The sequence below is a fragment of the Schistocerca piceifrons genome, chromosome 9, assembly GCF_021461385.2.
Source record: "Schistocerca piceifrons isolate TAMUIC-IGC-003096 chromosome 9, iqSchPice1.1, whole genome shotgun sequence".
In the NCBI taxonomy this organism is placed as follows: Eukaryota; Metazoa; Arthropoda; class Insecta; order Orthoptera; family Acrididae; genus Schistocerca; species Schistocerca piceifrons.
Window position 1 is genome coordinate 73,544,398 of NC_060146.1, and position 144,179 is coordinate 73,688,576.

At 40.8% G+C, this 144,179-nt stretch overlaps 1 protein-coding gene across 1 annotated transcript; it reads left to right on the forward strand.

Annotated features, from left to right (window-relative positions):
• The first annotated feature begins 6,698 nt into the window (after nt 1-6,698).
• LOC124716988 (serine/threonine-protein phosphatase PP1-beta catalytic subunit) lies at nt 6,699-97,686 on the forward strand. Its single transcript, XM_047243612.1, has 8 exons — nt 6,699-6,846; nt 7,096-7,227; nt 7,560-7,790; nt 34,036-34,212; nt 43,743-43,894; nt 55,347-55,481; nt 80,976-81,084; nt 95,629-97,686. Exons 1-7 carry the CDS (start codon nt 6,795-6,797, stop codon nt 81,072-81,074), a joined length of 978 nt encoding a protein of 325 aa, XP_047099568.1. The 5' UTR covers nt 6,699-6,794; the 3' UTR covers nt 81,075-81,084; nt 95,629-97,686.
• The last annotated feature ends 46,493 nt before the right edge of the window (nt 97,687-144,179 follow it).

The window sequence follows — 144,179 nt, forward strand, 5'->3', positions numbered from 1 at the left end:
CTGCATATTGAGCAAGCAGTGAAGGAATGAAAAGAAAAATTTGGAGTAGGTATTAAAATCCATGGAGAAGAAATAAAAACTTTGAGGCTTGCCGATGACATTGTAGTTCTGTCAGAGACAGCAAACGACTTGGAAGAGCAGTTGAATGGAATGGATAGTGTCTTGAAAGGAGGATATATGAAGAACATCAACAAAAGCAAAATGAGGATAATGGAATGTAGTCGAATTAAGTCGGGTGATGCTGAAGGAATTAGATTAGGAAATGAGACACTTAAAGCAGTAAAGGAGCTTTGCTATTTGGGGAGCAAAATAACTGATGATGGTCGAAGTAGAGAAGATATAAAATGTAGATTGGCAATGGCAAGGAAAGCGTTTCTGAAGAAGAGAAATTTGGTAACATCGGATATACATTTAAGTATCAGGAATTCATTTGTGAAAGTGTTCATATGCAGTGTGGCCATATATGGAAGTGAAACATGGACGATAAATAGTTTGGACAAGAAGAGAATTGAAGTTTTCAAAATGTGGTGCTACAGAAGAATGCTGAAGATTAGATGGGTAGATTACATAACTAATGAGGAGGTACTGAATGGAATTAGGGAGGAGTTTGTGACACAACTTGACCAGACGAAGGGATCGGTTGGTAGGACATGTTCTGAGGCATCAAGGGATCACCAATTTTGTATTGGAGGTCAGCGTGGAGGGTAAAAATCATAGAGGGAGACCAAGAGGTGAATACACTAAGCAGATTCAAAAGGATGTAGGTTGCAGTAGGTACTGGGAGATGAAGAAGCTTACACAGGATAGAGTAGCATGGAGAGCTGCATCAAACCAGTCTCAGGACTGAAGACCACAACAACAACAACAACAACAACAACACAATATATTTTTTTGAAAATCTTGCTTGTCTTGGAGACCATTTGGCACCCATGTGCAAGTGGCATTTGGGGCCCGATAGACCCCCTTGCCCCCTCCCTCCACCTCACTCGTGGATATTTGTGTCGTTGCAAACATGCCCACTTCCTAAGTAAAGGTACACAATACAACTGTACAATCCTGCATGGCCTAGTGATGGTAATGTCTGTCCTGTAATGTGCTAGTCTCGTAGTGCCATTAGGATCCTGCTAGGTATTGAGTATGGCTCTCCTGAACCCATTGATTCCATATTCCCAAGAGAGTCGTGTGGTTTTCAGCAACACAAACAGCCAAATCATGGAACGATAAAGCGTAGTCTCAACAGGCCACGACCCTCCCATTGTCGAAGACAGGTGTAGGCTTGCACACACAATTCTTTCTAATGCGAGACATAAAACGATCCCACAAACAACATTCAAGCGTGTAACCCTTTCTTATTTACAGAATGTAAATATCTTCAGTCCTGTGTATTATGCGTGTTTGTTTTGAAATATTTATCATTTGCGTATCCGAGCTTGCCCATTTCACCTGAATGAGATGTCTGTCTCAGCACCAGCTTTGGTAGTGGGAAGTTGACGATGGAATATAAATACTCAAAGGAGTAAAGTAGTTGGGGTGCTGAGAAGCCAATAGTATGGCTACCAGCTATTATGGATTTTCTGTATCTGTTATAGACTTATCACTTTAATTAAACTGTTAAGGGAAGTTATTAAAAAACTATGGAAATAGACATTTTAAAATTTACTGTTTTACAAAAAAGACCGAAAAGGTAATGTTTAAAATTTGTTAATCATATGCTATCAAAGTGTTTTATAGATTGTAATGATTTCCTTCCTGAGTACACAGTAAACCTGTTTATGAATGATTTCTTCACCACAGCTCTTACTAAAATAGGCTGTGTCGTTTTGATTACCTATCATCCTGCCCTGAAAAGAGGAACATCCTACCCAAGATCCTTCCCAACCCTCCTCAAGTGCTGTACCGTTGCCCAACCAACTTCCACAACGCGCTAGTCCATCCCTGTGCCACTCCAAACCCCAACCCATTGCCACATGGACCACATCCCTGTGGAAGACCCAGGTGCAAGACCTACCCAATTCACCCACCCACCACTTCCTGTTCCTGTCCTTTCACAGGCTTATCCTCCCCTATCAGAGGCTGGGCCACCTGTGGAAGCTGCCATGTCATATGCCAGCTCTGATGCAATTGTTGCCCAGCTTTTTACATTTGTATGACTAGCAACCAGCTGTTCACAAGAATGAAAGGCCACCACCAAACTGTGGCCGAGAGCAAAGTAGATCACCTTGTGGCACAACATGTAGCTGAACATAACATTGATTTCAATGGCTGCTTCATTACCCAAACCATGTCGGTCCACCCTTCCTCCACGAGCCTTTCCGAAATGTACAGATGTTAGTTATCCTTACAACACATTCTCTTCTCCCAAAACCATCCTGGCCTCAACCTACAGTAATTTACTCTCCCCACACTTTCCAACTCCTCTGTACTATCCACTCTCTCCTATTCTCACCCCATCACCCTCTTTGTGTGCCATCCTATGCCAAAGCATCTACCTGTCTTTCCCTTTCCCCACTTCTCTCCTTTTGTGCTCCTCTTTCCCCATAGCCTCTTGACACAGTGTCTGTTGGCAGTCTAATTCCTGGACACTCTGCCAGACAGTGCTCTTCTCTCTCCCCACTCCTACCCTGCTATCCATTCTCCTTCCTTGCCACCCCCAGATTGCCACCTCCGTTCTACGTGACAGTTGCGTTCCGGTCCGAGATGGTGGTCATGTGTGCGCTTCCTTGTGTGAATGACTGTAAGTGTGTTTCCTTTTATAAAGAAGGCTTTGGCCAAAAGCTAGTGCCTGTCTGAAAGTCAATGAGTCATCTTTATGGTGAGTAGCAATCTATATTTTCTTTATATTGTTTATTTTCCAGCCTGGTGTTTCCACTGTTTGATTTCACCTTAAATTAGGATACGAACAAAACTGCTATAAAAACAAGAAAAGTCATAAGGCTCAAGGCCTTGTCTGTAAGCTGTTGTGTTTTTTCTAACCAGATGGTGCCACAAGATACACTGTTCACTTATTTATCTATACTTATTACTACACACCACAGTGTCACTATCATAGCAAAAGGCCCTTGTTAGAAAAAAACAACACTGAATTTTGATCTAGTGTGAATATAGCAACTACGACCATACAGCCAAAAGGAAACTCACCTGGCTTGACAGCAGCTTGCCCAGTGAATTAGGTGGAATTTTGTTGTCCATGACTGTGACAATACCCGACACCCCACTTCAGATGTTTATTTTCACGCTGTGCTATAAATTGGCATTTTTGTTCCTTCCAATACATCATAATAACTCATAACCCAAAATAAAAATTTTAAAGAGGAAAAGGAGACAAAGGAGATTGCACGAAAACCCACTGTGTCCTCGGTTTGGCTAACATTTGTTGTTGCATGTCCAAATTGAAAATTAATGACTTAATTTTGTCTTTCCGCAGTTGCCCTGTAAGCTGTTGTTGAGCAGTGTATTTAACAGAAAAGTGTCTTTTCATGTTATATTCTTTCACAACAGGCAATGATTCACTACACAACAAACAGCTTTATTGTTGTGCATCATGAAGGAGTAATTCTCAGTCCATTTCTCCTGGAATTGACAACATTAACGCCAGACATTTTGTGAGTAAACTTGACAGGGACACTGCATGAAATTAAGACATAACTAGCACAGAACTTTACGTGCGAACTGACAACAGAGAACTAGTTTGTTCAGTGGGACCTGCGGCTGTTGTTGAAGTCAGCACATTTCATGGGCACTCTGTAAGTTTAGTCGCATTGTTGCCTACTACAAGCATTCGTGCTCTACCAATGTGTAGCGTAGATGTAGGCCGTAAATAACGTGTGCATTTGACTGCTATGCTGCACCAGCATTGGGTGGCAGCTCTTTACCGCACTACAGATGCAAGGTGTTAATGGGATATTGGCTACTTCCATAGTGACAGCTGATGCAGCAACAGCCAGTCGCTGAGGGCAGCTCTTGCCTGCGTGGCATCCCTTGCCTAGTGAACACCAGCTGTCCGCCACGGTCTGGGGCGTATCACCAGGCAGCATTCTTGTCTGGTCAATTCTTTAAGCAAGACATTCACTGGTCTGCATCATGAGCTGCAAACCTGTGCCGAGCCTAGCCCAATGTCAGCAGGAATACCCGAAAATGCGTCCCGGGTGGAGTACAGTGTGAGTGCCTTATCCTCTCCTGCAGATATCGAGATATTGTCTGCGCTGTGGATTGAAATCGACCACGGGCTGGATCTGGCCCGTGGGCATCCAGTTGCCTACCCATGATCTAGCTGGGGTAAAACTCTTTATTTTTATGTCAAGCTGGAGGAGACACATTTTCATGATCTCATACAGTGAGTGCAATCTGATGTTGACTCAAAGCATCTTTTACCTGGCACAGCAGTGGAAGCCATGTCTGAAGACGATATAGACGGCTAAAAGGCATTGAGCTGATGCGCTGTGGTGGTGGCCAGCTGATGGCAACACAGTTTCCCTGGAATCAGGCTCGGCTGCAGCAGAACGTGTGACGACTTGACAAAGATCAGCAATGCTCACAGGACAGCCCTGTGGCGTCCAGCCTCAGACTACATTGAGTTTGGCTGTAGCTGTCTGAGACCCAATACACAGGTCTGCTGAATTCTGTAGCCAAACTCTCTACTGCTGGGTGGCAGGGTGGGGGCACAGAGCCTCCTATTCATAGCATCCCTGATGCCACATTCTTTAGCTGCCTGACAGAGCGATGCTGCGTCTCTGCCTAGTTACAGGAGACTTGCCACACATCTTCGATGTAACCGGCTGTACACACTGTGGGATGGATGGGTAGATGGATAGATAGATAGATATAGTGGTATCACAAATAACTGCAATGGTAACTGTGGTTATGTTGTAAGCATCAGTGCAGCTGAAAACTTTTAACTGGCTGCTCTGTGGAGATTATTTTCAAATAAGTAATTATTTTGATACAACAGTTTTCGTGTGCAGATTTTATTTCTCATTCAGTGTCTTGTTCTTGCAGAGGCAGGGCTTTTTGTGATTAGCTGTTTCCCCAATAGAATTGTTATCAGAGTATCTCTTTCTGACAACATCTGATTTGCAGTATGAAGACAGTACTACCGTCATTCACAAAAAATCACTGTAATGGTTTCTGGTCCTCTCTTCATCAGTTTCTCTAAATAATACAGCTACGGAAATCAAACTATATCAGCGATGAGGGAACTCGTGTTAGATTTACTTACACTATGGATGCTACACAAATCTCCCTTTTACTTTTTGCTCTTTCCATGTCTAAATGTATACTTATTGTTGTAAGAACTCCCCTATATAGCACAATTATCTCTTATTTTTGGTCTTCTTCACCAGTTCCACCCCAAATGCAAGTTTTAATGTATTTCTCTCAAGTGACCTGCGAATGTCTGACACTACTCCACAGAGTATTAGTGGAGATGCAAAACATTTGAATTACATAACATCGGTGAGCTTGTGAAATATCCTACAAAATAACATCAAGTTTCAAGATTCACTGCAATACATTTTGATGATGCAATAGGTAGTTTATAGTGTGTAGTAAGTGGGTTCTATATCGTGAAACACACCCTTATTGATGCCGAAAGAAGTGTAGCGATTTTCCTCTTTCGAAGCGCGAAGATATAAATTTCAGTTACAGAATATATAGTTTCCTGGGATATAGTTTCGTCGCAGTAGAATTACTTCCCTTCGTGGACATATGAAAATCTGCATCTATATCTGTATGACAGGGGGTACTTCCTATTGTACAATGTAGGTTTCTTCCCGTTCCATTCCCGTATGGAACGAGGGGAGAATGCCCGCTAGAATATCTCTGTGCACATTCTAATTAATCTGATGTTTTCATCATACCTACTGGAGCGATACACAGAGGACTACAGTCTTTTCGCAGATTCCTCAAGTATTCTGACTACTGCTTCTTGCAATTCTGTACGAAGGCTCTTGGGGGATAGTTTGAGTTTTTTTTTCAACCGCCTGCCCCAGGTTTTTCAGTATTTTCATGAGACTCGTGAGGCAGCATACTTGTCACCAATGGTACTGTAATTCTTTGGATGTCTTCAATATTACTAGAGATCGGCCTCTGTTTTTTTACAAATAATATTTATTAATCTTTCAATGACTTTGTACAATGATATACACAAGACGCTTTCTGAAGGGGTGTATACAATACGGCACATAATGGAAATAAAAGCATTTGGACGTAAATACAAGTGTCTTACATGCGAATAATTTCATCGAAAACCTTACACTTATCATGTAATCTAATCTCTTAAACAAACATTTAGCACTGGCATCACTTCATTCGCTTCGCTCGCTACATTCGTTATCGGCCTTCTTCTTAATGCTTCTTCCCAGGTTCATTGTTTTTCGAGAAAACTACAGGTTTGCTCAGCACTACAGCTGTAGTACTTGCATGTTTTTAATCGGAACATATACCTTATCGAACGCTTAAGTTGCAAAAGCGAAACCTTAACAAAACACAGAATTCTCAACAATGGCACTCATCAAATCGACTGTGATTGTACAGCCGCGAAGCCTCGTTTATACTAGATGTTATGTAAACACCAAAGATACAAATGTCGACGCCAGGTTCATCTGAAACGAAGCAATCCTATTGGCTGTAGCTACCTAGAAATGCTATTGGTTGGTCTCGTTTCGAGCCGAGCTGCCCCCCAAAGGCAAGTGCCTTTCTATGATACTACGCTAGCCAGTTGCCTTGAGACATATCTTTTGAAGAACTTTGATACGAATCTTTTACGTGCACTTCGAGCTGCAACGAGCAGTACCAAAATGGCTGACATCGATTTAAACGTAGACAGCCTTATACAAAGGCTTCTTGAAGGTAACGTTTATTACTACATGCAAATCTTCCATCGGATGTAGATCCTGTGTAATAGATGTTGTCTCCGAGTTATGCATTTGCCGGAAATTGTACTGCTCGGGTGAAATGGGCGTATCTGTCAAATGTCAAAATCTTGAGAATCTTATCGCAGGCAAAGTAGTTTAGCTTAATAGCGGGTGCGGGAACCCTTTACAGAAGCCTGTAAGCAGTAGTCCACTGTTTTAACTCAATGTACGTTTTGTTTTGCAGTAAGAGGATGTCGCCCAGGAAAGTCCGTGCAGATGTCCGAAGCAGAAGTGCGCGGACTGTGCTTGAAATCAAGAGAAATCTTCCTTCAGCAGCCAATTTTGTTGGAGCTAGAGGCTCCCCTCAAAATTTGTGGTAATTTACGATCTATCGTGATTGGATCAGTCGTTGAAATTATACGCGGTGCACAGTGCGTCGTAGTTTTTGAAATTAAAGAACTGTTAAAATAAAACTATACTAAAAAAGAAAATGTTTCCATACAGATGCGAACAAAGGAAACTTTTTGTGCCAGACCTTTGCTTGTGTTGGAATTAAGTGAAACCATCGATAGTTATGCACTTCTGTGTTTTAGCATTCAAGGATAGTAGATTTTATTGACAATGCCTAATAACGTATATATGCACCAGATTTGATACTCACGAACCGGGAAGTTCAGCAACTTCAGCTCCTTTTCGTTTATGCTTCAGGTGACATCCACGGGCAGTATACAGATCTCCTGCGGCTTTTTGAGTATGGCGGTTTCCCACCAGAGGCAAACTACTTATTTCTGGGTGATTATGTAGATCGTGGCAAACAGAGTTTAGAGACTATATGTCTTCTGCTTGCATACAAAATAAAATATCCAGAAAATTTTTTCCTTCTGCGTGGCAATCACGAATGTGCCAGTATTAACAGGATATATGGTTTCTATGATGAATGTAAGTATTTTATAAATTTCTTGCTAGACATGGAATTAGATGCTATCATACGTAGCTTTTTTCATTTTGCACGATGTAGTAATTACTTATATCGTTGCATTGGTATTTTCTTTTAAACTTGGCTTCTATCTGGAAGTAGATGTATTGAATGGCTAGCATGGAATTGAAGTTGTATGTAGTATATAGTTTTTTTAGTATGGTTTCTGCAATTTTTGACCTGTCAGTTAGTAATCTAGACAAGCTGAAGTTGCCTGTGTGATACTTCTCTCTATGAATGCCTGTAATTTGAAAGTGGTTTGATTTTTAGATGATTAAATAACAACTTGATAAACTATTCTGTAGTTGCCACTTTAGCTCTAAGTCATATAAGGTGCTTTACCTGTTGATCATTGTATTTTTGTCAGGAGTGAAAGCCTGTTAATATTCATGAAATTCCTGTTCGATAGTGGCCTACAGAGAGCTGTTGATGAACATGTAAGAAAATTGTTGTATTAAGCAAATTAAATTTTAGTATGTAGTTGGAAGGATCAAAATCAGCACATCTTTGAAATTTGTTCTAAAATCTATCTGTAAATCACACTTGAGTGGAAGGCAGTTTTTTCACTGGGCTAGTTGTAAAAGTTTCATGTGGAAGTGATAAGGATTAGCCTACAATTCAACCATCTTTATTTGGCCAGTAATGCTATTAACCATGTAACTATTCATCAGCATCAAATACGCGATTTGATTACTATGACAATTGTGTGTTTTAATTATCAAAGTATTTAGATTTCTTTAGCAATGTGTTTTTTTGTGTAAGGAGATTATTACTAATGTCTTCAGACCTTGTACAAAGTTAAAAATGCTAGACCATTATGGAAAAATTGAGGTTTTCAGTGAGGCTGCAAACATAACTATAGGTAGTGCAGTGTATCCAACTAGGCACCAAACTAAAGTTCAGTCTGTCATCATAACTTTCATTTAAATAAAGAATAGCTTATTATTCATTCATTCTTTCATTTATTGTCATTTAGATCCCAAGGAAAACTGCAAATGCAGAAAATAAAACAAATACTACACAAACAATGCAAGCAGTTGTTGATGTCCAGAGTATAGATATTGGTTGCATCCAATTTGGCTTGACATTTTGCCAATGTTTCACTACTGCGTGCAAGTGCAAGTGCAACTCTTGTAGGTACCTCGGTACAACTTTTTCAGGATACGTCCTCTCGACATATCGTGTTACTAAAGTCTCTAAAAATACTTACAGATAATGTAGGTAGAAGTTTTATCATCACAAGCAATTGCCACTTTAAAAGTCCCATTTAAGTATGAAGGTTTGATATGTGAAGTTGAAGGAAACATTTTTGCAAGAGGAAAAAAGTATTTGCTTCATACATAGAAATCACAATTTCTGTAAATCTGTGTAATTAAGAGGCATGTTCAAAAAATAAGGGTACAGTGACTTTTTTTTTTTTTTTTACTGGTATAGGGGATTCCCTGACGAACGAGCTTTGCAGGAACACAGTAGTATGTAAACTGATGTAGTCTTCTAGTTGCATGAAAGATGTCATTGAGGTCCCGCCAAGTCGGAACCAAGTGCTGTGATCTGCTTCATACTTGCAGAAAGAATAATAGCCACTTAAATGTATTTGCAAATCAAATGAACGTGTTATGAACAGAAAGAATGTCTTTAAGCAGTGTAGGAAGTTTAGTGGAGGCAGAACAAATTTTCGTACGAAGAGAGGAGTAGCCTAGTAACATCCCACGTTGGCTGATGAATTGGTGCAAAAAATAGAAGAAAATGTTCTTGAAGACCGTTGATTGATAGTGAAAGAAATTTCTCTGATGTTTTCACAGTTTCCCAGGACTTTCTTATGAGGCACTCACAGAATTGTTGGGATACTTAAACTGTGTACAAGATGGGTCTCAAAACAGCTGACAAGTCACCACAAGAAAAATTAGATCAGTACTACCTGCAAGTTTCTGGAGAAACTTGAACTGGAAGACAAGGATTTTTTGGTCAACTGAAGCATCCGATTCCACCTGTCAGATTTGACCCGGGACATAAGGGTGTTGTGTTGTGTGACGTCATGATGGTGTGGAGTTTGGTTTGAGTGTGTTGTGTTTGCAGATTTCGTCTTGTTGCGGTTGGTGGTGTCCTCTGGTGGTGTGTGTATGGTCCGCGTGCTATGTGATGTATTGGGTTCATGTGGGTGTCTGTGCTTGAAGTGTGCATTTATCGGTCGTGACTGTTATAGAAGAATGGAAATTAGTGTCGGTGAGTTAAGAATTAAGTTTCCGTTGTGTTTGTTATTGCGGTGTCGTTTGATGTTAATGGTTAGCTGTTTGTCGCATGGTAAGTCGTTTAATTCAATTTGGGGCCTCTTTTGTTAGGTATGGATATGACTTCTAAGTATAATAGTGCATGTCTGTGGGCTGAAATGGGGGATGACATGTTGTCCGTCATTAAATTTCTGCAACTTTTTGGACTTGTGATGGAGATAGTGAAATGCGGTGCATGCAAGCAGAATATGTGAGTTGGGGATTAGTGTGTAGCGCTGGAACTTTTATGTGGTAAGTAGTAGTAGTAGTTTTTTTTGTGATCGGGTGGGGTTTTTATGTGTTGTTAGGTCGGTGTTATTTACTGCATGTGTTGGTGGTTGATGTTTTGGTATCGGCACTTGTGGTTGATTTATGTATTTAGGGGAAGTACTCGATTTCAATTTTTGTGTATCGTCTGTTGCATCTGAGCTGTATAGGTCATGGGAAGTGACTGATTCCAATTTGTCATCGTAGCTATGCGTGTTTTGGTATCATGACTGTTGTTGACCTATATAGGTCAAGGGAAGTGTCTGATTCCAGTGTGACATTGTAGCTGTGTTTTTTTGGTATTGTGAGCTGCTGTTAACCTATATATGTCAAGGGAAGTACCTGATTACAATTTTTGTTGGTTTAGGTGGTGGTTTTTGATATCGATAGCTGTGGTGTGATTATAATTTTTGGAGTAGTTGGTTTCTTAATTTGTGGGATCGACAATCGCGGTTGAGCTATGTAGGTGGAGCGAAGTGACCAGTTCCTGTTGATATTGTAAGTGTAGCGGAATTTGCGAATTTTGTGTTTTTTTGTCATCGTTTTGTGTGGTTTGGGATCATGGTGTATGTTTATGTGTGTTTATATTTAGTTTGTCCCCATTCAAAGACCCCCAATTTTCTGCACTGGTCCCATTACTTTGATTATATTTTTGGAGAGAGATGTGTTTGTTGGTTTTGAATGTATTTTCGTGTTTGTTGTCATTTATGTAATGAAGTCATAGGTGCCATATTGGAGATGTTGAGAATGGTGATTTCCGCCATATTGGTGACATCATGGGTCAAATCAGATGGGTGGAATGGAACACTTCTGTAATCCTGGATATTTTGGGCTCTATTGTGATAGTGGCATCACACCAATTCTCCGACTGTCAAAAAATTCAAAACAGTGATATTGTGAGGCCCTAAAAGAACTCAGGAGGAGCATTCAAATCAAAATAGGGGGATGCTGATGTGTTTGTTGCACAACAACATCCATCCTCTTACAGCCTTAGCCACCGAGTGCTCTTGAATTCATTTGATTGCGATGTTTTGAACCACCACACTTATTCGCGTGACTTGATGCCTTCAGGTTAACATCTTTTCACCTCCCTGATGGCACAGATCAGTGGAAGTAAGTTTTGAACTGGCGAGTGGGTGCAGCAAGAGGTTCTGAAGGGGAAAGGAGCTCACGGGTGAGTTCTCTGAGAAGAGCATAAAGAAGCTGATAAAGATGGTGATTGTGTGTAAAAGTTCAACAAGTGTATCAATGACATCCTGTAATTTTTTCAAATATGCTTATCCTAAAAAATATAAAAATCTAGTTCACTTACTTTGTGAACATACCTTCTACATTTAATAAATTTCAGACAGTGTCGTCAGCATTACATATCAATGTCTTGCTGAGGTAGCATAGTTCCATAAATTTCTCTCCCTTGCATTTCCCCTCATGTATTAAGTAAGGATGGGCAAGAAATCTGGTATCTGTTACAAATCACAATGACTGAGAAGTCACAGATATCACAATAACTTTACAGAATCTGACTGTAATTTCAGTCGCAACCAAATGTCACAAGCAGCATTTAACATTCACGCTGTGTGCCATCTATTTGCCAAATTTTTTATTTCTTCCTGTGAACATTTGTGTCTTGCTGGATGTGATATCATTGACAAGTCACAAGTAAAGGTCGGAAATAGCAACTGAGAAAGTAGCATTTAACATTCATTGCCATGTGTCATCAATTCACTGAAATTCGTACTTCTTTCTGACAACCTTTTGCCTTACGCTATGGACATATAACCAACTTACTTATGGTCAAATAAATGAACCAAGAAGCTAATATGGTGTGAGAAAAATTTTATAGTTGGTGCCCTACCTAGACGGAGGACTGATATGTTTGGCTGGAGTGTGATATTGGACACCATCTCTACCTGCCTTCCCACCAAAGCCTGTGGTCAAGGTTAAGTTGAAAGTTGATAAATCGGTTGAGAATTATTGAAGCCAATGAATGTGAATGCCAAATAAAGGTTGTGCTAATAGATAGACCCTGTAGTATAGCCTGATGTTTGCATTCATGCCACATTTAAACCCACTTAACATGCCTTTTACTGTAAAAACAAACTGCAAGATAATTTCAGAAAATATATGTATATTAGGTAATGGACAAGGCTCTGATGAGTATTTTGATATTATCTGCATATATTGTACATAAACTGCTAAAAATGCAACCAGTGGTCCACTATGTAACTCTTACCAAATGCTTAACAACAGTGTATTCACAAGACAGATAGCATTTTTTTAATGCTACAATACACACATAGTCCAAACTTTTGTGTGTATTGTCAAGTACAGCATTTATCTATCACCAGTGTCACCTATTAACTGGAAAATTAGTACCTTCCTCTGTTTTCACTTGTACATCATCAACCTTAAAATGCACAACCTTCCATCCTAGCTGGACCTTGGGCTACGCTACAGTTTAGTCTGGCATCACAACCCAGATTTGAGGGAAAGAGGGGGGGGGTGAGGGAGGGGGCAGAGGACAGAGATAATCCAATAGGACACTCTATAAAGTCTTTATCGATAACTATTTGGCAGAAAATAACTATACCTAGAACAAGGGGAGAATGGAATTTCTGTTATTCAGTTGCTCTTACATTTTTCGCTTTATAATCCTTTTCAAATTGCATATTGGCTTAAATGACAGCACTGTTCCAGTATTCATTTTGCACTCTTTATTTAACCAGTTATGGCTCTTTTAAGTTGAGAGTTCAAGAATTACCTGGAATCTTCACAATTATCTGCCTTAGATGTGAATGGGTATGTTGAGTAGACGGTAATTGAACTAGGTGCTGCATATGGAAAATCACGAAGATTATTAAACTTTCCTGCCGTTACTAAATACTAGCACAGTAATTCAGTGTACAACTTCCAATATTTATGGTTGACAGCTATTGAGTTGCGAGGTTTCACACTTGGTAATAAACGACCCCTCTCAAACTTAGTTTCTAACTTTCCTTTTCATGATGACGACTGTCTAAAGACGCTGTCGCAACTTCTCCATTTCTACTGTCAATGCTATTTTGAATTATTGCTGTATCGTGTGGCTAAAAATTCGGTTCGTATACCTGTGAAAAAAAAAAGAAAATTGTCAGAATCTGTATTCTAAATGTGAACTCTTGCAGTACTATGTGTCAATTTGTTATGAGCCTCAACATCATGCTATTAATGTTTGTAAACCTGGTCCATTAATACAAAATTAAAGCCAAAGGAAGAACAAATATAAAATGTTCTTACTACTGACTGTTTTGTTGAGGTGATGTTTTTTCCTGTAGACAAGTATAAATTTTGTCTACTGTGATTATCACAGAAATAGCTTTGATAGAGTGCAGAGGAATACAAACTGTGAATTCATTAATTATGATTTGAAATTGTGACAAATTGCAACGTAGAAACACCATTGCTGAGAAGTATTCGCAGAAATCACTGACATCAGAAGGTCACAGTTTAGTCCGTCCCTTGTATGTACCTGGATGTAACTTAAATACTCACTTTTATTCATTTAATAATAGGTTTGTTGCTTGCTTACAATAATATGGGGAGCTACATCTAGTATTAAATTTCAAAATCAGGAGTATTTCATGACAAAGTATTTTAGGAAGAATGTATAGCGTTTTTGGTATGATGCTGTTGGTCAGTCTGTGTATAACAAGTTAAAATTAGGAATTGGCATGATATCTAGCCAGTGCCTACCTTCAGGAGGTTAAATTGCTAATACTGCTGAAAAAAACACTTAATGTAGAATGTTTTAATCCTAGGTTAGGGAAATATTACATAATAATACTCTGTCGTCAGTCCCAACATTTTTATATTCTACTTACTGTCCATTTTTGAGGATTGTATAAATATAATGGGGGGTTACATCCATGAAAATAATGTTGTAGCTCTGAAATGCATTGGGTAGTAATTAATAAACAAAAATATTATGACTGAAGACAGAATATTATTAATACAGGGTGGTCCATTGATAGTAGCTAGGCCAAATATCTCACGAAATAAGTATCAAACGAAAAAACTACAAAGGATGAAACTTGTCTAGCTTGAAGGGGGAAACCAGATGGCGCTATGGTTGGCCCGCTAGATAGTGCTGCCATAGGTCAAACGGTTATCAACTGCATTTTTAAAATAGGAACCCCGATTTTTTTATTACATATTCGTGTAGTACGTAAAGAAATATGAATGTTTTAGTTGGACCACTTTTTTCGCTTTGTGATAGATGGCGCTGTAATAGTCACAAACGTGTAAGTATGTGGTATCACGTTAACATTCCGCCAGTGCAGACGGTATTTGCTTCATGGTACATTACCCATGTTAAAATGAACCGTTTACCAATTGCGAAAAAGGTCAATATCGTGTTGATGTATGGCTATTGTGATCAAAATGCCCAACTGACGTGTGCTGCTCGGTATCCTGGACGACATCATCAAAGTGTCCGGACCGTTTGCCAGATAGTTAAGTTATTTAAGGAAACAGGAACAGGAAGTGTTCAGCCACATGTGAAACGTCAACCACTACCTGCAACAAATTATGCCCAAGTAGGTGTTTTAGCTGCTGTCACGGCTAATCCGCACATCAGTAGCAGACAAATTGCGCGAGAATCGGGAATCTCAAAGACGTTGGTGTTGAGAATGCTACATCAACATTGATTGCACCCCGTACCATATTCCTATGCACCGGGCATTGCAGGGCAACAACTTTGAACACCATGTACAGTTCTGCCACTGGGCACGAGAGAAATTTCGGGATGATGACAGATTTTTTGCATGCATTCTATTTCGCGACGAAGCGTCATTCACCAACAGCGGTAACGTAAACCAGCATAATATCCACTATTGGGCAACAGAAACAGGAAGTGTTCAGCCACATGTGAAACGTCAACCACTACCTGCAACAAATTATGCCCAAGTAGGTGTTTTAGCTGCTGTCACGGCTAATCCGCACATCAGTAGCAGACAAATTGCGCGAGAATCGGGAATCTCAAAGACGTTGGTGTTGAGAATGCTACATCAACATTGATTGCACCCCGTACCATATTCCTATGCACCGGGCATTGCAGGGCAACAACTTTGAACACCATGTACAGTTCTGCCACTGGGCACGAGAGAAATTTCGGGATGATGACAGATTTTTTGCATGCATTCTATTTCGCGACGAAGCGTCATTCACCAACAGCGGTAACGTAAACCAGCATAATATCCACTATTGGGCAACAGAAAATCCACGATGGCTGCGACAAGTGGAACATCAGCGACCTTGGTGGGTTAATGTATGGTGCGGCATTATGGTAGGAACGATAATTGGCCCCCATTTTATCGATGGCAATCTAAATGGTGCAGTGTGTGCTGATTTCCCATGTAATGTTCTACCGATGTTACTACAAGATGTTTCACTGCATGACAGAATGGCAATGTACTTCCAGCATGAGGATGTCCGGCACATAGCTCGCGTGCGGTTGAAGCAGTATTGAATAGCATATTTCATGACAGGTAGATTGGTCATCGAAGCATCATGGCCCGCGCATTCAGCGGATCTGACGTCCCCGTGTTTCTTTCTGTGGGGAAAGTTGAAGGATATTTGCTACCGTGATCCACTGACAACGCCTGACGAAAGCGCATTATCAATGCATGTGCGAACATTACGGAAGGCGGCCTACTTGCTGTTGAGAGGAATGTCGTTACACATTTTTTGAAATGCATTAAGGTTGACGGACATCATCTTGAGCATTTATTGCATTAATGTGGTATTTACAGGTAATAACGCTGTAACAGCATGTGTTCTCAGAAATGATGAGTTCACAAAGGTGCACATATCACATTGGAACATCCAAAATAAAATGTTCGAACGTACCTACGTTCTGTATTTTAATTTAAAAACCCACTCATGAGCTATACGTTTGTGACTATTACAGCGCCATCTATCACAAAGCGAAAAAAGTGGTCCAACTAAAACATTCATATTTCTTTACGTACTACACGAGTATGTAATAATAAACGCAGTTGATATCCATTTGACCTATAGTAGCGCCATCTAGCGAGCCAACCATAATGCCGTCTGGTTTCCCCCTTCAAGCTAGACAAGTTTTGTTCTTTGTAGTTTTTTCATTGTTTGTAGTTTTTTGTGAGATATTTGGCCCAGTCACAATCAATGGACCATCCTGTATACCCCTCACATAGAAGTCACTGACAGCCAGAGACTTGGATGTAAACTTGAACAAAATACCCTGTATCACCTCAAAAGTGGTCTCTCACAACTGCAGCAACAGGACTGCTCACAAGTGACTTGTGTGTTCCAACTTAGGACATTTGTCAAGTGTGTAGGGCCCAAACAAGCAGGAGTGACAGGAGATGCTGAACATATATGAAGAACAGCTGCAGTAATAGGGACAGGCTTGGCTGACCCACAGGAGAGCATTGTTCAAATTCAGCTACAGTATACATAGCTATCATCGGTGCATATGTTGTCATGTAGACTTAATAGGCTTGTAAATGTACACAACCTCAGCATTTACATGGCTGAATTAAGCTATTTGGTGAAGGCTCTTGAAGTATACTTCAGTTCCCCATGTGTTGCTTCCACAGGGACCACAAAGACAAGTGTAGACTAATTAGAATTTGCACAGAGGTGTGTTTAAACAGTCATTCTTCCCTTCTCTGTACAAAAATGAAATGGGAAGGAACAGTAATATGTGGTACAGTGACAAGTACCCTCTGCCATGCACTTCAGTGCTTTGCAGTGTGTAAGCAGATGTGCATTTGGATTTCACATGTGTTAATGAACTGTTGTTGCACAGTGGGTGATGCTGTGCTAATTGTAGTTTGCATCAAGTGACATAAAAGTTGCAGTCCAGTTTCTTTATGTGAATATAATGTGAGAGCTGTAATAAGATGAAAACTTAGAGAATAATTCAAAGGAACATGATTTTAGCATTGCAAAAAGTATACATTTGACTGAGAACTTCATTGATAGTAGGCAAGGACAAGAAATGAACACAGTAGACTTCTCAAGTTGTTGAAATTTTGAACGCACACACACACACACACACACACACACACACACACCATCCGCATACAGTAGAAGTCCAATATACTGCAGATTTTGATACAGCACAGTGCAAAAATCTCGCTACAGTTGGTGTGCAGCATATCTGTTGCAACATTTACACCTGCAACCGTCAGGATCTGAAGACTATAACTGATGGGGAGAGGTGTCACTAAATTCAACCTTGGGTTTGTCATTATACCAAGGCTGTCGCTGGAGATAACTGGAAAACACATCTCATGGTTGTCATTGTGATGTAGACAACAAAGTTATTGTGTAGCAATGGTTGACGATAATTGAAATGAGTGTGACCATAATGCACATGTTGCACTATTCATTAAGAGTCTATATATGAGGTCTGTTCAGAAAATTCTGGACCATTCACAATTTTGCACCAATTGTGTGTTGGTACGAAATGTGGTTGGCATCCTTGCACATGCCTGTGTTTAAGGTGTAACTGCTTGAAGTTTCATTGTTGTATGTCTGTTGTTATTCAGTGTTGTATTGAGTACAACATTGTGTCCCACAGTTTGTGAATTTCGAGGTGGCAGAGTTAGAGGAGCAATGTGTCTGCATTAAATTTTGTGTGAAACTCAAGAACAACTTTACAGAGACACACAAAATGGATCAGGAAGCCTATGGTGATGAATGCTCAAGTCGTACTCCTTGTTAAGAGTGGTTCACACGGTTTAAAAATGACCAGATGGAAGTTAAGGATGACACTTGTTCAGGATGCCCTTAGACGCCTATGATGATGCTCATGTCAGGAACGTCAACGAAATTGTGCGTGCCAATAGAAGAATGGCTGTCAGAGAAATTGCAGAAGTCAATTGGATCGTCTCGTGAAACTGACACAGCATCTTGGAATGCATCATGTTGCTGCCAAGTTTGTTCCATGGCTCATGAGTCTAGACTAGAAAGACCTTTGCTTCGGAATGTGTGAAAATCTTTCGGATCATGCAAATGAGAATGAGATGTTCCTTAAGAGATCATAACTGATGATGAGATGTGTGTCTGTGGTTATGATGTTGAGGCCAATGTTCGTCACAATGGGTCAGTAAAGGTCCTCCAATACCAAAAAAGCTCAGGTCAGGTTAAATGTCAAAGCCATGCTGATAGTTTTCTTTGACTTGGAAGGATGAGTTCATCATGAATTGGTGCCACAGGGGCAAACTGTTAATCGATAGTACTAATGGGACATGTTGCAACACCTGCGAGAGACTGTGAGAAGGAAATGGCCAGAAATGTGGCGAGACAATTTGTGGCCCTTGCATCACAACACATCCACTCATTCATTCCTGTTGGTGCCTGACTATTGCACAAAGAATGAAATCACTGCTGCATCATTCTCCATCCTCTTAGACCTGGCCTCTGTGGACATTTTTTATTTCCAAAGTTGAAAACCTCATTGAAAGGGTGAAGATCTGCAACAATAGACCAAATAAAAGAAAATTCGCAGATGACGCTTCACACGATCCAGCAAGAGGTGTATGAAGACTGCTTCAAGAAGTGGAAACAGCGTTGGGAGCGGTGTATCAGTTGTGGAAGAGAGTACTTCAAAGGAGACTATGCACAGTAAGTAAAAGGTAAACGTAAAAAAATTTTGTGGACAGAGTTCCAGAATCCTTTGAACAGACATTGTGTATCTCTGTGTGTAAAGCATTTTTTGTGAGTGATAACCTAAAAATTATTAATCGTGTGCAGAATATTGATACGAAAGCGAGTTTAGCATGTGTGTGTGGTGTACCTGATTGAGCAATCAGGTGATGGATGAAAGAAGAGAATAAACATGGATGTTCTGTAAGTGCTTTTGAAAGGGATGTAGGAGGGCAAAAAAAGGATGAAACTAGTAAAAAAAAAACAGTGAACTTTACGAATGTCGTTATGGGTGGTTTTTAATAATGCCAAGTGGAGTTTCTAATAAAGCCAAGTGGATGTTTACCACTTTCCAGCCCAATTATGGAGGTCCGAGGTGCAACATTTCACTTCCTTTAATATGGAAAGAAAGACAACAAAATTCTTCTGGGTTTGGGCTGCATTGTCATTTATAAAATTCTGGCATTTCAGTGATTATTGGCAGATGCCTTCCTCAGGGTGTACTGCTAACTGCTGAATGAGCACTAGTTTGGTTACTTATATACTACGGAGGAGTGCTGTCATTGTATATGAGGGTGAGGAGGAAGGGTATTAGGTGTTCTTTTTTTGGTCTTTGCATTGCGTGTTGTCATTGGCGTGAATAGGAGTTCTCCATTGGAATTTCCTTTATTGCTCGCCATTGTTGGAAATCGGTGAATAGGAACTGGGCAGTGACTGCAACGTATCGTTGTTTACTATTTGCCTAGTATCGACTAGGGTGCATCAGCAATCTGTGTACCCTCTGCCACTGTGGCCTACCACGCGCCTCTTGCTTTGCAAGAGCTGTCCTTCCGCAAAGCTTTCACTGCTGGCAGCCAAGATGCTTTAGATGTTACCCGTCCTCTCTATTCATGTTGTAAAGTTGCTTGGCTATTTTTGTAGCCTCTCTAATCTTCCTCCTCAAACTAAATGGCTGTTTTGCCAGTGCGCGGGCCCCTCGAAATTCGATCTTCGTCCTACACTGTTCCTGGTGGTCTGCCACCGCTGATTTGTTGGATTGTTTGAGATGAATATATCTCTTGTGTTGAGATAACCTTGTGCTTATTGGATGCCCAGTGTCACCTACATATGCCAGTCCACATTCACACCCAATTTCGTAAACTCCGGCGGCATGAAACTTGACAGTTGAATCTTTCCTATTTCCGCCAATGACAACACGCAATGCAAAGACCAATAAAAGAACACCTAATACCCGTCCTCCTCAACCTTGAATCCAATGACACCACTCTTCCATAGTATATAAGTAACCAAACTACTGCTCGTTCAGCAGTTAGCAATACACTCTGAGGAATGTGTCTTGCAGTAGTTGCCAAAACTTCGGAATTTTATAATTGACAATGTGGCCTCAAACCCAGAAGAATTTTATTTACTGTGATAATGGCCGCGGAAGCCTATCTTTACATGGAAAGAAATACTTTGGTGCTGCAGACAAGTGATTTTCAAGGTGGAAATATTGCCTTGAAATTAAACAAAGAAGCCTCGAAGGAGAAGCAAAGTCTTAAGGTGGTGAATCTGCTTCAGATTCCTGTAATTTTGCCCTACATAATGGTTGATGAAAGTTTAAATGATCATGAAACAGACCATTATTATTGACTACTGCTGGCCAGTTTTTGTGATGCAAAAGAAAAGAAAGTGAAAAGGCTGCTTTCAGATTTAACCATGCTAGCACAGCATTGAGTCTTCTGATATTTACAAACCATGAAGATCAAGAATATGTTATATCAGCAAAGAATCCACTTGCACCGAGTGAGGTGGCGCAGTGGTTGGCACACTGGACTCTCATTCGGGAGGACGACGGTTCAATCACACGTCCGGCCATCCTGATTCAGGTTTTCCGTGATTTCCCTAAATCGCTCTAGGCAAATGCCGGGATGGTTCCTCTGAAAGGGCACGGCCGACTTCCTTCCCCGTCCTTCCCTAATCCGATGAGACAGATGACCTCGCTGTTTGGTCTCTTCCCCCAAACAACCAACCAACCAATCCACTTGCAATGCCGGGAGTACACCACATACAGTGAACATATGAGAAAAGTTTGTGTTGCTGTACAGGACAGTCCATTAGTGCCAGCCAACATCATCGAACATAAAAGATATTGCAAGTTGGGAAAGGTTAACAAATAAGTCGTGGCTGAGCGTACATTGAGAGAGACCGAGAACACAATAAGGGTCGCTGGCACACCAGTCCTTGGAGAAAAGCTACTTCACCTGTTTGTTCAGGGAAGCCATAGAAATTAATGAACATGACGGTAGTTTTAACAAGGAAGAAGAAAGCCTCAAAGTAAATGGATTCTGTATTTGCATGCTGCAAAGATTGACAGTTGCAAGTTACAAGGGGAGAGAACCCCCCTGCTAATGACACAGTGAAGTCCTCCTCCTCCTCCTCCTCCTCCTCCTCCTCCTCCTCCTCCCTCAGTCCTCTCCTCCCACCTCTTAATGAATTAAGTGATTTCATCTGTTCTGGTCCATAGGGCTCGGCCATCTCTTCCATGGTTTCCCTCTGTCTTGTCCCTGTAGGTCTGTAGTTAGGAACTTGCTTTGGAAGTCTATTTTCAGGCGCACTATCTGCAGGTTTTGGCCTTTTTTTTTTATTCAGATCTATTTTCTTGTGCACTGAATCAACTTGTAATTCATTCCTGATATCTTAATTTCTGAAGCGATCTTCTCTGGTGCACCTTTTAATTCTACAGAGAAATCTCATTTCTGCAGCCTGGATTTTGCTCATATCCTTTTGCGCGGGAAACCCGGTTTCAGGTCCATAGAGCATAGTAGTTATTGCCACGACTTTGTAAAACTTCATCTGCTTCTCTTTAGTGACTTGCTTTTGTAACATATTTCTACTTCTCCCACAGATTACATTTAATTTTAGGGGTTTTCTTATCAATTTCATGGTTAAAATTTCATCCTACACTGGATACTGGAAGTGGGTTATCTGTTCTGGTGCTACATTATTTATTGCAATTTCAGGTATAAAGGTTTCCCTTGAATTCCATAACTTTTGTGTAATTAGTTGAGATTTTCATTTTATATTGAGAAGCCAACAAATTAAGATGATAGATGGCTCTTTGAAGATTGTTATTTTCTGTTATTATTTGATCATTTGTGTATATTGTGGGATTAAAACATTTCACTGTTGATCTTCATGCCATAGACAATACTTTGTTCCCAAGCTCTAGGTCATCCATGTAGGTATTAGAGTGCCGGAGACGGGTCACATCTTGTTTAACTCAGTGTTGTTTAGAGAAGTTATATCCATATTAAATTATAATTTTTGTACCTGTAAGAGGTTTAACAGAGTTAAATGTGTTAGGAAGCCTCTTTTCCATAATCTGCCAAAACAGATGTCTACTGACTTTTTAAAAGCTTTTCCATAATCTACAAAAGTTGTGTGCACCGTTAATTGTTTTCCTTTTTTCTACCTGTAGTTTTATATTAAACACCAACTGTGGAAGATTGTCCTTTTCTAAAACCTGTTTGCTCTTCCAATAAAGTTACACTCCTGGAAATGGAAAAAAGAACACATTGACACCGGTGTGTCAGACCCACCATACTTGCTCCGGACACTGCGAGAGGGCTGTACAAGCAATGATCACACGCACGGCACAGCGGACACACCAGGAACCGCGGTGTTGGCCGTCGAATGGCGCTAGCTGCGCAGCGTTTGTGCACCGCCGCCGTCAGTGTCAGCCAGTTTGCCGTGGCATACGGAGCTCCATCGCAGTCTTTAACACTGGTAGCATGCCGCGACAGCGTGGACGTGAACCGTATGTGCAGTTGACGGACTTTGAGCGAGGGCGTATAGTGGGCATGCGGGAGGCCGTGTGGACGTACCGCCGAATTGCTCAACACGTGGGGCGTGTGGTCTCCACAGTACAGCGACGTTGTCGCCAGTGGTCGGCGGAAGGTGCACATGCCCGTCGACCTGGGACCGGACCGCAGCGACGCACGGATGCACGCCAAGACCGTAGGATCCTACGCAGTGCCGTAGGGGACCGCACCGCCACTTCCCAGCAAATTAGGGACACTGTTGCTCCTGGGGTATTGGCGAGGACCATTCGCAACCGTCTCCATGAAGCTGGGCTACGGTCCCGCACACCATTAGGCCGTCTTCCGCTCACGCCCCAACATCGTGCAGCCCGCCTCCAGTGGTGTCGCGACAGGCGTGAATGGAGGGACGAATGGAGACGTGTCGTCTTCAGCGATGAGAGTCGCTTCTGCCTTGGTGCCAATGATTGTCGTATGCGTGTTTGGCGCCATGCAGGTGAGCGCCACAATCAGGACTGCATACGACCGAGGCACACAGGGCCAACACCCGGCATCATGGTGTGGGGAGCGATCTCCTACACTGGCCGTACACCACTGGTGATCGTCGAGGGGACACTGAATAGTGCACGGTACATCCAAACCCTCATCGAACCCATCGTTCTACAATTCCTAGACCGGCAAGGGAACTTGCTGTTCCAACAGGACAATGCACGTCCGCATGTATCCCGTGCCACCCAACGTGCTCTAGAAGGTGTAAGTCAACTACCCTGGCCAGCAAGATCTCTGGATCTGTCCCCCATTGAGCATGTTTGGGACTGGATGAAGCGCCGTCTCACGCGGTCTGCACGTCCAGCACGAACGCTGGTCCAACTGAGGCGCCAGGTGGAAATGGCATGGCAAGCCGTTCCACAGGACTACATCCAGCATCTCTACAATCGTCTCCATGGGAGAATTGCAGCCTGCATTGCTGCGAAAGGTGGATATACACTGTACTAGTGCCGACATTGTGCATGCTCTGTTGCCTGTGGCTATGTGCCTGTGGTTCTGTCAGTGTGATCATGTGATGTATCTGACCCCAGGAATGTGTCAATAAAGTTTCCCCTTCCTGGGACAATGAATTCACGGTGTTCTTATTTCAATTTCCAGGAGTGTATATCAGAGATAGGACACAGTCTATTGTTTAAGACAGTACTATAGATTTTATAGTCTGTGTTAATGGGGCTAATTCCCTTCTGGTTGTTTGGCTGGCTTCTGCTGCTTTTCCTGAAAAAGGAGAAAGTTCCAGTCCTTTGGTACCTGACCTACAGTTCAACATAGAATAATGAGATGGCGCATGTGTTCCTTCACTAAAATACTCCTGTATTGAAACAGTTTGTTATTTATTGCATCTGCCCCTGTTGCTTTCCTGTTCTTCAGTTTTTACACTGTTGAATGCAATTAATTTATTTTGGTGAAGTCTCTATTTCTGTTGATCGGGCATTTCTCAGAGTATTCCTTCATGGCTGAATCGCCGATCCAGAGAATTTTTACAATGCTGTTCCCTTTGTTGTAAAGTTATTGTATTTATTTTGGCTCTATCTTTCTCATTTGGGTTAATGTGTCTTATTACTTAATGTGATACTGACTGTCATCTACGAATGCCATTTTCAATTTCGTTAATGAAACAGTGCCATGATCCCTATTGCTTTTTACTAGTTATATTCCTAGCTGTATTTCTTTTCCTATGATATATCTGGACATGATCTTCAGATTGTTATTGTAGGTATATATTACATGCTTGTTTTCTTTCACTGCTTGCTGTATCTCTTCATCCAAAATTTTTGAGCCTTTCTTTCTTCTGTATATTGTTTCTTTTTGGCAAGGGCCTCGTTATGTTTTCAAAACTGCATTTTTAATGGTTTACCATTCTTGTTCAGTTGAATCTCTTGCACTTGCAGTAGTTATCAGCTAGTCTTGGCTGTTAAAGTTATCTGATACTCACCATTTATATTAAGGGATACCTTGTATTTTTGATACCTTTAAGACTACTTTTCTGTCTCATTTTTTTCTCCATCTGGCATAAATGTGAATTTTAGAGCATATCATGAAGTGATCAAAGCAATATCAAATCCTACAAAAATATGTGTCAGTTGTGGTGCTAATATGGAGTTATCAATTGCATGATCAATAGTGGATCTAGTTCCTCCTGCTCTTCATATATATTTATTAACTTCTTCCTTTCAAGAGAAGGTATTGGTTATCTTTTAGGGAGTAAAAGGCAGAGAAGTCTAAGCTTTTGGTAATTTTTGTTGTATTTTTTTGTTTTGTGTGTGTGTGTGTGTGTGTGTGTGTGTGTGTGTGTGTGTGTGTGTGTGTGTGTGTGTATTCCCACTACCTGTTGAATTGGTGTTTTGCAAACAAGAATTCCGGTCTGACTATGAAAATGGTCTTGTTTATTTTGCTAGTTGAGAAGTTGCTGAAATTGTTCATAGAAGATACCACTTTCTTCATCTCTACCATCTTCAGAAGCGTAAATGCCAGTCACAGATGAATGTCCCCTCTCAATCTTAAAATGATGTGGTATTATCCTCTTGGATAAATGAGGGTGGTTTGATAAATCTGGTAAAAAAAGCAAGAAAAAGTTTTTGTTTCATACACATGGCCCAGCAGTCCTACAGATTTTTCATCCCACTGGAAAAATAGGTTCTGTCAAACTCTGCTAAATACTTCATTGACTGCAATTGTTACTTTTTCGCTGGCCGCGGTGGTCTCGCGGTTCTAGGCGCGCAGTCCGGAACCGCGCGACTGCTACGGTCGCAGGTTCAAATCCTGCCTCGGGCATGGATGTGTGTGATGTCCTTAGGTTAGTTAGGTTTAAGCAGTTCTAAGTTCTAGGGGACTGATGACCACAGCTGTTAAGTCCCATAGTGCTCAGAGCCATTTGAACAATTTGTTACTTTTTCATTTGATGAAAATTTCTCCGGGTGGATGAGGAAGCTGTTGAAAGCCCAATTCATGCACTTCTGCCATTGTTATTGCTGATGTGTGGGCTGTCCTGGTGAAAGAGCTTGTTTTTGCATGCCAAATTTTGTCTTTTTTTTTTTTTTTTTTTTTTTTTTTTTTTTTTTTTTTTTTTTTTTTTTATATATATATAGCCAGTGTAAGTTTCAACCATCCAAGAATGAAGCATGTAAGCTCCAGTTGTGACTTGCTTTTTTTATATACATACCTTGTTCCATAGATCATGAATACAACATTTTGTGATGATGTGGAACGTGTCACTTTAACATGTTTCTTTACACAAAATATGGGTTATTCCTCGGGATCCCAAAAAAAATGGCCATTGCCTTACCAGCTGACAAAATGCTCTATGCCTTCTTCAGTGCACTTTCACCAGCCTTTTGCCATTGTTTTTATGGCTGTTTTTACTCTAGTGTATAATGATGGATCCAAGTTCCATCAACAATCAAAAATTAGTGCAGAAAGTCTTGCAGTTTATTACTATACATCACCAAATGTTTTGTTGAAATGTTATGATGGATACACTTTTGATCGACTGAATGATCATGGCACCCACCTTGTACACAGCTTCTTCATAGCCAGTACTCCATGCAGGATATTATGCACTTGCTCAGTTGAGCGTACAGGTCATGAAAGTCATGAAAAAGTAAGGGAAAAATGGACAGGTGGTCCTAAAAGTAATAAGATAAGATAATAAAATTGAGTGGATTGTCAGTTGTGGTTCTAGACTGTTGTAGGAAATTGGAGCTACCCCCCAAAAATGCTTTATCTAGCAATTCATTTAATAAAAAAACCATGTATAAAGATTCACCAAAACTCTTAAAAGGCTTTATGTGTAGTGTTCATATGTGCAAGCCGTCTTAGCAAAGCCTCTGTTACTGTAGTTTTCAACCTTGAGGGGCAGATGTGGATGGAGAAATTTGAGGCTGTGGCTTCATTGAGCTAAATGTGGTGTGTATACCTAGTGGAAATGATGTATAAATTGTAGCTCTGCTGATGACACTGCTGCCATTTCATCTGTAGCTGGATCATTATCAGTTAGAGCAGCTGTTTCTTTAATTCTGTCTGCTCCCAGTTCTGTTTAAGTCTCTTTAATCACTATCTTTTTGGAAAGGCACGTCCTTAAAGATTTTCATTAGTAAATATAAAACTATTGTAATTTTAGTCTCATTTTAATGGTATTACGGACGATCAGGGTAAAATAGATTCCTTGCCAGCCAAAATGTTTCCTGTGCCCTATTAGTACTATTCACAGACTATAACTTGGTATCTGTCGAGCATTTTGTGCAAGTGTGACTTTGACATCAGTGACAGTGGTATTTCATGTGTAAAAAAATATATATATATATATGGAAGAGGAAAGACACTCAGCATTGATTCACTTATTAGTTTCAAGGCAACAAAACAAGTTGTCTTTTGCTGTAATAAATACAGTGCCTGCACAGTCACAAGTTTCTTCTGAACAATTTGAATGGCAGTAATGAATTACCACCACTTGCTCTTGGCTCAACCTCTAGAACTTCAGTTGAAGAGAGTTCCAAAACAAACCTATTGAAACAGTTTTTAGTCATTGATAAGACAGTAAAATCTGAAAATATATGAACTATGAATAAAGCCATGTCTCATTCTTCAGTTGGAAGTTCTGGAAACATAATAGAAATTGTTTCCCGACAGCATGATTGCCAAAATAATAGCTATCCAAGGGTAAGTTGTTATATAGAATTACTTATGGTCTTGGCCCTCGTTTTCAGAACCTCCTAGCCAACAGTCAGGGAAATTGGATTCTTTTGTGTGTCATGTTATGAGAGTTTAAACATAATTGTCCAAAAGGGACACACACATCTCATGATGTAAAGTTTCCTGGACAGTTTGAATGGTTTAAATTTGTCACCTAAGAAAATAATTCAAATTTCAATGGTTGAGCAAAATTTGAATGTAGAGATGTTGCATGATTTGCAAGCGTTTTTAATAAGCTGAAGAAAACAACCATAAATGTTTCATTGTGGCATTTGCCCACTTCATGTGGTGAACAGAGCTCTGAAAACTGCTCATAGTAAAAGTGGTTAGAATGTTCATGAATTTCTTATGGTACTTCGAGGAATTTTCCTTCAAGGAGGGCAACCTTTTCAAATATCAGTGGGTTTTCCAAGTTTTTTCACAAATTTTGTTCTATAAGATGGGCTGAGAATATTGAACTCGCGAAGAGAGCACTGGGATTTATTCCACATTTGAAGAAGTATGTTGCTGAAGTACAAAAAGACCACCTGAAAGTAGAAACTTTGAAAAATATAAGTTTCAGTTAGAAGATAAATTCCTTTGTGCAAGACCTGATTTTCTTATGTCATTATCAGTTGACCTTGATGAGTTTTTAACTAAGTATTAGTCAAATGACTCTCTTCCACATTTTGAACAAAGATTTGCTCAGTTTAATGTATAGCATTGCTTCTTGGTTCATAAAGAAAACTGTTATGGAAATGGCGACAAATTACCTGCTGTTATTGTTACAAAGTATGTAGTCACAAAGCAAGTCATTATATATTGGATCTGGTGCCAATACTGCTAGCAACAACTACTCGGAAAAGTGTATCCTCATTTCCAGAAATAAGCGCACAGGTATTTTAGAGTGTGTATTTCTAAAAATTGCTGAGAAGTGTCCTTCGATATTAAAGATAGTCAAAGGTGGCTCATGTTTATCAGCCAAAATTATTCAGAATTCCTTTTTGAGAAAGTCTTGAGTGCCAATTGTGCTGGAAGAATTCGTGTCAAAAAACATATGACTCCATCAACAGTTGACATGGTGAAGAGAGAATGCTTTAAATTTTGTGAATATTCTGAAAAACAACTGAACACTTCAATCCTGAGGAGGACAAACTTGATCACTTTCTATTGAATTTAGTGCAAAGTGCAAACCATGACTTCATCAAGTTCGTGCAGAAGCTGATATGCATGTTGCATGGAAATGCTGCAGTTGAAAGAGGCTTTTCTGTTAACAAAGAAGTTTTAGCTGAAAACTTGGAAGAAGATAAAATTGTTGCAGAAATGAAATAAAGTCGTTAAGTGGTTTGTGAGAGACTACTGAATTTGGACATCACAAAATCAGTAGTACTAGCTGTGAAGAATGCATCATTGAAAGAAATAAGAAATCTGATGTTGTTGTTGTTGTGGTCTTCAGTCCTGAGACTGGTTTGATGCAACTCTCCATGCTACTCTATCCTGTGCAAGCTTCTTCATCTCCCAGTACCTACTGCAACCTACATCCTTCTGAATCCGGTTAGTGTATTCATCTCTTGGTCTCCCTCTACGATTTTTACCCTCCACGCTGCCCTCTAATACTAAATTGGTGATCCCTTGATGCTTCAGAACGTGTCTGACCAACCAATCCCTTCTTCTAGTCAAGTTGTGCCACAAACTCCTCTTCTCCCCAGTTCTATTCAATACCTCCTCATTAGTTATATGATCTACCATCTAATCTTCAGCATTCTTCTGTAACACCACATTTCGAAAGCTTCTATTCTCTTCTTGTCCAAACTATTTATCGTCCATGTTTCACTTCCATACATGGCTACACTCCATACAAATACTTTCAGAAAAGACTTCCTGACACTTAAATCTATACTCGATGTTAACAAATTTCCCTTCTTCAGAAACACTTTCCCTGCCATTGCCAGTCTACATTTTATATCCTCTCTACTTCGACCATCATCAGTTACTGTGCTCCCCAAATAGCAAAACTCATTTACTACTTCAAGTGTCTCATTTCCTAAACTAATTCCCGCAGCACCACCCGATTTAATTCGGCTACATTCCATTACTCTCGGTTTGCTTTTGGTGATGTTCATCTTATATCCTCCTTTCAAGACACTGTCGATTCCATTCAGCTGCTCTTCAAAGTCCTTTAGTGTCCCTGACAGAATTACAATGTCATTGACGAACCTCAACGTTTTTATTTCTCCTCCATTGATTTGAATTCCTACTCTGAATTTCTTTTGTTTCCTTCACTGCTTGCTCAATATACAGATTTAATAACATTGGGGAGAATCTACAACCCTGTCTCACTCCCTTGCCAACCACTGCTTCCCTTTCATGTCCCTCGACTCTTACAACTGGCATCTGGTTTCTGTACAAATTGTAAATAGCCTTTCGCTCCCTGTATTTTACCCCTGCCACGTTCAGAATTTGAATGAGTGTATTCCAGTCAACATTGTCAAAAGCTTTCTCTAAGTCTACAAATGCTAGAAATGTAGGTTAGCCTTTCCTTAATCTTTCCTCTAAGATAAGTCGTAGGGTAAGTATTGCCTCACGTGTTCCAATATTTCTACGGAATCCAAACTAATCTTCCCCGAGGTCGGCTTCTACCAGTTTTTCCATTCGTCTGTAAAGAATTCATTTTAGTATTTTGGAGCTATGAATTATTAAACTGATAGTTTGCTAATTTTCACATCTGTCAACACCTGCTTTCTTTGCGATTGGAGTTGTTATATTCTTCTTGAAGTCTGAGGGTATTTTGCCTGTTTTATAAATCTTGCTCACTAGATGGTAGAGTTTTGTTAGGCCTGTCTCTCCCAAGGCTGTCATTAGTTCTAATGGGATGTTGTCTACTCCCGGGGCCTTGTTCTGACTCGGGTCTTTCAGTGCTCTATCAAACTCTTCACGCAGTATCGTATCTCCCATTTCATCTTCGTCTACATCCTCTTCCATTTCCACAATACTGTCCTAAAGTACATCGCCCTTGTATAGACCCTCTATATACTCCTTCCACCTTTCTGCTTTCCTTTCTTTGCTTAGAACTGGGTTTCCATCTGAGCTCTTGGTATTCATACAAGTGGTTCTCTTTTCTCAAGAGGTCTCTTTAATTTTCCTGTAGGCAGTATCTACCTTACCCCTAGTGATATATTCCTCTATATCCTTATATTTGCCATCTAGCTATCCCTGCTTAGCCATTTTCCACTTCCTGTTGATCTCATTTTTGAGACATTTGTATTCCCTTTTGCCTGCTTCATTTACTGCATTTTTATATTTTCTCCTTTCATCATTTAAATTCAATATTTCTTCTGTTACCCAAGGATTTCTATTAGCCGTCGTCTTTTTACCTACTGGATCCTCTGCTGCCTTCACTATTTCATCCCTCAGAGCTACCCATTCTTCTTCTACTGTATTTCTTTCCCCCAGTCTTGTCAATTGTTCCCTTATGCTCTCCCTGAAACTCTGTACAACCTCTGGTTCTTTCAGTTTATCCATGTCCTATCTCCTTAAATTCCCACCTTTTTGCAGTTTCTTCAGTTTTAATCTACACTTCATAACCAATAGATTGTGGTCAGAGTCCACATCTGCCCCCTGGAAATGTCTTACAGTTTAAAACCTGGTTCCTAAATCTCTGTTTTACCATTATATAATCTATCTGAAACCTGTCAGTATCTCCAGGCTTCTTCCATGTATACAACCTTCTTTTATGATTCTTGAACCAAGTGTTTGCTATGGTTAAGTTGTGCTCTGTGCAAAATTCTACCAGGCGGCTTCCTCTTTCATTTCTTCCCCCCAGTCCATATTCACCTACTACGTTTTTTTCTCTCCCTTTTCCTACTACCGAATTCCAGTCACCCATGACTATTAAATTTTCGTCTCCCTTCACTACCTGAATAATTTCTTTTATCTCATCATACATTTCTTCAATTTCTTCATCATCTGCAGAGCTAGTTGGCATATAAACTTGTACTACTGTAGTAGGCATAGGCTTCGTGTCTATCTTGGCCACAGTAATGCGCTCACTATGCTGTTTGTAGTAGCTTACCCGCACTCCTATTTTTTTATTCATTATTAAACCTACTCCTGCATTACCCCCATTTGATTTTGTATTTATAACGCTGTATTCGCCTGACCAAAAGTCTTATTCCTCCTGCCACCGAACTTCACCAATTCCCACTATATCTAACTTTAACCTATCTATTTCCCTTTCTAAATTTTCTAACCTGCCTGCCCAATTAAGGGATCTGACATTCCACGCTCCGATCCGTAGAACGCCAGTTTTCTTTCTCCTGATAACGACGTCCTCCTGAGTAGTCCCCGCCCGGAGATCCGAATGGGGGACTATTTTACCTCCGGAATATTTTACCCAAGAGGATGCCATCATCATTTAACCATACAGTAAAGCTGTCAGTCTTAAAAGAACAACACTTAAAAAGGAGCTCAAAAATAAGATAGACTGATTACTCAAAAGGCAAAAGCAGCAGCTGAAGTTTTAGATGTTGAAATTTCAAGTTTTAGCTGAGGGATTTAAACACTGAATCGTTTATTGTGAAGTTTAACATTTGGCATAAATTTTGCGCCTTCATTATTGTAAACTTGTCTTAAGGAAAATTATTTTTTCTCTGCATTACTATGGTAAAACAATTTGTATTTTAATTGATATGATAAGTATATCTGTAAATAGTCATACCCCGTCGTATGTGAGAGTTTAATATATTTATTGCATTTGATGAGTGGTATATTACAGGTCATACATGTTAAATTATTCCTGCTGACATACAGTTTGAGTAAGATAAGAATTACTATATTCAGCTTTCTTTTCAGTTGGCTTTCAGATTCATAAAAAATGTGTTTGCCGTTGTACCACACATTATTTTTGGGAAGTCCTGATTGAAACTAAAGAGGTAATGAAAAAGTCATGAAAAGATCATGAATTTTATCCTCTGAAAAATCTGTACATACCCTGAGTGGTCTTGTGAATTTTTACTCGTTAGTCTTGCATCACCGTGCCATGAATTTTGTCACTGGTTCCCTTTGTGATGACCTTAATTGGAAGCCCAGAGCTCAGTTAGTCTTCAGTGCTGTCCAACCACATTTAAATTCATTAATTGAAAAGTAAATGGTCTTCAGTGGTGCTGCGGGAACTTCATCCAGTTTTGTTTTGATTTAGGCAGTCCAACCCTTTGAATGAAAAATATTTCCAAACAGCACAAAACATTTTCTTCATTTTTAGTTGCAGTTGACATACTAATTCAGATGGCTGTCAACAGTGTAATGTATACTGTTTTTTACTATAGTATTGATCAACTGGGATCATGTTAACAACTTCAACAGTTCCTCTTCTTCCTTTGTTTTTGTTTCCTATTTTTCCAGTATTCCCTCATTTTCTCCTCATGAAGTCTCTTCCTTTCTTCTGTCCATGTTGTTCATGATTTTTTATTTCTTCTGCTTTGAAAGCCTTCCAGATTTAGTATTTTATTTTTAAAATGATTTCTTTCTGCTATTTCTGATTCTTTGATGTTTCTTTCTAGAGCTTTCTCTACTTCTGCAATCCATGCTATTGTCAATTTCTTCTTCCAGAAATATAGGAGTATTTGTTTTGTTTGTCTATTTCCACCAATTCAGTAGAGGTGTCCAAAAAGGTTAATCTTCGTTTGGCCGCCGGCCGCGGTGGTTTAGCGGTTCAGGCGCTCAGTCCAGAACCGCACGACTACTACGGTCGCAGGTTCGAACCCTGCCTCGGGCATGGATGTGTGTGATGTCCTTAGGTTAGTTAGGTTTAAGTAGTTCTAAGTTCTAGGGGACTGATGACCACAGATGTTAAGTCCCATAGTGCTCAGAGCCATTTGAACCATTTTTCGTTTGGCCGTACTGTATACTGTACATTATTGAAATTCATTGTGATCCTTGGACTAATCAAGCTTATCAACAATGCATTCCAAGCATTGTTATATGTCACGGTGAAAGGGCTATATGCTTGATACGTCTCAATTTCTTTTTCGTTTCTGTTATGACACTATTGTTGACCTGTTTGTTTATTTGGAGCAGTTCTATCTCCTTAAAACCTAGTCCACCTCTTACGTTCTGTGTTATTGGAAGGGTGTCCTTTTATTACATTTGTATGTCTTTTTCCATTGTCATATTATCATTTGCAAGGAAATTACGGGGTAGAATTTCTAGCCAGTACTCTCCTTCAAGAAACAATATATTCAGTACTACTGATGAACGTAACAAAGTGAAAGTATGCAACTTATCGCTGGCATAGTGCCTACCAATGCACAATCTTGCCTCTTGCTCCCTGATATCTTTCTCTGTCCTCCCCAAGGAAAGAACTTGTGTTCTCTCTCTCTCTCTCTCTCTCTCTCTCTCTCTCTCTCTCTCTCTCTCTCTCTCTCTTGATTCTTATGCATACAATAATGTAATTTTACAGCAGTAATGAATGTTACATTTTGATACAGGTAAACGGCGGTACAACATCAAACTGTGGAAAACATTTACAGACTGCTTCAATTGTTTGCCAATAGCAGCAATCATTGATGAGAAGATTTTCTGTTGTCATGGAGGACTAAGTCCAGATCTTCAAGGCATGGAACAGATTCGCCGTATAATGAGACCCACTGATGTTCCAGACACAGGTAAGAACTCATAATTAATAACTAAAAATTAATAACTTACACTCTGTGGAAGTGTTTTTCTGTAAGGGCCAATCAGAAAGTTTCCGTTTGAGGGTGTTACTGCAGTGTATGTGCGGCATAGCATGACTGCAATGCGAGTGCATAAGCACTGACATGAAGGCAAGGCATTAGTGTGGCATGTCCTTCTGAAATGTGGGCAGTAAACGCAGAAATGTGAACTATGGTGACTTTATTACCAAATATGTCCAAACAGGGCCAATGTGCTGTTATTCTTTTCTTGGCTACTGTCGTATACAGATGCTGCTAGACATCCATTGGAGAATGAAGACTGTGTACGGAGCAGTACGCCTGTCAAAAAAATACCATTGCGATTCGAAAGATGCTGCCGTTCGATCTGGGAGGGTAGTTTCATCCTGTTAAAGTGGTAGATGCTCAAACACTTGCCCAGTAGTCCTGGTTTCTCTCCCCTGCAATTATCACATCATTCATCCCTGAAAAAAGGTCTTAAAAAGGTCGGCGATTCCTGTTGGATGAGGATGCGCAACAGGTATTTATTGACTTCTTCGTGCAGCAGGACACAGTGTTTTATCATAGAATCTGCCCGATAGAATTTGAAATGAGACTTATCCAACCTGGCAACATGTTTCCAGTTATCAACAGTCCAATGTCATTGTTGACGGGCCCAGGCGAGGTGTAAAGCTTTGTGTTGTGCAGTCATCAAGGGTACACAAGAGGGCCTCCGGCTTCGAAAGCCCATATCGATGATCTTTCGTTGAATGGTTCGCACGCCGACACTTGTTGATGACCTAGCATTGAAATCTGCAGCAATTTGCGGAAGGGTTGCACTTCTGTCACATTGAACTATTCTCTTGAGTCGTCGATCGTCGTGTTCTTGCAGGATCTTTTCCAGCTGCAGCAGTGTCACAGATTTGATGTTTTACCATGTGCCTGATATTCATGGCACACTTGTGAAATGGTCATACAGGAAAATCCCCACTTCATCACTACCTTGGAGATGCTGTGCCCATTGCTTGTGCGCCGACTAAAACACCACATTCAAACTCACGTAAATCTTGATAACCTGCTATTGTAGTAGCAGTAACTGATCCAACGACTGCACCAGACACTTTTTCTCATATATAGGCATTGCTGACTGCAGCACTGTATTCTGGCTCTTTACGTCTCTCTATTTGAATATGCATTCATATACAAGTTTCTTTGGTGCTTCAGTGTATGTTATATCACATTTAGGACTTGCAGAATGTGTAAAGTTGCAGTGCCAATCAAACAATAATGGTTTGTCAATAACGTAGCACATTTGAGAAGTAATATGGATGTAACTTACTGTTGCTGGTGTGCCAATGATTTGTGAAAATTTATGGAAGGCATAGTGTGTGTGGTGGGAGCATATAGAGTGTTTGGAAATAACCAAGTGTAACCATGTAGTGTGGATCAAGTCAGCAGCATGCTTTTGTCTTAAAGACTTGTTAAAACAAAATACAACCAAAACTTCCTGGCAGATTAAAACTGTGTGCCGGACTGAGACACTTACTTGGGACCTTTTGCCTTTTGCAGGCAGGTCTACCAAGTTAGCTACCGAAGCACAACTCATGACCCGTCCTCACAGCTTTGCATCTGCCAGTACCAGACAAGGAATTGACTGCTGGATTGGTAAAAAACTATCCTAGTCGGTCATTACGTCATCTCTAACCAGTTTCCAGTAACTCATCCATAAACTAAACTGGATAACAGTCTAAAAGTAAAAGAGGGAAGGACACATATAAAACTCATCAGGTTTCCAACAGAACATTCGAATTTATTGTCTTCTATAATACCTTGCCAAAGGCCACCTTGTTGTTATCAAACATATATGCAGCTAATCGATATCTCTACCTTCTGATATGAGACTTCTGGCCACCTAGTGAAAGTTCCCTCTATAAGTCATTCCCTTTCTCACAAGAGTCAAGAAATAACTATATTGATCACTGAGTGTCACTGGGTCCATACTTCATACACACAACACTTTTTAAACTTCAGCTACACCCCATAGGGCTCACAACTCCTTCCTAGTGTTGCAAGAACTATTAGCAGACTCAATGTGATGTGCTCCTAACCTGCTCTGTGAAATTATTTAATATGCAGATCTTTTGACCAATCTTCTCGAGGGCAGAATATAAGTTCTTAAGTGACCCATTTCGTGGTAAGGCTCATAGCAGTAAGGTACTGCTTTCTGCAGGTACTATCAGCCATGAAAACATGGCCATCCTGTGGAAATTACATGCTTTTTGAAAGCAGCCGTATCAGATTGGACCACCATACCATCAGCTGGTTTAAAGGAAGACAGGCCAATATCTCCGTGCTGGAGAATGGTTCCTGATCCCCAGAAACTGGAAAACTGGTGCAGTCGTTCACAGCACTGACCAGCAATAGCTGATGGGTTTAACCAGAAACTGCTATGAAACAAATCTTCATGTTTTTAATCAGACTGGTGAGGCCCTTCACAGTAATGCTATTACTTCATGCCAGTCTGAGCTTTTGGATAAACCCCAAATGCAGTTTGTTGGTTGTCCAGGTGTGATAGACTATCCAGTGTATAATATCTGGATTGTAGAGTCTTCAAATATGTTAATTTGGCTACAAGTTCAAAAATCAGAAGATGGTTGGTATCATAGTGGAAGCTAGAAAGATCCTGTCTGAATGCATAATCTATCTTGCTGTTCATAAGAGAATCACATTTGATATGTCGCTGTAAATTGCAGTTTGGGCACATTGATACTGTTGTTCTGTGTGGGCACTTTCTTTCCACATTGACTACCCTGAAATCCCAGATTTTTTTACTTTGTTTCACAATGCTAGAGATGTGACTTATTAATTCCAACACAAGAGTGATTTATAATGAAATAGTCTTCCATATTGTATATTTTCTGCATCTTAAAAATGGAATTTGTCATAGCTCTCAATTCATAGAAGTGTGTTTTTGCGTAATAAGTTTCTGCATTCAGAAGACTGCGAAAGGTTGGATTGTGTGTGTTGTCAAGTACACTGACAGCTTCACACAACTGTGCTAATGTATGCTAAAATGTTACAAGCGTCATGGTGCTGATGTTTAGTATTAACTTAGCAATGCAGTGTTGTGTATTTGTGCAGTTTGCTTGCAGAGCTGTTAACCTGTCAGATCCAATGTTGGATTCTGGTCACTGAGTACAGTAACACTTAAGTCTTGCAAATGCCTAACAGCTGGTTCTTTAGCAGACAAGTCATAAAATATGGTGCTTGGTACTCGGATTGTTAACTGCCCTACAGAAAATAAATGAAATGACATTTGGCTCATTTTATGTTGCCATTTGGGGTTTAGATATCAGCTTGTTAGCTATGTTATAAAGGCTTATTTATCACATGCTCTTTATGATGTGAGCACATTATGACAGGATAGGGTTTTTTGGTGCTAGAATTAGTTCATCTGCTTTTCCCAAATGTTCTGGAGAGTGAGAGAACAGACCATGACAAATAGCAGTGCCATACAATTTGATATGGTAGGGTTTAAGTAATCATGTAATTATTCATAACGGAATATTTATTCCTATAAATGTCAGCTGTTTTCATTGCATACAAGGGCAGGCAAATACAAAGGAAAGGCCCATGCTTACAATACAAATATGGAGCCTTGATTAATTCTCTATGTAAAAGAATTGTACAGTTTTCTAGTGTTCCTATTATTGAGTCTAAATATGGCAATAGAGTTTTTGATAACATCACTAGAGAAAAAGTCTGTTGCATTAAGGTCTGGTGATTGTTATGCACATTCAAATGGCCCTCATTGCCCTATCCACCTACTGAGTAATTTGTTGTCAAAAAACCAACACACTGTTACAGTCTTTAAAGCCTGGTGGGGAGTAGTTCTGTCTTAATGGAAGTAGAACTATTCATTACCCTGCTGTAGATGTAATGGTGGAATACCAGTATCACGCAGCATGTTGAGAGAGGCACCGTAGGTAACAGTTACTTGGAAAGAAAATAGGCTCATTGATCCCTTGACATGGAAAGCATGCCCAAATTGTAACCCCAAGTTAATTTTTCAATTATAGCATGGCAGTTTTCTGTGATGTTGTGTACACTGTTATGCCTGTCAACAGTGCCTGACATCTTAAAATTCACTTCATCAGACCAACAAGTTTTTAGAATTATGCCATCACTTTGCATTTCTCCATTCAAAAGCATCTTGCAGAATTCTAAACCGTGATCCAGATCATCCTCTAGCAGTCCATGAAGTAATTTTGGCTGATACACATGCAAACCTAAATATTGCACTAGATGATCAGAGGATGTGTGGGAAATGTCAAACTCAACACAGGCTCTCCTTTAGGGTTTCATTGGGCATTGGGTGAAATCTTGCACAACTATAACCATCATTTGCATTGATGGTATCTCTCACTGGTTGACCACTCTGACGCATTAAGATAGACCCAATTCAATTGATTGTGAATTGATAGCAGAGCTGTATAGAACTGTTCTGTCCATTTATGTCCGGATGTCACTTAAATTACCAGCCATGATTATCAGAGTATCTGGTAGAAATAGAAAAAGGTTCTTAGAACAGATAAAAATACAGTATACCTACTGTATCTTGTAGAACTCGAAGTACAAAACTTACACGCCCCCATGTGTGTATGAATTATGTTACTACCTTGTTCTTAAATTTTAATACTTCAGCCTTTCCAGGATCCTTGTCGAAGTGATCCATGGATGGATAACAATACGGCTGCAACAACAACATTGTCTGAAGCTTAGCAAGGTTTCTTATCTGGTTTATGGGCCTATTGACCACTCAATTCCATGATAAATTGTTACATTTACTCCTTCCATTCTGCTTGTTCTAGCTCCTTGTGAGATGAGAAATTGTTTTGTTGTTCAGTGTTTTCCCTTACAGACTAGAGCCCCACTTCCAGGCAGTACAGTTGCATCTCATATATTCTGAAAATGAAAATGATCTATGTTCTGTGTCTGTATTTGCGTGGCTTTTTCTGTCAATAGTTCAGCATATAAGGAGTAGTCAAATGAAAACTGAACACCTGCTGCAACAGGCCTATGGAATTGTTCCATTCAATAAGTAGTCGCCCCATGCTTTAAGAAATTTAACCCACTGGAAGATGGTGCAGTCCATTCCTGTTTCACAGAACATGGTCAGTTGCTGACCACACCCACTCTTGCATGTCCTCATCTGACAGAGATCCATGCATGCCTTTTTTCAGGTTGTCAGAGAGATGAAAATCATGTGGTGAAAGAACTGTGGGGTATGGAGGGTGTCAGTGTTTCCCAACCCAATTGCTGAAGAAGTGTAGCATTCACCTGATTGGTAGGGTGAGGTCAGGCATTATCACACAACAAGATGATAATTCACAATTTCTGCAAAGAGTCTTCGTGTTGTTGCGCATTGATTGTGGTTCCACACTTTAGGAACTGGACGAGCAGAAGGCCTCTGCAGTAGGAGCTTATGTGAAGAGCTTTGGATTTCTTTGGAGGTGGAGATACGGGATGTCTCCACTGTTGGCTTTCCTGTTTGCTCTTGGTCTTCTGGAGTGCTGTCAGATGGAATCATCCAGTTGCGTGATAACCCCTGTACCTGCATTGCCAATCAAATGAAGACTTTGCCTCAGCAGTTTGGTTGGGAAACACTGCAGCAGCCTGGATCTTTCACCATCTTTGGTGACCTGAAGAATTAGGTCTTCTGTGTCAGTGGTGTTATTTGTCCGAGAGCAGTGATGATCATGCCGACAAGACGGCTGTCTGCAGCCAATTAACTGGTATGAAATATGGCAAAAAGATTGAAAACTGGCATTCCACAATATTGGAACTGTCATGTGATATCCCACAGATTCCTCAGTGTTTTGTGTGGCATTGTGGCTAACTAGCTAAGGTACAGTAGTTCTGTACTCACGGGGTTCCAAAACTCCTTTCAGAGATCCATAGAATTCATCATACAATGGCTTCTCTGAACTTTCTTTGTTGTTATGATCCAGAAGAAGGCCTACTGAACTAAACTTGTGGCCATTGACGAGATGCGGATTTCCTTTGATAATGCAGAGAGATGATTGCAATCAGTGATGCAGGGTGAAGAAATTGGAGTCTGCCGAGGTGATAACCAGAACAGCTATGGTTACCATTTTTTGGGATGCTAAAGAAATCTTTTTCTTGTAGTTTATGGAGCATGAAAGGCCAGCCAGTTCTGAATCATGCTATGGGACATAAAAAGAATGCGGAAGAACCATTCATAATAAGTGACACGGTTTCTTTGACTACTAGTGGTGTATTTTTGCATGCTGTGCTTAGCCACAACTTGGTTGGAAAACACACACATTGTTTTTGAACACACATCCCAGACATTGGTTCAAAGTAATGTCCACCTCTTCACACATGTGAAAAACTGGCTTGGCTCCCAATATTTTGACTCCAATCAAGAACCGTTAGATGCTGTTACAGGCAGGCTGTAAACTCGGGCAGCAGAATTTTACACTGCAAGATTTTTCAACTCGTTACGGTTGACTGATGGTTGTGGGAGAAGTACTATGAAGGCAATAGGATTTTTCTGATAAATTTGCTATAACTATTGCAGTGTTATTTATAGCCTTATTGAGGTTCATTCTGGATGGCCCCATATAATGGTACATAGGTACATCTTTTGCCGCAGTATTATTTCAGATTTATTTTCAATCGATTGATATTGAGGATACAGGATACTTATAAATGGTGGAAAAATTGAATTTTTTATGACTTTATTAAATTCTATTGTCTTTCCTGATTACATTGATATATACATTACAGGGTTTCAAATGAAAAATGACCTATATATACCAAAGTTACAGTAATGTATGCCACCATGCCACCTTTATTTCTATTACAGAAACCAGTATTATTTCTAAAAGAACTGTGAACTTTATTTGCTGTTATTTTATGAATGATACATTGTATATGTTGGTAACAGTGCAGGTTTCTAGTGTCTGTAAATGATTATCTTTGCTAGTATTTACTTTTGTTTTGCTGAAGCAGTTTGTTCATGTGTTACTGAATGTTTGTTGCCCAAGTGGTACATATATTTGTGGAGATACATATCCTTTAGTGAGCAATAAATACGAACTATGCCATGCATCAAGAAATTCAATAAAAGGAAATTCTGTGGTAACGAGTTCACAAACAAAGCAAGCCACACTATTGAAAGTAACCTATGTATCAGTTCTTCAGGAAAGAAACTCCCACATGGCATGCCTCCTGGTGATTCAAATTTTTGCATTAACAGTGACGCTGTTTGTAGTGGATTTGTTGTTGTTGTTGTTGTGGGTATCTTATCTTCTTTGATAAAGGAAGTGGCAAAATGTAAACAATGTGATGATGTAGGCTGTCTGGAAATAACTGAACAACAAAGTTGCAGGAAGGGTTTAGCATCAAAATTAGTTGTTCTGTGTGGATCCTGCAATAAATCTACCTCGAAAATGAGTTCGAACATTGTGCATAATTCATTATTTGAATTTACTGTATGCAATGCATGCAATAGGAAAAGGGAAAAAGGCTGCTCAAACGTTTTGTGGTTTGATGGACCCTCCTCCTCCTCCTCCTCCCAGTAGGTTCAGCAAGTACGTAAAAATACTTCTAGGTGCCTTGACGGTTGTGTGTAAAGCATCTATGAAACGTTCAGTAGAAGAAACTGTAAATATTAGTGGAACCAGGGACATTGCTGTTGCACTTGTTAGGACATGGCAATGTCTAGGACATCATTTCATGAATGGTGTTGTAAGTGCTACTTCTCTGGAGAGTGGAAAAGTTGTTGATGTTTAGTGCTTATCTAAGTACTGCCTCACCTGCCATGGTAACACTGAAGGACATTGAGCATCAGTGTTCTAAGAATTACGATGGTTACAATGGATGTATGGAGTGTGATGGAACTCTAAAAATATTTCAGAGGTTGGTGCCCATTTATGATATACAAAGTACCTAGGCGATGGGGACTCAAAAGTTTTCAATAAAGTTAACGAGTTCAATGTTTATGGTGATACCTTGGTAACAAAACTGAAGTGTTATGGACATGTGCAAAAGAGGATGGGTGCTAGATTGAGGAAGCTATGAAGAGAAATGAAAGGAAAGTTGCTATCTGATGGAAAATCTCCGTCTGGCCGAGGCAGATTGACAGAAACTCCTTCAGAGTTACTATGGACTGGCTATTAGATGAACTGCACCTCTGAATGACGTTACAGCAATGAGAAAAACTGTATGGCCCACCAATTTTCATAAGTTGTCCATAGATGGCCACCCTGTTCACGGACTTTGCCCCAAAGGAGCAGATCTAAGCAAAAGAAAGGGGTCAAATATACCATAATAAGTATTCTCTTCCTAAGTCTGTTATGAATGAAATAAAACCAATTTTTAGAGACCTGAGTGACCCTGTTTTGCTTAGTAAATGTCTTCAGGGGGGGCTCTCGGAATACAAATGAAAGTTTCAGCCATTGCGTATGGGAAAGATTACCCAAGAATGTTTTTGTAGGACTAAATACTTTAAAAGTTGGTATACTAGATGCAGTGATATGTTTCAGTGATGGAATGATAGGAAGGTTTCGAAGTCCTGAGAAATTTAAGAATAAAATGTGGCTCTAATATGGAAGATCAGTTGCTTGCATGTGACAGACAACAGGCGCATTAAGCTGAAAGATTCGCTCTTCAAGTTACCAAAGAAACAAGAAGTGCTAAAAGGACTGCCAAGAGGAAGCTAGAAGATGAAGATAGTGCTGCAGGATGAAGTTTCAGAAATGTTCTGAGGCACAGTTTAATTGGCCTCATACATTTGTTCGCAATTTCCCGCAAGTTGTATTTTTCACAATTCGGGTACAAATATTGCCTAATTTGCTCTAAGTTTTTCTGCATGTTGCAATAGTCCCTACTTACATAGTTGACCTAAGCTTTATTGCAGAATCAACTAAATTATAGAAAAAAATACATTTTTATTAGGAAAAAAAATTATAAAATTAAAGTGTAAGATGTAATATTTTTTATCCTTGTAATGCACATAATATATGGAATTAAATAGGTCTAGTACATCAGCCATCATGTCGTGCGTATCTGGTAAAAATTTGGTCTCCTTCAGATGTATAACATTGGATTAAATGGTACCTCAATTTGAAGCAGCATTCTGGAAAAAAATTGCATCAATTTCTTTGTAATTTTTTTAATAACCCTAAGCAGGTTCAAAAATATTCAAAATACTTCTAATTTGTTTAGAAAGTGTGCTGCATTACCTGATACCAACAAAAAGAATCTGTAAAACATACACATTATAAACAGTGCCTGAAAGAAATAGGTGTTGATTTTTTACATAGTTTTGAGCTGCAAAAGTACCCTGTATCCTTAATTGAAAAAGGTTTGCAAACTACTAGACTTAACTCAGCTATTACTGAGTGGCATATGACATGCTTTGCTGACTTATCTTTGGGAAGTGAAGAACTGATTCTTTAATTTCCATTGTAAGCAACTGATGTTTCTTCTTGCAGGTCTTCTCTGTGATCTTCTGTGGTCTGATCCCGACAAAGATGTCCAAGGATGGGGAGAAAACGATAGAGGAGTGTCATTCACATTTGGTGCAGATGTTGTGAGCAAGTTCCTGAACAGACACGATCTCGACCTCATCTGCCGTGCACATCAGGTAAGATGTTTGCTTGTACACTGACAGTAGAGGTGCGTCCCAAAAGTAAGGACTGTGTCTGGTGATCACCTAACACTTGGGCAGTTATGGTGATTCTATTAGCGTGTAACCAAAGTTGCTCTTAAAATATTATTTTTTGTGCAACAGAGTTAAAATGACTGGAATCATTAGTGGTGACTAATAGCTCAGATTTTATGCAATATTAACGTGCAACATATTTGTATAAAGAAAAAAGTGAAACGTTACACGATAATTTACAATACTATCTTAATAAGCATGTAACCCTTACTGACGCACTGCCTACAATTATGTACATTACTTTTTTTTTTATCCTACATGCAACAGAAACATTTTTCTTCATTCGAAACCTGATTTACATGTATGCGAATGTTCAATCTGTTCACGGTGCACAGGTGCTGCCACCTGTTGTGCGTCACTATAAAAGGGAATGAAGCAGTGTGGAGCAGCTTGTGACTGTTGGAATACATGATAGTGGTTGCTAGTCATAGTCTGCTGAATAATTTGATGTTATTGTTATTTTGCATGGTAATTATTGAATGTTCAGTGAATTTATTACAACAGTGAATATTTAAAAATTATTTTAGCCCATAAAAAGAAGCCTCATGTACAAGGTATATTTAGTAAACAGGTGCATATATTTGTATAAATCATGCTTCTAAAATCATTTAAAAAATCACCTAAGAGCATGGGAGCATAAAGATTTTTTCTTCCTGCAGAAAAAAAATCAGGTCTGAAAGGGTTAAATGTATCAAACACAAAATTATGTGTGAGAGGGGGTGGACAAATATATGGAAACACTGTGAGAAACCTGAATGCAAATGACAGCCAATCTCTTGGGTGGCACTGTTGTAGTTGACCATGAACAGCACCTGTGCAATGCCTTCAGTATGTTGCGATTGTCAGAACTGTGTTCTGCGTATTTTTTGTTTCATTATGTTCAAGCTAAGGGAATCAAACTCAGACAAATTGTTGGTTCTTTTATGGTGGGTGCTTCCGTAACCAAGGTAATGGAACTGTTTGGTGTTTCAAGAGACACAGGGGAAGTGGAAAAACATCATCTGCTAATTCACAATGAGGTTGGAAGTGCGTGTCAAGTGATCATGACAGATGTTCATTGAAGAGAGTTGTGACAAAAAGTAAGAGCTGCAGAACTTAATGTGGCACCCGCAAATTCTGTCAGTCAGCGCCAAAACAACACGAAGACAGCCCCATAAGCTGGAAATTACAGTAAAAGCTGGATTTCCGAAACGACTCAACAGTGTTGCTAATGTCCATAAAAGGAAAATGTGGTCCTGGAGCCATAAAACCTGGTCTTTGGAGCAATGTAAGTACATTGTTTGGTCAGATGAGTCTTATTGCACACAGTTTTGAGCTTACGGCAGAGTTTGTCTGGCGTGCATCATCCCGAGACTGCGATGCATACTGCTTGCTACCAAGCTTGCATGGTGGGGGTTTGGTGATGTTTTGGGGAGATGTATTGTGATATTTCCCACACTCCATGAGTAATCTGCAAGTCCCATTACTGTCAAAGAATATGAGACCATTTTGGCTGATCAGGTCTGTCCCATGATACAATATTTGTCCCCCCTGGTGATGCTGTGTTCCAAGATCGCATCATCCAGGACTTATTTTCTGAGCATGAGGATGAATTGTTGCATCTCCCCTGATTAAGTCACCGTGGCTCAGTATTACTGAGCCTTTGTGGTCTACTTTGGAAACAAAATTGTGTGATTGGTATTCACTTCAGTCATCATTACCTTAACCTGCCACTATTTTTCAGGAAGAATGATACATGATTCCTGTGAATACTGTATGGCACTTCTATTTATCCATTCTGAGGTGATTGGAAGTCCTTTTGAATGCCAACAGTTTTTGTACTCCTGTTACATATGGTACTGTTTTGTGTTTTCATTATTTCCATATTTTTGTCCACCTCCTGTGCATCAAGAAGGAACATTTTACATTATTTTTTTTTGTATTTTGAAAGTTTACATTGTGCTATTAAAATAAACTATTTTTGGTCATATTTATTTACTAAAGTGTTCATGTCCTCCGAAATTACTAATCTACGCTATCTTAACTTTCATTTTAAAACACGGTGGATGACCAGTTACTTCTCAAAGTTCTCTGGAGTGAGAGAATGTCACTGATCACAAACAGTGTTTCTACAGGTGGAAAATAGTCTCCTCACATCATAAGATATTGACTGTGCAAATTTTAGGACATGAAATATTTACAGATAGAGGTCAAGGATTGTAGTCTTTTCACCATTGAAGATATTACAGGTAGTAGCAAAACGGCATCAAATTCATTCACCACCCTCTACCCAATGTTATCCTTAATGTCAGTCAGCTTTGAACACGCTCAATAATTTCTAACAATTTCTGCGATGACAACCTGATAGATTCTAATTCTTTAGTCCAATACTAATTCTTTAATCCTGCTGGTAAGGTAGCTAAAATTGCTAAGGACATACACCAAAGAATTTTTTTAATTTTAGGTTCAGTGAAAGTATTCTTTTTATTTTATGTTTCGGTGAAAGTATTTTTTGCCCCTCTCACTCAAACTGAAGATTCTTTTGTAAAATAATCAGTCGCATATTTCAAGACTTTAAAATGTTCATTATAAAAACCAATAGAACACACTCAGGTGGTAGTACTAGGTTCAGTAGAAATTGTCTTGGGGTTTTGAGAAACAGTTCATGCTGTATGAAATTATTTTATTTCTGGATAGCTGTGTACACATCTTCAGCAATACATTGCAGTGCATGAGCCACTCATTTGAAGTGGATTGAATATGAATAAAATAGGTGTAGGGCAGTTGCCATCTTCAGTATGTAGGCTACAGCATTTCCTCAGTCCAGCAGTTTGAGAATATTATTCTCACAACAAGATACTGTTGAATGATGTGTGTTCCAACATTTTGCAGGAAATCAATGGCTTTGAGGAATCTTCTGTGTCAAGTTTGCCAGCAGTGAGATTACAAATGAAATGTTGACATTTGCCAGTTTCGTTGATAGCTATGAATATGTGGTGGTTACTTGAATGATGCAGTGCATTTTTGAGTCTCCTGATAGCAAAAATCTAAAGAGTTTCTCCATAATTTTGATTCATTGGCAACCTGAAGAAACTAAAAGTTTGTACCGTGAAATGTTCAGAGGACGGTAGCAGAGCGCATAACGTGGAAAAAGATATTTATGGAGTTTGGAGTCTTTTGCATATGTGTCAATAATATTTACTTCTTAGACAATTCAACTGAATTGTCCTTTGCGTGTGCATGACCACACAGTGTTATTGAAGTTGACACTTTATAGAGCAGCCAATATGCTAATTGCACACTATAAAATAGAACAATCCCTTCATCAGTAGCGAAGTGTTGTCTGATGTAACCCAAGATCATAATATACATAGTGGTAGGCAGTAGTTTTTGATACAACAAGAGGCATCATGAACACACAGTTATCTCTTAGGAAGTACTATTTGGCAGAGTTTACTTGGTGCGTACACTCCCTAGCTCTGAATAGATAGAAGCTGCGAGTAATCGGAAAACTTTGGCGGGACAGTCTTTTGTTTGCCCCACTGCCAGTCTTGACAGCTCACAAAGGCCTTCTCTACACACAATAATGGCTGACAAAACTACACACAGTATTTTTGCTTTATCAGCTTTCCTTTTGAGAATTGAAATTCTGGATGTCAGAAAATCAAACAGAAGCACATCCTTCACAATCCAACTCAAAGTGCAGTTATCCACATTTTATTGCACTGGAAAGTGATTTTTAGAGATAATTTGCTTCCTGTGTTAAACTTTGAGTAGGTTGGATTCTGATATTGTGCCAAGAGAGAGGCACTTAGAATGTGAGGAAATATGAACAGTAATAAAGGAATATGTAATTTTATGTAGCATAAAGTTAAAATATATACAAATTTGTCATTGTAGCAAACTATAATAATAAAATGAAATATCAGTCACGGCAACATAACTTGCGAACGTTTACACTTTTTTCCATGTGCGTAGGTATGGAAGAAAAGGATAATAATTGGATTTCTTAGTGTCTAGATGCTATGTGTTCTCATCCTTCTACTAAAATGTTTTCTGCAAGCCACTTTATGGTGTGTGGTGCAGGGCACATCTACAACCACTATCTTTTTACCCCTTTCCTGTTTGGTTCACGAATGGCTCGTGGGGAAAAAGGATTGTCGGTATGGCTCTGTATGATTTCTGATTTTCACACCCTGATCATTTCACTAGATGTATGTGGGGAAAAAATAGGTTGCCCAACTCTTTTTGGAATCAAAGCACTCAAAGTAGCAACAGTGACCCTCTCTGTGATATACAGATCTCTTGTAGTGTCTGCCACTGGAGGTCATTGAGCATTTCTGTAACATTGTCCTGCTGAGCAAATGATCCCATGACAAAATGCACTTTTCCCGTCGGCTCTTCCCTATATCTCTTGTTAATGCTACTCGGTATAGGGCCCAGACTAATCAATAACACTCGAGAATCGGTTGAACAAGTGTTTTTAAGCCATGTCTTTCATGGATGAATTATATTTCCTTATTGTAAATTTATGTTTGCATTTCGTCACTTGTGTCAGCTTTTTCTATTTATTTTGTACAGTCATTCGACTTAAGGTAGTACTGGATGGTTATTCTAGGTTCCAGTGATTTGTTGTCTATATCTACATCTGCATGATTACTTTGCAATTCACATTTAAATGCTTGGCAGAGGGTTCATCAAACCACAATCGTACTATCTTTCTACCATTCCACTCCTGAACAGCGCGCTGGAAAAACGAACACCTAAACCTTTCTGTTCTAGCTCTGATTTCTCTTATTTTATTTTGATGACCATTCCTACGTATGTAGGTGAGGCTCAACAAAATATTTTTGCATTCGGAAGAGAAATTTCGTAAATAGATCTCACCGCGACGAAAAACGTCTTTGCTTTAATGACTTCCATCCCAACTCGTGTATCATATCTGCCACACTCTCTCCCCTATTACGTGATAATACAAAACGAGCTGCCCTTTTTTGCACCCTTTCGATGTCCTCCGTCAATACCACCTGGTAAGGATCCCACACTGCGCAGCAATATTCTAACAGAGGACAAACGAGTGTAGTGTAAGGTGTCTCTTTAGTGGACTTGTTGCATATTCTAAGTGTCCTGCCAATGAAACGCAACCTTTGGCTCACCGTCCCCACAATATTATCTATGTGGTATTTCCAACTGAAGTTGTTTGTAATTTTAACACCCAGGTACTTAGTTGAATTGACAGCCTTGAGAATTGTACTATTTATCGAGTAACGGATTTCTTTTGGAACTCATGTGGATCACCTCGCACTTTTCATTATTTAGCGTCAACTGCCACCTGCCACACGGTACAGCAATCTTTTCTAAATTGCTTTGCAGCTGATACTGGTCTTCGGCTGATCTTACTAGACGGTAAATTACAGCATCATCTGCGAACAACCTAAGAGAACTGCTCAGATTGTCACCCAGGTCATTTATATAGATCAGGAACAGCAGAGGTCCCAGGACACTTCCCTGGGGAACACCTGATATCACTTCAGTTTTACTCGATGATTTGCCGTCTATTACTATGAACTGCGACCTTCCTGACAGGAAATATGAATCCAGTTGCACAACTGAGACGATACCCCATAGGCCCGCAGCTTGATTAGAAGTCGCTCGTGAGGAATGGTGTCAAAAACTTTCTGTAAATCTAGAAATACGGAATCAACTTGAGATCCCCTGGCGATAGCGACCATTACTTCGTGCGAATAAAGAGCTAGCTGCGTTGCACAAGTACGATGTTTTCTTAAACCAAGCTGATTACGTATCAATAGATCGTTCCCTTCGAGGTGATTCATAATGTTTGAATACAGTATATGCTCCGAAACCCTACTGCAAACCGACGTCAATGATATAGGTCTGTAGTTCGATGGATTACTCCTACTACCCTTCTTAAACACTGGTGCGACCTGCGCAATTTTCCAATCTGCAGGTACAGATCTATCGGTGAGCGAGCGGTTGTATATGATTGCTAAGTAGGGAGCTATAGTGTAACAGTATAGTGTAGTTAACTATTTATACACAATGTTATGTTTTGTTATGTTCAGGGTTAACTGAAACAATTCAATTAATAGTTCAGCCCGATTTTTCAAGTATAACCTCTACCCATACTATTTCCCAGGAACTATCATTTCAGTTTCACTACAAGGCAAACTACTTCTGACAGCAATAAATACTCCACCACCAACTGTATTTAATCTATCCTTTCTGAACACTGTTAGATCATTTGAAAAAATTTCGGCTGAACTTATTTCTGGCTTTGGTTCAAATGGCTCTGAGCACTATGGGACTTAACAGCTGTGGTCATCAGTCCCCTAGAACTCAGAACTACTTAAACCTAACTAACCTAAGGACATCACACACATCCATGCCCGAGGCAGGATTCAAACCTGCGACCGTAGCAGTCGCGCGGTTCCGGATGGCGCGCCTAGAACCGCGTGACCACCGCGGCCGGCATTTCTGGCTTTAGCCAGCTTTCTGTAGCTGTAACTATTTGAGCTTCATTGCTTTCTATTAGGGCTTGGAGCTCTGGTTCTTTCCCAACATAGCTTCGACAATTTACAACTACGATACTGTTCGTTTCTACAACTAACTGACTGTGTTTTACCTCTCCCCTTTTAGACGGATGCCCTGTCTGTGGTTCCCTGAGACCCTCTAACCTAAAAAAACTGTCCAGTCTCTTCCATACACACCCCGTCCCCATGTAGCTGCTTCCTGTATGTAGTGGACTCCTGACCTATTAAGCAGAACCTGGAAACCCACCACCCGATGGTGCTCGTCAAGGAATCTGCAGCCTACACAGTCACAGAATCTCCTGAGCCTCTGATACAGACCCTCCACCCAGCTCTGCACCAAAGGACCACAGTCAGTTCTATCAACAATGCCGCAGACGGTGAACTCCGCCGTAATCTTGCAAGCAAGACTGGTGGTCTTTACCATTTCTGCTAGCCACCCGAAATGAGAGAGAATCTCCTCCGATCCAAAACAACACACGTCATTGGTACCGACATGAGCCACCACCTGCAGTTAGCCAGTTGGCTGCACCCTGTACTCTTCGTGGCATACGGAAGCACCCTTTCCACATCCGGAATGACTCCCCCCGGAATGCACCCTGGCTTCCTTCTCCTCCTTGGCAGCCACGTTTCTAAGTGCCCCATTATGCTCCTAATGTTGGCGATTCCAACTACAGCAAACCTACCCACTGTGAATGCCCAGACCTTGCAGGCCGACAAGCTTCATCTGCAACAGGGTGGATAATTGCCTCTGGCTCAGACACCGTCAGTCACAGATAACATCCGAAACCTGTTCGTCAAACAAACCGGGGAGGCCCTACGATCGTCCCTTTGGGAAGTTTTTCGCTGACGGCCAGACTTTGGAATGATCTCCTACTCAACTATGGGTGAGGGATCAACCTCGGTGCAGGCCGTACCCGGGGCGGCCCCAGCAGTGGACCAATTGGGGGGACAGTGGGACGTCCCTCGCATCCAACCTCCCACAGTGCTACCCCTTGGCAGCTGCGTCAAGCTGTGTGAAGGAAGTCAATGCAGCCTGGAGCGGTGAGCAAAGGGTCGCCAACTCAGCTCGATTCTGTACACAGCAGTCACAGTTCCTATCCATTACTGCAGTCACTTCTGTTGGAAGCTCGTAAAAATATATAACGAATGGTGCACTCGCCTTATTAGCAGCAGGAACACGAGGTGCTCTGTCTCTGGTGGTCTATCTGACACTGAACTATAATAACCTAAACAAACCCTTGAGGTACTCCCAAAATTACCTTTACATTTGTTGTTTTTGTTAAGTTATATTTGTAGGGAAGGCCGGTATCCAATCACAGAATCTGTCCAGTATTCGGTAAACTCATGTTTTCTTCACTAAATGACTGTGCAGAACTGTATTTAATGTCTTCCAGAAATAAAGAAATATGGCATCAACCAGATGCCTATGGCCAAACAGAGTGAACTGAATTTTGCAACCTCTCTTGTTTCTGGATGCAGTGTTGATTTTTATAGAGGAAATTTTTGTTATCTAGGAATGTCATAATGTTTGAAGATAAAACCTGTTCCATAATTCTAGAACAAATTTATGTCGGCAGTACAGACCTAGAATTATGTCTGTCAGATGGCCTTTCTTGAAAACGTGAAAGCGCTTTTTTCCAATTCGTAGGTACCCTTCTTTGCTCCAGTGACCTATAACAAACTACTACTAGATTGGGAGCATGTTCTTCCACATTATGTCCGTAGAACCTCAGAGGTATCTCACCTGGTCCTGTTGTCTTTCCAGTGTTGAACAGTTTTATTTTTTTCCCCATGGTCACTGATCTTGATTGCTGGCATTTCTGCATTCGTGCAGTAAGCAAGAGGAGGAACCACCTTACAGCCTTCTGCAGTGAAACCGTTTTGGAAGCAAGTTCAGCACTACAGCCTTCTCTTGTCATCTGCTGTTTTGTTGCTGCTATGGTCACTGAGCGATTGATTAGATGATTACAATCTAGTTACTGTTTTTCAGTAAAGGTCATAGGATAGCTTGACAATGTTGCTGCCATCTTACTATAATTGCTGACTGTTGACTGAAGGGTTGGTTGTCCTGCACTCCACTTGTGTAATTTCTTCCACTGATGTGATGTTTTACAATCAGCATATGCATTGATAGATAGTCCTTGTTTGTCGGTACATGCAGTGTGCCTGGGTGTGGTTTTGCCGTGGTTGTTCTTTCACATTTCCACTTCACAATCACATCACCAGCAGCCAAACAGGGGACTTTAGAAGGGTTGAAATGTCCCAAATCGACTTGTACAAAGGTGACATGAATGACTAATCCATGTTTGAAGTCGTTGAGCTCTTCTAACCTACCCGTTAAGCTGTAATGGCATCCTTATTGATGACACAATACTCGTGTCTCCTTTTATACTGGTGAATCTGCATCACGTGACACCTTACAGTTAGTTTCGTGTAAAATAGGCATGTCTGAATACTTCTGAATTCGATAGTGTACCTTCAGAAGTGAAAGTACCTATACAGCTGATCAGAAAACATAAAAATACATCGTAGCACCCCTACCTCTAGAACACAGGTTTTGTCTGCAGTGTGTATAGAGGAAATGATTTTGGCAGGTAGGATTTATATAGTTTGCTTTGAATTATGTCTGGAAAGAGTGACTGTCAGCAAGCCTCTGTAAGAGCTGTAATTTATCTGAATTCTTCCTCATTGTCATATCTTGAGATTCACATGGGAAGAAGTAATATCTTGCCTGACTCTTTTTGAGCTGTAGAGTTGTGGAATTTTAACTGTAAATCTCTCTGTGATGTACAGCACCTCTCCTGTAGCATCTAATACCAGAGTTTAGTGAGTATCTCCATAACACACTCTTGCAATTATTAAACTAATCCTTAAGCAAATACACCACTCTTAGATCAATATTTCTATGTGATCTATTAATAGATATCTAAAAACAAAGATGGTGTGACTTACCAAATGAAAGTGCTGGCAGGTCGACAGACACACAAACAAAGACAAACATACACACAAAATTCAAGCTTTCGCAACAAACTGTTGCCTCATCAGGAAAGAGGGAAGGAGAGGGAAAGACGAAAGGATGTGTGTTTTAAGGGAGAGGGTAAGGAGTCATTCCAATCCCGGGAGCGGAAAGACTTACATTAGGGGGGGAAAAGGACGGGTATACACTCGCGCACACACACACACACACATATCCATCCACACATCTATTAATAGTACGCGTAAAGAAAGGGTGTCAAACTGATTAACAATTCCCAAGAATCTGTTGTGGTTTTGTAAGCTTACCTCTTTTGCTGGTACATTACCTTTTTTTAAGATTCTTAAACCTCTTTGCCATCCCCCCCCCCCTCCCCCCCCCCCACAATATGTTCCCCTGTATATTGCTGCAGGTGGTTACTTCTACACATTTTTGGTTTATTAGTATTTTCAGTGATGTATCAGCAATAATAGAATCCAACCTTAATGAGTCATTATGGCTTTACATCAGTTCTCCACACTTTGTTACAGTTTTGTGTCAGTAAAATATCCCACTGTGTCATCCACAAACAGCCTCATAGGGCTTTCAATGTTATCCACAAGATCTTAATATACAGGACGTTTGTCTCCACGTATCAAATGTCTAGGGATGACAGATCGCATCGGAGACAGTGTTGGCGGACACTTTCCTGTGACAAGGAGACCTTTAGTATTCAGCAGCTCTAGTACTACGTGATTTTACCGAACTAGAAGGGTGTGCTGCATACTGCTTACCCCAGTGAATTCATAGTGATTTTCAACAATAAAACCTTAAGAATGAATGTTTCTTAGTGGAGAAAGATACTTTAGAAGCAAATCAGGAACTTTAATTTTGCTGGGCCTATGCCCTTTCGTGTGGAGCAAATGCCTGGATTATAGTGTGTACACAAGGCTTGCACACATCACAGGCTGTTGACACCCTGCCACCTCTCAGGGGCATACAAAATACCAAAGAATGTCTAGTGCCACTGGACAGTGAGCTGTGGAATACACACATGCTCATACACCTTCTAATAGCCATTCTACTGTTGAGCAGCTTTATGAAGATGAATTATTAGCATTGTGTATTGTTTGTATAACATGTTTATAGCAATGATCTAAATATTTATTATAATAAAGTGTGGTAGAAAACAGAAAAAGATAATTTCAACTTACCTTGTTTCAATGTCAGTGTCCAGGAGCGGCCAAATTCGATTCAGATACTCTAAAAATGAAGTTATGAAATGACTGAAATACTAATTTCAATAGTTCAATTTAATATTGTACAATATAACTTATATTGCCAATAATGATTATTTTTATGTGATATTGTTTAAGTTGAATGTAAGAATACATGGATGAATAGTTCTCAGAATGTACATATTTTTGTGAAAAAAGGGTGTCAAATATTTTCATAACTATCCAAAGGACAAAAAAATAGAAGTAATTGTTAAATACAGTAAAAAGCAACCCCCCCCCCCCCCTGCACCCCTGGTAACTGCAGAGAATTATGCAAATATTGAACAAAAAGTGTTACTGAGCGATTCGTTAAGTGAGTAAACTCAGGCAAAAGAAACTTAACCTTGGGTTGTTGCACTCAGTTTCACTGTATGGTCCCAACTGACAATGTATCCTATTCTGCAGCTCTGAGGCAGGATTTGTCTGAAAGCTAGCAACATTTTGTCTAGTTTAAATGCATATCGATGATCCAGTTCCTCAAATGTTTGACGGGTTTGTTACCTGTACTCTTGAAATTATGTATATTCCACCAAGGCCTTCACATTACCATATATTTGCATTAATGTTAATTACTTTTAACAATATTTTCAGATTCACGTTAAAGTTTGTTTTAGGTTGTGGAGGACGGCTATGAGTTCTTTGCGAAGAGGCAGCTGGTAACACTGTTTTCTGCACCAAACTATTGTGGTGAATTTGACAATGCTGGTGGGATGATGTCAGTTGATGAAACGCTCATGTGTTCTTTCCAGGTAAATAGGCATAATAATTACCATTAGCGTTTGTGTAAGAACAAATAAATGTTGCCCCCGCTTCTTGCAGTTGTTGCAAGAATGGAAAATCTGCCTTGCACTTGTAGTAAAATTACGGTCCTGTATTTTTAGAGTTAAGTTTAATATACAGTCCCTGGCCAATTTATTAGATGCACCACAGTTTTTAAGCAAATTTTGATTTATGTCTAATGACTTTTTCCAACACACAAAGTGTGATAAAATTATTGTGTGTAGCGTACTTCACAACTAAGGTGATAAAACAAAGAAATAAAATGTATTTGTTGAAAATATTTTATTTCAATAATTACAACAAAAAATATTGTGAAAGTGAAAACATTACTTTTGATATTTCGTTGAGCCACCTTCTGTAGCTATGAGAGCCTTAATATGACATGGCTGTCGATGCAGGACTGTACTGTGTCCTGCATTTGTGGATGATGGTACCACACATGGATGACCTTCTCTAAGAGCTTTTGCCACCTCCCTCTTCATTAGTTCCCATACATTTTCTCTGGGGTTCATGTCAGGACTATTACCTAACCAGTCTAACAGAGGGATATTTTGTTCCTTCAGAAAAGATTTAACTGACCTGGCTGTGTGACAGGGAGCTTCATCCTGCATAAAAATAAATGGTTCCCCACTCGAGATCCATTCTTGGTACTGGTCTTGCCTCATTATGCCATTAACCACGTAAAGACGTCCTGTACCCTTGCCACAGATGACAGACCAAATCACTTTGTATGTTTTACGGTCTGAATAACGCAGTTGGTATGAAATTTTTCTCCTGTTTGATGGTGCACATACTGAGATTTGTTTGTTAAAACTTCAAACGTGCTTTCATCACTGAAGCATACCTGTAAAAATCAAGAAACATAATTAAATGATTAATGGAAAATCTCATATAAAGATGTGAAACAAATACTAACAAAGAGATAGAGGGGCTGGCCAGTACTTACCTCAGCTCAGCTCAGTACAGCCGATAGATACACAAACAGAACAGAAAATTTACGTATCCTAGCTTTCGGATCTTTGTTCCTTCATCAGGGAGGAGAGAGGGGAAAAAAGGGGAAGGAGGGAAAGTGGATTCAGTTACTCATAACCCAGGTTATGAAGCAACAGGGGAAAGGTAAACAGGGAGGATAGTAAAGATGGAGGCATGGGTGTCAGAGGGAAGTACTGTGCCAGCTACAAACCAAAGAGGATGCATACAGAAGTAAAGAGGTATATAATATAAATATAAACACAACTGTGTAGTATGAAAAGATGCATGAATGGCTAAAGAGGACAGGGAAAGAGGAGAAGATTGAAGAGTAAATGGGAGTGAGGTTAGTTAACATAGGTTCAGTCCAGAGGGATGGCGGGATGAAAGGATGTGTTGAAGTGCAAGTTCCCACCTCCGCAGTTCCGAGAGACTGGTGTTGGGTGGGAGAAGCCAAATAGCACGTGCGGTGTAGCAGGTTCCTGGGTCCCTAGAGTTATGCTGGAGGCCATGCTCTACTACTGGGTATTGGACATCTCCTAGGCGGACAGTTCGTCTGTGCCCGCTCATGCACTCGGCCAGTTTAGTTGTCTTCATACCAATTTAAAAGGCTGTGCAGTGCAGGCATGTCAGCTGATAAATGACATGTTTTGTTTCACATGTGGCACTGCCTTGAATTGTGTATGTTTTACCAGTAGTGGGGCTGGAGTGGTGGTTGGGGGGGGGGGGGGGGGAATGCATGGGGGCAGATTTTGCAGCGGGGTGTGTTACAGGGGTAGGAACTGCTGGGTAGAGAAGGTGGTCGGGGAATATTGTAGGGTTTGACAAGGATGTTACGGAGGTTAGGGGGCCGACGAAAGGCAAATCTGGGTGGTGTGGGGAGAATATTGTCAAGGGATGATGTCATTTCAGGGCTTGACTTGAGAAAGTCATATCTCTGATGGAGTAATTTGTTGATGTATTCGAGGCCAGGATAATATTGGATGACAAGGGGGATGCTTTTGTGTGGTCTGGGGGTAGGAACATTGTTGTTGGACGGGCAGGAATGTATTGCTCGGGAGATCTGTTTGTGGACAAGGTCTGCAGGATAGTTGCGGGAGAGGAAATCACTGGTCAGGTTATTGGTGTTGAGGGATTAGTCACTGGAGCAGATACGTTTGCCACAAATACCTAGGCTGTAGGGAAGGGAGCATTTGATGTGGAATGGATGGCAGCTATCAAAGTGAAGGTACTGCTGTTTGTGGGTTTGATGTGGACAGAGGTGTGGATGTAAGCTTCAACAAGATGAAGGTCAACATCCAGGAAGCTTGGGTTTTGGAGAGGGACCAGTTGAAATTCAGATTCAAAAAGGAGTTGAGGTTATGGAGGAAATTAAGGAGTGTTTCTTCAGCACGAGTCCAGACCACAAAGATGTTATCTATAAACCTATACCAGGCCAGGGGAAGCAGCTGTTGGGTCTTCAGGAAAGCCTCTTCCATGCGGCCCATGAAGAGGTTGGCATAGGACAGAGCCTTCCTGGTTCCCATAGCACATAATTAATATACTATGAATAAATTTACATAGGTTATATAATATCATAAATAATTTTAAAGTTAAATTGCCGATCCCCAGAAGACCACATCCTTATCACACCACTGTTTAGCCCACTTCAGACACATCGTTTCTTTGTGACTGTTAACTTTGGTTTTCTAGTGGGTCGACAAGTCTTGAAATCAGTATCATTCAATTTTCTATGAACAGTGTGTTCAGTTGCATTCACATTAGACTCTTCGTTGAGATTTTATCTGTTTTGTTGTTTCAAATCTGTTTTCTAGGCAAATTATTTCGAGAAATCTTTCTGAGCTTGGGATGCAAATTGGTTTTCTTCCACATTTATTCTTCCTTCTGGGGCTCACTTCTTCACCTAAATCAATTTTATTCTTTTTGCGCCTCACGCGAGCTTCTGACATTTCCAAATTTTGTAAAATTTCCCGATTGGAATACATTTTCATATTAATGGGGGCTTTGACCTCAACTTTTTTATGAGGTGAAATGTCCCTTCTTCTACCCATTTGTAAAGGTAACAGTTAGTAATATCTGACTGTTAAACAGTCAATTGTGGTTTTGATATTACGAAGTTGATAATCAAAGCGAACAAAGTATTACACCAGTTACAAGCGAGAATGCCACTGAACAGTTCCTTTCCTGTATGATGTACTCTGCACATTGAGACCTACAATAAGTCAACAATCCAATGTCATGTAGCAACAATAGATAACAAAATTCAACAATATAATAAGTGCCCTGAATAACTGTCATAAATTTTTCAATATAGTACTCAACATGCAATTATTACAAATAACATTTAAAATGTGCAGTGCATCTAATAATTTGGCCAGGGACTGTGTATGCATCAAATTCTAATTTTATTATATGACAGTATTACGTAGATTTAGTTTCTGAATTTCTTAAAACTGTGATCTTTATTTCCAAAGTTTACCCCAGAAGTGATACTCGGTGGAAGTGGTGAGGTGCTTTGTCAAGCTTTTTATATTTTTGAAGTCATTGGATTTGATTGGTGGAAAAATTAATACTTGTGTAGAGAGCAGTTTGTGTCCCACAGAGTGATGAAGTTTTTACTAACAATATTCATGTGTTGGGGTGATAAAGCTGATGTCAACATGGTAAGGGGCAGTGTATGTGTCAGATGAGCCCGCCAAAAATGCCAATCTGAAATCTGTTGAATGTCTTTCGGATGCACCAGAGTTTCAGTTGTCTGTCAGATCACTTTCCCACAAACACAGGAACAACTATTCACCATATTTCAGTTCAGTATATCTAAACTTATTGAGATGACGTCCTCAAAATTTAAACCTTATAATAGTACAGCAGAGGCTTGATTAACCAGGTTATTACAGACCCTAGACTTTGCAGGTAATCAGACACAAATAATCCAAAATATATTTTTCCTGCTATTTAAAAAACACAGTGTATATTGCAAACTTACTGACCTACAAGTTATGTTTCTCAATAGTTTTCTTTGCAAAGCTCTTTTGGCAATTGGAAGGATTTTGAAGTGATTTAGTAAAATAATTGTACACAGCACACTTATAGGTGTGCATTAATGTGGTCACTCACAATGATTCATATAATTCACACAACAGATCAGTGAGATTACATAAGTGGGGATAATGTTTTGTCTACATAGAGCACCAGTTCCATACAGAGGACTAATTTCCACAGTTCAGTTATTCATTGGTGATACAGAGCATTACACAATGATTGTGTTAGGCCCCAACTCAGTATCAAAGTGACTATAAAAGCATACCCACAGTTCACTAATAGAGAACTTTACAAATTGAGTGCTGAGTGCTTGCCGACTTGAAAATAATAGTGATTGGTACGATACATTATGTGGTATTTATACTTAATTGATGCTTATGGACTGACTACACAAACAAACTGACGAACAAGTTACGTCGTGATTATGGTCTTAGAATGTTGGCTACTGTCTACCTGACACCAATGTTTAAATGCTGAGTATTAGGCTTGAATTCACTTGGAACTTCACACACTGATGCTGGCCACTGACTGTTGCTTTGTGCAGAACACCAATTTAAAGATGCGCACAGGACAATTATAACATTTTACAATAATAACCTATTGCACTTTAAATAGTAACTTGAAAAACAAAAAAATTACAAAGTACAGTTACACACTAAGCAAAGACACTGTTTTGATTGATACTCCTTTTGTCAGAAAAGCTTCAGGACAGGGCCCCCCCACCCCCACCCCCCCACCCCCCCTTCGAGTTTACAGTACTAAAAAGGAACGAATGTTTGTATGTTATATGGTATCCACACATCCTTGAAATTATCTTGGCCATGTTTCTGCCAAATTCACTTGGTGGGAGGGTTGTGCTTAGTAACACACTAGATAAAATAGATGCTGATTGTGAGCAAAGAGTGAAAATTAAGTTCTGTGTTAAGCTTGGGGAAACCCCTAGTGAAATGTGGGCAGTGATTAAGCAAGTATATGCAGGCAAGGCACTTTCAAGAAGTCATGTTTTTGAGTGGCACAAAAGTTTTCATAAAGGTGAAGCTTCAGTGCAAAAAGATCCCAGAGCTGGTCACCTGTCTACGGCACATACCGATTCAGATGTGGAATATGTAAGGCAGTTATTGCAAGAAGACCATCGTGTAACTGTGCATGCAATATCAGAACAACTTAATTTGAATTGTGATGTGTGTCATAAGATCTTACACGAAGATTTAGAGAAACAGAAACTTAATGTGGAAGTCGTCCCTCACACACTAAAAGATGAACAGAAAGAGGATAGATGAAGAATTTCTGCTGAACCATTGGATAGACCCAGATGTTATCCCACATTTGTCAAAGATTATTGCTGGAGATGTAAGTTGGTGCTACCAGTATGACCCTCACAATAGCATCAAAGTGCTGAATGGTGGAGACCTGGATCACAAGCCTTGAAAAAAGTCTGACAACCTTCAAGAACAAGGACATTGCTGATAGCACTCTTTGATAGTAAAGGATTAGTTCACCATGAGTATGTTCCTCCATGTCAAGCAGTGAGCCAACCTCTTTGCATCGAAGTCTTGAAACATTTATGACGAGCAATTCAACATTGCCGTCCTGATTTGTACCATTCTCAGGGCTGGTTACTACTGCATCACAATGCAAGATCCGATACTGCTTTACCTGTTATTGAGTATCTGGAGTGAAGAAAAGTTTTAAAAGTTTTAGTTTTCTACATCTTTCATCATCTTACCCGTCTATTTTTCACAGCCCCCCTTCCACCTCTGTTATGTACAATACACTTACCTTCTCACTCTTATTAACTCATGCAGTAATCTCTGACCTGCGTATTACCCTGTCTTCCACTTTTAAGCTCTCAGGTTTTCAAATCTCGTCTGATGCAGTCCCCAGCAATCAGTCTTTCCTTCTCATCCCATGCGGTAAGTCTTCCCTGATCTGCTGTTCTGGATCACTTTCCTGAAATCTACCCATTTTCCTAGAGCTCTCCAGCCCTTTCCCTTCACCCTTCTTCCTTCCCCTTCACCCTCCTGACTGAAGGAGGAGCCACTGGTTCCAAAAGCTTACCTAATTACAACCTCCTTTTGTGTGTGTATTCTGCCACCGCTTGGTGAGTCGAGTATCTGGCCAGACATACTGTTATGTCGTCCCACATCAACCATATTCGCCCTACCTCTCGCCTTGCGATTTTCTTATTTCCACAAGTGAAAATGTGATTGTAAGGAAAGCTTCATCGAGATGTTGTTGTTGTGATCTTCAGTCCTGAGACTGGTTTGATGCAGCTCTCCATGCTACTCTATCATGTGCAAGCTTCTTCATCTCCCAGTACCTACTGCAACCTACATCCTTCAGAATCTGCTTAGTGCATTCATCTCTTGGTCTCCCTCTACGATTTTTACCCTCCACGCTGCCCTCCAATGCTAAATTTGTGATCCCTTGATGCCTCAAAACATGTCCTACCAACCGATCCTTTCTTCTAGTCAAGTTGTGCCACAAACTTCTCTTCTCCCCAATCCTATTCAGTACCTCCTCATTAGTTAGGTGATCTACCCACCTTATCTTCAGCATTCTTCTGTAGCACCACATTTCGAAAGCTTCTATTCTCTTCTTGTCCAAACTAGTTATCGTTCATGTTTCACTTCCATACATGGCTACACTCCATACAAATACTTTCAGAAACGACTTCCTGACAATTAAATCTATACTCGATGATAGCAAATTTCTCTTCTTCAGAAACGATTTCCTTGCCATTGCCAGTCTACATTTTATATCCTCTCTACTTCGACCATCATCAGTTATTTTACTCCCTAAATAGCAAAACTCCTTTACTACTTTAAGTGTCTCATTTCCTAATCTAATTCCCTCAGCATCACCCGATTTAATTTGACTACATTCCATTATCCTTGTTTTGCTTTTGTTGATGTTCATCTTATATCCTCCTTTCAAGACACTGTCCATTCCGTTCAACTGCTCTTCCAAGTCCTTTGCTGTCTCTCATAGAATTACAATGTCATCGGCAAACCTCAAAGTTTTTACTTCTTCTCCATGAATTTTAATACCTACTCCGAATTTTTCTTTTGTATCCTTTATTGCTTGCTCAATATACAGATTGAATAACATCGGGGAAAGGCTACAACCCTGTCTCACTCCTTTCCCAACCACTGTTTCCCTTTCATGCCCCTTGACTCTTATAACTGTCATCTGGTTTCTGTACAAATTGTAAATAGCCTTCCGCTCCCTGTATTTTACCCCTGCCACCTTCAGAATTTGAAAGAGAGTATTCCAGTTAACATTGTCAAAAGCTTTCTCTAAGTCTACAAATGCTAGAAACGTAGGTTTGCCTTTTCTTAATCTTTCTTCTAAGATAAGTCGTAGGGTCAGTATTGCCTCACGTGCCCCAACATTTCTACGGAATCCAAACTGATCTTCCCCAAGGTCCGCTTCTACCAGTTTTTCCATTCGTCTGTAAAGAATTCGCGTTAGTATTTTGCAACTGTGACTTATTAAACTGATAGTTCGGTAATTTTCACATCTGTCAACACCTGCTTTCTTTGGGATTGGAATTATTATATTCTTCTTGAAGTCGGAGGGTATTTCGCCTGTCTCATACATCTTGCTCACCAGATGGTAGAGTTTTGTCATGACTGGCTCTCCCAAGGCCATCAGTAATTCTAATGGAATGTTGTCTACTCCCGGGGCCTTGTTTCGACTCAGGTCTTTCAGAGCTCTGTCAAACTCTTCACGCAGTATCTTACCTCCCATTTCGTCTTCATCTACATCCTCTTCCATTTCCATGATATTGTCCTCAAGTACATCGCCCTTGTATAAACCCTCTATATACTCCTTCCACCTTTCTGCTTTCCCTTCTTTGCTTAGAACTGGGTTGCCATCTGGGCTCTTGATATTCATACAAGTGGTTCTCTTCTCTCCAAAGGTCTCTTTAATTTTCCTGTAGGCAGTATCTGTCTTACCCCTAGTGAGACAGGCCTCTACATCCTTACATTTGTCCTCTAGCCATCCCTGCTTAGCCATTTTGCACTTCCTGTCAATCTCATTTTTGAGACGTTTGTATTCCTTTTTGCCTGCTTCATTTACTGCATTTTTATATTTTCTCCTTTCATCAATTAAATTCAATATTTCTTCTGTTACCCAAGGATTTCTATAAGCCCTCGTCTTTTTACCTACTTGATCGTCTGCTGCCTTCACTACTTCATCCCTCAGAGATACCCATTCTTCTTCTACTGTATTTCTTTCCCCCATTCCTGTCAATTTTTCCCTTATGCTCTCCCTGAAACTCTCTACAACTTCTGGTTCTTTCAGTTTATCCAGGTCCCATCTCCTTAAATTCCGACCTTTTTGCAGTTTCTTCAGTTTCAATCTGCAGTTCATAACCAATAGATTGTGGTCAGAATCCACATCTGCCCCTGGAAATGTCTTACAATTTAAAACCTGGTTCCTAAATCTCTGTCTTACATTATATAATCTATCTGATACTTTTTAGTATCTCCAGGATTCTTCCAGGTATACAACCTTCTTTTATGATTCTTGAACCAAGTGTTAGCTATGATTAAGTTATGCTCTGTGTAAAATTCTACAAGGCGGCTTCCTCTTTCATTTCTTCCCCCCAATCCATATTCACCTACTACGTTTCCTTCTCTCCCTTTTCCTACTGACGAATTCCAGTCACCCATGACTATTAAATTTTCGTCTCCCTTCACTACCTGAATAATTTCTTTTATCTCATCATACATTTCATCAATTTCTTCATCATCTGCAGAGCTAGTTGGCATATAAACTTGTACTACTGTAGTAGGCATGGGCTTTGTGTCTATCTTGGCCACAGTAATGCGTTCACTATGCTTTTTGTAGTGGCTAACCCGCACTCCTATTTTTTTATTCATTATTAAACCTACTCCTGCATTACCCCTATTTGATTTTGTATTTATAACCCTGTAATCACCTGACCAAAAGTCTTGTTCCTCCTGCCACCGAACTTCACTAATTCCCACTATATCTAACTTTAACCTATCCATTTCCCTTTTTAGATTTTCTAATCTACCTGCCCGATTAAGGGATCTGACATTCCACACTCCGATCCGTAGAACGCCAGTTTTCTTTCTCCTGATAGCGACGTCCTCTTGAGTAGTCCCCGCCCGGAGATCCGAATGGGGGACTATTTTACCTCCGGAATATTTTATCCAAGAGGACGCCATCATCATTTAATCATACAGTAAAGCTGCATGTCTGCATGTCCTCGGGAAAAATTACGGCTGTAGTTTCCCCTTGCTTTCAGCCGTTCGCAGTACCAGCACAGCAAGGCCGTTTTGGTTATTGTTACAAGGCCAGATCAGTCAATCATCCAGACTATTGCCCCTGCAACTACTGAAAAGGCTGCTGCCCCTCTTCAGGAACCACATGTTTGTGTGGCCTCTCAACATATACCCCTCCATTGTGGTTGCACCTACGGTACGGCCATCTGTATCGGTGAGGCACGCAAGCCTCCCCACCAAGATATAACTTACATTCAACAGGCTGTGACAAATGATCTTACAAGCATTGCAGTTGAAAGTTTCCCTGATTGCTTTCAAGATCTCCAGAAATGTTGACAACTGTGTATAGATAACCAAGGGGCTATTTCAGTAGGGTCCTAGGATCAGTATTTGGCAAGTGCAATTTTCTATTTCTTTTTCTTTTAAACTTGTCCTGGAACTTATCTGACAAAGGTAGAAGTTGGCTTCATGCCCTAGATAGGTGCATATGATGGTTTTGTTTTACCAGACGGAAGTTAGAATGCATACAGGGTTTCCAAAGCTTGTTGATATTTTTCAACCAACTCAGGTTGTCTTAATTGAAATACTTAATAAACTAAAATACTATTCAAGGAAAACAGAAATATTACTATAAGACAGTGATTGGATTTTTGAATGGATTATTACATTTTGAGGTTGACACACTCTAGAATACTTAAGAGGGCACCAATTTTGAATTACACGGTTCTCAGAAAAGATAAGATGGTTTTTATAAAGATGGAATGGAGGCTTTCAAATAAGGTATATTGATCCCAAAACACATACTTATCCAGAGGGGGCAGATTTTAACAGTGCATGTGGGTTTCACAAATTGTTAATTTTGAATATTTCTCTAAGTCAGATGTTTCTACATGAACTATCTACACCGTTATCAGCAGACTGTAAAATAGAAACTGAACTACAAAGTTTTGAGGAATACAGTGTGGATAAGACTTTGGAGATTTCATACGTGCATGGATGTGTATTACGTATGGATGGGGGTGCAGAGAAAACTGATATTGCGAGGGGTATTATTGCTGTTAGAACTACTTTACCTTCCTTTGTTTCAATGACACTTTTGGAAGCCCACCTCCTAAGTGCTACTCACCAAGAGCAGATGGTTTGATATTATTGACCTTTGGCTTCTTGGGAAAGAGCTAGGCAAATATATAGATAGGAAATCTACTGAAGACATTTTCCTGAAGAGCGAATGGGGAAAATATTTTGGGATGTCAGATGGTGGGATTGGGGCCTACATCGTCTAATGGCAGTGAAACGCGAGTCACATGCATAATAATGTATTTAAATGTTAATATTTATTCGGGATATAATAATACATCAGTACTCAATTTTTTATTCATTTAAAAATTCGACAAGCCATCATCTGTGGATATGCGCCCTGATGTTTTTATTATGTAATACCGTATTTACTCGAATCTAAGCCGCACTCGAATCTAAGCTGCACCTGAAAAATGAGAACGAAATAAAGGAAAAAATAATTTTCCGAATCTAAGCCGCACGTGAAATTTGAGACTCTAAATTCGAGGGGAGAGAGAAGTTTTAGGCCATACCTCCAAATAGAAACAAAGGTGGTCCATTGTAACACGAGACACAATTTAGGTCGAATGAATCACGATACAGCTACAGTAGTTTGGTTCGAGTCGTAAGCTTAGCACTTAAGCTTTACCAGGTAGCCATTGCTATACGTCAGGTGCTCCGTCCGTATTTATACGGGTACCGTTCCTTTTTCACGTGCTTCGTCTGGTTTGAATCGATTGCTTATTTTGCTTTGACCTGATAAGTGCCGTTTTCTTTGTTATAGGTGTTTGCGTCACTCTAAGCTGAAAATGCATAACTGTACTGAGTTGTGCATTGTTTGTCGCATTCTGATAGTGCGTGTTTACGGCCTGTCGCCGCTCGCAGCATGGCTCGCTTTTGTGCGCGCTGCCGCCGCTTACAATAAAATAAAAGAGAGGAATTGTCTCTAACTGAAACAACGGCAAGAGACTGCTATTTGTTGTTACTTACACTGCTGCTTTCTTTGATAATGATCAACAAGAACCAAATAATAGACGGCGTATGATAGAATTTGTTCCGAACGAGACTTTAGCGAAAATTTTTCTCCGTTTGAAAATATTTGCAGTTGCCTCTTTAGTACATTACATTCTGCACAGATGTTAGTCATCCTAGATTCGTGCTTCATTTATGACTGTATCACTATTCAGCATAAGAATAATACGAATATAAACATTACATAATATGTATATTCTTCCGCGTTTGCTGTTGTCTCACTCTAGTTTCGTAGTTTATTACGCAGACAGGATTTAAATGAGATAGCAGCAAACACTAAAGAATACGCGGCATAATGTTTACATTCTTCTACCTTTTCTTTTAATAGATAGGTTTTGACGCCAGTATTTATCTTTGTGCCTGCAAAGCATGCCTGTCCAGTGCTACAAGCTACATATATTAGACGGCAGAAGTTAGTCGTGGCGGCACCTACCAACATTTTTCAGAACTTCTACATACTTTGCACTCGATTCTAAGCCGCACGCGGTTTTTTGGGTTACAAAAACCGGAAAAAAAGTGCGGCTTAGATTCGAGTAAATACGGTAATTGAATCTTTAAATTTCCGGAGTGCAGCAACACGCACACACACACACACACACACACACACACACACACACACACACACAGTGTGGCTTCAGTTGCCAGAGACAGCAGTAGTGTGTGTGAGTTGCATTTGTTTGTGAGTGCGTGCATGTGTGTGCATCAGTCATCTATTTTTGACGAAGACCTTGGTGGCCGAAATATTTCCTATGTGGTGAGTAGCAACTTTCCTTTCCAATAATATTGTTAAATTTAATATTTTTGCTATGGTGTTGATCAATGTTATGTTATTGGTGTCATTATTAACTGAGCAATGTGTTTAGGAGTTTATTAAAAAAAGTGTCAAACACAAAGTTAATTTGTTTTGTCAAAGATGACTTGATGCTCCACGAGGCAGGGGTTTAAAAGATGCCCTGCAAGTTTGGCCTTCTGTATATTGTGCAAACGATTTGTACTGTTCAGGAAAGATGTGTCAAACACAATAGGTACACCCGAGTCGTACAGTCCATTAAATCAGTCCATTAAATCGGCTGTGGCAGAAAATTGCATTGACACCGGCCATTTAGTGCAGTATGAATGTGTTGAAATTGTAGCACGGAATCTATCTTTGTGGAACTTGGTGGTGAAAGCAGCAGTTGAATTTTTTTGGTAAAAGATTTAATTAACAGATTTAAATCAACCTAGACAAATCATGAAATCCAGTGCTTTCTTTAATATACTTGCAAAGACATCATAACAATGCTACAAGAAGAAGAAATAGCTTATCCATGGATAATGTGCAAACTGGATAATCTGCACCTAGATTATCAGGAGCTTGCTTTACTAGCAAAAATTACGTCCTAAACTCAAGTAGCTGGCAGCTTCGTAACACTGAGCGATGTACATGTGGAGACTTGCGTTCACGTCCTATATCTTATGTAAGAATAATGAGGGTGACTTTTCCCACTTACGCTATATTATTTATTTGAGAAAGAAAGTTGCTACTCACCATATAGCGAGGAGACTGAGTCACAATAGGCACCCCCCCCCCCCCCCCCCCAGGGGGTCCACAACTCTTTTGTGGATACATGTGTAGCGAGCACGGGACCCCGAGCTAATGTGGCCCTCCTTCCTTTCCGGGCTGCATACCTTTCCTTTCTGCATCCTTCCCCGTCCCCCATCTTCGCCCCCCCCCCTCACCCCTCACCCCTGGCTCTTTCCTTCCCTTTTTCCCCCCCCTGGGAGTATGGTTTGTGCCTACGTCCGGAGACGGACGCTCGAAACTGTTACAAATCCCTTGCTTTCTACACTTGCAAGTCTTCGTCCTTCCTCTGTCCTTCTCTTTTTCTTCCCTCTTCTCTTTGCCCTTTTCTCCGCTGCGGCGTTTGAGACGGCTCTTCTTTCCTTTCCCTTTCTCTTTTTTCCTCCCTGTGCTCATCTGAAGGCCGACCCACGCACTTCCATGCGTAGCCGGTGATGGGGTAACGCGTAATTCCCCGCCCCGGGTAGACAGGTGGGACACGTACGTACCCCCTGGTAACAGCCAGGCCCAGGGAGGGGTGATTACCCGAGCTGATACCTTACGAAAGTGCCGATTGGTCCCTCCGTCCGTTTGTCGGGAGGTGTGACCTGAGGTGTGAACAATCACCTAAGGCGGGAGTGCCCTCAGAGAGGGCCCCCACAAGGGAGGAGCGCGCCATTGGAGACGCCGGTAATCATGGGGGATTCTTCCGCAATGGTTTCCTCACCTTCCACTATGTCTGCTCACAATGAGTCTCAGCCACAGACAGTTCTTCCATCGTTGCCACAGTTCCTTGTTGTTTCTCGGTCTGACGAAGGTCACGACTTCTCCATGGTCAACCCTTTCATTATTCAGAAAGGTGTCGACGCAATTGCAGGTCCTGTAAAGTCTTGTTCCCGATTACGGAATGGCACCCTGTTGCTAGAAACAGTCAGTGCCCTCCAGGCACAAAAATTGCTGCGTACCTCACTACTACACGCCTTTCCTGTCCGGGTGGAACCGCACCGTACTTTAAATTCCTCACATGGAGTCGTATATACACGCTCCCTCGATGGATTGTCTGACGAAGAAATTCAGCACTACCTGTCTGACCAGGGCGTAACGGCTGTTCATAGGGTTATGAAAAGGGTTGACATGAACATCATTCCAACCCGCACTGTCTTCTTGACATTTGACGAAGTTCAACTCCCATTGAAAATCAAAGCAGGCTATGAGATAATTTCTGTTCGCCCTTATGTCCCAAACCCTACGTGTTGCTATCGGTGTCAGCGGTTCAATCACACCAGCCAGTCCTGTTCCAATCTGGCCAAATGTGTTACGTGTGGCAAGGATGCCCATGAGGGTGCTTGTCCACCTCCATCCCCTCACTGCATCAACTGTATGGGTTACCACGCTGCTTCCTCTCAAGATTTTCCCGTTTTTAAGGACGAAAAGCTCATCCAGGAAATTAGAGTAATGGAAAAGGTGTCGACCTTTGCTGCTCGAAAATTATTCACCAGTCAACAACCCACCATGCCTCAGACAGGAAAATACAGCACTGTCCTTGCTTCTCCTCGGCCAACAAAGGAGGCGGCCACGCAGACTTGCGACCTCACCTTTAGTGCCACGGTCGTCAGATTGGCCAGTGCAAAGATCACCCGTTCAACCTCACCACTTTCGCCTGCCCACTCTCTGGCTCACCCTTCATCGAGTTCTGCTAAATCTCGAGCCCAAAAGTCAGACACCAAGACTCCGAAAAAAGAGCATACTCGTGAAGAGTTTTTATGTACCGCAACTTCCCAACCATCGGTTCCTCCTTCCTCTAAACATCATACTTCCAAGAAGGCTACAAAGAAACCCAGTTCCTCTCCTTCTCCGCCAAGGCGTGTCTCATCTACAGCACCACCTGGCGGAAATCGCCCTCGGTCGTCTTCTGTTGCCGAGGCGCACTGCTGGCGGCCGATCAACCGGCCGATCGCTGGTGGCAGGGGCTGCTCCTGACCAACCTATGGATCAGGATCTTCTGCCTTCGGCTGAATGCCATACCATGCTGTCGGTTGCAAGCTCTGAGCAGTCGTTGAGTTGACAGCGACCTTGGCCACATTCCTCCATTTTCTGTTCACCCTATGTCCATTATCCACTGGAATATCCGCGGTATTCGAGCCAATTGGGATGAATTGTCGATCCTCTTACGATCCTACTTGCCGGTCATCTTCTGTCTTCAGGAAACAAAGCTGCGTCCCCATGACTACTTTGTTCTCCCTCATTTTCAGTCCGTCCGATATGATCTCCCCTCTGTTGAAGGCACTCCAGCACATGGAGGACTCATGATTCTTCTCCATGAAACTCTCCATTATCACCCAATCCATTTAAACACTTCCTTCCAAACTGTCGCCGTCCGTCTTTTCCTTTCTGGATACACGTTCTCTCTTTGTACTGTATACATTCCATCGTCCACACCGATGGCACGAGCTGATCTCCTTCATCTTCTTGGTCAGCTTCCACCCCCATATTTGCTGGTTGGGGACTTCAATGCCCACCACCCGCTTCGGGGATCTCCACATCCTTGTCCACGTGGCTCACTATTGCTATACGTCTTCCACCAAGCAGATCTAGTTTGCCTCAACACTGGGGTCCCTATATTTTTGTCTGCCCCCACGACAAGTTTATCTCATTTGGACCTTGCGGTCGGTACTGTTCCACTAGCTCGGCGCTTCGAATTGTTCGCCCTTGATGATACACACTTGAGTGACCACTTTCCGTGTGTCCTTAGACTGCAGCCTCAACTGCCCTACATGCGCCCGCGACGCTGGAAGTTTGCCCAAGCTGATTGGACACTTTTTTCGTCTCTAGCGACATTCGATGACCGTCACTTTCCCAGCGTCGACGATGAGGTCACACATATTACCGACGTTATTCTTACAGCTGCGGAACATTCAATACCACGCACCTCCGAATTGCCCCGGCGCCCCCCAGTTCCTTGGTGGAACGAGGCATGCCGTGATGCAATACATGAGCGGCGACGTGCTCTCCGCGTTTTCCGCCACCATCCTACTTTGGCCAACTGTATCCGCTATAAGCAGTTCCGAGCGCGATGCCGTCGTGTCATCCGTGATAGCAAGAAAGCAAGCTGGAAATTCTTTATTAGCTCATTTAACACCTTCACTCCCTCCTCGGAAGTTTGGAGTCGGCTTCGACGGTTCTCAGGCACGCCTAGTTTCTCCCTGGTCTCTGGGCTCACTGTCGCGCATGACACATTAGTGGACCCCGTCGCAATTTCTAACTCGTTGGGTCAGCTCTTTGCTGAGATTTCGAGCTCTTCAAATTACCCGCCAGCGTTTCTCCCGAAGAAACGTGCAGCGGAAGTGCGACCTCTTGCTTTCTCCACTCAAAATCGCGAAAGCTACAATACTGTTTTCTCCATGCAGGAACTCCAACATGCACTCTCTTCTTCTCGCTCCTCCGCCCCAGGACCGGATGGTATCCACGTCCAAATGTTGCTGCATTTATCAACCCATAGTCTGCGTTACCTCCTTCGCCTTTATAATCGAATTTGGACCGACAGTACTTTTCCCAGACGATGGCGGGAAGCTATCGTCGTTCCTGTTCCGAAACCTGGAAAGGACAAACATCTCCCCTCTAGCTATCGCCCCATTTCTCTCACGAGTAGTGTCTGTAAGGTTTTGGAGTGTATGGTGAATTACCGTTTAGCGTGGTGGCTGGAATCCCGCAGTCTTTTAACACCTGCCCAATGCGGATTCCGAAAGCATCGTTCTGCAGTTGACCATCTTGTTGCTCTCTCCACTTATATCATGAACAATTTTCTCCGGAAACGCCAAACAGTAGCAATATTTTTTGATCTGGAGAGAGCATACGATACCTGTTGGAGGACAGGCATCCTCCGCACACTGTTCTCTTGGGGCTTTCGAGGTCGGCTGCCCCTTTTTCTTCGCAAATTTATGGCAAAGCGCACATTTAGGGTGCGGGTGAACACTACTCTCTCCCGTACTTTCTCCCAAGAAAACAGGGTACCCCAGGGCTCCGTGCTGAGTGTTGTACTGTTTGCTATTGCCATCAATCCAATTATGGAGTGTCTCCTTCCTGATGTCTCGGGCTCCCTCTTTGTGGACGATTTTGCGATCTACTACAGCTCTCAACGGACCAGCCTTCTTGAACAACGTCTTCAAGGATGTCACGATCGCCTCCACTCTTGGAGCATCGAAACCGGCTTCCGTTTTTCTCCCAGTAAGACCGTTTGTGTTAATTTTTGGTGATGTAAGGAGTTTCTTCCACCCTAATTACATCTAGGTCCTGTCAACCTTCCGTTTTCAAACGTCGCTAAATTCTTGGGTCTTATGTTTGACAGAAAACTGTGCTGGTCCTCCCACATTTCCTATCTTTCGGCTCGCTGTCTGCGATCCCTTAACACCCTCCGTGTCCTGACTGGTACCTCCTGGGGAGCGGACCGAGTGGTCCTTCTCCGCCTCTATCGCGCCTTAGTGCGCTCGAAATTGGACTATGGAAGCATAGTCTACTCCTCTGCTCGGCCGTCTATTCTTCGGCGTCTCGACTCTATCCACCACCGTGGATTACGTTTAGTGTCTGGAGCTTTTTACACCAGCCCTGTGGAAAGCCTTTATGCTGAGACTGCTGAACCTCTGCTGTCCAATCGGCGAGCAGTCCTTCTGAGTCGTTATGCTAGTCATCTGTTCTTCCATGCCTGCTAATCCAGCCCATGACCTTTTTTCGACGCCTCCTTTGATGTGGGGTATGCAGGCTGCCCCTCCTCCCTACCACCACCGGGAGTCCGCTTCCGTCAACTGCTCCATTCTCTTTCCTTCCGCTTTCCTAAAACCTTCTTGCCAACTTGGGGTACAGCACCGCCTTGGCTCCGTCCCCGGATCTGCCTGCTCCGTGACCTTTGTCGATTTCCCAAGGATGGTACCCCTTCACCTGTTTATCATCGGGCATTTGCTGCTCTATGTGCACAAATGACGGACGCCACATTTATTTACACCGACGGCTCGAAAACATCGTTAGGTGTAGGGAGTGCCTATATTGTTGGCGACACCCCAATACACTTTCGGCTTCTCGACCAGTGTTCGGTTTATACTGCGGAGCTTTACGCTGTTCTCCAGGCTGTCCACTACATCCGCCGCCATCAGTGGATACAGTACGTTATCTGCTCAGATTCTCTCAGCTCTCTCCTCAGTCTCCAAGCTCTTTATCCTGTGCACCCTCTGGTCCACCGGATTCAGGACTGTCTGCGCTTGCTCCACCTGGGGGGCGTCTCGGTGGCGTTCCTCTGGCTCCCGGGACACGTTGGTATCTGTGGAAATGAGGCGGCCGATATTGCAGCCAAGGCTGCAGTCTCTCTTCCTCGGCCAGCTATTCAATTGATTCCCTTCGCCGATCTACGGAGTGTTTTATGTCGACGTGTTGTTCATTTATGGCACACACATTGGTCGACACTTACCCATAATAAATTGTGGGACGTGAAAGCTCTTCCTTGTGCTTGGACCTCTTCCTCCCGAACGCGTCGTCAGGAGGAGGTACTTTTAACTAGACTCCGGATAGGGCACTGTCTTTTTAGCCATCGACATCTTTTAAGCGGCGATCCTCCCCCACTCTGTCCCCACTGCTCTCAGCTGTGGACGGTAAGACACCTTTTAATTGAGTGCCCCTATTTTAATCCGTTACGCTCCCGTCTACAGCTATCGCCTGATATATCGTCGATTTTAGCAGATGACACGCGCTCAGCCGACCGCGTTCTCAAGTTTATTAGTGCCAGTGAAATGACGTCAGTCATTTGAAGCTTTTTTTGGGGACAACCAACCCCTTTCTGTAGTGGATTTTTAAGCCTTCCTTCAGCTTTTAGTTTCTCCACTTCTATGACTTTCGTTCCCATTGCTGCTGGTTTTCAATTTCGGTTTTTTACTGTTTCCTAAGTCACGGACCGGGCGCTAATGACCATAGCAGTTTTGCGCCTTAAAACCAAAACAACACCAACACAATAGGCACAACAAAAAGATTCACACAATTATAGCTTTTGGCCATTAAGGCCTTTGTCAGCAATTAGACACACAAGCGCGCGCGCACACGCAAACACAACTTGCACACACGTCTGCAAGGGGTGTGTGTGTGTGTGTGTGTGTGTGTGTGTGTGTGTGTGTGTGTGTGTGTGTGTGTGTCTGCATCTATTGCTGGCAAAGGCCTTAATGGCCGAAAGCTATAATTGTGTGAATGTTTTTGTTGTGCCTATCACGACTCAGCATCTCCGCTGTATGGTGAGTAGTAACTTTCCTTCTCTAATATTGTTACATTCCATCCAGGATTTTCCATTGCTTGATTTGTGATATTTGTTTAGGCCTTTTATGGTCACACAACCAATTTTGGTTTTTGTAGCCATTTTCAAGTTTTCTCCTACATCATTAATAAATATGCTGTAAATAACAATTTGAAAATTCACTGTCTCTTACTGAAACACCAAAAGTTCAACTGTCGTGGCACATTTATTATTATACAGACATCAAAATTGTGAGTAATAGTTATGCTTGTTTGCTGCAGCACATGTTACAAAACAGCATGTGACAGTGTGCTATTTTAAAAAGTACACAACATTATGAATCTGAAATAATCAGATGACAGTGTGAACGTAAAAGCTCGTTTAAATGATGACACACGCTTGCTCCACTTGTTCCGTACAATGAGTTGCACACAAGTAGTTTCGTATCTGTCTGTAGACGTGGTGTGACCATTGTACACTTATGATTCATCATTTTGTGAGTGCCGTAGTCATGTGTAAAATGAAAGTTTTGGCAGCTCTACAAAATGTGGCAGAGTTAACCTTTTTTGCATGAAATTGCTGCACAAGACAAAGGATGGAAAAAAAGAACCTTGTTTGAGTTCCTGATTACATAAAGAAAAGACGTCAACTTAGTGGTTACTCACAAAGCTTCCTGAAAGAAATTGTACTGGAAGACTCTAAAATTTATTTTAATGATCTGTACTGTAGTTTGTCAATGTGAAGCACTTCTGTAATGTTTTAAATAAATTAATATTGATTGAAGAATTCAAGTTTCCTGATTTTTTTTATAGACTTTTCTTCTGTCAGTTATCTTCCTTAAAAAAGAATCACCAACTCAGACCGCAGGATTTTAGCCTCGTAGACATGGGCTGTTGCACAGCTAGATGTTTTGCTTGCCTGTATTTTTCTTAATTCATTTGTGTATGTACACTGTTAATTGTAATTGAAAGGGTTTTGCTGTGCATCTCAGGTATTACCTATGAAACCATGTTCAGATTGCGTACAACAGTCTCAAGCGCAGCAACAAGTTGCTGCTCATTTTTGTAGTCATCGTTGTTAAAATCCAACAAATACCTGTGCATAGCATTAATACCCAAAAAGCAAACAATGGCCTCCATTCCCCATTTAAAATTTCAGTTTGTTTACTCTCTACCAACACACATAGCCTCAGTACTCGTGCAACTAGTGTCGCCAAAGTTGGAAAAAGCCAAAAATGTTTAGTTTCGCCAACGAGTTGCACAGACATGTGCCAGGCATGCAGTGGCCAGTAGCGCAGTTCTGTACAAACCAGTATTATTGTGTAAACTAGGCTTAACATAGCTGCCAAAGAGTTACCATAAGCAATGTCAAAATATGCTACTGTCGTTGATGTTTAAGTACAAACAGTACAATTGGCATACTTCAAATGGGAAATAGCTGTGCCCCCCCCCCCCCCCCCCCCCACACACACACACACACAGCCACTGTTGTCTCTGCATGCTGCAGCCATATTGTAGTGAGTAGCAATCTCGGCTTGGGTTAGCTGGGGTGGGTAGTGGGAGTACAGAAGAGATGTGGGGTGGGGGTGGATGAATGGTAGCAGTTAGGGGTGCTGTATCACTGCCTGAGGGAGTGTGCAGGAATGTTAGTCAGGACGGTGGACTCCTGGTGCAGCATTGGAAGAGCAGTGCTGCTGGAGGGGGAGGGAAAAGAGAGAAGCAGAGAAAAGGAAAGGACTGTGCCAGTGAGCTGGGACAGAACACATCTGTGAGGCTGGAGTGAGAGCAAGGAAAGGGGTAGATGCAGACGGGTGGCACAAAGATTAATGAAGGTTGAGACAGACTGGGAAACACCAGAAGACACAGTGCAAATGGTAGACAAATTTAAATACCTGGGAGAATTTATCACAGGAAGGAACAGGAGCAAGAAGGGAATAAGAGAGAGGATAAAAAGATGTCAGCCTTCCGCATGACGAGAGAGATACACATTAAAAAGAATATATCCACAGAGGCAACGGTGAGGAATGCACTATTATATGCTGCTGAGATGATGACACTGGGGAAAATATGGCAGAACAACTAGAGAAAGAAGAGAGAAAATACCAAGTCCCAAAAGAGGCGGAGACAGATGGATGCGAAGACCAAGGGAAGAACTGTACTGGAACATGAGAAGAATGTCCGGGAAAATCAGACTCAAAATGGCAAGGTTTGCTGGACATATAATTAGGATGAGTATGGACAGAATGACAAAGAGAGTGTGGGAAACAGCAGGGAGGACAAGGGAAAAGACAGGAACCAAATGGGTTGTTGAACTTTGGAAGGACTGGTTGGAATTGGGGATCAAGGTTGAAGGAAAGGAAAATTGGAGGAACAAATATACACCAACCAATATGCTAGGGATCAATGACAGAGAATAATACGGGAAAAGATTAGTGTGTCACCAGGAGAAAAGGACACTGAAGATCTCTGAAGAAGAGTGGGAGAGAAAAAGAGAGAGAATGAAGAGGTTCTGGGAGAAGAGGAGGAAAATGCAATCCACAAAGAGGCTGCTTGTGGTCCTACACAGGCCGCAACACAAAGAGGAGGAGGAGACAAAGGTGTTACAGGAAAGGAGGATATATTGCAGGGAGAGTTCTCATTTGCGCAGTTCAGAAAAGCTAGTCTGATGGAAATAATTCAGATGGCACAGGCTGTAAAGCAGTCATTAAAGTCAATCACACATTGGTACATGACATACTCAGCAACCGGATGTTCCATCTGTCTCTTGGGCACAGTTTAGTGGTAGCTGTTCATCCCAACAGACAGCTTGTTAGTGGTCAAGTGGCATTTTATGTGGGCATGGCAACTAACAAATGGCTGTCTGTGGGAACAGCCACCACCAAACTGTGCCCAAGGGACAGCTTAACTGTCCAGTTACTGAGTATGCCATGTAGCATTGTATGCTTGACTTCAATGACTGTTTCACAGCCTGTGCCATCTGGATTCTTTCCACCAAACCAGCTTTTCTGAATTGAGTGAGTGAGAGTGTTCTTTGAAACTTGTCCTTTGTTCCCGTAAGCCAGTTGGTATTCAAATCCAAGTTGAAAGGTTTCCTTATGACTCATACCTGCTCTGTACAGCAATTTCTCGTAACACCTATGAACTTTCCTTTGTAATGTATTGTTTATTCATACACTTTTTTCTTTTTATTAGTTTTTTTGTTTTGGAAAATTTAGAAACAGCATTCTGTAAGTTAGGTACTGATTTGTTCCATGACCAAGTAAATTTCATCGCATTATTCCTTTGGAATTAAATAAATAAAATAAAAACTAATAATAGTGGTCTCTTTCTGCTTGCCTTCTTTGCAGACCTAACTACATTGTATACAAATTTTCTGCTCTTAGATCGTGTCACTTGCAGTGATTGATTGGAGGGAGATATCCATTGTGCTTTGCTGTATTAATTAATTTAATCCTTCCCAAATATAACTTGAGGTGTAGCAGATCTGAACAGTCCCCATTCCTTAGTGTTTAGAGTCATGTTTGTTGCCCACTCTGCTTCTTCTCTTTTCCATTCTCCAATGTCTTTCCTTGACCTCTCTTGCCATCTACACTTACGGCATTCATTTATTTTAACAATCTTTTAACTTTAGCTGGACATAGGCAAACCTTTTAACCTGTCAGTTGGAATAGCCTTCTCAGAGGCTTTACATTTAAATTTTTCTGAATGGCTGTATCTCAAATCTTGTCACTCCAGAAAAAATACAGGGAGGAGTTCTGTAAAAGAACGGGCCCACAAAACCACAGATTAATATCCTTAATTACAGTTTGCTGCATATTCTAACTATGAGAGCTCCTGTCCATGAACCTACATCTACGTCCATACTCCACAAGCCACCTGACGGTGTGTGGAAGAGGGTACCTTGAGTACCTCTATCGGTTCTGCCTTCTATTCCAGTCTCATATTGTTCGTGGAAAGGAGGATTGTCGTTATGCCTCTGTGTGGGTTCTAATCTCTCTGATTTTATGCTCATGGTCTCTTCGCGGAATATACGTAGGAGGGAGCAATATACTGCCTGACTTCTCAGTGAAATTATGTTCTCGAAATTTCAACAAAAGCCCATACCGAGCTACTAAGTGTCTCTCCTGCAGAGTCTTCCACTGGAGTTTATCTATCATCTCCGTAACGCTTTCGCGATTACTAAATGATCCTGTAACGAAGCGCGCTGCTCTCTGTTGGATCTTCTCTCTCTCTCTCTCTCTCTCTCTCTCTCTCTCTCTCTCTCTCCCTCCCTCTCCTATCAACCCTATCTGGTACGGATCCCGCACTGCTGAGCAGTATTCAAGCATTGGGCGAACAAGCGTACTGTAACCTACTTCCTTTGTTTTCGGATTGCATTTCCTTAGGGTTCTTGTAACGAATCTCTGTCTGGCATCTGCTTTACCGACGATCAACTTTATATGATCATTCCATTTTAAATCACTCCTAATGCCTACTCCTAGATAATTCATGGAATTAACTACTTCCAGTTGATGACCTGCTATATTGTAGCTAAATAAGGGATCTTTCTTTCTATGTATTCGCTGCACATTACACTTGTCTACATTGAGATTCAATTGCCATTTCCTGCACCATGCGTCAATTCGTTGCAGATCCTCCTGCATTTCAGTACAATTTTCCATTGTTACAACCTCTCGATATACCACAGCATCATCCGCAAAAAGCCTCAGTGAACTCGTGATGTCATCCACAAGGTCATTTATGTATATGCCTCATCCCAGAATTAAAAAGATTTTCTCGTGCAAAACTCCGATTGCACTTTCCTCACCAATATCCTGTGAATTGTGGATGAATGGTGGCAGACAGATTGTCTATTCCTAGCTTTCCAGAAAGCATTTGACATTGTGCCATACTTCATACTGTTAACAAAAGGCCAAGCATGTGGAATAGGTTCCCAGGTAGGTGAGTGGCTCGAAGACATAAGTGACAGATCAGAGGTGACGGTATCATCAGGAGTGCCACAGGGAGGAGTGATAGGACCACTTTTATTATCTATATAAATTAATGATGATGTGACTGATAGTGAGCAGCAGTCTGTGACTATTTGCTGACAAACTGTAGTGTGCAGAAAAGTGTCATTGTTGAGTGACTGTAGAAGCGTACAAAATGATTAGGTGTGGAATGTAATGCACCTACCATTATACCGGAATTGTATATAGGTGGACTATTTAGGCCAAAAGCTTTTGTGGTCACTGTTACTTAACCTCCGTTAGCTATTTGACTGGACTGAGTTGCTCTATCTTGAGGCAGCACACTCAGTTCTTGAAGATGCCAAGTCCGCGCCAGTTGGAAATCTCAAACACCCATTACTACAAAATAAATTCTTGTACTGCTTCTGTATTGCACATGTATTTTATCCCAGTTATGATATTCCGTATTAGATTTTACTGTAGCAAGGCTTTAACAAAGGCTTGACATAGCTCACAGTACGTATATGCCTTCTTCATTTAGCTCTGTATGTCTTCTGTGTGTCTCCATTGACCAGTGTCATCACGACCATTGTCTTGCAAGGCAAGATTCTGTGGCCTGCAGCAAATCTCTGAGGTGGGGCAGTGTTCTCAGGGAATAACTTTCCCGATGAGCTGATGTCTCCATGTGCAGGAAATCTAGGTGCCTTGGTGATATGCTGTGTCCACCTTTTCGCTCATGACATGCACAAAAGAAACGAAATTTCTCGCAAGATAGGTGGTCCAAAACACTTACTAAAATAATGCTTATTCAAGGTCACGAGTATCCAGGATGTAGATGGATCAATGCATATTTGAGTGAAGACAAATAACAGCGGTGCTTCTCAAGTGCTTATGATTTGTGGAAGGGCAAATAATTTTATGCTCTGCCTGAGTTTTGATAGCACATAGATCTTGGCTCTCAGTCTATTTTTACTTCTGAATCTTTTCCTATACCTAGTGGATTTCCTGCCCTTCAGCTGATATACATGTTACCCTTCTTTTCCTGTTTCCTGTCTTTCACCTAAGGGAGAAACTTCCTGAAATTTCTAGACCCTAGAGATTAAACTGTGTTTTTTGAGCCTGTCAACTCTCTTAGTCATTCCTGTTGTAGTAGCCGTTAGACGCTTTTGCCCCAGTTTTCAACATTTTTTTTACATTCACTTTACCAAAAAACTTCATAGACTAGTAATGTGAAGGCATGGCAATAACCATTTTGTGGTTCCGTGGGAACTAAACAATTATTCATATTGATATAAAGAAGTGCCTCATAGCTCACTAAATTAACTTGCTGAACTTATTTTCCTGTTCCAGATTTTAAAACCATCAGAAAAGAAGGCAAAATACCAGTATGCAGGAATGAATTCTGGGCGACCAGCAACACCCCATAGGAACCCAGCAAAGAAGAAATAAAGTGTGACAGGTTAGTAGTGAATTAGTACAAATTATTTCTTTATTACTATACCCAGCATACAGTTATTAAATTCACCACTCCCTCTCATTTTAGACACTAATTTAGGTAAATTAAAGGTTTCAGTGTAATTTGTCATTGGTACAGATGAGATCTGTAATGTTTTTTTTTAAGAATATCACTGCCATTGTGGGGAAACTGGTTGTAGAATGCATTGGTGGAGCACTTCTTGGCATAGGGCATGTTGTTCAAATATAATATAATGGTAATGGTGATTGTGTGTTTGATGACAAGGGCCAGTTGGGTGAATTTATCACAGGCATTGACCTCAAGATGGAATAAATTCTTATGTAAAAGAATGGGTACAAGCAGAAAGCAGAGTTAATAAGTACTAACCAGCTAGAAAGAAACTGAAAGTTCAGATTCGGCGGGTACGGTGAGGCAATATGTCTTTGGTATAATAATTAATTGTAAAAAGCTGATCTTGAGAATTATGTCCTGTAGCAACTTCTGAACTGGTCAAATGAAGTGGTGTGGTTTTTTTTTTTTTTTTTTTTTTTTTTTTTTTTTTTTTTTTTTTTTTTTTTTTTTTCGAGTGGCTGTTCCCCCAATCTGTCTTGGATTAGTAAAATCATTGCTGGTGAGAATCAATTATGCTTATCAGAATCTCACATATTTGTTCAAAACAATGACAATATTGAGTGAATTTCTAAAATTTTTGTTGCATAAATACAAACAATGCTGAGAAGTGAAGGTCAACAACAGAGAAATTGCAGCAATTAGCTGAGTCAGTGGTGAAAATATTTATGTAAAGGCTCTCCTTTTTTATTGGGAACAAACTGTTGAATTGTGTATTTGTGTGGGTGGGGTTTGGTGTGGGTTTGTTGATGTGGATGTGCCTGTTGTGTAGTTTCTCCGTTTTCCCTTAGCAGAGTGGTGATCTAATGTGGCAATGTAACTTCTTGATAGATTAAGAACTGTGTGCTGGACAAGACTCAAACGTGTGACGTTTACCTTAAACAGGCAAGTATACTGCTGACTGAGCTATTCGAGCATGATTCACGATTTGCTCTCACAGCCTCACTTCCATCGGTACCTCTTCTCCTACCTCCCAGATGTGTCAGAAGAGGAAGTGGGTGGTTCAGTCGTTAGAGTGCTTGTTCGTAAAAGTCATATGTCCCAGGTTTAAATCTTGGTCCAGCATGCAGATTTAATCTGTTGGAATGTTTCAAACCAGTGCACACTCCACTGCTGAGTGAAAATTCATTCTGGTAATGTGGCAGTATTGTATGTTGCATTATGTAGAACCACACTGAATACACTTTTCCACTGTTGTCTTAGAAGATACCATTGCCACTTGGTGAAGTTTTTTTGTTGTTACCAATCCAAATGTCAGTCCACAATTTTACTGCCTCCATTGTATGTCTCTCATAAGAGTAATGAAATTGAGATTAGGGCAGATCAAGAGGTGGTGATTTTGCTCCTCCTTACATACTCCAATAGAACAGTACAAGAGAAGGAAAGTTGCTATTCAACATATAGCAGAGATGCTGAGTTGCGATAGGCACAATAAAAAGATTCACACAATCATAGCTTTCGGCCATTCAGGCCTTTGTCAGCAGTACACACACACACACACACACACACACACACACACACACGCACACGCACGAGGGCAACTTGCACACACGTCTGCTGTCTCTGACAGCTGAAACTACACTGCGACCAGCAGCTCCAGTGCATGATGGGTGTGGCGACTGGGTGGGGTTGAGGAGGAGGCTGGGGTGGGGAGGGGGAGGGATGGTATGGTGGGAGTGGTGGTCAGTGAAGTGTTGCAGCTTAGATGGAGGGTAGGAGAGAAGGTGCGGAGGGGGAGGGGGTAAGTAACGGAAAGGAGAGAAATAAAAATAAAAATAAATTAAAAGACTGGGTGTGGCAGTGAAATGACGGCTGTGTAGTGCTGGAATGGGAACAGGGTGGGGGCTGGATGGGTGAGGACAGTGACTAATGAACGTTGAGGCCAGGAGGGTTACATGAACGTAGGATTTATTGTAGGGTAAGTTCCCACCTGTACAACTCAGAAAAGCTGGTGTTGGTGGGAAGGATCCATATGGCACAGGATGTGAAGCGGTCATTGAGATGAGGAGTATCATGTTTGGCAGCGTGCTCAGCTACAGGGTGGTCCACTTGTTTTTTGGCCACAGTTTGTCGGTGGCCATTCGTGTGGACAGACAGCTTGTTGGTTGTCATGCCTACGTGGAATGCAGCACAGTGGTTGCAGCTTAGCTTGTAAATCACATAACTGGTTTCACAGGTAGCCCTGCCTCTGATGGGATAGGTGAGGTAAGTGACTGAACTGGAGTAGATGGTGGAAGGAGGATGTATGGGACAGGTCTTGAATCTAGGTCTATTACAGGGGTACGAGCCATGAGGTAAGGGATTGGGAGCAGGGGTTGTGTAAGGATGGACGAGTATATTGTGTAGGTTCGATGGACGGCAGAATACCATTGGTAGGAGGGTGGGAAGGATAGAGGGTAGGCTATTTCTCATTTCAGGGCATGACAAGAGGTAATCAAAACCATGGCGGAGAATGTAATTCAGTTGCTCCAGTCCCGGATGGTACCGAGTTACAAGGGGAATGCTCCTCTGTGGCCGGACTGTGGGACTTTGGTACGTGGTGGGAGACTGGAAAGATAAGGCATGGGAGATTTGTTTTTGTACAAGGCTGGGAGGATAATTACAGTCAGTGAAGGCTTCAGTGAGACCCTCGGTATATTTAGAGAGGGACTGCTCCTCACTGCAGATGCGACGACCACGGGTGGTTAGGCTGTACGGAAGGGACTTCTTAGTATGAAACGGGTGGCAGCTGTCGAAGTGGAGGTATTGCTGGTGGTTAGTAGGTTTGATATGGTCGGAGGTACTGATGTAGCCATCTCTGAGGTGGAGGTCAACATCTAGGAAGGTCGCTTGTAGGGTTGAGTAGGACCAGGTGAAGCAAATGGGAGAGAAGTTGTTGAGGTTCTGGAGGAACGTGAATAAGGTATCCTCACCTTCAATCCAGATGGCAAAGATGTCATCAGTGAATCTGAACAAGGTGAGGGGTTTAGGATTCTGGGTTTTTAGGAAGGATTCCTCTAGATGGCCCATGAATAGGTTAGCATAGGATGGTATCATGCGGGATTTGTTTGTAGGTAATGCCTTCAAAGGAGAAGTAATTGTGGGTGAGGATATAGTTGATCATGGAGACTGGGAAGGAGGTAGTTGGTTTGGAATCCATAGGGCGTCTGGAAAGGTAGTGTTCGTTAGCAGTAAGGCCATGGGCATTAGGAATGTTAGTGTACAGGGAGGTGGCACCAATACTGGCGAGCAGGGCACAGTGTGGTAAAGGGAAAGGGAAAGGAACTGTGGAGGGTCAGTCGAGGAAATGGTTTGTATCTTTTATATAGGAACATAGGTTCCGGGTAATAGTTTGAAGGTGTTGGTCTACGAGAGCAGAGATTCTCTCAGTGGGGGCACAGTAACTGGCCACAGAAATATCAGTCCTTTCCAAAGGCCTCGCCTTTTTCCCCGCTCCCAAATTCGACCATGCAGGATTAGTTAAAGACCTTCTCTCCTTCTCCCGGTCCCTACAATGGAAACACTTTTTTGCCACCAACCCAACCAATCAGACTCAATCAAAGACCAATATTGAACCTTGCCTAAATCAGTTCACTCCTCCATACCCACCCCCTGTTAACTTTCCAGAATTTCTTATCCTTGAACCTTGCCTCACCATCATTCCCCAAATCCCTTAATACGCATACTAACCTTACATCCACAGAAAGAACCACAGTCCACCATCTAAAAACTGATCCCGATCTTATAGTCCTACCTGCAGACAAATGCTCCATAACCGTAGTTTTGAACTGCAAGGATTACATGGCAGAAGGACTCTGTCAGCTGTCAGATACTTCCACCTACAAACCATGCCACAGTGATCCCATTCCAGCAATCCAGCAGGATCTCCAGTCACTACTCAAATCCTTAGGCCCAACCCAGAACCTCTCCCCAGAGTCCATCTCTCTACTTATCCCTACCACTCCCGCACTCCCACCTTCTATATGCTTCCTAAGTCCATAATCCCAACCACCCAGGACGCCCCATTGTGGCCGGTTACTGTGCCCCCACTGAGAGATTCTCTGCTCTCGTAGACCAACACTTTCAACCTATTACCTGGAACCTAACATCTTATATAAAAGATACAAACCATTTCCTCGACTGACTCCCCACAGTTCCTTTCCCTTTACCACACAGTGCCCTGCTTGTCACTATTGATGCCACCTCCCTGTACACTAATATTCCTAATGCCCATGGCCTTACTGCTAACGAACACTACCTTTCCAGAATCCCTATGGGTTCCAAACCAACTACCTCCTTCCCAGTCTCCATGACCAACTATATCCTCACCCACAATTACTTCTCCTTTGAAGGCATTATCTACAAACAAATCCCGCATGACACCATCCTATGCTAACCTATTCATGGGCCATCTAGAGGAATCCTTCCTAAAAACCCAGAATCCTAAACCCCTCACCTTGTTCAGATTCACTGATGACATCTTTGCCATCTGGATTGAAGGTGAGGGGATACCTTATTCACGTTTCTCCAGAATCTCAACAACTTCTCTCCCATTTGCTTCACCTGGTCCTACTCAACCCTACAAGCGACCTTCCTAGATGTTGACCTCCACCTCAGAGATGGCTACATCAACACCTCCGACCATATCAAACCTACTAACCACCAGCAATACCTCCACTTCGACAGCTGCCACCCGTTTCATACTAAGAAGTCCCTTCCGTACAGCCTAACCACCCGTGGTCGTCGCATCTGCAGTGAGGAGCAGTCCCTCTCTAAATATACCGAGGGTCTCACTGAAGCCTTCACTGACTGTAATTATCCTCCCAGCCTTGTACAAAAACAAATCTCCCATGCCTTATCTTTCCAGTCTCCCACCACGTACCAAAGTCCCACAGTCCGGCCACAGAGGAGCATTCCCTTTGTAACTCGGTACCATCCGGGACTGGAGCAACTGAATTACATTCTCCGCCAGGGTTTCGATTACCTCTTGTCATGCCCTGAAATGAGAAATAGCCTACCTTCTATCCTTCCCACCCCTCCTACCATGGTATTCTGCCGTGCATCGAACCTACACAATATACTCGTCCATCCTTACACAACCCCTGCTCCCAATCCCTTACCTCATGGCTCGTACCCCTGTAATAGACCTAGATTCAAGACCTGTCCCATACATCCTCCTTCCACCATCTACTCCAGTTCAGTCACTTACCTCACCTATCCCATCAGAGGCAGGGCTACCTGTGAAACCAGTCATGTGATTTACAAGCTAAGCTGCAACCACTGTGCTGCATTCTATGTGGGCATGACAACCAACAAGCTGTCTGTCCACACGAATGGCCACCGACAAACTGTGGCCAAAAAACAAGTGGACCACCCTGTAGCTGAGCACGCTGCCAAACATGATACTCCTCATCTCAATGACCGCTTCACAGCCTGTGCCATATGGATCCTTCCCACCAACACCAGCTTTTCTGAATTGTGCAGGTGGGAACTTACCCTGCAATAAATCCTACGTTCAAGTAACCCTCCTGGCCTCAACGTTCGTTAGTCACTGTCCTCACCCATCCAGCCCCCACCCTGTTCCCATTCCAGCACTACACAGCCGTCATTTCACTGCCACACCCAGTCTTTTAATTTATTTTTATTTTTATTCCTCTCCTTTCCGTTACTTACCCCCTCCCCCTCTGCACCTTCTCTCCTACCCTCCATCTAAGCTGCAACACTTCACTGTCCGCCACTCCCACCATACCATCCCTCCCCCTCCCCACCCCAGCCTCCTCCTTACCCCCACCCAGTCGCCACTCCCATCATGCACTGGTGCTGCTGCTCGCAGTGTAATTTCAGCTCTCTGAGACTGCAGACGTGTGTGTGTGTGTGTGTGTGTGTGTGTGTGTGTGTGTGTGTGTGTGTGTTGCTGGCAAAGGCCTTAATGGCTGAAAGCTATGATTGTGTGAATCTTTTTACTGTGCTTATTGCGACTTAGCATCTCTACTTTATGGTGAGTAGCAACTTTCCTTCTCTCATATTGTTACATTCCATCCTGGATTTTTCATTGTTTGATTCATACTCAAATAGAGTAGGACATGGAGTAGTTGACAATGGTACTAAGAACCTCCAGTACACAGTCCACAGTGGCCTCCAGAATGTGAATATAGATCCTGCCAAATTCACTCCAATGATATAAATGGCATTTCTCGCTTCTAATTTTCTCAGATTTAGTGTGTTGTGTGTAATCAGCGTTAAAATAGTTACATTCCCTTGACTTCATTATGGCTGGATTTTGCAGTTACAAAAATCTGTCTGTTTCGAATTTATGGTTTTTGACATACTGGTATTCTATATTGTAGTAATTCAATTTTAATTATGGAATGAGTAAAGATAAATGGTCGCAGTGTAGTGAGGTGCTGAGTGGTCGACAGCCGATAAGAGACCAAAATAATTATTAAGTCTCTTACATTCTAATCATAGATGTATCCTACCCTGCCAGAGATCTGTGAAACAAGTTGTGTCATATATCAGATCTGCTGTAACTTCTGCACAGCCTTGTGTGGCAACAGTCACCAGCAGACTGTCCTCTTGAACAAGTGGCCATTGACAGACTGTAGTAAAAAGCGATGTTAACAATCTAATGCCATAAAGTACTGTTAAGCACAGTACACCAATGATAAGAGCTCGAAATTTTTTGCGATGACAATGTGTGTCTAAATCTGGATGAAATATGGAGCTTCAGACAAAATTCGGCTTTGTCTTTGTCAGGAACATCTTACCATCACTACAAAGATGCTGAAGAATTCTGGTGTACTTAACGATGTCGTGAAGAACTCTTGAAATGAAGCTGCTAGACCTCTCCAGCTTTACAGTGCAGCAAAAATCGATGGAGGTGGTCGTAGGTTGCAACCTATTCTTAGTGCTATTGGTTTCTCCCAGCTAAAGGTTAGTCAAATTTCTAACCAGGCTTATAACACCCACAGATGGCCATTGCAAAAATTGTATTAAAATGTCTTGAATGTTCATTGAAAAAATTGGGAAAATCAGTTTGCCCTAACAATATTTTTGTCAGCCTGGATGTTGTCTGTTTACAAAACTTCCATGGAGGACACATTGAACCTATTGACAGACAACTCTCCTCCTGAAAATATGAAGTTGTTCTGTTGTGCTTTGACCACCACTTATTTCTTCTGACGGTAATTTTTATGAAATGACTGACAGAGTGGCCAAAGGTTTTCCATTGTCTCCAATAGTGGCCAGCTTCTTGCCGAGTGTTTTGAGGAGCATGCATGAAATTTTGTCCCTTTTTGTCTGTATTAATTTGATTGACAGTCAGTCATCCCTGATAAAGACAGAGGATTATGTAGAAAGCTAAAGATTTGATGCAGAAATTAAATTGCGAATGTTTTGTACATGCTGCTAGCATTAGATGGCTGCTTCACAACCCATGCCACATAGATCCTTCCCCAAATGAGCTTCTTTGAGCTGCATCGACGGGAATCATTACAATTCTTTGACACTGCAGTCCCTTTGTGCTCTCACTTGCTAGCGCCTATCCCATACCCACCTCCACATCTGTCCCTAGGTCTCTCACTTCACTCCATTAATCTATGCCCACAGTGTTTAGATTCTTCCTCTTATTCTGTTCCATTCTGTATTCGTGCTCCTCGAAATCCACTCTTCCACTTGACGTGCTACATTTGACTTCCTCAGGCTCTGCCAGTGACACATTGCTATAGCATTCTCTGCTTGCTGCCTATCCTACTCGGGCGTGTTCTACCTTCCCCTCTGCACCCCACCCCCCTCCCTCCCCTGCCCCATCTTGTCCCTGCTACACACGCGCGCGCACACACACACACACACACACACACACACACACACACACACACACACACACACACACACCGAGTGAGGTGGCACAGTGGACAGCTCAGTTCTGGCCAGCCATCTGTAGGTTTTGAGTGATGTCCGTAAATCACTTAAAGCAAATTCCAGGACAGTTACTTTGAAAAGGGCATGGCCGATTTCCTTCTCCGTCCTTTCCTCACCTGAGCTTGTACTCCGTACGCTAATCTTCCTTCTCTTTACACACTCTGCCTGACTACCATCCTCTGCTGTCTGCCCTCTGCAGTCCCCTGGTGTAATTTTTAATAATTTGTTTGCAAATGCCTTATTTTTAAAACTGCAAAGAGCTGCTGTTGCAATAATTCTTTATTTACTACCAGTTTTGATCTTCTGATCATCTTCAGATATCATAAAATTTTGAAAATTGACATTGCTTGCATGACAGTGTTTCAACTGTGCCATAAAAAATAAATAACAATCGTGCATTGTTGCTGTCAGTAGTAAAATCCATTATACTATCGATAAGACACAGACACCATTCACAGATGAGATCTTAGGCCTAAAAACTGGCTCATAGTTGCCTGCGAGGCAGTATGAGGAGCTACCTAATGACCGTGGGACACACGATTAGCATGTCATCGATCCCTTCAGCTAATATTGCCAGTAGATGAATTCTGATGGAGGACCCCCCCTTTTTTTTTTTTTTTTTAATTGAAGCAGCTCTTCATTTGGCCTCATGAGTCTGAGTGGACCCCCATTAGACCTCCCTAGCTCAGAAAAAATTTGGTGGTGGTACTGGGAATCAAATACAGGTCCTTCTGCACCAAAAACGGTATGCTAACCATTTGGGTAGTCACTGTAAATAGTAAAACATCCTGATTATGTTTTGGTCATAAGTCCAACTGATGTTGATGCAGCTCTCCACTGTAGTCTGTCCTGTGCCAACCTCTTCATCTCTATATAACTACAGCAACCTACATCCATTTGTCTGCTTTCTGTATTAGAACCTTAGTCTCCTCCCCCCCCCCCCCCCCCCCCCCCCCCCCCCCTCCAAATCTCTCCCAGGAAGTTTTAACACTTTGGGCTAACTGCACCAATGTCAATTAAAAAGCAAGATGTCCTACAGTTATGTCATCACATTTAAATCTTAATTGAGATTAAGTTTTCTCAGCACTGCACTAACGCAGGTTAGAAAAAGGTACTGTACATGCTCAGATAATAATAGTTGTAGTCTGTGGTACTTACCTATAAAACCACCTTGGTACTTGGTCACACTTTTCAGTTTATCATAACTTGGGTATTGTTACTGCACTATGAAGCGCAACTAACAGATGCTGAATTTCTCAAAATTTGAAACCGATGTCCTTTTAGAGCTGATAGCTGTAATGTAAATAATTTAGAATGCAAAAAAAATGGATGAGTGTAGTGTTGGGGAGAAACTTGAGGTGTGGTCAAATACAGTAACACAGTCTAACAACAGGCCACAAAACAACAGTGTTCCATATTATTAAATTGTGGTCGTTGACAGTTTGGCAGTTAAATGACAAATAAGTTCTCTTACTGTAGGAAAAGTTCCACATTATACCCCATAATATACTGAATCCTTCTGTGAGTACAGTCTACAGTACCAATGACTCCAGGAAATCCATCAAGTACTCTGAAACCATCCATCTCGAAGTGTAAATTCTGCTGGAGGACAAAACTTTATGTATTGTGGAGACTTTGCTGCTATGATCCCCAATACATCACTGATAATTCTGTACATTGTACTATGTACGTTAGCACTACCACCAATAGCTATATTAAATGCACCAGATGCTTGTGCACTCAATGTCTTTAGAAGTCTGTTCATTGGCAACCTCTCGTTGATTTGACATAATAATCACCATACTGTTTCCTTTGAAAGACAAAGTGTTTCTTCAAATTTCCTGCCCCTGTAATCTGCAAAAGTATTTCCCATTTCCACAAGTACACCAGGGAGTGGTAATTTACATGGTCAAGATATAATATTTCTTCGTCTTCTGTGCCATCTAAAACATCAAAATGCACCACCACCTTATTATGGTACACTTTTACTTCATTCTAGCCATGATAACCTAAACTAGCCTCCAACCTCCATCAACTTTAACTGTGATTAACTAACTGCCTTGTTCAACAGAGGTTGGTGCTGTGGAATTTTGCATTGGCCAGGGTTAAATGTGAACTAACTTTTAATTGGCATTGGTGCAGTAGGCATTTTGAGTCCTGGTTCTTTTCAGCATGCATGTCACAGAATCCCAAGCCTTTTTGCATATCTTAAAAGTGCTTAACAATTCATTCTCATAACGTTAAGTACAAATTTGGATAATTTTTTTAAATTTAGAAAGCTTCTTTTATATTATAATTACAAAATAATTTACTACAAATATAGCACACAAATTTTATTTAAATTTCAGTACATGTTTATGAAAAAATCTGTGGGGATTCTTATTACTGCAATTAACAAGAATTTGTCATTGTATGGTACAGTTTTAAATACTCTGGTATGTATGGTGTAACTTTAGTCAGGGCAGCATAATGCTGTTTCTTTACTTTCCTGTGAACAGTTATGCTTTTCCTGTGCAAACTTTGCATTCTCTTTCTTCTTTTCCATGGAAGGAATTCTATCAGCAAAATGCTTTTCTAGAAATCTGTTGCTACATACATCTAGGGGAGTAGCAGTGTTTTGATGTATGCTTCATTTTTTTGCAAACTGCAAACTTAGTTGCAGAAGAAAATTTGTCCTGATTATTTTGTGGTTTTCAGTATGACACGAGTGTTCACTCCACCATTATAAAGAAGGTTGGAAAGTAATTTTTCACCATGTCATTTGCCATTTCTTGAAAAGGTAGTGAAATGAGTTGACCATTCTTGTTTACACCAGTCTTGCCAAGATTGTAGCCTTGAATGGTATCAGGTCAGGTTCTTTGTCTTTTGGGTTCACTTCTGTTTGCGTCATCTCGTGAAGACTTGACAATCATAGAAAGACTCTATTGTCCCTCCACTTCAGGCACAATAAATGTTTCTCCCCCATTAATATACAGTCATCTTTCTCTATCTTTGTTGGCTATGCCTTGTTTAGGAAATCCATTCTGATTCGACACATACATTCCCATAGCCTTGGATTTATTCTCCCACAGAAAATAAAAAAATCTGGTTAACCGTAGTATCTGGTGAACCGTAGTATCTGTCACTGTCCCTTGTTGAGGTAGCCAGTCGGGGCAGTGAACGTGAGCTGTTTAACTGGCCTTCAACCATGTACAGTTAATTGTGTAAAACATATCTTGTCTTTAAATCACCACACACGTGGAAAATAACTTCCTCTGAATCTACACACACCTTCATCATTGATATGATCTTCCTCAGTTGAAAGCACTGCTGGAAACTGTGAAAGCAAATGATTCTGGAAAGGTCTGATCTTATGCAATGTCATTTACATGTAGTTGTAGATACAGACACTAGAGAATAGCAAAGAATCTATTTCCAGCCAGAACTGAATCTGCAAAAGGTGTGGAAACAGTTATTTGTAGACCAGTAATCACATATTTTGTTTTTCATTACGAAACATGCATGGCTTAGAACAACGAAGAGCAAAATACATTTCTTGAAGTTTATACCACAATGTGCACCAAATGCTTGTGGGTTTCATGTTTTTTGAACTTCTCATTTTTCTGTAATGGATTTCGCGTATTTGTTAGTTTCTGCCTTGATGTGATTTATTGTTGCTTCAGTAAGAAAAGTTGAAAAAATATTGAAAGGACTGCTGTTGTCATCCACTTCTGCCATAGATCCACTTTCTTCTTCGAATTCAGGTAATGATGGTTTTTCATCAGATGTGGTCCATCATAATTCCTCATCTGAAGATTTTTCAACAGTAAAACATCTTCTATATAACTTACATAGCTGATATATCAAGCATAGTAATGTAGAACAGTGGAATGGTAATGTTGAAATAATGCTGTTTTTGTGCCAGAGTCTAAATCAGAATCAAAATCACTGTTTGCTTTAAAAAATGTCTCCTCCAGAACCTGAATTTTCAGATGGTTCATTCAAAAGCTTCTCGGTCACTATTGGTCAAAACCTCTAACATATTTTTGGAAAATGTACTGCTAGCATAACAAGATGTCACGTGTCAGTGTAGTGGATTTGGATAAGTGGGGGTTGTCTTTGAGAACACCGAAATTTTTTGAGGAACATCCACATGATGGCACCACAATGCAGAGGTCATTTCATAGAGTTTCAGACCCAAAAAGAAGTGAAAAACATGTGAATGGAGGAAGAAGAGTGGAGCTAGAGCTTGGGACACTTGCAGCATGCCTGTCACACATGCTGTGCTTGGTTTTGGGATTGACGTGGGGGCCATCAGACCTGTTAATCACTGGTTTCAATGAGTCTTAGGTATGTTGTAGAGGAATCTGTCATGAGTACACGTCTAGTGGCTTTCCATGTTACAGCCTCTAATTTTTAAGAAAATAAATCTTGAAATAATTGTACCTCCAATACCTGAAAGTTTTGACCAAGTGAGTGTAGTGCAGTGGTTAAGGTTCACAGCTATGATGTCAGTGGTATGGGTTCAAACCTTGCATGTACACTTTTTTCCTTCAGTTTTTACATAATTTACAGAATATCATTAAATAGTAAATGTCACGCAAAACTGTTCAAAAGTAGTCATATTCACAGTAATAATTTCATTAACATATCAACCATTACAGCCAACTTTGTTGAATAATACGTGTTCTGTTTGTTATGGAGTAGATAACACAATCGTCTTACTTGCTCCACTTGTTGTGTTAGAACAGAATTATGGATGGTATTTGTTATAGAAGCAGCAGAAACACAGATTCTGGTACCGATTCTGAAAAATTCATGTGCCTGCAAGACTGTAGCTTTCATGAAACGTGCACATGAATTTTTCAGAGTCGGTACCAGAAAATGCCGTTCATTTCAATTCAGAACTATTGTTATTTCTTCGGTAAACTTCAATATGAACCACACACATTTGACCATTCCTTTGAAAGCAGGTCACTAAATTGATGTAGAATTGAAGAATATATTTTTATGGAATGTCCACTCAAAGATATTTATCTATTTGTCTTCACAATTTGGGAGCATTTTGAATTATTTTATTTATTTATTTGGAAAATTTTTACATGTCTGTAAAAGCAAACATCATTCGATCGGTTGATCCGAAGGATGCCATGAACCTTAGCCATTGCGCTACGCTTGTTTTGTCTAAACATGACTGACATTGTGGGGATAGGATGTATCTATAAAACTTCAACATTAGTTTTCACAGAAACTAGGGGCCGCTGCATGAAGAGCCACTAGCTGTGTACTCAGGACAGGTCTCTGTAGAACACACTGGAGACTCATCAGAATCAGTGATTAACAGGTCTGATGGTCTCCATGTCAGTGTTAACTCCCAGGCTTCCCTGAGTTACCAAATTGATGATTCCTTGATGCATCAGGATGTGTCCTATCAACTGGCCCCTTTTTTAGTCAAGTTTGTCACAAATTTCTCTCCCCTCCCTCCGTCCCCCAATTTTTTTCTGTACAGCCTCTTTAGTTATTTGACCTACCCATTTAATTTTCAACTTTCTTCTGTAATGCATTTTATAAGTTTCTATTCTTTTAAATCTGAACTGTTTATCATCCAGATTTCATTTCTGTTCTGTACGAGGCTACACTCCACACAAATCGCTTCAGAAAAGAATTCCTCATACTTCAATCTGTATTTGGTGTTACTTCATGTAGCTAGTCTGCATTTTAGATCCTCTCCTTTTTGGCCATCCACAGTTATTTCACTACCCAAATAAGAAGTCATAGACTACTTTTAGTGACTCATATCATAATTTAATTTCAACACCCTCATCTGATTTAACTCAACTACATTCCATTACCGTTGTTCTGACAACTTGTTTTTAAAACACAGTCTAGTATGTTCATCTGCTCTTCCAAGTACTTTGCTATCTTTGACAGAATTACAATGTCATCAGCAAATCAAGAAGTTGATTGTTTTCCTTCCTGATCTTTAACTCTCTTCCACATCTCTCCATGGTTTCATTTACTTCTTCCTCAATGTTCAAAATGAATAAAATGAGGGGTAGGCTATACAACTCTCGGCCACAAAAGTGAAGGTAAACCTGTCTTGAAACACAAGATTGATTTTAACACTGCAGTGCTTCACCAGATGCAGTTCTATTACAGGTAATATGACATTGCCTTCCTCCAGCCTTTGAACTGACTTACGCTCCTGGCTACAGATGGACCTACAGTTTAACATGTACTTCGAATCATGGTGCAAGTTGCTGTGATGCATGATGGATTCATTTTATTTGATGTAGAGTAAACTGCCACTGAATGGGATGTTGTAAATAATTTTATGATACCGGAGGATGATGGGAAGTTTGAATTAAGTTAACAGCCGCTCTAGGTACTTTTAAAATACTGACAAGCTGTGGGATACAGCCTGCATAAAATTTATATATTAACAACACTATTCTGTAATTGATGAATATTTGTGTGTGTTTTTAATATTTTATGCTCTTTTTTCCAGATTTAATGCACCTCCTTAATTGTGTTTTACAGGTGCTGAAAAATCCTGTGTGTGTGAGAGTGGAGAGAACTTGTGTGTTTCTTCTATTTTCTGGCTACAGCCCTACAATCTGTGATGATATTTTGCTATACAAATTCAAGATACTGTCACTGTTTGTAGAGATAAGTTATAAAGTATTCTTCATCCCAGGAATATACATCACATCTTCAGTCATTACATCTCTCATGTGATGCATGCCGTTCCTACTTATTACTTACTTTTGCTGTGGAACAGAGTAGCCTCGAATGACAACTGTAAAGTGAATTCTTTTGCCCAAAGTTGTTTGCTGCCAAAGTGCTGGAGAAACTGCATGTATATTGAATTATGTAAAAAAAACCTTTAAATTCAAATCTCTACTTATTCTGTAAATGGCTGGTACATTATTTATTTATTTATTTCTCAGTATTTCAGTTCATTAACTGTCTTTTCAGTTTCTTTTCATTATATTCCTGGAGTTCATTAATATATTTCTTTTCTGTTCGCTGTGGAATGTTGTAATGTTTTCATTATAATGACCCTCAAACCAGTTGATTGTAATCATGTTGGAGACTTGATGTTAATGTCAGTTAAGTGTGCTTTTCAAACCTCAAAAAGACATTTACGAGACTGTTTCACAGCTGCTGGTTTGAAGGTTTGCCGTGTTTTTTTTGGCCTTTTTTAAATCACTCATTTAGAACAGGCTGTAACTGATTTTTGGTTGCTTACTGGAGGCACATGCCAGTTGCCTTAAAAAGGAAATCATATTTTAATTTCATACATCTGCCCTTCTGGCAAATGTTTCATATGTGGGACAGTTACATAATACAAGGCACACTTGGTCTGTACCATAAGCAGAAATGGAAGGACTTGAAAGAAAGCTTTTTTTTCTCAAAGTATGCTGATTTAAATGTGTTTGTTTCTTTGATACTCTGAATTTTTTACTGAAGGGAAAATGTGCATATGCTGCTGTTAAATATATACTGTTTTTGTTAGTGTAAACATACAGTTTTACATTCTAAGAGATGACTTTAATTTTAATTGATGTGTTAACAGAAGTACAAAAATGTTATTGCTTACTGGCTGCAAGTAGCTTGTTGCACATTCTATTTGAAAATAATGAGTACCAAAGAAACATATTGATATAAATGCATTTAAAAGTTTTCTTTTTAAGTGGTGTATCTTTTATGCTACAATATATGATGATCATAAGGGATTTAAGTAAAGTGTATAGACAGCTTTCTTTCTGGGTTCGATCATTTTTTTATGTATGTGTGTATATACAGTAAGTCTTGAAACAGATTTTATTAGTCTGATTTTTTTTATGAAGTTGTTTGTGGACTCACGTAAGTCAGCATATTTCATCAGATAGATGGAAAATTGCTTTTGTTATAAATGTTGTGAACTTGAATTATTATAATGCCAGTTGAATTGAATCGTATTTTGGACTTTTGTAGCATATGTTGTGCAAAGTCTGTTTATTAAAAATAACAGTATTGAAGAAAGCTGATCATACTTTCATGTTTGTACGCACTGTGATGTTTTCTCAGTTTATTTTGCAACAGTTTTCAGTAGTAGAAAATTTGTTATGTTCACTGTTTACAGTGCATTTATCAACATCTCTGTGAGAGTTAGTTAGTGGTACCAGAAAGTATTCCCTATTTTGAGAGATGTCTGTGTGTTACCTGTAATGAACGGGCACTTGTGTTTGTGCTTATGTAGAATTCATTACTAATGTATTGGCTTTCAATTTCTGTAGCTTATATTTGTCATTTGAGAGAAATATTTTTCTTTAAATGTTGTGCATGGTTCCGTGTAATTGGTGATGCATCAAGTTGCATTTATTTTTGTCGGGACACAAATGTCACTGTAAAATAATACATGTTACAGTTATTGAAAAGCTTGTTAGATTTCATATTTGTTAAATTCAGAGCTTTCATTATTTCATTTCCTCATATAGTTAGAGATATTGGAAACTGCTTTTAAAATAATTATAATTAAAACTTGTCAATTAGTATTAATGATGATCAGAAGTGTTAGCCTTTGTGTTACAAATAAAGATTTCAACCAATGTTTATAAGATCTTTTTTATCTCCAGTATGCCACTCTCTAGATATATGATACATATAACAATATTCACTGATTCAGTGTGGTAATAAGAATCCAGCAGAAAGCACAATTGTAACATCAGTTGTTTTAATATGCCATCTGCAACCCGATGACTGGATTTCTGAAGATTTGATTTTTGCGTTATGATTGTGCTCAGAACAATAACTTCTTCGTAACTTTGAGGTGCAGTAATTCTGTGATTGAAGAAGTAAAAATGCAGTTTGTCTGTATTTGCAGGTTCATTATTTCATTGCAAGAGGAAAGATAATTCCCTTTAGTTGATGTGTATGTAGCATGGATGATTGAGTTTACTTTCTGAGAATGCTTTATAGTAAATTTTCAGAGATTTTACTGACTAGGAAGTCAACTGTTTCAACATGACATACTACATGATCAATAAAAGTCCTTCAGTCACTTTAATATGTACTATTGAATTTTAACTAAGACAGTGGAGTCAGATATGTGACACTAGAGACAGAACAGGACAGGATCCAGGATCTTGTTGTGATAGCTGGTTGTCACGTAAGCTGTGGTGGTGGCTAGCATAGCATTTCTGGCAGCTGCATCGAAGATGCTACTAGCAGGCTGTTTTGTTGCTCACGTGCTTGACACAAAATAGAAATAGAAATTAAACCTATGTTTCACATGTTGTAACACACAAATAAAACCATTTTAATACACACACAACCACTTTGATGTATATTACATCACTGCAGTGCAACCCAGCTTTTACATTCCTGGAACTAACATTTTGCTGCCGTCTGTTACCTTTTTTTTTTTTTTTTTTTCTTTTTTTTTTTTTCTTTTTGTGTTTACATGTTTATAATTTGCCCATGATGTATGCTTTATGAAGAAATGATAGTGAAGTAAAATCTGATATAGACAAAAAATTATGTTGGCATTGCATTGGCCTTCATGTAATATTTTCAGATATTATGTAGTTAAGTTTCTTGGTACTAGGGCACTTTACTCAAAAGAGCTAATTTGGTAAAAGTTGGAGCAATTCATGTTCTATCTCCAGTTGCTGCCAAGCTCTACTCAAGGTGATGGCTGATGGGAGTCAGTAGGTTTGTTTGAATAAAAGTATCATGAACAGTCCCAACCATTTCCAAACCCTCTCCACTTGCATGCACAACTTCGTGATTGTTGTGATCATTGTGGCACCTTTGTGTTTAATTCGTATCTCGTGTGTTTTGTTGTTTGGTCATTTGTAGTGCTAGTTCACTCATTTTCTCTCTCTGCTTTGCTCAAATGTTTTCTGTTTGCACTAGCTACATATTTTTTCATGCTTAGCAAGACACATTTTGAGAATTTATTCCCATTATCAAGTGCAAACATTTACTAAGTACTTTTTGTTTCACAGACACTGTTTGTGTGTGTGTGTGTGTGTGTGTGTGTGTGTGTGTGTGTGTGTGTGTATTTTTCTGCATATTGGAGGTGGTACAGTAGGCCAACCGTACAATCTCAAAAAGACTTCAGTGAAAGAGACGGATAACAGCACAAATGCAACACCACACACAATACCTGTGTAAATGTTAGCACTTGGCAATGTGTTTAAATTCTCAAAAGATGTCATGCTAAGCTTGAAAAACTCCAGAACTGATGCAGTATTTCATTCTTTAAGTAATGAAGGACTGTTGCAGGGTTCCAAAAACATAGATTATGATGTATGAAATTGAGTCAAACATTTCTACTTCCCAGACAGTTACCTGTTCCAATTACATTGGTGGTAAACTTATTAAGGAATTCAGATAACCTTTTTTAGATAATACAAGGTGTATAACTTCGCTTCTGCCATTTTCCAATAGGTGGCAACAACAGTAAGTAGCGGTTGAAAGGAAAAGATCGCAGATGTCGGGCAGTTAGCTTGGACCTCGGTCAATGTAACCTCATTCAAACATAAGATGATTTGTGTCTGCATCATAAAGTTGTTCTTGATTGAAAGTGTCAGTTTATGAGCCTAATTCTCGTCATTTGCGAGAAGGATTACTGTTTTGTTTCAGTATGAAGAAAGCAGTGGCTGAGTCTCATCAAATGCTCTCAAGTACGTATGGTAAGGATGCTATTAGTGAAAGAATGTGTCGTGAGTGGTTTCAATGCTTAAAGAAAGGCGGCTTTAACATCGTAGACCAGCATAGTGGTGGAAGAGAGAATATTTTCGAAGATTCAGAATTGGAGACATTGCTGAGTGAAGACTCGCATCAAACTCAAGAATAATTGGCATGTTTAATGGGAGTGACAGAGCATGCAAAATCGGAAGGGATTTGTGCATCACATTGAGACTGGGTACAAAAAATGGGTTCATTATGATAACCCTAAACACCAAGAATTGTGGTGATATCCTGGCCATACTTCCATGTTGATGGCCAAACCGAATATTCATGGCTCCAAGATCATGCTCTGCATTTGGTGGGACTAGCTCAGTGTCGTGTACTATGAGGTATTAAAACAAGGTGGAACAATCACAGGTGCCATTATCAAACGCAATTAATGCATTTGATCCGAGCATTGAAAGACAAACGGCCGCAATACAGCGAGAGGTACTATAAAGTGATTTTGCAGCACGATAACGCTCGATCCTACATTGCAAAATAGGTCAAAACATACTTGGAAACATTATAATGGGAAGTCCTACCCCACCTTCCGTATACTCCAGACATAGCTCCCTCTATCACTTGTTTGGATCAATGGCACATGGCTTGGCTAACCAACACTCCCGATCTTATGAAGTCACAAATTGGATCGATTTGTGGATCGCTTCAAAAGATGAACAATTCGTACACTACCCAAACGATGGAAGAAAGTAGTGGCCAGCGATGGAAAATACATTGAATGATACATGTGCAACCAATTTGTTTCATTAAAGCCTCAAATGTTGGGGAAAAAATGATGGAAGCAAAGTTGTACACCTTGTAAACGAGTCCCTGATGAGTATTTTGATTCGTATTATGTACATTGAGAAAATTGAAGAGGGGACCCTATATTTAACTTTTACCACATAAATAGTTATTTCCCACATTTTCCAGCTTTCTACACCGTTTTTAAAAGCCCTTTAAAAGTGTAAAATAAATTAGGCATGCACGGCTACATTGTGCCAGCTGAATACACAGTGCTGGGCCTGTACTACTGCAGGTAGACAAGAGGAGGGATGCTTTATACAGTGAAGTGGGTGGGGGGGAGAAAGGAGACACGGAGCACTAAGGATGGGTGGCTGACGGCTGAAAGGCAGTAGGTGTACACAATAGGAATGAAACACACAGGTGCCAGCACCAGTCAGTTCGTGCAGTACACCATGATGTGATGCAATGGAGAAGAGAGGTGGGTGCAGGATGCGTGAAGTTAGGGTCCCAAGACAAGGCAGAGGTGGGTGTGGGTCTAAGGAGCTCGGTGGAGACTGTGGTCAGGGATTCTGGGGGCGAAGGACACATTGCATGGATAATTCCCATCTATGTAGTTCAGAGAATATGATGGTGGTCAGGGGAGTACATGTTGTAAAGCAGCCACTGATATCGAGCATGTTGTGTTCAGCAGTGTGTGCTGCCACTGGATCCTTCTACGTATGAGAGAGTGAAACAAAATCATTTACAAAGAAAAGTGAATAAGGTCTGCTCTCAGATACAGTTTGGCTGAAGTCATTCATTCAGTTGGTAGGTGATCATGTCCACATAAAATTCTGTTCAGAAATGGCAGCAGTGCTGGTATATGACATGGGTGTTTTACCGTTGAGATGGTTAAGCATGTCATGTGAATGGAGTAGAATGTGGTTGGTGGATGAATTGATCAAATCTTGCCCACGGGTCTTCCACAGGGGTACGACCCAACTGGCATGGCGTGAGAGCAGGTGTGATACAGGATGAGGATATTGCATAGACTGGGTGGGAGGCCGAGTACCACCTACACAGGAGTGGGAAGGACTGTGGGTAGGGTGCTCCTCATTCCTGGGCACAATGATAGTCAAGACCATGTGTGTATCTTTTAATACAAATTGTTGGTTTATTTGACAAGTGTTATTTCTGATTTTTTAGATTTGTATGTGTAAAATTAAAGTTACACACTCGGTCCTAAATAGCAATGGTATTGCCATATAAACAATGAGCAAATAGATATTACTCCATGGAACTAAGTCGACACAAATTTCTCTTACAATATAGCATTCAGCTGTCTTGAAATTAGTGTGTCAAGATCCTTCTCTGTGTTCCAATGGAAACAGTTACTAGCAAAGACTAAAAAAGATAACTTCCATCTTGAAGATTAAATGCATGGAAGGAAATCTGAGGTTTTCACATTTGGCACCATTAAAAAATACATGTTTGTACTGTGTACTGTGCTGCATGGTGTAGTGGTTGCAAAGATGGACGTCAGGAGTGAAGTTGCGCATCATGCAGCCTATAGCACACAGTTTGAGTTGTAACATGATGTCCTGTGGCTGCACGAAAAGCATTATTCAACATGGTGGTGTTGCCGTCAGGGTTCCTCCGAGCCGTAATCTGTAGGCAGCAGCTGTCCACTGCAGTTGTAGCCCTTGGGCGGCCTGAGTGAAGCATGTCATAGACAGTTCCTGTCTTTCTGTGTCCCCTCCATGTCCGAAGAACATTGCTTTGGTTCACCCCGTGACACCTGGACACTTCCCTTGTTGAGAGCACTTCCTCGCATGAAGTAATAATGCGGATGCGATCGAACTGCGGTACTGACCATCTAGGCATGGTTTAACTACAGATAACATGAGCCATGTACCTCCTTCCTGGTGGAATGACTGGAACTGCTCGGCTGTCGGAGCCCTCTGTTTAACAGGTGCTGCTCCTGCATGGTTGCTTACATCTTTGGGCAGGTTTAGTGACAGTCAAAGGGACTGTCTTTCATACAATATCCAGAGTCATCATGGAAAATCATCTCGGTCCGCATAATAGTTCTATGAAAGATTGCTTACAAAATACTAGTGAGAAAAGATCGACACAATGAGCAGTATGGCACATTACTATCTGGGATTAAGCAGTTATGAAATAACTGACTTCATACGAATACAAGATGAAGATGTTATGGTACATTTTAAAATAAGGATTAACTCTAAGAAAACATTGTACAAGACGAGAGCCCCGTTTCCGTAATTGTAACGAAAAGAAAATGCAGAAACAATGATGTGAAAGTAATATGGTCAATTTAAAAAATAAAAACAGATTTTATCTCAACTATTCATTACTTTCCAAGAGATATCAGACCATTCCCCTCCCCCCCCCCCTCCCTCCCCCTATTCCACCAGTGCGTGGCAGAAATCTTTAGAATCTATATGATCTTGAGAGGAAGCAAAATGTTGTATCTTCAGGAGTTCTGGGAACAGGGATGATGCACAACTTTTTTTGATGTGTGTTTTTTATACTAAGAACACAAGGAAAAATTTAAACAAAATATTGTTTCAATCATCAGAAAAATAATTCACACCTTCATTCATTTTCAAGATGAGGTTTATCATGTTTCAAGTTGTAAAAGTTGTGGTAAACAGTTGGTATATCATCCCACATGGTAGTAATAAATCTGAATTTTTTTCCCCTCTGTAACTGGTAGTGGCAATGATTATGCAAATAACTATGTATCTGGATGTTCCATACATGACCTGCAATCACGAAAGTTATGCATTAAATGGACTGCTTTGTACTCTGCAACATATTCATATTTGGAAAATGACCCACGGTTTCATCTTTCTTCACCATCAAAACTTCATACCATCTCATTCTTTCTTAGTTTTCTGTTGCCCGATTTGTGACCTTAGATGATGCCTCTTTGAGGAAGGTAACTGAATAAGTTTATAGATTATCCACACTGAAGAGATTCATGAAAAAATGGTTTAGATTCTGGCCAGCACAATTATTAGAAGAGAGAGAAAATGTCCGACAGCCATTCAAATATGCAGCATCGAGAAGTATATATATACACCTAGCTATTTCTATGTTTCCTCTGTGTACAAACCCACATTCCACGTGAAACATTCTCCTTTGAAGTTCCCTGTGTTGTGGTGGTAAAATTTTAAGTGCTAAGTTTTCATTTGTAGTAAGGAGAAGTTATGTCAAAGTATGGCATGTTACATACCTGTTGGAGATCAAAGTAAGCAAACAGGAATGTATATTCATTGTAAGCCTTTACCTTGTGAGCACATTTCTCTGCACAGGCTATACCTTCATTTGATAAATGTTTATATCTCAAACAATGGCAAGTGCAGGTAGGAATATCAACAATTTTATGAAAATAATAGATTTCTACTCACTATAAAGATGACAGATTGATTTGCAGGCAGACACAGTGAAAAGACCATTACACATTGAACTTTCGACCAAAGCATTTTTCAGGAAGGAAAACCACACACACACAAAAACAAGCACATCTCACATGTACATGACTGATATCATCAGCCAGAATGTAACTGCATCAAATGAAAACAGCAATGTGGAGTGGGGCAGGAAAGGTGGAGGGATAGCACAGTACAGCTTTCTCTGCACAGGCTATATCTTCATTTGATAAATGTTTACATCTCAAACAATGGGAAGTGCAGGTAGGAATATCAACAGTTTTATGAAAATAATAGATTTCTACTTACTGTAAAGATGACTGATTGATTTGCAGGCAGACACAGTGAAAGACCATTACGCAATGAACATTCGACCAAAGCATTTTTCAGGAAGGAAAACTACACACACACACACACACAATAACAAGTGCATCTCACACATACATGACTGATATCATCAGCCAGAATGTAACTGAATCGAATGAAAACAGCAATCTGGAGTGGGGTGGGAAAGGGGGAGCGATAGCACAGTACAGTTGGGCTGGGGGGGTGGGGGGGGGGGAGTGCTGCTGGTGAATCATGCATGGATTAGATGGGGGTAAGACAAGGCTGCAAGTGCAGCATTGGGAGGCTGTGGGGGAAGAGGAATGGTAAAGATGAGGAACAGAGAAGATGACACTGGGTGCATTGGTCCAGAGCAGCATGTAATAACAATGAGGGTACGGAGGGGGTGGAAATTATCAAGCGGAGAGTATGGGGATGGTTGGTTGATCCGGAATAATTTTGGGAGCATAGAGTGTGTTGTAATGGTAACTCCCACCTATGCAGATCAGAAAAGCTGATGTTGTATGGGAGGATCCAAACAGCCCGCATTGTGAAGCAGCCATTTAAATCAAGCATGTTATATTCAGCTGCATTTTGAGCAACAGGGTGGGTTAACTCAATCTTGACCATAGTTTGACAGTGGCCATTCGTCCTGGTGAACAGCTGGTTGGCAATCATACCAGAATGAAAAGCTGTGCAGTGATTGTAACAGAGCTGATACATGACATGGTTGCTTCCATCGGTGGCCCGGCCTTTGAATGGGTAGGATAAGCCAGTAACATGACTGGAAAAGGTAGGCTGTGTGGGTGTGTTGGGGCAGGTTTGGGGGTAGTGCCTGTCTGTGAAGGTCTTGGTGGGACCTTCAACATACTGGGCAATGGAGTTCTTGTCACTTCAGATAAGCCATCCTCGGGTAACCAGGCTGTATGGGAGCGATTTTTTGTTGTGGAAGGGATAGCTACTGTCAAAATGAAGGTATTGTTGGTGGTTGATGGGTTTAATGTGGACAAAGGTGTGGATGGAGCCATCAAAGAGGAGGAAGCCAACATCAAGGAAGGAGGCATGCACTAATGAGGAGGACCACGTGAAGCAGATGGGAGAGAAGGTGTTGAGGTTGTGAAGGAATGAGGATAGGGTGTCTTGGCCCTGAGTCAAGGTCATGAAGATGATGTCAATGAACCTGACCTGACCACAAGTTTGGGGTTTTAGGAGGCTGGGAAGGTTTCCTAGCCCATAAACAGGCCAGCATAGAAGGCCCCCATGCAGGTGCCCATGACTGTGCTGCAGATTTGTTTGTATGCCTTCCTTTCAAACGAGAAGTAATTGTTTGTTGTATAAAGTTAGAAAGTTGTATGAGAAATGGTGTAGTGGGTTTGGAGTCTGAAGGATGCTGGGAGAGGTAGTGTTGAGTAGCAGTAAGACCACAGGCATGAGGGATGTTGGTGTATAGGGAAGTGGTGTAAATAGTGATGAGTAGGGGTTCAGGAGGTAAACGGGTGGGGATGGCAGAGAGTTGGTGAAGTAAGTAGTTGGTGTTTTTGACATGGGAGGCTAGATTTTAAGTAGCTGATTGGAGGTTTCAGTCAGTGAGTTACTGTGTGTTGTACACAATACATCTTCCACAATCCTACTGCAAACTGACATTAGTGATGTTTGTCTGTAATTCAGTGGATTACTCCTATTTCCTTTCTTGAGTAGTGGCACAACCTGTGCAACTTTCCATTGCTTTAGTACAGATCTTTCGTTGAGTGAGTGGTTGTATATGATTGCTAAGTATGAGGCTATTGTATCAGCACATTCTGAAGGGAACCTAATTGACATACCATCTGTACTAGAAGACTTGCCTTTATTAAGTGCTTTAAGCTGCTTTGCTACACTGAGAATATCTACTTTTTAGTTACTCGTGTTGGCAGTTGATCGCAACTTGAATTCTGGAATATTTACTTTTTATTCTTTGGTAAAGGAATTTCAGAAAACTGTGCTTAATATCTCCACTTTAGTGATGCTGTCATTCATCATTAGTGAATCATAAGTGAAGTTATTAATTTGTCTTGTTGCTGGTGTACTTTACATGTGACCAGAATCTCTCCAGATTTTCTTTCAAATTAGGCATGCTTTTTTTGTTGTGTCTGTAACATTATTTTGTGTACCATGGAGGATCAGTACCATATTTTATTAATTTATTCAGTATAAATCCTCAACTGCCTCAGATGCTATTTCTTCAATTTAAGCCACATCTGGACTACACTTACATAGTTAGTTGGGAAAGAGAGGAGACTGCATCTTAGGAAGGTGTTGATCAAATTTTTATTTGCTTTTTTAAATAAGTGTATCATGAGTTTACTTTGGTGGATTCGGATGTTGCGGTTGTCAATGTCACTAGAATGACCTTGTAGTCACCAATCCCTGTATGCATCATGGCATTCCCTATTTGCTCAGGATTATTTGTTGCTATTGGTTAAGTATTTTTTCACAAACATTTACGCTCTTGAGTGGTTTCCTGAGGTAACTGCTCAAAATAATTTTCACAGAAAGCATTTAGTACAATTTCTGACAATGTTTTATACCTACCAGTGGCTTTTAAAATATATTTTCGCCAACATTTTGAAGGTAGACTGAAGTCACCATCAGCTGTTGTTATATGAGTGGGTACCTATTTGTGACAATACTCATGTTTTCTTTGAACTGTTCAGCAACTGAATCATCCAAGTTCGGGGTTCAGTAAAAGGAGTGAATTATTAAATTATTCCAGGTGTCAAGTGTAACCTCTATCTGTACTAACTCACAGGAACTAATCTACTTCAATGTCACTGCAACATAAACTACTTCTAACAGCAACAAAGACGCCACCACCAACTATACAGAGGGGTCCAAAAAATGTATCCACTGTTTAAAAGTTCATAACTTGCAAACTCATTTTTGGTGAAAGTGTAGCTTAACGTCCAACTTAAAGATATCACTGTAGGTGTCCGAAATGGTCGCCTTTAACATCCACACACAGACAATGCTGCCGAACTGCAGCACGAACTACTGACTGCAACATGCTCATTTGGATATTTGCACATGAATGTATGATGGATTCTCAAAGTTCATCCAATGTGCGTGGCTATTTCGATAAACGACATCCTTCAGTGTTCCCCACAGGTAAAAGTCCAGAGGAGTTAGGTCTGGGGAACATGGTGGATACTCCACAGCACCTCTACGGCCTATCCATCTTCCTGGTAGATTTTCATTGAGATACGCCCTAACACAATTTTGGTAGTGTTCTGGGGCACCATCTTGTTGAAGACAAACTCTTCCATCTCCATACAAGTCTCAGATGGCAGGTAAAATGGATGTCTGAAGCTCATTGAATGTAAGCCTTGCACCAGCCATGTTTACTCGAGTAACTAGGTGCAACTAAGAACTGTTAGATCCTTTGTAAAAGTTCCATCTGAACTTGTCTCCAAATTCAGCCAACTTTCGGTAGCTATAATGATTTGAGCTTCAATGCTTTCTATTAGTGCTTGAAGCTTGGGTTTTTCCTTAGTGCTTTCTATTAATGCTTGAAGCTCTGGTTCCTCCCCAACACAGCTACCGTACAAAAATTTACAACTACAGTATCGATTGTTGCCACGTCTATGCTCTTCTCGTATTCACCCTGCACCCTTTGAAACTGAAGCATTTTCTACACTTTTCCAAGACTCACTAACCTTAAATGCACCCAGTCCATTCCACACAGCCACTGCCACTGACATAGTTGCCTCCCGCATGTCGTGAACATCTGCTCTATTAAGAGAAACCGAAGCCCCACTACCCCGAGGTGCAAGTCAAGAAACGTGCAACCTATACAGTCGCTTCCGATTCAGACCCTTCATTTAGCTCTGTAACAAAGGTCTGCAATTGGTCCTGTTAATGATGCTACAGATTGTGAGCTCTGAATTCATCTCTCAAGCAATACTGGCAGTCTGTACCAATTGAGCTTTCCATCCAAAACTGGAGAGAATCTCTCCTGGTCTGAAGTGACACATATTGTTAGTACGAACACGAGCCACCACCTGCTAGTGGCTGCACAGCTCTTCGTGGCATCCAGAAGCACTCGTTCAACATCTGGAGTGACCCTTTTCAGTGTGCACACAAAGTGCACAATGGATTTTCCCCCTTCTTGGAAGCTATAGCCCTAAGGAATGCCATTATACACCTGACATTGAGTTCCCAGCTACTAGTAAACCCACCCTCTATTAATGTCTACACGTTGCAGGCCTAGGAGCTTCCTCTGGAACAGGGTGAGCGGTTGCATCTGGTTCAGCATATCTGTCAGCTCAGAACTGCACATGAAACCCATTCGTCAGACAAACAGGGGTGGCCCCTCAATCGGCCCCCCAGAAAGTCTTCCGCTACCTGCCAGACCTCGAAATGACCTTCCAATTGACTGCGAGTGAGGGATCATCCTCAATGCAGGCAGTACCCGAGGTGGTCACAGTAGTGGACCGATCATGGGACACGAGGGATGTGCTGGACTTCCCTGCATCCCCACATCCGGCTACCCAGGCAACAGTGTCAAGTTACACGACCGAAGCCAGCGCCAAGTAGAGTTGTGACCGGAGGGTCACCAACTCAGCTCCCATCTGAACACAGCAATCACAGTCCCTATCCACACTACAGACAGAGGAACTATAGAATAAACTCTAATTAAAATGTGGATTTCATAAACGAAATGCCGTGCCGTGCTCTGAAGTGCAGCTGCCAGGATGGGAACTGCTGCCCAAATAACAAGTTCTACAGTTGTAATGACTGACACAAAACAGACTGTGGAAATAGACACTACACAGCAATCAAAACATGAAACTGTGGCTACCAGAAACACAAATATGCAAGTAATTTTAGATTTTAGACTGAAATGCACACAGTAAATAAAACTGTAAGTCACTTCTTATTGTTTGGAGCTTGTGCTCTCAACTACAGCTGTCTGGACAGAAGCTGCTGCCCAACTAAGCTGTAACTGCTGTGCTGCATTATGGGTGGTCATGAAACTAACAAGCTGTGTGTCTGCAGGAAAGGTCACCAACAAATTGTGGCCAAGAGACAGCTGGACCACCCAGTTGCTGAATGTGCTGTCCAATGCGATGTGCTTCTCTTCAATAACTCCTTCACAGCCTGCTAGCACCAGCTTTCTTGAATTTCTTAGTCACCCTACAATATATCTTACATTCCCTTAACCCCTCTGGCCTCAGCTTTCACTAGTCCTTGTCCTCCATCCACTTGTCTCCTTCCTCACTCCCACTCTATCACTACTCAACCTTCTATTCTATCAATGCAACCGCTAATATTTTTTACCCTTCTCTCGTTTCCCACTCCCCTTCCACTCCCTCCCCCCCCCCCCAATCCCCACCTCCACCCCACCCTATCCCCAAACAACCCAACTACACCTTACAGCCGTACCCTGTACCCACCACATCCCTGCATGCTCACATAAGCAACACCACACCTTCCCTCACCCCTATCCTGCTATATCTACTGCTCCCCACCCTGTGACTCCTCCTTAACCTCCTACCCCCACGTCGTCCACCTTGTCAAGGGCAGTTGCAGTTGACTCTCCACTACAACAGCTGGAGGCTCAGAGAGAGAGAGAGAGAGAGAGAGAGAGAGAGAGAGAGGGAGAGAGAGAGAGAGAGAGTGTGTGTGTGTCTCTCATTTTGGGAACAAGGGGGAACAAGGTCTTTCGGCCAAAGGCTTAAATATATAGCTGTTTTCATTGTGCCCGCCTATGACTCAGGGTCTCTTTTATATAGTGAGCAGCAATGTATTCCTTTAACAATTTATAATGTAAGTCTTGTTCTACAAGTATTCAGCAAGTACCTACCTGAATTCATTTCAGCTGCGGAGGGCAAGAAAAATATATTATATTGTCAGTCAGCAGCAGAATTTATTAAAATTATACTGAGATTCTGGAAGATATTAAATGTCAAACTGGTTCATACAGGCTTTTGATGGAATGCTCTTTTCCAGGGAACAATCCCAAGTCTATATGGAGGAAAAGGGGTTTTATACAGAAACATTTCATACATGACTTGACATCTGGGAGCACAGGTCCTTTCATATGATACCAACATAACTCTGATACACTATGTGATCAAAAGTAACTGGACATCTGGCTGAAAATGACTTACAAGTTTGTGGCGTCCTCCATCTGTAATGCTGGAATTCAATATGGTGTTGGCCCACTCTTAGCATTGATGACAGCTTCCACACTTGCAGGCATATGTTCAGTCAGGTGTTGGAAGGCTTCTTGGGGAATGGCAGCCCATTCTTCATGGAGTGCTGCACTGAGGATAGGTATCGACATTGATCGGAGAGGCCTGGCACGAAGTCAGCATTCCAAAACATCCCAAAAGTGTTCTATAGGATTCAGGTCAGTACTCTGTGCAGGTCAGCCCATTACAGGGATGTTATTGTCATGTAACAACTCTGCCACAGGCCGTGCATTATGAACAAGTGCTCGATCGTGCTGAAAGATGCAGTCGCCATCCCCGAATTGTTCTTCAACAGCGGGAAGCAAGAAGGTGCTTAAAACATCAGTGTAGGCCTGTGTTGTGATAGTGCCTTCCAAAACAATAAGGGTTGCAAGCCCCCTCCATAAAAAACTCGACCACACCATAACACCACTACCTCCGAATTTTACTGTTGGCACTACACACGCTGGCAGATGACGTTCGCTGGGCATTCGCTATACCCACACCCTGCCATCGGATCACCACATTGTGTACTGTGATTCGTCACTCCACACAACATTTTTCCACTGTCCTGTCATCCAATATTTACACTCCTTACACCAAGCAAGGCATCGTTTGGCATTTACTGGTGTAATGTGTGGCTTATGAGCAGCTGCTTGACCATGGAATCCCAGTTTTCTCACCTCCTGCGTAACTGTCATAGTACTTGCAGTGGATCCTGATGCAGTTTGAAATTCCTGTGTGACAGTCTGGATAGATATCTGCTTATTACACATTACGACCATCTTCAACTGTCAGTGGTCTGTGTCAGTCAACAGACAAGGACAGCCTGTACACCTTTTTGCTGTACGTGTCCCTTCACGTTTCTACTTCACTATCACATTGGAAACAGTGGACCTAGGGACGTTTAGGAGTGTGGAAATCTCGTGTATAGATGTGTGACACAAGTGACACTCAATCACCTGACCACGTTCAATGTCTGTGAGTTCTGCAGAGCGCCCCATTGTGCTCCCTCACGATGTCTAATGACTACTGAGGTTGCTGATATAGAGTACTCGACAATAGGTGACAGCACAATGCAGTTAATATGAAAAACGTGTGTCTTTGGGGGTGTCCAGATACTTTTGATCACATAGTGTATTCAAGCTTTATGGCTTGATTGAGATGACCAAGTACTGACTAATGAGCTCGATTTCACATACATTTTACTCAAAGTTCACATTTATACTCTGGAAACAGGATCTGTATTTATTGATCAATTTCAGGTCCTCATATCTATGAGACATATGTTTAAGGTGGAAGCCAAGAAGAGAAGGAAAAAGTTGTAACCATTCCTGATGAGTTTTGCATAAACCTGCCTGTTGCTGCCCTCGCAAGTGACTCACCTTGAGAATGGCTAAAAGTTATCAGCCAGATTATTGATACAAGAATTAATAATATCCCAGATACACTCCCAAAAATGTTGGCACATTCAATCTGCCAGGAAAACTTCAAGAAACACAAGAGGTAGTAATGTTTCTCTGAGGTATAGGATTTTATTAGTCTTTTGTTTCATACTGCAAGGCTGTATAAATCAATTAAGCCTATCATTTTCATGACAATGGGTTCAGTTAAATCGTTACAGCTTCCTTTTGATGTAAAGTTTGTAGAAATAATGCTTCCATGAGGGTCACATCCAAACAGCTATTAAATTTTTTCAGTTTTTCTAACTATATAAAATTAAAATATTTCAAATAAGTATTTCATTTTTATTTTAATACATTTGAACACACATTAAAAGGACACAAAATGTTGAATTGTAAACACGTTATTTAAAGATCACCACCAGCATTCATAACAGTGGAAGGGCAATTTTTATAATGTATCAATATCTTTGAATATATCTGAAAAAATTTTTGTGATTCATAACAGTGGAAGGGCAATTTTTATAATGTATCAATATCTTTGAATATATCTGACAAAATTTTTGTGTAGCACATAGCATGGAACTGTTTTGAGTGTGGGTGTAAAGTTCAGTTATGTGCTCAGAAGTAATATTTTATAGCTCAAATTAAATAAACTAATGTCAGTAACAAAAATTCTGGAGAAATCAATTTTTAAGAACACCAGAAATCACTTATTGCACTCACAGCATAAAAAAATGAAGAAGAATATAGGACAAAATTGGTATCTTCACATCATCAGCCTGCAATGTACTTTCAAGAAAACCAATAATATGAATGACAAGCAAAATAATAAACTGTGCGTCATGTTTTCAAACCACTTTTAAAACATTGCAATGTACCCATTATTTTGACATAATATGCAGTTAGAAATCTCTAAATATATTTAGTACTCAAGAACTCAAGCAGTGGGAGTGTTTCAGTGTACAGTTAGTTATCTGTTACTGACTCATCCCATCAGCTCACTGATACCTTGTATGGCTTCAGGATGTACGGCTACAGTCTCAGCCCATCCTCTTGTGCGCATCACCTCACACAGATTGTGTCTGATGAAAACGATAGCACGATCCCATAGCAGGTTGCAGGAGAAAACAGATGCATTGGCTGCAGTTGCTGCGGCATTGTTCACATTCAGACAGCTGGCGATGTGGGTCTCACACTGATGCTTTAGCTGGTGCAGCTGGTACTTCTCAGCAGTCATCAACAGCTCCAACGGCATGTCCTTGAGAGCTGGAGCTACTCCTGTGTACATGTACAGCAGAACCTGCTATAGTACTTCTGGCGCTACATCTGTGAAAACATCTCATCCATGGCCTTCACTATACCATCTTGTGGTTCTGATGTGCATGGCACAGGCAGCTCATCCTGAATAATGCACTGCATGCAGATTTCGCACCGGAGTACTATCTCATTTTCACTGTAGTCATATCCAACAGCATCCACCTTCTTAATGATGTGCGTTTCTGATTTTTCTCCCTCCTCCAGATGATACCACTTGCATGGAAATACTTCACATATTGCACCAGTGGGAAGAATCTCGTCAGCTTTCAGCTTTGCTCTCAGTATCTTATTGTCTTCACTCTTTTTTAACAAAAAACACAAATGAAGTTCATTGGCTTTCTTTGTAAGGACTATGCACCATTTACTGGAATTCTGATGGGTTAAAGGAGCAGACTCAATACTTGCTGTTCCTTCAAACAGTGTCTTCAAACCCATCACAGTCCAAGTGTGGACAGATGAAAAGTCCTCAAATCTTGTAACACTTGAGTACTTGAGAACAGTTGGTATATGTGCTGCTACTCTGGCCATATCACTCATTTCTGCAACAAACAAATATCATCAAACTGTGTTGGACAAGGTAACATGGCCACCGTCACACAAGCAATATAGCAAAGATGAAGGTAAGTATTAGGTCGGCGCGTAAGATCACAGAATTTTTCCATAAGTTTAATAAACATAACAAATACACATAACAGATTTTGGTCATCAATAATATATTCTCCTTCACTATTTATAACAGTCTGCCAATGCTGGGGTAACTTTTCTATTGTGCAACTGCAGAAATCATGTAGCTTTGAGGTGAATAACTCATTGAGCCATGTTTGGAATGCATTTTCACCCAGAAAAAGTTCCTTGAATGTTGTTCAATAGAGAGCAGAAAAGGTGAAAATCTGAGGGTGCAAGATTAGGTGAATGTGTTGGGTGCAGAATGAATTCCCAGCCCATCTCCTGTACAGTGTTCTTTGTCAGTGTAACAGAATGTGGGCAGGCGTTATAATGGAGTAGCATCACTGCACGCAGTCTTCCTGGTTGTTGTTCTTGGACTGTGTCTGAAAGACACCTCAGTTGTTGACAATAAATGTCAGAGGTGATGGTTACACCTCAAGGAAGCAATTTGTAGTACACCACAATGTCACTGTGCCACCAGATGCGTAACAATACCCTTTCTTCATGCGCACAGGTATTTGTACCGGGAGTTGCTGCTTTGTTTGGGCTCAACAATTCCTTTCTTTCCTTATGTTAGCATAAAGATGCCTCTCACCATCCCCAGCAATGATACAGGGTAGAAATGGTTGACATTGTACACAAGCTATTTGATGATGAGCAAGCAGAGATGCATGTATTGCTACCTGTTAACTTTTGCGATTTTGGCTTAGGGCATGCGGTACCCATACCCCCAATTTTTGAACCTTCCCCACTGCATACAAATGTCATATGATGGTGGGTTGATCACGGTTCACAATATCTGACACTTCTCTAGTACACTCATTTGGATCATTGTGGATTAATGTGTTTAAGCAATCTTCATCCAACCCCTGAAGATATTCCTGAATGTGCAGAGTCACCAATGTCCAAACAATCCTCCTTAAAATGAGAAAACCTTTTTTTTGCTGTGATCTGTCCAATGACATTATCCCCACACACAGCGTCAATCTTTCTGTCTGACTCCACTGCTATCACCCCTGTACTGAACTCAAACAGAAGAATACGTCAGAAATGTTCCTTTTCTCCAATCAGCACTACATTTTCTAGCATCCACAGCTTCACTCATCATCTTCAAATGAAAAAATGACAATATGTAAACTCATGTACTACAGATAAAAAGTGGCAATAGATAAAAAGAAAAAAAAAGCATACCAACTGGAATACCAACAGGCAAAGCAGAAACTTAACGAGTTTGTGCACCAGTCTAATATTTTCCAATTAAGGCATTCATACTGGGTTATTCATCCAATGCTACTACAAATAAGTTTAATGGACAAAATATTAGTTGTCCATTTAAAAATACACAATGGCAGCTTTTGAGCACCGAATGAGTGCGAGCGCCTGTGATCTAGGTGTAGCGTCTTCAATTACCAATCGAAACATCTTTGGACCTGGGTTTAAACTGCACCACTGCTTAAATTTTGAATAAAAATCGTCAGCAATGGCAGCTGAAGATTTCTGGCATAAGAAGTCATCCTCATTCTGCCAATGGGCTTGTCAAAGAGGGTGGAGGAGTGGACTGAGGTTCAGAGCACCCTCTTGCCCTCGGGGTGGGAAACTGTTCCTAAAAGGCAGAACAATCAGCAATAATAAATGACATGAGGATGCAGAAGGTAATGGAAACCACTTATTTAAGACACATAATGTGTATCCACAGGACATGTGACCATAACTGAAAAAGTGTCTTCATGATCTCTCTATTGGCAAAAGATTCTGGAATAGTCCCCCATTCAGATCTCTGGGAGAAGACTGCCATGGCGGGTGTGACCATGAGAAAAAGACTGAATAACTAGCGAAAGGATAATGTTCTACTAGTCAGGGCATGGAATGTCAGAAGTTTAAATATGGTAGGGAAGCTAGAAAATCTGAAAAGGGAAATGCAAAGGTTCAATCTAGATATAGTGGGCTTCAGTGAAGTGAAATGGAAATAAGACAAAGATTTCTGGTCGATTAGTATAGGGCAATATCAATGCAGCAGAAAATGATATAACAGGAGTAGGATTCATTACGAGTAGGAAGGTAAGGCATAAAGTGAGTTACTGTGAACAGATCAGTGATAAGGTTGTTCTCATCAGAATCTACAACAAACCAACACAGACACTGATGATATTTCAGATATATATGCCATGGGTAATTCAATACATAAAGGGAGACGAAAATCTAATAGTCGTGGGGGATTGGAAAGCGTTTGTAGGGGAAGGAGTAGAAGAAAGGATTATGGAAGAATATGGGCTTGATACTAGGGATCAGAGAGGAGAAAGACTAATTGAATTCTGCCAATGAAGTTCAGCTAGTAATAGTGAATACTGTATTCAAGAATCACAAGAGGGGGAGGTATATCTGTAAAAGACCAGGAGATACGGGAAGACTCCAGTTAGATTAAATCATGGTTAGTCAGAGATTCCATAATCATATACTGGATTGTAAGGCATACCCAGAAGCAGAAATAGACTCAGATTACAATTTGGTAGTGATGAAGAGTGGGATGAAGTATAAGAGATTACTCAGGAAAAATCAATGCACAAAAAAGTGGGATATGGAAGTACAAGGAAGTGAAGAGCTATGTTTGAAGTTCTTTAAGGCTACACATACAGCAATAAGGAACAGCTCAGTAGGCAGTACAGTTGAAGAGGAATGGACATATCTAAAAATGACCATCACAGAAGTTGGGAAGGAAAACATAGGTACAACAAAGGTAACAGGAAAGAAACTATGGATACTATGGATAATAGAAGAAATACTTCAGTTGATCAATGAAAGAATGAAATTCAGAAATGTTCCAGGAAACTCAGGAATACAGAAATACAAGTTGCTTAGAAATGAAATACATAGGAAGTACGGGGACACTAAGGCGACACGGCTGCCCAAAAAATGTGATGAAATTGGAAAAGAAATGATTGTCAGAAGGAACGACACAGCATATAGAAAAGTCAAAACAGCCTTTGGTGAAATTAAAAGCATGGATGGTAACCTTAAGAGTGCAATGGGAATTAAAGTCTTAAATGCAGAGAATAGAGCAGATATGTGGAAAGAGAACACTGAAGGCCTCTATGAGGTGGAAGACTTGTCTGATGTGAAAGAAAAAGAAACAAGAGTTGATGTAGAAGAAATAGGGGGATCCAATATTAGAATCAGGACTTAAAAGAGCTTTGGAAGACTTAAGATCAAATAAGGCAGAAGGGGTAGATAACACACCATCAGAATTCCTAAAATCATTGGGGAAGTGGCAAGAAAATGACCATTCACACTGTTGCACAGAATGTATGTGTCTGGCTATACAGGGTTGTTCATTGATAGTGACTGGGCCAAATATCTCATGAAATAAGCATCAAACAAAAAAACTACAAAGAACGAAACTCGTATAGCTTGAAGGGGGCAACCAGATGGCGCTATGGTTGGCCCACTAGATGGTGCTGCCATAGGTCAAATGGACATCAACTGAGTTTTTTTAAATAGGAACCCCCACTTTTTATTACATATTCATGTAGTACGTAAAGAAATATGAATGTTTTAGTTGGACCCCTTTTTTCGCTTTGTGATAGATGGCGCTGTAATAGTCACAAACGTATAAGTACGTGGTATCACATAACATTCCACCAGTGTGGATGGTATTTGCTTCGTGATACATTACCTGTGTTAAAATGGACCATTTGCCAATTGCAGAAAAGGTCAATATCATGTTGATGTATGGCTATTGTGATCAAAGTGCCCAACAGGTGTGTGCTATGTATGCTGCTTGGTATCCTGGACGACATCATCCAAGTGTCCGAACCGTTCGCCAGGTAGTTACGTTATTTAAGGAAACAGGAAGTGTTCAGCCACATGTGAAACATCAACCATGACCTGCAACAAATGATGATGCCAAAGTAGGTGTTTTAGCTGCTGTCGCGGCTAATCCGCACATCAGTAGCAGACAAACTGCGTGAGAATCAGGAATCTCAAAAACGTCGGTGTTGAGAATGCTACTACATCAACATTGATTGCACCTGTACCATATTTCTATGCACCAGGAATTGCATGGAGACGACTTTGAACTTCAAGTACAGTTCTGCCACTGGGCACAGGAGAAATTACGGGATGATGACAGATTTTTTGCACGCGTTCCATTTAGCAACGAAGCTTCACTCACCAACAGTGGTAACATAAACCGGTATAATATGCACTATTGGGCAACGGAAAATCCACGATGGCTGCAACAAGTGGAACATCAGTGACCTTGGTGGGTTAATGTATGGTGCGGCTTTATGGGAGGAAGGATAATTGGCCCCCATTTTATCGATGGCAATCTAAATGGTGCAAAGTATGCTGATTCCCTACGTAATGTTCTACCGATGTTATTACAAGATCTTGCACTGCATGACAGAATGGCAATGTACTTCCAACATGATGGATGTCTGACACATAGCCCCCATATTTCTTTCTGTGGGGAAAGTTGAAGGATATTTGCTATCATGATCCACCAACAACGCCTGACAACATGCATCAGCGCATTGTCAATGCATGTGCGAACATTATGGAAGGTGAACTACTCGCAGGTTGATGGACATCATTTTGACCATTTATTGCATTAATGTGGTATTTAAAGGTAATCACACTGTAACAGCATGCATTCTCAGAAATGATAAGTTCACAAAGGTACGTGCATCACATTGGAACAACCAAAATAAAATGTTCAAACGTACCTATGTTCTGTATTTTAATTTAAAAAACCTGCCTGTTAACAGCTGTTCATCTAAAATTGTGAGCCATATATTTGTGACTATTATGGTGCCGTCTATCACAAAGCAAAAAAAAGTGGTCCAACTAAAGCATTCATATTTCTTTACGTACTACATGAATATGTAATAAAAAATCGGGGTGCCTATTTTTAAAAAATGCAGTTGATATCCGTTTGACCTATGGCAGCGCCATCTAGCGGGCCAACCATAGTGCCATCTGGTCTCCCCCCTTCCAGCTAGACAAGTTTCGTTCTTTGTAGTTTTTTCGTTTGACGCTTATTTTGTGAGATATTTGGCCCGGTCATGATCAATGGACCACCCTGTATATCATCTGACTTTCTGAAAAATAACATCCACACAATTCAGAAGACTGCAAAAGCTGACAAGTGTGAGAATTATTGCACAATCAGCTTAACAGCTCATGGATTCGACTTGCTGACAAGAATGATATATGGAAGGATGGAAACAAAAATTGAGGATGTGTTAAATGATGATCAGTTTGGCCTTAGAAAAGAGAAAGGCAACAGAGAGGCAGTTTTCACATTGCAGTTGATAATGGAAGCAAAACTGAAGAAAAATCAAGATATGTTCATAGAATTTGTCAACCTGGAAAAAGTGTTCGATAATATCAAATGATGCAAGATGTTCAATATTCTGAGGAAAATAGGGGTAAGCTGTAGGGAGAGACAGGTAATATACAACATGTACAGGAACCAAAAGGGAACAATATGAGTGGGTGACCAAGAACGAAGTGTTCGGTTTTTAAGGGTGTAAGACAGATGTAGTCTTTTGCCCGTACTGTTCAATCTATACACTGAAGAAGCAATGACAGAAGGCAAAAAAATGTTCTGGAGTGGGATTAAAATTAAAGGTGAAAGGATATCAATGATTAGATTTGCTGATGACATTGCTATCCTCAGTTGAAGAAGAGTTACAGGATCTGCTGAATGGAATGAACAGTCTAATGAGTACAGAATATGGATTGACAGTAAACCAAAAAAGGATGAAAGTAATAAGAAGTAACAGAAATGAGAAAAGTGAGAAACTTAACATCAGGAAGTAGATGAAGTCATGGAATTCTACTACCTATGCAGCAAATTTATGCATGACAGATGGAGCAAGGAGGACATAAAAAGTAGACTAGTACTGGTAAAAAGAGAGTTTCTGCCAAAGAGAATTCTACTAGTATCAAACATAGGCCTTAATTTGAGAAAGAAATTTTTGAGAATGTATGTTGGGAGTATAGCTTTGTATGACAGTATAACATGGAATGTGGGAAAAGTGAAGAAGAAGAGGATTGAAGTATTTGAAATGTGGTGCTACAGATGACTGTTGAAAATTAGGTGGACTGATAATGTAAGAAATGAGAAGGTTCTGCACAGAATTGGAGAGGAAAGGAATATATGGAAAACACTGAAAGAAAAAGCGACAGGATGATTGAACATCTATTAAGATATCAGAGAATAATTTCTATGGTACTAGAGGAAGCAGTAGAAGGTAAAAACTGTAGAGGTGGAGAGAGATTGAAATACATCCACCAAATAATTGAGGATGTATGTTGAAAGTGCTACAATGAGATGAATAGGTTGGCAGAGGAGAGGTATCTGTGGCGAGCTGCATAAAATCGATTACAAGAGTGATGGGAAAAAAAAGAAGAAGAACTGGTCATGTGACTCTCCACTGCTGAGGTAAATCATAGTAGTGATGTGGTGTCTACTGTGAATGAAGTTACCCAATTTTTTGATGTATCAGTGTGGACTCTTCAATGTGTCTGGAAAGAATGGTGTGACACTTGTGGCCATGTAACACGTTGTAAGGACAGTAGTCATGAAAAGATGACAAAGGACTGGGGCTCGGGACAAGTGTCGCTCCTTGTAAATGGCAATGGATTACAAACTGATGGAAACTGCTGCTGTCGGTGAATGCAGGTCCATCTCAACCAGTTTCAGAGTGAATATTGCAGAGGGATTGCATGTAACGGATATCTTGAGTCTGGTATTACACACACAAGTAAAACTGCACGTCTTCATTGGGCCAAGCACTCCAGTAACTGGACAGCAGCTGACAGAAAGCATTTAATACATTCCATTGAGCCATAATTTTCTCTTCAAACTACTTAAGGCTTAGAGTTGACCAACAGCCCAATGAGTCACTGAACCATCAGTCTTTGGGAAGTGTAATTTAGACCATAGGAGATTCTGTGATGTACACTCTTGGAAATTGAAATAAGAACACCGTGAATTCATTGTCCCAGGAAGGGGAAACTTTATTGACACATTCCTGGGGTCAGATACATCACATGATCACACTGACAGAACCACAGGCACATAGACACAGGCAACAGAGCATGCACAATGTCGGCACTAGTACAGTGTATATCCACCTTTCGCGGCAATGCAGGCTGCTATTCTCCCATGGAGACGATCGTAGAGATGCTGGATGTAGTCCTGTGGAATGGCTTGCCATGCCATTTCCACCTGGCGCCTCAGTTGGACCAGCGTTCGTGCTGGACGTGCAGACCGCGTGAGACGACGCTTCATCCAGTCCCAAACATGCTCAATGGGGGACAGATCCGGAGATCTTGCTGGCCAGGGTAGTTGACTTACACCTTCTAGAGCACGTTGGGTGGCACGGGATACATGCGGACGTGCATTGTCCTGTTGGAACAGCAAGTTCCCTTGCCGGTCTAGGAATGGTAGAATGATGGGTTCGATGACGGTTTGGATGTACTGTGCACGATTCAGTGTCCCCTCGACGATCACCAGTGGTGTACGGCCAGTGTAGGAGATCGCTCCCCACACCATGATGCCGGGTGTTGGCCCTGTGTGCCTCGGTCGTATGCAGTCCTGATTGTGGCGCTCACCTGCACGGCGCCAAACACGCATACGACCATCATTGGCACCAAGGCAGAAGCGACTCTCATCGCTGAAGACGACACGTCTCCATTCGTCCCTCCATTCATGCCTGTCGCGACACCACTTGGCGGGCTGCACGATGTTGGGGCGTGAGCGGAAGACGGCCTAACGGTGTGCGGGACCGTAGCCCAGCTTCATGGAGATGGTTGCGAATGGTCCTCGCCGATACCCCAGGAGCAACAGTGTCCCTAATTTGCTGGGAAGTGGCGGTGCGGTCCCCTACGGCACTGCGTAGGATCCTACGGTCTTGGCGTGCATCCGTGAGTCGCTGCGGTCCGGTCCCAGGTCGACGGGCACGTGCACCTTCCGCCGACCACTGGCGACAACATCGATGTACTGTGGAGACCTCACGCCCCACGTGTTGAGCAATTCGGCCGTACGTCCACCCGGCCTCCCGCGTGCCCACTATACGCCCTCGCTCAAAGTCCGTCAACTGCACATATGGTTCACGTCCACGCTGTCGTGGCATGCTACCAGTGTTAAAGACTGCGATGGAGCTCCGTATGCCCCGGCAAACTGGCTGACACTGACGGTGGCGGTGCACAAATGCTGCGCAGCTAGTGCCATTCGACGGCCAACACCGCGGTTCCTGGTGTGTCCGCTGTGCCGTGCGTGTGATCATTGCTTGTACAGCCCTCTCGCAGTGTCCGGAGCAAGTATGGTGGGTCTGACACACCGGTGTCAATGTGTTCTTTTTTCCATTTCCAGGAGTGTATTAGGGGGATTTTTCTTACAGTGATTTGGCTCACTCATCCTAGTGCCAAACAGGAAACCAGTATGAAACTTCCTGGCAGATTAAAACTGTGTGCCGGACCGAGACTCGAACTCGGGACCTTTGCCTTTCACGGGCAAGTGCTGTGAGGACGGGGCGTGAGCTGCGTTTGGGTAGGTCAGTTGGTAGAGCACTTGCCTGCGAAAGGCAAAGGTCCCGAGTTCGAGTCTCGGTCCGGTATGCAATTTTAATCTGCCAGGAAGTTTCATATCAGCGCACACTCTGCTGCAGAGTGAAAATCTCATTCAGGAAACCAGTATGTTTATTTCAAAAATCTCAGTGACCAAGTGTTGCTCTTCTTTTATATCTCCATGATGAGTATACTCTGGATACTCCTGTTTTCCGAGATGACACCAGCAATCATTTTCCCTGGATGATGGTTGAAAACTGAAACCATTCAGAATAAATATGTAAAATTCTATACAGCAAAGTTAACATGCATTTGCTAAAAAAAATGTGTACATCATTGGAGGGTTGCAATCAGGCATTCTTGGTTTCACCACACTATTGCACCTCTTGTGGCCAGCTAAATTACCCAGTTTTAGTCCCATTAACAATGTCAGGGACTATTTGTAACAGTGTACCAGCTGAAATGTAGCAGTCAAAATTATCACAGTTTGGTAGTTCTGTGGGATATAATTATCAATGAACAACATCAGCTGGATATGGCATTGATGAAGAGACATATGGACTCTCTTCTCCATGGAGATAAGGTCATTGTAACTGCAAAGTCTTGTGGGGTAGATTATTTTTTTGTCCAGTGAACTTATTTCTATAACTAAATTTGGGAGAGGCATTCAGTAAGTAATGTAACACATTTTTTTCTGAAAGTAGATTGGTTTTATTCAGGATTCCAGTACACCACACTATTCCACACTATTTTGGTTCCAAATCCTATTTTTCAACACAGAATCCACCAATGCGATGGCCTTATGCCACGTTACTGGGAAGGCCTGTTTGCTTGTCCGGTACCACTCTGCTGATTGCCTTTGGAGCTAAAGTCTTGCTGCATTAGTAACCACCCCTTCACCTACAAACTGCTTTCTATGCAGTGCATCCTTTAGTCGGCCAAACAGATTAAGTCAGAATGTGTGAGGTCTGGGCGGTAAGGTAAGAGAGGAAGAATAGTCCAGTCAAGTTTTGCGAACTCCTACTGGGTGCGCAGACTTGTGTGAGCCCTCATGCTGTCATGGGGAAGAAGCTCATTTGCATTTTTGTGACAACAAACAAACTGAAGTAGTTTCTTCAATTTCCTGAGGGTAGTACAGTACACTTCAGAGTTGGTTGTTGCATGTTGAGGGAGGACATCAAACAGAACAACCCTCCAGAGTCCCAAAAGACTGTTGCCATGACTTTAATGGCTGAGGGAGCAGCTTTGAACTTTTTCTTTGGAAGAGAGGCGGTGTGGTGCCTTTCCATGCATTGCTGTTTTGTTTGCAGTTTGAAGTTATGAACCCACGTTTCATTGCGTGTAATGATGTTTGACAAAAAATTGTCGCCATCAGACTGGTAATACACAAGCAATTCCTCACAGATGGTCCTTCTTTGTTCTCTAGAGACTTCTGTCGGGCACTGAGGAATCCGGCGAGCACACACCTCTGAGTACCCCAGCTGGTGGACGAGTGTGTCAGCACTACTGAAAGAGATGTCCAGTTGAGCAGTGAGATGTTTGATTGTGATTGGTCAGTCACCTAGAATGAGTGTGACCACGTGTTCCAACATTGCAGAGGTCATAGCTGTGTGTGGCCAGCCAGCACATGGGATACTGGACAGGTCTGCATGATGTTGTTGCAGTGATGACAGACACCTTGCCCAACATCTCATTTTGCTTTTGAAACTTCCTGGCAGATTAAAACAGTGCGCCGGGCCGAGACTCAAACTCAGGACCTTTGTCTTTCGCGGGCAAGTGCTCTACTAACTGAGAGCGAATCATGCTTGGCCAGGAAGTTTCATTTCAGCGCACACTCTGCTGCAGAGTGAGAATCTCATTCTGGAAACAGCCCCCAGGCTGTGGCTAAGCCGTGTCTCCGCAATATACTTTCTTTCAGCAGTGCTAGTTTTGCAAGGTTCGCAAGAGAGCTTCTGTAAAGTTTGGAAGGTAGGAGACGAGGTACTGGCAGAAGTAAAGCTGTGAGGACGGGGCGTGAATCGTGCTTGGGTAGCTCATTGGTAGAGCACGTGCCTGTAAAAGGCAAACGTTCCGAGTTCGAGTCTCGGCCCAGCACACAGTTTTAATCTGCCAGGAAGTTTCATATCAGTGCACACTCTGCTGCAGAGTGAGAATCTCATTCTGGAAACATCCCCCAGGCTGTGGCTAAGCCATGTCTCCGCAATATACTTTCTTTCAGCAGTGCTAGTTTTGCAAGGTTCGCAGGAGAGCTTCTGTAAAGTTTGGAAGGTAGGAGACGAGGTACTGGCAGAAGTAAAGCTGTGAGGACGGGGCGTGAATCGTGCTTGGGTAGCTCAGTGGTAGAGCACTTGCCCGTGAAAGGCAAAGGTCCCGAGTTTGAGTATGTATAACACAGAACATTTTAGGAAGGGTTGCATGGATATAATATAAGCAATGTCCTTTGTACACTGATTGTATTTTCCCAAAAACTGAAGAATGAACCAAAGTGTGGCACCTCCTCTACCTTTGACTGAGCGTATGAGACAATTACATTTTGTGTCACTATGCATTGTTACACAAGGCCTAGTTGTCATCAATTGTTTCATCCAAATTTATAGTATATGCAGGGCTTGGCCAGGAATCACATGTTAGTTCTGGAAGGACAAACACTTAGAAAAATATAGAGTTTTCGGCCTGGGTCAGGTGAACCATGGGCCATTTATGTGAGCATAGGTTGCAGGAAGCAGTTGACAGAGTGGAAAATAGCACAGAATGGTAAGTTGAGTGTTGTGGGATTGAGCATACTGCAAATAAAATGAGATAGTGCTCAGTATATTGTATTTACTAATATTTTGATGAAAAATATGAAGAGTAGTCAAAAGCTATTAAGCTCTGTAGTCATAGGTAGATTTGTCCCCAATGGCTGATGAGCAGATTGTACCTTCACTGGGAACCTGTTGTTTGTGTGCAACTGTTGGACTGCTAGAAGGTCAAAATGGAACTAATGGAATACGAATTCCTGTATGCTTTAATTGCAATCCATTCTTGTAAAGTTATTTGCAGAGTCCTCAAGAAAGTCGTAAGCACAATTCTTTCTCAGAACATGGCTGTTTATATTACAAAATTTTATACACGCAGATCACATGAAAATACAGAATGGTTACTAATTTCAAGGCGATTCACCTGCCTCAAATCATTTGTATGGAAAAAAATTTTTACACGGCCAGTCTACTTCATTGATGTGCTCATTAATTAGAAACAACTGTAATGTGCATAAAGGAACAATTATGGAAATTTCTAATGATAATCCAACTTAAAATGGATACAAATTCAAAGTAAACCTATGTTATGGCGACAATAGTCCATAGTAAAATAATAGCTGTGTGAATAGAGCCCAATAATCACATAGAAAATACAAAAGACATGCATAAAAACCTTTCATGTTGTGTTCTTATTGATGAGCCGTATGTGGATCGTGTTCCCATCATGTATTTTACACCCTGTTTTTAATGTACTTCCACCTCACTACATTAATTTAAATTACTGCTGTCACTGAGTTGCTGCTTTGCCTGACCGTGAACGGCGCTAGCAGCGCGTATCGATATATCCCCTCTCGTAGTATCTTTGCTCGACTGCTATTACTTCCCGGTCATTGTTAGTCATAAGCAGTTTGGATAGGCAGTTTGTTGCAGTTTGTGTCACGAGTTCAGGTCTGCCAGTCAGTTGGAACGTGCCTGGAGTGCAGTCTGGACCTGCCAGTCGGCAGTTGCAATGCGGTACTAGTGCAGTCGGCTTGGAGCAGCAGTTAGGTCTGCATCGACATGGCTCACCTGACCATTGGCACCACGCATCACTTGAGCCGGGCCACGGTCTCGGAGGATTGTCGGTGGGTCGTAATACTTGATGACGCATCTGGGCTCGCCAATCGTTCACGAGTCGGCTGTGTGCGTGTGCACATCGACTCCCAATTTGTATACATGAACGGTAGATTACAACTGAAGAAACTGCAAAAAGGTGGGAATTTAAGGAGATGGCACCTGGATAAACTGACAGAACCAGAGGTTGTAGAGAGCTACAGGGACAGCATAAGGGAATGATTGACAGGTATGGGGGAAAGAAATACAGTAGAAGAAGAATGGGTAGCTTTTAGAGATGAAGCAGTGAAGGCAGCAGAGGATCAAGTAGGTAAAAAGTCAAGGGTGAGTAGAAGTCCTTGGGTAACAGAAGAAATATTGAATTTAATAGATGAAAGGAGATGCAGTAAATGAAGCAGGCAAAAAGAAATACAAATGTCTCAAAAATGAGATCAACAGGAAGTGCAAAATGGCTAAGCAGGGATGGCTAGAGGACAAATGTAAGGATGTAGAGGCTTATCTCACTAGAGGTAAGATAGATACTGCCTACAGGAAAATTAAAGAGACATTTGGAGAAAAGAGAGACACTTGTATGAATATCAAGAGCTCAGATGGAAACCCAGTTCTAAGCAAAGAAGGGAAAGTATAAAGGTGGAAGGAGTATATAGAGGGTCTATACAAGGGCGATGTACTTGAGGACAATATTATGGAAATGGAAGAGGATGTAGATGAAGATGAAATGGGAGATAAGATACTGCGTGAAGAGTTTGACAGAGCACTGAAAGACCTAAGTCGAAACAAGGACCCGGAAGTAGACAACAATCCATTAGAACTACTGATGGCCTTGGGAGAGCCAGTCCTGACAAAACTCTACCATCTGATGAGCAAGATTTATGAGACAGGCGAAATACCCTCAGACTTCAAGAAGAATATAATAATTCCAATCCCAAAGAAAGCAGGTGTTGACAGATGTGAAAATTACCGAACTACCAGTTTAATAAGTCACAGCTGCAAAATACTAACGCGAATTCTTTACAGACGAATGGAAAAACTGGTAGAAGCCGACCTCTGGGAAGATCAGTTTGGATTCCGTAGAAATAATGGAACACGTGAGGCAATACTGACCTTACGACTTATCTCAGAAGAAAGATTAAGGAAAGGCAAACCTACGTTTCTAGCATTTGTAGACTTAGAGAAAGCTTATGACAATGTTGACTGGAATACTGTCTTTCAAATTCTGAAGGTGGCAGGGGTAAAATACAGGGAGCGAAAGGCTATTTACAATTTGTACAGAAACCAGATGGTAGTGGAGGGGCATGAAAGGGAAGCAGTGGTTGGGAAGGGTGTGAGACAGGGTTGTAGCCTTTCCCGGATGTTATTCAATCTGTATATTGAGCAAGCAGTAAAGGAAACAAAAGAAAAATTCGGAGTAGGTATTAAAATTCATGGAGAAGAAGTAAAAACTTTGAGGTTCGCCGATGACATTGTAATTCTGTCAGAGACAGCAAAGGACTTGGAAGAGCAGTTGAATGGAATGGACAGTGTCTTGAAAGGAGGATATAAGATGAACATCAACAAAAGCAAAACAAGGATAATGGAATGTAGTCTAATTAAGTCAGGTGATGCTGAAGGAATTAGATTAGGAAATGAGGCACTTAAAGTAGTAAAGGAGTTTTGCTATTTGGGGAGCAAAATAACTGATGATGGTCGAAGTAGAGAGGATATAAAATGTAGGCTGGCAATGGCAAGGAAAGCGTTTCTGAAGAAGAGAAATTTGTTAACATCCAGTATTGATTTAAATGTCAGGAAGTCATTTCTGAAAGTATTTGTATGGAGTGTAGCCATGTATGGAAGTGAAACATGGACGATAAATAGTTTGGACAAGAAGAGAATAGAAGCTTTCGAAATGTGGTGCTACAGAAGAATGCTGAAGATTAGATGGGTAGATCACATAACTAATGAGGAAGTATTGAATAGGATTGGGGAGAAGAGAAGTTTGTGGCACAACTTGACCAGAAGAAGGGATCGGTTGGTAGGACATGTTCTGAGGCATCAAGGGATCACCAATTTAGTATTGGAGGGCAGCATGGAGGGTAAAAATCGTAGAGGGAGACCAAGAGATGAATACACTAAGCAGATTCAGAAGGATGTAGGTTGCAGTAGGTACTGGGAGATGAAAAAGCTTGCACAGGATAGAGTAGCATGGAGAGCTGCATCAAACCAGTCTCAGGACTGAAGACCACAACAACAACAACAAACAACATTGCTATCTTAATTGAATTTTTGATTTTTTAAGATTTCTTGTTGGCCTTATGCCTTTAAAGGTCTATGGTAATCGATTTTAAATTTTGGGATTTAATTGTCGTCCTAAGCCATTTACATTGCACTTTGCGTATGTTGTTTTTTTTTAATTATTTTATTACTATCTTATATGGATTTTTATCTTGTTAAGATTTCTTGTTGGAGGCCTTCAGCCATGAAAGAGTTGCATTCGGTAAAGATTTGCCTAAGTGCCACTTTAGTTGTAAAGGTTATTAAATTACAGTAAATGACAATTAGAAGCAGAAACTGACCTCAACCCTTGGCCCTATCCACAATCCTATTATCTGTTCTGCCCAGCAGGTTTAGCAGGTGTATCAATTGACATCTAATAGGGAACTTACAAGGCAATCAATGGAATAGATTGTGTTTAAGTTACCATCAGATAGGAACAGTCTTTGACAATGTAAAGAATTTCATATTTTTTATATTCTTTATACATATAAAGACCCAAAAGAGCAAAAGTTTATGTACTTGGTTTTCTAAATGTATATGTCAAAAGAATAACTACAAAAAAAATTTACTGTATCTGATATCAGTGTTATGGTTATTGTTATTGGATACATGAAATAGTAAACTATAAACATTACAATAATAATATCTTGGTACATAACAAATAAAGATATCAAAATGGTGCTGTGTGACTTAATAACATGCAAGTGTAGGGTCTCGTATAATAATTTGTCTTCAATGATCAGCTGATGTGTGCTGAATAGCTTGAGGTCTTGATTATGTTACAATGTATTAAGTCCATTATCTATGTCATGGTCAAGGTTACTGTACATATTACATATTGACTCATTTATACAAAAGTTTCAGACCAAACTCTATCTTCAAATTAAAAAGAGAGAGAAGGGCTGCACAGTGGAACCAGAGAAACATCAGAGATGGCTTGTCGTTATTATCTATAAAACACACTGGTGAGGTCTGTTTGCCCACAGTACCAGGTGTAACATCAATAAAAGAAGCAACTTCACAGAATATGCCAAGCAATAATAGTTACAAGTAGTATTACCATTTCACAAAGTGTACTATCAGTGCCTCCTAAGACATGGTAGTGATAAAGTAGCCCATGGAATACAGCAAAGCTCAAGATCTAAGTGTAACATGACACAATAAGTCCCTGCCTAAGTGAGTGTGAAGGTTCTACTGTGGCTGTATGTAACAATCCATAATGTAAGCACAACTACCACTAACATCTTAACTAGCCCAATGGTAGGCAACATTTGTATTAGCCTACCACCTATCAATATTACAAATCTTAGTCAGAATAACTTAATAGGTATAACTACTGAAAGAGAGCATTACAGGAGCATCTAGACGGTAAATGAGAAATCTCTTAAATTAATTCTTGGGATTACTACAATATACTATGTTATATAATATTCAGCACAAAGGCGAAGTTGAAGTTGCTAAAGCATAAATGTTTGTTTGTTTTTTTTTTAAAAAAAAACTCCTTTCTTACTGAAGGAACATAATGTAAGAACGTATAAACAGCAAAACCTTTTACAGAATGTTTTAGTTTTTATGTAATATACTATGATGATGTGCTACAAATTTTTGTACATTTTATGATGGGTTGACATTAGAATTTTCCATAATTATTCCTTTATGCACATTAGAGGTGTATCCAAGTAATGCAAACAGTGGATGATATGGATTGGCCTTGTAAAATTTTTTTTCTGTACAAATGATCTGAAGATGGCAATTTAATTTTGCTGAAACTAGTAATCATTGTTTATTCTTTATGCAATCTGGGTGAATAAACTTTTGTAATAAGAACAATCATGTTTAGATTCTGAGATCTCCTCCAGTACAGCTGACATCAGGTAGGTTATCTTTCTTGGAAATTTATTTGCAATTTCAAATTTTCCTTTTCTTCCCTTTTCATGCATTTTCTGATAGTATTAATAAATACAGTACACTGAAAATTATTTTGGTTAATGTGCTGCATAAGTAAATTGGAAAAAAATAAAAATAAAAATAAAATCATCTGGGCATATGGACTCGATCCCACAATACTTTGATTACCACTCTGTACCATTTCCAACACGCCAATCACTGTTTGGTAACAATGCTAACATAAATGGGTGATACAATGCCTAACCCACACCATATATGCTATTTTTTTATCTGAAGCTTTGTCATCTGGAGTTTCCAGTTTTGTCACTTTAATTTCTGGCCAAACCCTACGTATACCATAAATTTGGACAAAATCAGCTATGACAAGTAGGTGCTGTCTGCTTGTTAGTTAACTGATTTCATGTATGACTGATTGATATTATAGTTATTAGTGAAGTACGCAGTATCTATAGCGTGCTTCAAACACAAAGACCAAATTTTAAAACTCCATATTTATTGATAAAAGCATATTACGAACATTAGATACATTGCAAAATATCCAGAAAATCTTAAAGTTCTAGCTATGCTTTTGCAAATACTCTATGTAATACAAGCAGCACAAACAACATCTGGACAATAGCTAAATTAGTCATAAACTTTACACAGTGTATCTGCATCTACAGAAGTTATGGCAGCTGTTATTCTGGTCTTTACTTCTTCTATGTCATGAGGTAAAGGGGAGATGAAAACACCTTCTTTCACATATCAAAAATGGCTTTGAGCTCTATGGGACTTAACTTCTGAGGTCATCAGTCCCCTAGAACTTAGAACTACTTAAACCTAACTAACCTACGGACATCACACACATCCATGCCCGAGGCAGGATTCGAACCTGCGACCATAACGGTCACGTGGTTCCAGACTGTAGCACCTAGAACCATCTTTCACATACCCCCACAATAAAAAATCGCATGGGGTCATGTGTGGAAATCTTGTAGGCCAAGAATGCAGGGCAGTGTGTCGACGTCCTTTTTGCCTTATCCAGTCATGAGCTATCTTCAGATGCTGCAGAATTGGTGTTTTCCACAACTTTTGGAGGACTCTGGTGACTTCATTTTCCTACAGGAGGGAGCTCTACCAGATTGGCACAACAACATATGTCAGTTTCTCAATGACACTCTGCCTCAACAGCGCATAGGGCTGATGGGACCCTGACACACTGCCCTATACTCTTGGCCTCCAAGATTGCTAGACATTACTCCATGAAATTTTTTCTTATGTGGACGTTTGAAGGAAAGTATTTTTATCTCTCCTTTACCTCGTGACATACAAGAAGTGAAGAACAGGAAACAGCCACCAAAACCTCTATAAAAGCAGATACACTGTGTAAAGTTTATGACTATGCCATTTGTGCTGCTGCTTGTGGACACACAGAGCATTAGTAATAACATAGCTAAAACTTTAAGATTTTTTGAGTATTTTGCAATGCATCCCATGTTTGTAGTATGTTTTTATCAATAAATATGGAGTTTTGAAATCATGTCATTCTTTTTGAAACACCCTGTATTTCTGAACACTTAAAGCGAGTTGCCAATCTTTGCACCACATTTAAATCTTATCAATATCTGACTGAATATGTATACATGGATCTTTCGCAACCCACAGTTGCTTCATCAGGAAAGAGGGAAGGAGAGGGAAAGACGAAAGGATGTGGCTTTTAACGGAGAGGGTAAGGAGTCACACACACACACACACACACACACACACACACACACACACACACACACAAAGATGTTGTTGAATGACAGGTGAGGTATGAGCGGCAGCAACTTGAAATTAGCAGAGGTTGAGGCCAGGTGGGTAACGGGAAGAGAGGATATATTGAAGGGCAAGTTCCCATCTCCGGAGTTCTCATAGGTTGGGTTATGGTTTGGAAGTGGGTTACGTATTATTGAGTGTGTGTGTGTCTATATATATATATATATATATATATATATATATATATATATATATATATATAGTATAATGGAAGGAAACATTCCACGTGGGAAAAATGGTGCCTGTATGTGTGGATGGATATGTGCGTGTGTGCGAGTGTATACCTGTCCTTTTTTCCCCCTAAGGTAAGTCTTTCCGCTCCCGGGATTGGAATGACTCCTTACCCTCTCCCTTAAAACCCACTTCCTTTCGTCTTCCCCTCTCCTTCCCTCTTTCCTGATGAGGCAACAGTTTGTTGCGAAAGCTTGAATTTTGTGTGTATGTTTGTGTTTGTTTGTGTGTCTATCGACCTGCCAGCGCTTTTGTTCGGTAAGTCACCTCATCTTTGTTTTTTATATATATATATATATATATATATATATATATATATATATATATATATATATATATATATATATATATATATATATATAGGCAGGATAAAACCTATCAGAACTCTGGAGATGGGAACTTGCCCTTCGATATATCCTCTCTTCCCGTTACCCACCAGGCCTCAACCTCCGCTAATTTCAAGTTGCTGCCGCTCATACCTCACCTGTCATTCATCAACATCTTTGCCTCTGTACTTCCACCTCGACTGACATCTCTGCCCAAACTCTTTGCCTTTACACATGTCTGATTGTGTCTGTATATGTGCGGATGGATATGTCTGTGTGTGCGAGTGTATACCAGTCCCTTTTTCCCCCTAAGGTAAGTCTTTCTGCTCCTGGGATTGGAATGACTCCTTACCCTCTCCGTTAAAAGCCACATCCTTTCATCTTTCCCTCTCCTTCCATCTTTCCTGATGAAGCAACCGTGGGTTGCGAAAGCTTGAATTTTGTGTGTGTGTTTGTGTTTGTTAGTGTCTCTATCAACATACCAACGCTTTTGTTTGGTAAGTTACATCATCTTTGAATATGTATACAGTTTTTTTTGCATAGTACACTATTGTGGTCAACTGAATCGAGTTTGAGTTTACTATAAATATTGTCTGCTTGGTCATCAGTGTACAACATAAACAGCAAGGAAAGAAACCCACTTCCCTGAGGCAGTCATAAAGTTTTTTCTACATGTTTCGATGACTGTCCATCCCAGATAACATACTGTGTCCTGTCCACTAGGCAATCCTCAATGCAATCACAAGTTTTTTATATACTCCATATGATTGTCTTTCATTGTTAATGGTTTAATGGTATTGATTCAAATCATTTCCAGAAATCAGGAAGTGCCATACTTGCCGGAATGGCTTGTTTGATGTGTTTCATGACCTCATGTGAGAAATGTTCAAACTGAGTTTTCTGTGATCGATGTTTTCAGAATCCATGCTGGTTGGCATAGAAGATGCCACTCTATTGTAGATAACTCATTGCATTTGCATTTGGAATATGTTGTAAAATTAAACAATAGATGTTTGGAAAAGATACTGGATGAAAGTTCTGTGGATTACTGCTATCTTTCTTGTAGTGGGGTGTGAGTTTTTCCCTTCCCAAATACCAGATGCAGAGTTTTGGTAGAGTGACCTATGTTACATTTTGGTTGAAAGAGAGGCTAATTCAGTCAGAAATTCTGAGTAGAATCTGACCCAGGTACCATTGAGACTTGGGGCTTTGTTCAGCTTTAATGATTGCAGCTGTTTCTCAGTGTCACTGACAGATATTTTATCACTCATCTTTAGACTTAAGCAAGAAATAAACTAGACCTGCACTCCTGGATTTTCTGTAGTAAAGAAACATTTAAAAACAGTGTTAAACATTTATGCTTTTGCTTTGGTATCTTCAATTTCATTTCTTGTGTTAGATGTGAATGTAAGGAACTGTGCTCGTTAAACTGGGCCCGTGGGCCACATGCATGTTCAGAAAAAACAAAATACCTTGAATGACTAGAGATAGGATGTTCATATTCACAGGATATGTACATTAGTATGTTCGCAGAAATGATTAATGATTGAACCATGTCAGCCCTCAACTTTGACGTCAACATTGATATCACACATAACACCACCTACTGGTAAAGTGCGCCTGCAGCTCTTATTGTTGCTATAAACGGAAGGTATTGGATCAGTGTGACTTGAACATATATGTCGGATGCCTCACAGATGGATGTATGAACTGTACCGCCAAATCAGTGAGTTTGAAAGAGGGCACATTATTGGTATGAAAGAATGTGATGCACCCTTCTCAGAAATTGCTGCTCGTGTGGCACAAAGTATTTCAGCAGTGCAATGGATGTGTGCAGAATGGCTCACGGAAGGCCATAGATCACGACTACATCAGTCATTTTGCACCACCCAGACCACCACCTGAGAAGATTGACACCTCATCCAAATGGCACTGCAGGACAGATCTGCATCGTCCGCTTCTCTGGGTACCTTTGATGAATGAGCAGAAACATGCTAGACCGCAATGGTTTATGGAATGACGTCATTGTGGACAAGAATGGCATCAGATAGTGTTTTTGGATGAACTCAGGTTCTGTTTATTTGAAAATGATGGCTGCATTTTGGTTCACCGCAGACAGGGGAGCGGCACCACAGTGACTGCATTCGCACAAGACATACAGCGCCAACTCAAGGTCTTATGGTGTGGGGTGCTATTCGATACAACTACAAATCACAGTTGGTGGGTGTCCATGGCACTGTGGCCATTGTGGCCTATGTGAATGACATCTTGCGACCTATCGTCATACCCTTACTGCACTACACCCCAGACGCCATTTTTCAGCAAGACAATGCACGAGCACATGTTGCTGCATGAACACATCCCTACTGGCTATTACAGGATGCCAACCTTTTACCCTGACCCACCAGATCTCCAGACTTGTTGCCAATCAAAAATGTGTGAGATATGGTGAAAAGACGGGTGCAATGTTGTGACCACTACAGGTGAATGCTGGAGTCAGGTAAATGCATCATGGACGGCTATGCCACAGGACGTCATATTTGCGCCTTATGTGTGTCAATGCCATCATGTATGGAACAAGTAATGAGGGCCATGGTAGAGCCTGTGCTCACTAGGCAACAGGACACATGCTGAAACATGGTGACTGAAACACTTACCATTTTAATCGTTTCTGCAGAACATACTAATGTACATGTCCTGTGAATATGGACATCCTTTCTCTAGTCGTTCAAAGTGTTCTGTTTCTTTTTTCTTTTTTTTTCTGGACACGAGTGTATTAGTGTGCCCAGCGGTTGTCAATCGTACCTTATGATAACATGCATCTAGTAACTAAGAGAGGAATCCAGAAATGGTACATAACGTTTCTTAAGAGTATAATTTTCCTACTCAGTAACAAACAAAAGTACTACAGAGACAGTAATATTTTAAGACGTGCTTAACTTCAATTGATGTTGGTGGTTTCAGTCTTGAGCAAAGTGAAGCTCGCCGATTACTTCAGGGGCAGATGTGGAAGTAGCACAGCACTGTGGAGTTAGAAGACGTGAGAGGGGGGAATGTTTCATTGTTTGTCTTCCGGTGAAAATGAAATGATCGTGTGGCATTTATTGGCCAGGATATCCCCTTCGGTGTTCGGCCGCAGTATTACAAGTCATTTCAGTTGACGCCACTTCGGCGACTTGCATGTCAGTGATGAAAAAAATGATGACGAAGGACACACAACACCCAGTCCCCTGCTGGGAATCACACCCTTTTTTTTTTTTTTAGGAAAGAATTAAATGGAACCAACAGCACCTTTTTTTGTAACCATATATATTTATTTAAATTATTAACAACAATACATTTTAAACATTTCTTTCTATTAAGCTATTATATTCCACAGTTGGTTACCATTACCGTTGTTTTATAGGTTTTTGTTTGTATATTCTTTTCTTTTGCATTTTCCTCTTATTGTTATTCCTCAAATCCTTTTCCATGGCTATTTGCTGTCGGTTTTTTTTTTTTTTTTTTTTTTTGCCTGGGCCGCCTTGCATGGTAGGCAATAATGCTACTGCTGCACTACAGAGGCAGACTGTCTTCTGGTGGCTGACAACTCACTGGCGTGCCCACCTCAGACCTTTCAATTGCTAAGGTATAAGTTTTGACACGGAAGTATCATGGATTTGTGAATGCTCATTACAGAGGTGATCATCCTCAAATGTGGTATTTTATTGTAGAAGAAAACTGGCCTGGCCTTTTAAATCATTTATTGAATTTTTGTGTTGTGTCTCATATACAATAGTCAGTTTAAATAAAATAACAAATACTGTTATTAAGGGCATTCACACATAGTTAAACAAACAACAATTCGTCTCGCAGCTACACTGACCAGCCAGAACATTAATGACCACCTACCTAATAGCTGGTACATTCACCTTTGGCACGGATAACAATGGCGATGCATCACGGCATGGAAACAATAAGGCCTTGGTGAATTGCTGGAGGGAGTTGGCACCACATCTGCACACATAAGTCACCTAATTCCCATAAATTTCAGGGAGAGGGGCAAGGAGACCCGATGTCACAATCTGTCATATCCCAGATCTGTTCGACTGAGTTCAGACCTGGCTAGTTGACGGATGAGCACATCAATCGGAACTCCACACTGTGTTCCTTGAACCATTCCATCACACTGCTGGTTTTGTGACACAACGCATATGTTGTTGAAAAATTCCACTGCTATCAGAAAATATGATTGTCATGTAGGGGTGTAAGAGTACATGGTCTACAACCAGAGTATGACACCTTGGCCGTAATGGTGCCTTGCACAGGCTCCTCTGGACCCACAGATGCCCAAGTGAATGTTCCCCAGAGCATAATGGAGCTGCCATCAGTTTGTCTCCGTCCCACAGCACAGGTGTCAAGGAGCTTTTCCCCTGGAAGACGACAGACTTGTGCCCTACCATCAGCATGGCGAAGAAGGTATCAGGATTCATCAGACCATGCAATGCTCTGCCACTGTACCAACATTCAGTGCCAATGGTCATGTTCCCATTTCAGTCGTAGTTGCTGATGTCGTAGTGTTAACATTATCACATGCACTGGTCGTTGGTTGTGGAGGCCCATCGTTAAGAGTGTTTGGTGCACACACTTGTTTTCTGGCCAGCGTTAAAGTCTGACATTGGTTCCACCACAGTTCGCCGCCTGTCCTATTTTACAGTCTGCCCAGCCTATGACGTCTCACATCTGGGATGTGGGGTGGCTACCCAACCCCATGATGTCTAGATGTGGTTTCACTTTGGTTTTGCCACATGCTGAAGACACTTACCACAACACTTTTCGAACACCCAAGAAGTAGTGCAGTGTAACATTATGAGTCAAGATAGCTGTAACAGAAATTGAATAGCGTAAAGTTATCATTAAAAATGCACGCCGCGCGATTTGTGATGATTTGGTTGGTCATAATAGTAGTAACATGCTTTTGAATACAATTAAAATATAACGGCGATACCTGTTTAGTGTTATTGGAAATAATATGTAATAAATTAATGAGTAAGGTAGCCGATCCTATAAGAAGAGGTGAAATTGGGCATATTAAGGTGTTTTGCTTTATGTCGACTAAGCCGATGATACGGCGTCCCTTTTTCCGTTTACTCTTAAAAAAAAAAAAAAAAAAAAAAAAAAAAAAAAAAAAAAAAAAAAAAAAAAAACAAGTAACGAAGTGCAAATTGTGCGTTGTGAAAAATATAGGAGCGAATTTTAAATAGCTACAGTGTATAATCAGACTAACAAATGGACATTCAGTTACGCGAAATAGCGGACACCGAAGTGTGGTCATTAAATTGAGTACACCTACAGGCGGTCAATTCTGGAATAAGTCTATTCGCATCTCACAAGGGACACAGTAGTGAGACCGGTTTTTTTTTAATTATATCACGGAGAGCGGGCTTCAATTTATAAAAAGGAGAAAAGCTGTATCATTATCATTGACTGTTGGTGTTAAGCAACCAAAACTCTTCATCAAAGGGTTTCGGTGAAAGAGTGGTGAATGCGAAATGAAACTGTGAACGAAGTTATGTTAAATAAAGCAGAAGAGACAAGACAGTTTGGTCGTATCTGTTATTATTCCATAAACCGTAACATTTCTTCTCATTGTACGAAGCCTTTATAGACGATCGTTATGACAATTTGCTTTGAAGGGATCTCGTTACGAGTTAAGTTTTGGGGACCTGATCAACAGGGGATAGTTCGTAGATCTTAACTACTGCAGCTATTCTGGAATCAGGTGCTACCGTGACCGTTGTGTGTTGTCAATGGCTTAAGGTCATCATATCTCATGCTCTAAGATCGACGCGCCTTTCCTCTTGGTATAACGGTGTCTCACGGTAACAATGACAACGCTGACGGCAAGGAAGATACGGTAGAAGTGGCGCCCAACGTGGGGCTCGATCGAGGAGGATTGCTGCATCGAGTCGAGTGTCATCCGAATTCACGAACCCTAGAGTTGGAAAATATTGTAGCAGCCAGTGAGTCTGTCCAATGAAAGAGGTATTCTTCAATAATCGCTAAAAGTGAGCGATACTACCAGGTATGATTAAAATAACTGTATAATTATAAAAAAAAAGGAAGTTGAGACTTGTGATTTCGGTAGATAAATATATATAAATACATAGTGAAAATAAGTGTATGTCTTGGTAGTGAATAATCATGTCAAAACGAACGAAAAGAATACAGGATAATGTGCAGTTGAGTAGAGTAATGAGTAGAGGGAGAGAGAAAAGTGAAGAGGATAGGGATGATGCATCCCATGAGCTCAATGTGGGACAGGAGACATGTACAGAAAATAATACAGTTATTGATTTAGAGCCGTTAGAAGATTCAAATACAATGATAAGTAAGGTAAGCAGCGTGGGAGAACATAAAGATCTTGAGGCTTCGGAAGTAGATCAGCAAGTTGATCCTCAAAATGGAAATATTACTCAAAAAATGTTTGATATGCTGGTATCAATAAATACTCAAATGGGTGTAATGAATGGAAGACTTGGTTCACTAGAAAAAGATAATAAGCAATTAAAAGAGGACAATCAAAAGTTAAATGAAAAATTTGAGGCCAAATTTGGTTCATTAGAAGTTAAAATGGATTCTTTGGAAAGCAAACTGAACACCTTTGATTATAAACTGAAAAATACTAAGAAAGAATTAAAGGCGGACTGGGAGACTCAATTAAATGCGAAATTTGGAGAACTAGATGTAGAGTTTTCTAACACCTTAGAAAGGCAATATAATAATTTAATGGGAAAACTTCATGACGTAGAAAAGAAATATGAGGTAGTTTCGAAGAGTTATGATGGCCTGTCCAATAGGATGGTTAAGTGTGAAAGCAGCTGTTTCAATGCTAGCGCACAGAAAGAAGAGCTTTCGAAACAAATAGTCGAGTTTGAGTCCGCTGCTCATAAGGGGATTGACAAGTATTTAGTAGATCAAACTAAAAGACTTGACGAAGATCTATCTGAATGGATAGAAATAAAAGGAAATGAAATTGTAGACAAGGTTAAGACTACTATTGGATCCCAGCCAAATGAAAATATCAATGAGCACCTAAGTAGAAATGATGAATTAATTAAGCTCTTCACTAGCAAAATTCAGAAAATAAAAGAGAAAATAGTTGATGAGTTACCTAAATGGCAAAAGGAAACCAATCATAAATTGGCGGAGTTAGAACGAAAGTCATCACAAAATTTGTTGACAGAGGACGAACGTTTGGAGAATAGGTTGAAAAACAACCGAACATGTGATAATACGAAGTACAATTGTGGTGAAAATTTGCATTGGGAAGTTGATGATTCGGTTGGTAAAGATGATGATTCTTTTGGTCAGCGAGGATATTTGTCTTCTTTAAAGGTGGAGAAAAGCATTTTTAAAAGTAGACAATTCCCAACATTCTCCACTGAAAAGAACAACCTGCATCCGAAAATCTTTATCAATAATTTCAAAAGAATATTTCCACGTAGCTGGTCAGAACACGACTGACTTCAATTTATAGTATCCAAAATTACCGGAGAAGCCGCATTATGGGCCGCCGAAGTAAGTGAAAGTTGCCATACTTGCGCCAAGTTTGAACGACTTTTTTTGGCTAAATACTGGTCGTCGAGTAAACAAGAGAAATTAAGAAAAGAGGTTTACCAACCTGAGTATTTTAACAGTAAAAGGAGTACTTTAAGGCAATATTTTGAAAAGTACATAAATAAGACACGTTATTGGAGTGATCCAATTTCTCACAAGGAAGTGATCAGAATTTTGAAGGGAAGGTTGCCCATAAATATATGTGAAAAGTTAATAAATGTTCCTGACCACGATGTAGAACAGTTCTTGTCGGTGATTGACTCTATAGATATGATTATGGAAGACGCAAGACAAATGAGTAGTAATCAAATGTCGACTCACACTCATAGTAATACGAATAATTATAATAATATATATAAAAACAAAGATGAGGTGACTTACCGAACGAAAGCGCTGGCAGGTCGATAGACACACAAACAAACACAAACATACACACAAAATTCAAGCTTTCGCAACAAACTGTTGCCTCATCAGGAAAGAGGGAAGGAGAGGGGAAGACGAAAGGAAGTGGGTTTTAAGGGAGAGGGTAAGGAGTCATTCCAATCCCGGGAGCGGAAAGACTTACCTTAGGGGGAAAAAAGGACAGGTATACACTCGCACACACACACATATCCATCCACACATACAGACACAAGCAGACATATTTAAAAGACCGTAGCGTGGACAATCTTCATCCTATGGTTGCAATAAAAACAATGATTATAATAAATATAGAAGAGATACTTACTGTGCTAGAGGTAAACCTTGGTGACGCGAATGTGCATAGTAGTGATATTAATAAGAGTAACAGATACCCAAGTGATGAACCCAATTGTATTCGACCTTGGGAAGATAATTCGAAGCATAATGTTCATCGACAGGATGGAACAAATGCCTCGAGTCCTCATCCAGCACAAGGAGTTATACCAATGGGCGAAGGAGCCTCCAATGTGCGATGGGGTGAATACCATAACTCGGATCATACTGTACGGATTGTGGAAGTTCATGAACCCCCACCGATGACTCAACGAGATAGATTAAACTAATACCAGTCACCAAATGCCTTCCTAGGATGACTGGAAAGGAGAAGGAAGGCAGGCATCAATTTGAACTGAGAGTATTAAGGTACCATAATGATCAGGATATAAGGAATGAATTAATTGAAGAAAAACCTGAAGTTTCTAATAAATGTGGACAAATTTTACTGGCAATAATTCCAACAAGTATAAATAATGTTGATGTTAAAATATTAATTGATACTGGAGCAACTATTAGTGTCATGACGCTGGACTGTTTAAAACAGATAAGCCGAGGGGTAAAAATGCCCACTTTTCCTATCACAGGATGTACCGTGTCTGGCGCGTTCAGCGCAAAAATGCAAAAAGTTGTGAAACAGGTACGTGTCGACGTTACAATACGGGGGGCTCAAATAGAAAGTACATTCCTGGTTGTTCCTAAAATGACAGTACCATGTATCTGGGGTTTGGATTTTTTATGTGAGACCAGTGCAATCATTAATTTAGAGAAAGGTGAATGTATATTTAATTCCAATGGTAATGTTTTGACAGCCACCCTGAGAAAGGGCTGAGTAATTCCAAATCAGTTGTGTATGAATCTAATGGTAAAATATGTCAATATTTATGATGAAAATGTGTATGATATATGCCTTATTGAATGTTCTGAAGAAATGATTGATAAAATGTCATTGCAGGAAAAGGTGTTAGAGTCAGAATATTTATCTGTTATCCAAAGGGACGAACTGTACTACTTGTTGGAAGCATATCAGTCGATTTTTAGTAAACGTCCGGGTATAATAAAAGACTTTGAATTCCATATAAAGACGTATACACATAAACCCTTTTGTCGTACTTCCTATTCTATCCCATGGACAAAGAAAGAAGTAGTCAGAAAGGAAATCAATAAAATGTTAGAATGGGGTATTATTGAGCCCTCAGATTCCGAATATTGTAACCCTCTTGTGGCGGTAATTAAAACCAATGGTGACATCAGATTGGTGTTGGATGCCAGAGAGATCAATAAGATCATTATACCTGTACAAACGTGACCGGAGAACCGAGAAGAGTTAGTACAAAAGTTTTATGGTGCCCGCTTCTTAACTTCTTTGGATATGCGTAGTTCATATAGGCAAACTAGAATATTGAAAGAATCTAGAAAATATACTGCATTTGTTTTTCTGGGCTGAAGTTACCAGTTTACCGTCACGCCATTTGGGTTGAAAATAAGCGGTGGTGTTTTCATATCGGCATTGGATACCGTACTGGGCAGAGGCCTTTTGAATGAAGTTACTTTATATGTGGATGATTTGCTAATTGCTTCTGAAACTTGGGAGGAACATTTGGACTTATTAAGAAGAGTTTTTGCGAAATTTTTGGAATACGGAGTTACTGTAAATTTGAGCAAATCCAAGTTTGCTCATAACCAATTGAAATTTCTTGGACATATAATCACTCCTGAAGGGATAAAACCAAATCGTAAAAAGATGGTTGCAATTAACAGATGTGCTTATCCAAAAAATAGGACGGAATTAAAGTCATTTATTGGCTTAGTTTCATTTTTTCGACGATTTTTACCCAATCAGTTAGGAAGCCAAGACTGTTTGTTACGGCTGTTAAGAAAAAATGTCATGTGGGAGTGGAATTCCGAATGCACGCAACCTTTTGTTAACATCCGCAATGCTTTGACTAATGCTCCACTGTTACATCATCCGAGACTTGATCAAGATTTTTATATTGCTGTGGATGCTTCTGAAACAGGGTTGGGTGCCACTCTTTTCCAGATGGACAATCCAGAAGATATCAGTACCATCAAAATAATTGGGTTTGCCAGCAGAACACTCTCTAGCTGTGAACGTGCATATTGTACTATTGAATTGGAAGTACTGGCCGTGGTCTGGTCCCTTAGAAAGTTTCGCTATTTTGTATATGGAAAGAAGATCATTGTATTCTGTGACCACAAAGCTTTATCTTTTATTTTAACAGGAAGGATGTTCCATTCACGTTTAACCCGGTGGGCCTTGCTACTGCAAGAATATGATATTACGCTCAAATACATCAAAGGGAAAGACAACATCATAGCCGATGCTCTTTCAAGACTACCGAAAAGAAAGAATGACGATGAGTGTGAAGAACGGACTATTGACTTTAAAGTCACGAATTTATCAAGGCAATATTGTGAGAGGCAGATTTCACAGCTATGTCGAAGTCTTCCACAACTGCAAGAAGATGATAAGTTGTGGAAAGCCATTAGGCATGCTGTTGAAAGCAAAACGCTAAGTCACTCTCAAGAACAGTATCAATTAAAATCCGGAATATTGTATCGGAGGAAGGATGAAGAAGATGTTTGGAAAGTTTGTGTTCCAAATAAATATTTAGAATCACTAGTATGGTACACTCACTTGAATTGGGGTCATTTTGGTGCCGCTAAATGTACAGCCAAAATAGCACAATACTGCTATCATCCAAATTTGAGACGTATAGCTACAAATATTCTTAGGAAGTGCAAGATATGTCAGAAGGAGAAACCCATAAACTATTGTCGGAAGATAGAATTACATCCTATCATCCCACAACAACCTTTAATGTTGGTATCAGGTGATGTCTGTGGGCCATGTCCCATGACACGTGGACAGTTCAAATATGTATTGCCTTTCTATGATCTCTTTTCAAAATATGTGAAATTATATCCTTTGAAAAATCTCCACGTTCGACCCATGTTA

Bases quoted from the DNA above. Each gene is read 5' to 3' on its own strand.
- LOC124716988 (XM_047243612.1), top strand. From the start codon at position 6,795: ATGGCTGACATCGATTTAAACGTAGACAGCCTTATACAAAGGCTTCTT. The intron at 7,791-34,035 runs GTAAGTATTTTA...ATTTTGATACAG, and splicing joins ATATGGTTTCTATGATGAAT to GTAAACGGCGGTACAACATC. The intron at 55,482-80,975 runs GTAAATAGGCAT...TTCCTGTTCCAG, and splicing joins CGCTCATGTGTTCTTTCCAG to ATTTTAAAACCATCAGAAAA.